This window comes from Ranitomeya imitator, chromosome 2 (assembly GCF_032444005.1).
Source record: "Ranitomeya imitator isolate aRanImi1 chromosome 2, aRanImi1.pri, whole genome shotgun sequence".
Lineage (NCBI taxonomy): Eukaryota > Metazoa > Chordata > Amphibia > Anura > Dendrobatidae > Ranitomeya > Ranitomeya imitator.
In genome coordinates, this window is record NC_091283.1 from 612,411,877 (window position 1) to 612,556,055 (window position 144,179).

General features: G+C 46.1%; 3 protein-coding genes across 4 annotated transcripts; 2 read left to right on the forward strand and 1 right to left on the reverse strand.

Annotated features, from left to right (window-relative positions):
* Positions 1-472: 472 nt before the first annotated feature.
* Positions 473-23,368, reverse strand: CENPX (centromere protein X). The gene is made up of 5 exons (XM_069752471.1): positions 23,257-23,368; positions 21,430-21,481; positions 17,886-17,939; positions 811-899; positions 473-733 (listed from the first exon to the last, which is right to left on the reverse strand). The coding sequence occupies exons 1-5, from the start codon at positions 23,290-23,292 to the stop codon at positions 719-721; spliced, it is 246 nt and encodes an 81-aa protein (XP_069608572.1). The 5' UTR covers positions 23,293-23,368; the 3' UTR covers positions 473-718.
* Positions 22,939-67,891, forward strand: LRRC45 (leucine rich repeat containing 45). 2 transcript variants are annotated; one of them, XM_069752470.1, is made up of 18 exons: positions 22,939-23,111; positions 24,850-25,128; positions 25,212-25,273; positions 25,348-25,418; positions 25,723-25,901; positions 26,176-26,304; positions 34,418-34,530; positions 34,604-34,662; positions 34,741-34,818; positions 36,879-37,014; positions 38,857-38,934; positions 47,560-47,671; positions 47,760-47,830; positions 48,126-48,218; positions 61,628-61,720; positions 64,237-64,410; positions 65,481-65,628; positions 67,520-67,891. In XM_069752470.1, exons 2-18 carry the CDS (start codon positions 24,897-24,899, stop codon positions 67,711-67,713), a joined length of 2,022 nt encoding a protein of 673 aa, XP_069608571.1. In that variant the 5' UTR covers positions 22,939-23,111; positions 24,850-24,896; the 3' UTR covers positions 67,714-67,891. The 2 variants fall into 2 exon arrangements, with proteins under 2 accessions (XP_069608571.1, XP_069608570.1); XM_069752469.1 differs by lacking the exon at positions 22,939-23,111 and adding an exon at positions 23,333-23,674.
* Positions 67,892-102,461: 34,570 nt separating this feature from the next.
* Positions 102,462-140,823, forward strand: RAC3 (Rac family small GTPase 3). Its single transcript, XM_069752472.1, has 6 exons — positions 102,462-102,687; positions 117,978-118,049; positions 120,102-120,219; positions 126,972-127,034; positions 131,351-131,510; positions 140,085-140,823. Exons 1-6 carry the CDS (start codon positions 102,653-102,655, stop codon positions 140,213-140,215), a joined length of 579 nt encoding a protein of 192 aa, XP_069608573.1. The 5' UTR covers positions 102,462-102,652; the 3' UTR covers positions 140,216-140,823.
* Positions 140,824-144,179: the final 3,356 nt, after the last annotated feature.

The window sequence follows — 144,179 nt, forward strand, 5'->3', positions numbered from 1 at the left end:
GTGCCGCCCTTTTGTATCTGTAGGTTTCCTGTTCCTTAAGGGCGGATCCCCTCTCTCGTGTGCTGTCATGGGCCTCCGAAAAATGCCGCTACCAGTAAGTAGCTTAATGCTTTTTCCGTTCATTGTGATTTTTTGCTTTGAACCTTACATCAGTATTACAAATTGGGTTACACAACAGTTTCCTATAAAGATGTAGTCATTATTAGTACAATAGAATATCGCCATCTACTGGTGAGAATATACAATAGCTGCTGAACTATTTCTGCACTGAATCCCTAGATGTTTGGAAGATAATGAGTTAACAACCAGTACACGCTCCAGCAGGCAAGTGTTAACAAGGTAGTTATGAGGGTGACAACTACATTTCTCCAAGGATGTTGGCTTTGTCAGCAGCATAGAAATAGTAATGGTGTGTTTCCTACCAGATCTAGGGTGGTGCTGGTGAGAAGCTGGGGAAATTTATAACCAGGCATTAGCTTTTAGACGGCAGGTTTAATAAACACGTTTTGAAAGGTTTGTGGTTTCCAGAAAATTTGAACATATCTGGTTATGTTTTTTTCTTCTTGAAAAGCTATGGTAAAAAGTTATGTATTGGGAATATAGTCATAGGTCTTGACGAAAACGAGAAGATCAGTCTTGGTGGTATCTTTAATGGTACATTGAATTGAGGACAGTCTGGTCCAGATGATCAGAACGTGGTCATGGCACAAGTGCCCATCTAGAAGTCCAGTAGCTAGAAGAAAGGAGAAATTACTGAAAGGAACGGGATACTAGACAAGCCATGTGTTACATGAGGGGCCTGAAACTTACCAGCTGAGGCAGCATCTTCTCCACATGTTCTATATCCACCACAGTCAAATCTTCAGCCAGGGCCTGACGCGCTGCTCGGGCAGCTGCCTCTGTAAAATCAATGCAGTATAGTTAATACATGGACAAGGTACTGGAGACAGAAGTCTCCATCTTGCAGGATTTCTAGGTGGAATTAAGGCGCTTATCTACACGTTTCAGGACGATTTACCAGGTATGTGGTGGGTGATAAATGCAGAAGTGGTGACATGTTTCTATTATACTTTTCCTCTAATTGTTCCTCTCCTGGTTTTGGCTTACAAATACTGATGTAAGATACTGACCAAATACTGCTAGTGTGATGGCAGCCTTAGAGAAACGATCTTCGGTTGCATGGAAGAACAGGTAAGAGTGCTCACTGACGTTTTATCCGTTTGCTTTCATTTCTAACCTTCCAAGAGCCAAATTTTATTTTTCCCCCCATCAACACATGAGTATTAGGGCTTGTGTTTTACAAAAAGACTTAGAATTTTAAATGACAACCACTCATTTTACCATACAACGTACTGGAAAACAAAAAAAACTGCAGTGGAAGTGCGAAAATAAAATGCAATTTTGGCACCATTTTTTTTCCACTTTTATACCGTTCATTGTGCATTGACAACATGATTTTCCAGGCCCAAATGATTACGCGGTGATACCATAGTTAACTTTTTTTTTCCATGGACCTATGTGAGGGATTAAAGAATTTGTTGATACTATGGTGTGTGTTGCATACAATATTTTGATCATTTTTTATTGCACTTTTGTTTTTGTTAGAATGAAAAAATTTAGCAGTTCATTTCTTTTTTTCTCTTTACAGCATTTACCATAAGGAAATCCACTCGCAGCCACCAAGTGCAGTGACTCCCATCCCTCCCTGCATTTCCCCTGGCTCACTCTCCACATTTGATCCCATCACAGAAGAAGTAGCCTCCAAGTTCCTCTCTTCTTCTCGTCCGACCTACATGCACTACTGACCCCATTCCCTCACATCTCCTCCAGTCGTCACTACTCACCTAACCACAATCTTTAATCTCTCCCTCTCTGGCATTTTCCCCTCCTCCTTCAAACCCACCCTCGACCCATCTTGCACAAACAACTACAGACCAGTCTCCAATCTCCCCTTCATCTTTAAACTCTTGGAGCGCCTTCTCTACTCCCGCCTTACCAGTTACCTCTCCACTCATTCCCTCCTAGACCCTTCACAGTCTGGTTTCAGCCCAATATATTAGCACCATCCACAATTTACATAGTTTTAGGCACTCCCTCAAAATACATTTGTTCAAAGCAGCCTATCACGTTCACTAATCAGTCATTTTATGCTTGTGTGGGTGTAGCCCCTTCACTATCTCCATCTATCCCCCACCCCTGAAGATGGCCGGACCATCATTGTAAATACATCATTGTAAATACACACCTGTACTTTGTATCTCCCCCACCTCATTGTAGATTGTAAGCTCTCACGAGCAGGGTTGGCTTATTTTGCTTTAATTATTGTATTGTTAACGTTGTTACTTATGACTGTTGTGTTTGAAACTGTTAAACTGTAAAGTGCTGTGGAAAATGATGGCGCTATATAAGCTGATCTTCACAGGAGGGCAAAGATTATAGCCATCGGGGGGGGAGGGGTCTTCAGAAAAACACATCAGAACACCCATCGAAGAGGGCCATTGTGAGCCCGTGAGTGCAGGCATCAGCACGCAGAATTTGAATGTCGAAACACGTTGATACGACAGTCAATGATTAATTGCAGCATTTTTTCTGATTAAACGGCAGCAGAGTAAACTCCAGCCACTGCAGTCTTTGGGCTAATGCAGACGTCCATGAAAATTGGTCTGAACATGGACCGTTAATGCACAGACTGGCAGTGGGTCTCCCGACCTGGGCGTGGCAGCTTTATTCATGAATGTCTATGAGGCTGTCACCCTGGGGTCAGGAGAGTCGCAGCCAGTTCATGAATTGCAGGGCTGATTTGCAAGCATGTCTGAATGAGCCCTTAAGCAGATGTTGGCTATGGAAAACCTCCATAATCTGCAGAGTATGAAGCAGGCTCATTTCCTGAGCCCGCAACAATATGGGGACCCAGCAAAGGATGTATCTACTATATAATTGTCTATGGGTCACTTCCGTCTGTCTGTCACGGTTATTCATTCGCTGATTGGTCTCGCCAGCTGCCTGTCATGGCTGCCGCGACCAATCAGCGACGGGCACAGTCCGGAAGAAAATGGCCGCTCCTTACTCCCCGCAGTCAGTGCCTGTCGCCCGCATACTCCCCTCCGGTCACTGCTAACACAGGGTTAATGCCGGCGGTAACGGACCGCGTTATGCCGCGGGTCACTCACTCCGTTACCGCCGCTATTAACCCTGTGTGTCCCCAACTTTTTACTACTGACGCTGCCTATGCGGCATCAATAGTAAAAAATGTAATGTTAAAAATAATTAAAAAAACAAAAACCTGCTATACTCACCCTCCGTAGTCGCTCGTGCCGGCCGCCATCTTCCGTTGCAGGTTCCGGTGGCAAAGATGGTATGGGAGAAGGACCTGCCATGACGTCACAGTCATGTGACCGCGACGTCATCACAGGGCCTGCGCGAGAAGGACCTGCCATGACGTCACGGTCATGTGACCGCGATGTCATCACAGGTCCTGCGCTCATACCAACCCTGGGACCCGAAGCTGCCGTGGACTACAAGGGGCCCTCGGAAAGGCAAGTATATGTTTATTTTTTAAACTGTGACAAACTTAGCTGGGCAATATACTACGTGGCTCTGTGCTGTATACTACATGGCTCTGTGCTGTATACTACGTCGCTGTGCAATATACTACGTAACTGGGCAATATACTACGTGGCTCTGTGCTGTATACTACGTCACTGGGCAATATACTACGTGGCTGCGCAATATACTACGTAACTGGGCAATATACCGGTACTACGTCACTGGGCAATATACTACGTGGTTGGGCAATATACTACGTGGCTGGGCAATATACTACGTGGCTGGGCAATATACTACGTGGCTGGGCAATATACTACGTGGCTGGGCAATATACTACGTGGCTGGGCAATATACTACGTGGTTGGGCAATATACTACGTGGTTGGGCAATATACTACATGGTTGGGCAATATACTATGTTGCTGGGCAATATACTACGTGGGCTGTGCAATATACTACGTGGGCTGTGCAATATACTACGTGGACATGCATATTCTAGAATACCCGATGCGTTAGAATCAGGCCACCATCTAGTTACTACATCATATGCTGGTAAGGGGGTTAATCAGAGGCTATGGGACTGTGAGAGATAGACAAGTGCTGCATGTGGCCAACTCATTTAAATAAGACTTTTTTTGTGATAGTTGGGGTCCAAATGTTGGGATAAATTGATCCAACACTTATCCCTGATACACTTAAAGGGTTCTATACGGTTACAAAGACAAGAATTGGCATGGGTTTCACCTTCTAAGAGCAAACCCCATTTCCTAATTACAACTCTAAGTAGAGAGTAGTCTTTGCATCTAGCTGTAAATGTGTAAACACCTATGCTAACAATCCATATGTGAAGGCTAATATTCATTTATATAGCAGAAATATCAACAAGAGAAAATGCAAGCCTGTTTAAAATCATGATACAAATTTTATTAGATATATATACCCACTTCTAAAGTCAAGTAAAAGAATGAGACAACACAGGTAATGGCTGGGGGACGCCTACCATGAAAGGTTTAGAACACTGAAGGAATAATAATAAATATGGGTACCAGCACTAGGGAGAAACTAAATGAAATCTAATATATAAAGCTGAGTGTGTGTGTGTGTGTGTGTGTGTGTGTGTGTGTGTGTGTGTGTGTGTGTGTGTGTGTGTATGTCCGGGATTGGCATCTGCACCGTCGCAGCTACAGCCACAAAATTTTGCACAGTCACACGTCTGGACCCGAGAGCGTCATAGGCTATGTTGTGAGGTGAAATTTTAACCCCGCGCTTTCCAATTCACCAAACAATTTTGCCCTTATCTACATAATGGGAAAAAATGAAAGGAAAAGTGTAGGAGGCAAATTGACAGCTGCCAGATGTGAACAAGGGGGACTTAAAGAATGAGAGCGATGGCGCCAAAGAGTATATACCGTACAGTTGCTAAGGTGGGGCCCTGACATGGGATACTCACCACACACGGGGATATGAACACACACACAAAATGCGCCACACACTACCACGTGCTTGAACACATATTACCCTCAGCACACATTTCACCACAAATACACCAACCTCGCCACATAAAAGTCGAAACACAAAAGTCGCCGCTCAAAACTCGCCACGCGCAGAACTCGCCACATGCAAAACTAGGCTCTTGCAAAACTCACCACAAGTGCAAAACTCACCTCATGGAAAACTCGCCATGCGCAAAACTTGCTGCACACAACTTGCTACACTAACCTGTCACATGCAACTCAACACACAAAAAGTTGCTACACGCATGTTGCCACACAAAACTCATCTCACAAAAGTCGCTACATGCATGTCGCCACACGCAACTCAACACACACAACTTGACAAACGAAACTCGCCCTAAAACACACACAAGTCTGGTATTATCCTTCAAAAATAAAAATCTGATTAATAAGCAGACAAACTACAACAAATGTACCATATAGGAAATACGGCAGCTGTCAGTCACATGACCTGTCTATGTGTGAGCTAATATACAGTGGGGCAAAAAAGTATTTAGTCAGTCAGCAATAGTGCAAGTTCCACCACTTAAAAAGATGAGAGGCGTCTGTAATTTACATCATATGTAGACCTCAACTATGGGAGACAAAATGAGAAAAAAAAATCCAGAAAATCACATTGTCTGTTTTTTTAACATTTTATTTGCATATTATGGTGGAAAATAAGTATTTGGTCAGAAACAAACAATCAAGATTTCTGGCTCTCACAGACCTGTAACTTCTTCTTTAAGAGTCTCCTCTTTCCTCCACTCATTACCTGTAGTAATGGCACCTGTTTAAACTTGTTATCAGTATAAAAAGACACCTGTGCACACCCTCAAACAGTCTGACTCCAAACTCCACTATGGTGAAGACCAAAGAGCTGTCAAAGGACACCAGAAACAAAATTGTAGCCCTGCACCAGGCTGGGAAGACTGAATCTGCAATAGCCAACCAGCTTGGAGTGAAGAAATCAACAGTGGGAGCAATAATTAGAAAATGGAAGACATACAAGACCACTGATAATCTCCCTTGATCTGGGGCTCCACGCTAAATCCCACCCCGTGCGGTCAGAATGATCACAAGAACGGTGAGCAAAAATCCCAGAACCACGCGGGGGGACCTAGTGAATGAACTGCAGAGAGCTGGGACCAATGTAACAAGGCCTACCATAAGTAACACACTACGCCACCATGGACTCAAATCCTGCAGTGCCAGACGTGTCCCACTGCTTAAGCCAGTACATGTCCGGGCCCGTCTGAAGTTTGCTAGAGAGCATTTGGATGATCCAGAGGAGTTTGGGGAGAATGTCCTATGGTCTGATGAAACCAAACTGGAACTGTTTGGTAGAAACACAACTTGTCGTGTTTGGAGGAAATAGAATACTAAGTTGCATCCATCAAACACCATACCTACTGTAAAGCATGGTGGTGGAAACATCATGCTTTGGGGCTGTTTCTCTGCAAAGGGGCCAGGACGACTGATCCGGGTACCTGAAAGAATGAATGGGGCCATGTATCGTGAGATTTTGAGTGCAAACCTCCTTCCATCAGCAAGGGCATTGAAGATGAAACGTGGCTGGGTCTTTCAACATGACAATGATCCAAAGCACACCGCCAGGGCAACGAAGGAGTGGCTTCGTAAGAAGCATTTCAAGGTCCTGGAGTGGCCTAGCCAGTCTCCAGATCTCAACCCTATAGAAAACCTTTGGAGGGAGTTGAAAGTCCGTGTTGCCAAGCGAAAAGCCAAAAACATCACTGCTCTAGAGGAGATCTGCATGGAGGAATGGGCCAACATACCAACAACAGTGTGTGGCAACCTTGTGAAGACTTACAGAAAACGTTTGACCTCTGTCATTGCCAACAAAGGATATATTACAAAGTATTGAGATGAAATTTTGTTTCTGACCAAATACTTATTTTCCACCATAATATGCAAATAAAATGTTAAAAAAACAGACAATGTGATTTTCTGGATTTTTTTTTCTCAGTTTGTCTCCCATAGTTGAGGTCTACCTATGATGTACATTACAGACGCCTCTCATCTTTTTAAGTGGTGGAACTTGCACTATTGCTGACTGACTAAATACTTTTTTGCCCCACTGTATACTGCCAGGGGGAGGGCTTCCTGTTGGCTGGGGATTTATCAGGCTGCCAATTTAGCTTACAAATACTGAGCAAATAACGTGTGAACGAGGTCTAATACAGGAGGAGATGACACACAGGTATATACTATATACAGGGGAGATGACACATAGATATATACTATATACAGGAGAGATGACACACGTATATACTATATAGAGGAGGAGATAACATACAGGTACATATATACAGGAGGAGATGACATACAGGTACATATATACAGGAGGAGATGACATACAGGTATATACTATATACAGGAGGAGATGACACACAGGTATATACTATATACAGGAGCAGATGACCTACAGGTATATACTATATACAGGAGATGACATACAGGTATATGTTATATATAGAAGATGACATGCAGGTATATACTATATACAGGAGATGACACAGATATATACTATATACAGGGGAGATGACACACGTATATACTATATACAGGAGGAGATGACATACAGGTATATACTATATATAGAAGGAGATGACATTCAGGTATATACTATATATAGGGGAGATGACACAGCAGGTATATACTATATACAAGGGAGATGACATACAGATGTATACTATATATAAGGGAGATGACAAACATGTATATACTGAGGTGAAAATGAAAAGGTGTGAGTGCAAAATGAGAGGAGTGAGGAAAAATAGTGGAGTGATCAGAAAATGACATGTGAGGTTGAAATGACAAGTGTTAGGGGGGAATGAGAGGAGTGAGGGAAAAAATGAGAGATGTGAGGGGGAAAATGAAAGATGTGATTGGGAAAATGAGAGGCGTGATGGGAAAATAAGAGAAGTGAGGTGCTTTAACTAACCACAGATATTTACTATGCCCAGGCAACGCCGGGCTCTTCAGCTAGTATGATATAAGGAACAAAAATTGCCTACTGAGGCACAATGTGTATTATTACATATATTATATATATATATATATGTGCAGAATAACAGTGGTACTTTCTCCCTCATTAGCAGTAATGATACAGTGCGAGCTCCTGGGCCTATAATTCGCAGCAATACTTCTAGAGTCTAAGAGCAGTGAGACCAGTCATGGTTAAAGGGGCATTGATTCCTAGTAATTCTAAAAGTATAGCTCCCAACAGTCCTGGATTCAGTGGCACTTTCCGAATTTGATGGCTCAGTCCTGCCACATCATGGCTTTGGAGTCATGAGTAAGTCGAAAATGCGTCGACTGGGTCATCTCGACCATGTAAATTTTTCTTTTCTATTCACTATATTTTCTTTTGAAAAATAGAAACGGAAAATCCAGTCCCGTTGAGCTGGACTGCAATTTTTTCTATTTTCCTTAATGTGAGGCCATGTCTGAGCCCCAGGTGCAGGTGCGGGCTGGGCCGGGTGGCAGAAATGCATATGCCCCCCCGGGCCGGTGTCTAAGCAGCTGCACAGGGCCGCTGGAGGACTGGCAGTGACTAATACATAGCGGACCTATAGTGCGCGGTGGTGTCATCCCGCCAGCAGCCCTGACATGCAGGCTGCAGGGGTATGTGATGAGCAGGCTCCTATGTATGCGCCACTGCCACTCTGAGGAAGAGAGCCAGCAGCCAAGATGAAAGGTCAGCATACCGGCATACCCGCCTGTGTGTGCACGGAGCTCCGGCTTCTCCTGCTCTTATCTGCTATCCCGGCAGAGAAGGAGAGACGGGGGAGGTGCCGGGACAGTGCAGAGCTGTGAGCAGGAGAAACTGAAGAGCTGCACATGGACATCAGCCACCCCTGCACCACAGATGAGAGTGTGTGATGTGTGTATGAGGAGAGTGTGTGTGTGTGTGTATGTGTGTGTATATATATATATGGAGGAGAGTGTGAGTGTGTGTGTGTATGAGGAGAGTGTGTGCGTGTGTGTGAGGAGAGTGTGTGTGTGTGAGCTGCGTGCGTGTGTGTGTGTGTGAGCTGTGTGCGTGTGTGAGCTGCGTGCGTGTGTGCGTGTGAGCTGCGTGCGCGTGTGAGCTGCGTGCGCGTGTGAGCTGCGTGCGCGTGTGAGCTGCGTGCGCGTGTCATTATACAGTGGGGCAGTGCATGTGCCTGTCATTATACAGTGGGGCCATGCGTGTGTGTCATTATACAGTGGGGCCGTGCGTGTGCCTGTCATTATACAGTGGGGCCGTGCGTGTGCCTGTCATTATACAGTGGGGCCGTGCGTGTGCCTGTCATTATACAGTGCGGCTGTGCGTGTGCCTGTCATTATACAGTGCGGCTGTGCGTGTGTGTGTCATACAGTGGGGCTGTGTGTGTGTGTCATACAGTGGGGCTATGTGTCATTATACAGTGGGGCTGTGTGTGTGTGTCATTATACAGTGGGGCTGTGCGTCATTATACAGTGGGGCTGTGCGTGTGTCTCATTATACAGTGGGGCTGTGCGTGTGTGTGTGTGTGTCATTGGTGCATTCACTCTGTGACTCTTTGGACTGCAGACTTGTGCTTCTCACATTGCTGGCAGTGCTGTGGTCATTTGGCGGGTTTGTGATTTGCATACATGCGGTCACATGCCGACTAGACTTGCATGGCCTAATGCAACTGTATTGAACAAGGCCCAAAACAGTCTAGTCGAAATGTGGCTGGGAATATATATATCGCATGCTTGCAGTCACAAGACCACCTGTTGCCGGCACCAGAGAATCTTCATAGCGCATGATATGAGGATTCACACATAGTGTCTGTAGACATGTAGCATAAGATCCGACAACCCCTTTAACCCCTTAGTGACAGAGCCAATTTGGTACTTAATGACCGAGCCAATTTTTGCAATTCTGACCACTGTCACTTTATGAGGTTATAACTCTGGAACGCTTCAACGAATCCCGCTGATTCTGAGATTGTTTTTTCGTGACATATTGTTCTTCATGTTAGTGGTAACATTTCTTCGATATTACTTGCGATTATTTATGAAAAAAACGGAAATATGGCGAAAATTTTTAAAATTTTGCAATTTTCAAACTTTGTATTTTTATGCCCTTAAATCAGAGAGATATGTCATGAAAAATAGTTAATAAATAACATTTCCCACATGTCTACTTTACATCAGCACAATTTTGGAAACAACATTTTTTTTTGTTAGGGAGTTATAAGGGTTAAAAGTTGACCAGCAATTTCTCATTTTTACAACACCATTATTTTTTAGGGACCACATCACATTTGAAGTCATTTTGAGGGGTCTATATGATAGAAAATAATGAAGTGTGACACCATTCTAAAAACTACACCCCTCAAGGTTCTCAAAACCACATTCAAGAAGTTTATTAACCCTTTACGTGCTTCACAGGAACTGAAACAATGTGGAAGGAAAAAATGAACATTTAACTTTTTTTTTGCAAACATCTTAATTCAGAACCATTTTTTTTATTTTCACAAGTGTAAAAACAGAAATGTAACCATAAATTTTGTTATGCAATTTCTCCTGAATACGCCAATACCCCATATGTGGGGGTAAACCACTTTTTGGGCGCACCGCAGAACTTAGAAGTGAAGGAGCGCCGTTTGACTTTTTCAATGCAGAATTGGCTGGAATTGAGATCGGACGCCATATCACGTTTAGAGAGCCCCTGATGTGCCTAAACAGTGGAAACTCCCCACAAGTGACACCATTTTGGAAACTAGACCCCTTAAGGAACTTATCTAGATGTGTGGTGAGCACTTTGAACCCCCAAGTGCTTCACAGAAGTTTATAATGTAGAGCCGTGGGGAAAAAAAAAAAAAATCGAATTTTTTCTACAAAAATGATCTTTTTGCCCACAAATTTTTATTTTCACAAGGGTAACAGGAGAAATTAGACCACTAAAGTTGTTGTGCAATTTCTCCTGAGTACGTCGATACCCAATATGTGGGGGTAAACCACTGTTAGGGCGCACCGCAGAGCTTGGAAGAGAAAGAGTGCCGTTTTACTTTTTCAATGTAGAATTGGCTGGAATTGAGATCGGACGCCATGTCGCGTTTGGAGAGCCCCTGATGTGCCTAAACAGTGGAAACCCCCCACAAGTGACCCCATTTTGGAAACTAGACCCCCATGGAACTTATATAGATGTGTGGTGAGAACTTTGAATGCCCAAGTGCTTCACAGAAGTTTATAATGCAGAGTCGTGAAAATAAAGAATATTTTTTTTTTCCACAAAAAAGATTTTTTAGCCCCCAAGTTTTTATTTTCACAAGGGTAACAGGAGAAATTGGACTGCAATAGTTGTTGTCCAATTTATCCCGAGTACGCTGATGCACCATATGTGGGGGTAAACCACTGTTTGGGCGCACGGCAGAGCTCGGAAGGGAAGGAGCGCTGTTTTGGAATGCAGACTTAGTCTACGTTCACATTAGCGTCGCGTCGCCGTTGCGTCGGCGACGCAGCGGCGACACGCGCAAAAACGCGCGCGTTTTGCGACGCGTGCGTCGTTTTTGACGAAAATCGGACGCACAGAAAATGCTACATGTAGCGTTTTCTTGCGTCCGACGCTAGCGTCGGAAACGACGCACGTGGCGAAAAACGCCACCAAAACAACGCACGCGTCCCCTATGTTAAACATAGGGGCGCGTCGCCGCTGCGTCGCCGACGCAACAGCGACGCACATTAGCGTAACGCTAATGTGAACGTAGCCTTAGATAGAATGGTCTGCGGGTATTATGTTGCGTTTGCAGAGCCCCTGATGTACCTAAACAGTAGTAACCCCCCACAAGTGACCCCGTTTTGGAAACTAGACCCCCCAAGGAACTTATATAGATGTGTGGTGAGAACTTTGAATGCCCAAGTGCTTCACAGAAGTTTATAATGCAGAGTCATAAAAAAAATATATATATATTTTTCCACAAAAAGGATTTTGTAGCCCCCAAGTTTTTATTTTCACAAGGGTAACAAGAGAAATTGGACCCCAGAAGTTGTTGTCCAATTTATCCTGAGTATGCTGATGCCCCATATGTGGGGGTAACCCACTGTTTGGGCGCACGGCAGAGCTCAGAAGGGAGGGAGCACCATTTGACTTTTTGAGCGCAAAATTGGCTATCGTGTTTGGAGACCCCCTGATGTACCTAAACAGTGGAAACCCCCCAATTCTAGCTCCAACCCTAACCCCAACACACCCCTAACCCTAATCCCAACCCGATCCATAATCCTAATCACTAACCCTAACGATAATCACAACCCTTACCCCAAAACAACCCTAATGTCAACCCTAACCATAACCCTAATCAAAACCCTAAATCCAACACACCCCTAATCCTAATCTCAACCCTAACCTCAAACCTAACCCTAATCCCAATACACCCCTAATCCCAAACCTAACCCTAATCCCAAGCGTAACCCTAATGCCAACCCTAACCCTAATACCAACCCTAATCCAATCCCTAACCCTAATCCCAACTCCAACCCTAACCCTAGCCCTAAGGCTACTTTCACACTTGCGTTGTTTGGCATCCGTCGCAATCCGTCGTTTTGGACAAGAAACGGATCCTGCAAATGTGCCCGCAGGATGCGTTTTTTGCCCATAGACTTGTATTGCCGACGGATCGTGACGGATGGCCACACGTCGCGTCCATCGTGCACTGGATCAGTGTTTTGGTGGACCGTCAGCACAAAAAAAGTGCAATGTAACTTTTTTTGTACGTCGCATCCGCCATTTCTGACCTCGCATGCGTGGCCGTAACTCCGCCCCCTCCTCCCCAGGACATAGATTGGGCAGCGGATGCGTTGAAAAACTTCATCCGCTGCCCACGTTGTGCACAATTTTCACAACGTGCGTCAGTATGTCGGGCCGATGCATTGCGACGGCCCCGTACCGACGTAAGTGTGAAAGAAGCCTAACCCTAAATTTAGCGCCAACCCTAACTCTAAATTTAGCCCCAACCCTAACCCTAAATTTAGCCCCAACCCTAACCCTAAATTTAGCCCCAACCCTAATTTTAGCCCCAACTGCTCTTCTCCTGCCGGCCGGCAGATGGAGACAGATGGCGGGCGCACTGCGCATGCGCACGCCAATTTCTTTTGCCGGCGGCCAGGAGGAGCAGCAGGAGGACCCAGGGACACAGGTGAGTATGATAGGGTCCCCGAATCCCCCTATTTCTCTGTCCTCTGATGTGCGATCACATCAGAAGACAGAGAATTACACTTTGACTTTTTTTTTTTTGCGATCGCCGGTAAACAGTTAATTACCGGCGATTGCAAAACAGGGGTCGGTAAAACCGACCGCGATCATGCTCTTTGGGGTCTCGGCTACCCCCGGCAGCCGAGACCCCAAAGATTCTAACGGGGCCGGCCGGCGGGCGCACTGCGCATGAGCCCGCCATTTTGAAGATGGCGGCGCCCACCAGGAGCCACGAGGAGCACCGGGGGAGATGGGTATTGGGGGGCTACCTGGGACCCCTTTTCTCTGTCCTCCGATGTGCGATCAGATCGGAGGACAGAGAAATTAAAAAGAGATCGCGTTTTTTTTTGCGATCGCCGGTAAACGGTTAATTACCGGCGATCGCAAATGCGGGGTGGGTTAAAAAACCCCCGAATCATGTTCTCTGGGGTCTTGGCTACCCCCGGCAGCCGAGACCCCGGAGAAAATCCGACTCTGGGGGGCGCTATTCACTTTTTCCACAGCGCTGTTAATTAACGGCGCTGTGGTTTAAGTACCCTTAGCGGCCGCCGTTAAAAGGCGTATCGGCGGTCGCTAAGGGGTTAAGGATGAGCCCCTACTCATGGGCCACTGCTATGTGCTTGCCCCCCAGGCCAAAATTTGCCAGTCAGCCCCTGCCCAGGTGGATGAGCATAGAGCAACTGGGCGAGCTGGAATCAAGTTTTTATAATCTAATACCCTCTCCTTAGGACAACATCACATTTGATGTGACTCTGAGGGGCCTATATGACAGAAAATACCCAAAACTGACATGTGGAATGTGGAAGGGTAATAAGAGAAATTGGACCCCAAAATCTGCTGTGCAATTTCTCCTGAGTACGCCGATACCCCATATGTAGAGGAAAACTACTGCTTGGGTGCACAGCAGAGTTCTGAAGGGGAGGAGTGATGTTTTGGAATATAGACTTTGGTGGATTGGTCTGTGGGCGTCATGTCATGTTTGGAGAGCCCCTAATGTGCCTAAACAGTGGATGTGTACATCAGGTTGGCATACGTGAGTTGTGCAAGTCAGAAATGAATTTAGTAGTCCATGGATGTGTGGTAGAGTTTGAAGCATTCAATACAGGCCAGGTTGGTCGGGGCAGGTATCGCATTGATAAGTAGTGTCCTTGTGTATCCCCCTTTCTCTAACACACTCGCCACCTCTTTTGTGACCTTCATTTCTTTGTGGTTTGATTGATTTCTCCGGGGAAATGTTGACTTTGTACGATACGATCACCTTCAGTTCCAAAAGTAATGGGGCCTGCTCCTTCCTGACTTCCAAAGATTAAGGGCCTTGATCACTACCTCCTGGAACTGAAGGTACATACCAGTCTGGCCTGCACATTGTGATAGCACCTAAGCGTTGTACATTGCCATCTGTATGATGTGCACAGTCAGCTTCTTGTACCACACCTTGGCTTTTTTGATGGCACTGTACGGCTGGAGGACTTGATCATGGAGATTACCTCCCCACATGTTCTTGTTCTACCCCAGTACACAGTCTGGTTTGGTGACCTGTACCTTGTACAGTGGTGGAGGTGCTGCTATCACCATGTATGGTGGTCAAGAAAAGTACATCCCTCTTGTACTTGACCACCAGCATTTTGTCGCTACATTGGCCTCTGCTCTGACACTTTCTGAGAAGGTGCCCGATTAGCGTCTTAAGGAAGCCTTTCTGATTTTTGCGGACAGTACCGCATCATGCAGTAGCTCGAGCAGAGAGGAACTTGAAAAGTGGGATGCTGTATAAAAGTTATCTACGTAGAGGTGATACCCTTGATCTAGCACTGGATGCACACATTTCCCTCTCACTGCCAGGAGAGATGGACATTCGGGGAGGAGGGGGGTGTTCAATCCAGGTGTCCTTCCATAAACGCTAAACCTGTGGGTGTACCCTGAAGTACTCGCACACTTTTTAGAGCTTATTTCCATACTTGGCCCTCTTACTGGACAGGTATTGCCAGAATTTGAGCCTCCCTTTGAAATGCATTAGGGACTCATCCACGCAGATATCCCTTTCGGGAATGGACAATGACTGGATGAATAACCAGTCAGCGATGGAGTCTTCTCAGGGAGGATGAAGAAATATAAAGGAAGGTGGCATCCTCTCCCTCACCAACGTTGTTGAAGGCAAGGGAAGCGCATGTCTACTCTGCTAAATACTGTGTTTGGGACGAGTGGGACATTTTTTTTTTTTCACGTATGCAGTATTTGTGTGTGCATCAAATTTTATTCAGGTGTATGTGTGTTTGGTGTAAACATTTTTTTTATTTAGAAGAGAAAACAAAAAATATAGAAAGAAAACTATTAAAATTTGGTAAAATAAAAAACAGATGTACTAACCGGACGTCAGTAAAAAAATAATTACCGAACGCCCACAACTGACACTAAACCTGACTCAACTCAGTCAAAAAAAATACTGTAGTAGACGCCGATTACTACTGCATATTTTTACAGTCCCTAATCTAGTCGCATCAACTAATCTAAATTATTTCTGTTGATTCTTTTTTCACACAAAAAACAAAGAAAACAACCAGAGGACAATCGCTGATGTGAGTCGGTGATCAGCACTCGACATGCACGGATGTGGTACAAAAAGGGAAAAAAAAAAAGGCCTTGCCAAAAGCAGGCACGGACGCCAATCAGTGATGTGTATCTGTTTGGCGGCTATGCAACTGTAGGATGCACAAACCACAGTGGTGATGGTGGGGCATGAAAGAGATAACGAGAAGTCCTTGAGAACAGCGACCACGAGAGCGGATCTGTCATTTGCGTCACTGATGAGCGCTTGGCGCAGGAAAAATAAAAAACTTGACAAAAATCGAGCGATCAAGTACTGATCCGCGCTCAGTGGCAGAACGGTGGGGTGTGAAAGGGGGATTGGGGTGGATTAGGAAAGATCAGGGAAGAATCAGGAATGCCTTCATCTTCAGCAGCAGCTGGAACACCAGCAGGGATCACATAAGCTTGAAAAAGTCTGTGGCACCACACGGTCCAGCACAGCGCATAGAACGACACAGTGACCCCCTGTTCACAGCTACAGTAGAATGAAAAAGTACAGGACAGTCACTGTGATGTCACATCGTGTCTGTGCCCTCTAATTGGTGCGATCCATGTCATCGTCAATAGGAAAAATCAGAGTTGGCCCTGTTGACACCATGGTTGCTAGGTTCCAGCCTCTTACAGCACTGATCGTAGGCTGGACATCAGTGTTTCAGGACATGTCATTGTCTGAAACCCTGAAAACCTTGTGATTGGCTGTTCAGTTCTGAACAGCCAATCACAGCGATCGTAGTTGGTGGGTGGGGGGCTTCGCCACCCTCGGGACGACTCCTCAATGTATCCTACTGCAAGATTAAGCAAGCACCTTAATGCGGTGCCGCATTAAAGATATGATGTATCCATACGTCCCAGGTGGGCAAGTACCTACCGACCTGGACGTATGGATACGTCAAAAGTCGTAACGGGGTTAAGTGCAGAATGAAAACTTTTCTGTACTAGAAAAAAAAAAAAAAAAAAACACTAAAAAAACGCGGCTTCACATCTGCACCAAAAAAGGATCACATAAGGGGGAAAAGGCATAAACAATGCAACAAAGATGCAGTTTGGTGTGGACACCAGCAGACAGCATAAATACTGTTTTTTTTTTTGGTATGTGTGAACAAAGCCTTACAAACACAACAAAGCCAGATGTCATAGTGAAGCTTGCATAAAAATGAGAACATTCTGGCTGCTACAACTGTGAGCAAATAATAAATCCATATGTCCCAACTAGAGATGATGAGTGGTGCACAAATAAAATTGCACTAGCCCTGACTAATCAAAAGCTGCATCGGGAGGCAAGACTCTCAGGATTTCCATCCAGCCGCCAGTTCACAGACCGGAGTCCTGTGAACCGATCCGTTCATCTCTAGTCCCAACTGTCCCGGATGTGGCTGTACAGTCCCTGGGTGTCTCCTGAATGTCCCTCACTGCCATCGCCCCTCTGACATCTCCTCCTGCCAGGGGAGAAAGAACTGGTGATCAAGACCTGACGCAGTGTGCTACGCGCCACTGTATATCCCTCTCTGCTTTTCAAAAGTGGGGTTAAAAGTGATGGTTACTGGTGATAAGACTAAACCTCAGATTATCCACCCGAGACTCTACTGGAGTTGGGAATTCCCCCCCCCCCCCCCAAAAAAAAAGTTTTTGTACCCCCCCTAAAAAAAATAAGCTTTTGGTTCATGTTGGGAGTTTTCCTTCTCAACATTGTAAAAGAATAGGTTGAACTGGATGGACAGACATCTTTTTCTTACAAACTGTATATATATATATATATATATATATATATATATATATATATATATATATACATATACACACACACACTATGTCTCCACAACACATTCTATGTATCAATGACAACGTATTCCCCCGGAAGGTCCATAATATGACTTGTGAGTAGAAGGAATTCTTCCAAGTACTCAGTTATGCCCAGCTGATAAGACAGGGGTGGTGGTTACCGCCATTGTATTGATATTACTGAGTCTAGAAGGCATGAGGAACGGTCCCTAACTGAGGAGACCCTCCAGCTCCATAAGAAGTGGCTAGTGTACTTACCATGGACAAATACTTTAAGTAGCTCTGACAGAAGTAGTATGGAGTCTCCACTGACTGAAATACAAGAAAGACGATCTGGTAAAATGCATATCAGCCACAAAAAGATCCACAAATAGGCTCATAATGTACAGGTGGCTATGAACAGAAGAGAAGGACCGGCCAGAATGTGACTGACCATACTCAGGATCCGACCAACAACATGTCAAAGTAATATCGCACGTCCTGACCATACTAATTTTCATTTCTGTTTTTCTTTCCTCCCCTTCTTCCAAGATTTGTATTTCTCTGTTGATATACCTGTATGGTGTTTTATTGTGGGCTGAATTATAGTTTTGAATTGCACCCTTCACTTTATTATGTACTGAAAATCGAGAAAGAAAAATTCCACGTGGGGTGAAATGGTGTAAAAAATGCAATTTTGCCTATGGTTTTTAAGTTTTATCTTCATGGAGGTCACAGTGCAGGAATAATTACCAGGTTTTTCCAGTTCTGTAAGACTAAGACCCACAACTTTGTTTTATTGTCAGTGAGGCTGTGTGAGGGGATGTCGTTTGTAGGGCAAACCGTACTTTTAATGGTCACATTTCGGGGTACATACAAAAAAAGTTGCATTATTCTACGTTATTAGTACTGATTGACAAAAACAAAAAAACAATTCCCATAATTAGGCTACACTCCCATCATGAGCATTTAGTGAGCTTTTGATGTTGCACATTTTCCACAGCATTTCTGCACTTATTAGGCCACATTCACACGTTCAGTATTTGGTCAGTTTTTTACCTCAGTATCTGTAAGCCAAAACCAGGAGTGGGTGATAAATACAGAAGTGGTGACTTGTTTTATAGTTTTCCTCTGATTGGTCAGTATTTTACCTCAGTATTTCTCAGCCAAAACCAGGAGTGGGTGATAAATACAGAAGTGGTGACATGTTTCTATTATACTTTTACTCTAATTGTTCCACTCCTGGTTTTGGCTTACACATACTGAGGTAAGATACTGACCAAATACTCAACGTGTGACTGTGACCTTAGAGTATGTGCAAATGTTTAGTAAGAAAAAAAAATCTGCAAAAACCAGAGCATTGGCAGGAAAAACACTGCGTAAAATATGCGCGATTTGATGCATTTTTCATTTCCATTTTTTTCAATTGGTGAAAAATCCTGTAAAAATGCAGAAAGAATTGACAGAGATAAACCCTTAGGTAAAACAGGTTACTTGCATTTTTTTCATTGCGTTTAATGCATTTATAGCATTTTTTAGTCTCTTTGGTGTGTCATGCTTTAAATAAAGCCGCTTTGTTTTTTGATACTTCCCGGTTTTTGGCTTTGGTACAGTCATGTGCGGATTACATGCGTTCATACTGTGTTACTGCAGCGGATACGCACTAAAAATGCACGTGCGTTCTTTACCTGCAGATTTTCCACATCTAATGCAAGTCTATTGGAAAAATCTGCACAGAAAACTCAGCATACCCGTAAGAGAAACTGAAATGTTGCGGATTTCAACCAGGTCAGTTTACGTGGAGTAAGAAAAAAAAAGAAAAGCACAGCAGACCAGAGATCTCTATGAATCCCATCCAGTTTGCTGGTACTGTAAGACGTTGCGTTATTATGTGCAATGTCAAGAATCATCATGGGAGCTTATCCTCACACAGCCAATACCGAGTCCAACTCATGCGAACGGAGCTGGATCTAATCGCAGCAGTTTAACCTCTTCGATATAATTGATGATAGCGGCATTACTGTGATTATGAGAAGCCTTACTTGCATTTTTGCATGGGCTTTTGATGCGTTTTTCCCATTCATTAGTATGTGTAACATCTGCAGCAAATATGCAGAAAGAATTGACAAGCTGCAGATTTAAACCTGCAATGAAAAAACGTGTGCACAGACCCTTTATGGCCTCTGGTATATTTTCCCTCTACAGCCACCAACATCAATAAGTTCTACGTATTTATCTGGAGGGTTATGAGCAGGTGTGTGGTTTCGGCTGCCCTTTATCTGGAGGGTATGCGCAGGTGTATGGTCTCGGCTGCCCTTTATCTGGTGGGTATGCGCAGGTGTATGGTCTCGGCTGCTGTTTATCTGGAGGGTATGAGCAGGTGTGTGGTCTCGGCTGCCATTTATCTGGTGGGTATGAGCAGGTGTGTGGTCCCGGCTGCCCTTTATCTGGTGGGTATGAGCAGGTGTGTGGTCTCGGCTGCCATTTATCTGGTGGGTATGAGCAGGTGTGTGGTCTCGGCTGCCGTTTATCTGGTGGGTATGAGCAGGAGTGTGGTCTCGGCTGCCGTTTATCTGGTGGGTATGAGCAGGTGTGTGGTCTCGGCTGCCGTTTATCTGGAGGGTATGAGCAGGTGTGTGGTCCCGGCTGCCATTTATCTGGTGGGTATGAGCAGGTGTGTGGTCTCGGCTGCCGTTTATCTGGTGGGTATGAGCAGGAGTGTGGTCTCGGCTACCGTTTATCTGGTGGGTATGAGCAGGTGTGTGGTCTCGGCTGCCGTTTATCTGGTGGGTATGAGCAGGTGTGTGGTCTCGGCTGCCGTTTATCTGGTGGGTATGAGCAGGCGTGTGGTCTTGGCTGCCATTTATCTGGTGGGTATGAGCAGGCGTGTGGTCTCGGCTGCCATTTATCTGGTGGGTATGAGCAGGTGTGTGGTCCCGGCTGATGTTTATCTGGTGGGTATGAGCAGGTGTGTGGTCCCGGCTGCCATTTATCTGGTGGGTATGAGCAGGTGTGTGGTCTTGGCTGATGTTTATCTGGTGGGTATGAGCAGGTGTGTGGTCCCGGCTGCCATTTATCTGGTGGGTATGAGCAGGTGTGTGGTCTCGGCTGCCATTTATCTGGTGGGTATGAGCAGGTGTGTGGTCCCGGCTGCCCTTTATCTGGTGGGTATGAGCAGGTGTGTGGTCTCGGCTGCCATTTATCTGGTGGGTATGAGCAGGTGTGTGGTCTCGGCTGCCGTTTATCTGGTGGGTATGAGCAGGAGTGTGGTCTCGGCTGCCGTTTATCTGGTGGGTATGAGCAGGTGTGTGGTCTCGGCTGCCGTTTATCTGGAGGGTATGAGCAGGTGTGTGGTCCCGGCTGCCATTTATCTGGTGGGTATGAGCAGGTGTGTGGTCTCGGCTGCCGTTTATCTGGTGGGTATGAGCAGGTGTGTGGTCTCGGCTGCCGTTTATCTGGTGGGTATGAGCAGGCGTGTGGTCTCGGCTGCCATTTATCTGGTGGGTATGAGCAGGCGTGTGGTCTCGGCTGCCATTTATCTGGTGGGTATGAGCAGGTGTGTGGTCCCGGCTGATGTTTATCTGGTGGGTATGAGCAGGTGTGTGGTCCCGGCTGCCATTTATCTGGTGGGTATGAGCAGGTGTGTGGTCTTGGCTGATGTTTATCTGGTGGGTATGAGCAGGTGTGTGGTCCCGGCTGCCATTTATCTGGTGGGTATGAGCAGGTGTGTGGTCTTGGCTGCCATTTATCTGGTGGGTATGAGCAGGTGTGTGGTCTCGGCTGCCATTTATCTGGTGGGTATGAGCAGGTGTGTGGTCCTTACTTTTAGTCTTCTCTTCTTCTAGGTGCATGTGCAGCAGTTTGGAGACTAGGCTCTGTAAGAAAAAGAGTGGCCATTAACCCCATCAGGACCAGCCCCTATTTATGCGGAGTTATTAGTCCCAGCTTTATAGACGGATATTGTTGGGAAGTGCTTGTAAAAAACATATGCTGTTTTTTGAGACCTTAACATTTGTTTTGTTTATGGCTCATCTAGGAGACCGACCACCGCTGCTATCTAGCCTACAAGTTTTTCTCCTAGGCAACATAAACAAAACAAGTGATGATACCTCTTTTTCCCCTGTGTCAGGGCTTGTTATCCTTGGTATCATATGTTGGGTCATTTTGTGAGAGGTCTGAATGACGCTTTCATTAGTGGGCACCTCCATCTACACCAAAGTTTGCGGCGCGCAACGTGCGCCGTGGCAAATTTTAGGCCACGCCTCTGACCACACCCATTCATAGCTAGTCACACTCATATCCACGTCCCAACCACACCCATTTAGCACTGCTGATCACACTGTTTCATAAAGAATAATTATAAACAAAAAAATATGGCCACACAGTGCTCCATACTGTATAATCGCTCCGTACACCCCATACACACACGCGGCTCCGCTCCGTCCACCCCATGCACACACGCGGCTCCGCTCCGTCCACCCCATGCACACACGCGGCTCCGCTCCGTCCACCCCATGCACACACGCGGCTCCGCTCCGTCCACCCCATGCACACACGCGGCTCCGCTCCGTCCACCCCATGCACACACGCGGCTCCGCTCCGTCCACCCCATGCACACACGCGGCTCCGCTCCGTCCACCCCATGCACACACGCGGCTCCGCTCCGTCCACCCCATGCACACACGCCGCTCCGCTCCGTCCACCCCATGCACACACGCCGCTCCGCTCCGTCCACCCCATGCACACACGCCGCTCCGCTCCGTCCACCCCATGCACACACGCGGCTCCGCTCCGTCCACCCCATGCACACACGCGGCTCCGCTCCGTCCACCCCATGCACACACGCGGCTCCGCTCCGTCCACCCCATGCACACACGCGGCTCCGCTCCGTCCACCCCATGCACACACGCGGCTCCGCTCCGTCCACCCCATGCACACACGCGGCTCCGCTCCGTCCACCCCATGCACACACGCGGCTCCGCTCCGTCCACCCCATGCACACACGCGGCTCCGCTCCGTCCACCCCATGCACACACGCGGCTCCGCTCCGTCCACCCCATGCACACACGCGGCTCCGCTCCGTCCACCCCATGCACACACGCGGCTCCGCTCCGTCCACCCCATGCACACACGCGGCTCCGCTCCGTCCACCCCATGCACACACGCGGCTCCGCTCCGTCCACCCCATGCACACACGCGGCTCCGCTCCGTCCACCCCATGCACACACGCGGCTCCGCTCCGTCCACCCCATGCACACACGCGGCTCTGCTACATCCACACTGTAAACACCGATCATGTGACCCCTGACTCCTCCCCTCCTGTGACCTCATCACAGGTCCTGTGCGCACAGAGCAGCCAATATGTGGTGTAAGGCTCTGCGGGTGCAGGGATGACCGGCTGATACATTGCACACCTCCCAACCAGTGCGGGACATACTTGTCCTGGCCGTGACAGCGGGAGAGACAAAATCGTGACAGTCCCGCTGGATCCGGGACGGTTGGGAGGTATGCCGGGTAATTTTTAAGCCATCACGTACGCAGTATTCAGTGTCAGAACACACACTTCATGGCGGGACATACAGACGCACCACGCACAGAACTTTATACTCAGTAAGCACCTCCATGAGAAGGGACGCAATGTTACACTTGCCTTACGAAACTCCACCGACTCTTCTTCCCGCTCCATCCTTCCTATCTGCCGCTCAACCCTTCTCCTCCTCTAATTTGTCCACGGAGCTCGGCGAGCAGCTGATTGGTGGATGGGCCTGTCAGTCAAAGAAGTCTCCAGCAATCAATCTCCGGCGGTGCATTCCCAAACAGAATTGTAAACACTAGAGCGCGCACTGTAATACACAGGTTTGTCTCCAGCTGTTCTAGTGACAGCACTGAGGGCGGCCATTTTTCCGAAGATAAAAACCCACTTAGTTTTTATTAGGCGGCGTTTATAAAATGGCATCGGTAATGGAGACATAGGCTCTCTGTAGTAGTCTTCTGGGGCTGACAGATTGAGCTCAGTGCCTTCCTGGTTACATGTTATGTGTACATGCAGAAAACGATATCTGGCACAGGTAAGTGGCTGCCTGGGGAGCTATTTCCATACAGTGCACTATTACACACACACACACACACTGACTGGTACTGTAGTGTCCGCAGCTTTGCAATGGCCATATAAGCAAACCCCATAGAAGTGAAAGGGAGTCGGGTGGGCATGTGATTCCACAGCAGGTCTCGGTTGCTCTGCCTATACCGTGGAGTTATGGTGAGTGCAATGTTGGCTTTGGTGTTTGTGGTCGCAGTTGTCAGGGCAGTAACCCCACCTAATGCCAGTTTGGGGGTCCAGTTTGCTGAATGAATAGTCATTACAGGCACCCACTATTCATCAGCTCTCCGCAACCAATGAATATATGAGCTGCACGCTTAAAAACTTCATTTTTAAAAAAATAAAAAATGTATAATCCCATAACCACTGACAAGGTGACCTCATTTCAGAAGGGTCCATGGTTCTTCAGCTTCGCCTCTCCATGTTCCTCAGCCATAAATAAATTGGGGAAGGCACAGATCCAAATATAATTTGCTGCAATTAAAATAATCCTGTTAGGATGAGCAGATGTCAGTACACGGCTTCATGGCAGGTTCATGCTGCACACGGACATACCTGTGACTGCTCAGGGTCACTGTAGCAGGCAAGTGGAACTAAGTATATAACAATCACTTAGACTCTGTGAATTTTCACCATTGTCAATGCTGCAAACCTGCAGGAGTATCCATATGCATTCCTTGCAGATCTGCGGCACATTATATTGACTCACTTCGGGTAGGATCACAGTGGTCGATTTGCTGCAAATTCTTTTTAGTGAAAAATCGGCAAGGTGGATGAGATTTCGCCTCCTCTCATCCACGTTTTGCATTAAAAAAAAATCTGGGTGGCTTATATCCTGTGATGCATTTATTTAACATCTGCAGCAAATCCTACTAGCGCAGCATCCACACATCCGTAAGTCACGCTATGGGTAATGACTGGTGTGCGGACTGGCTGCAGGTCTCTTGACCCAAACTTGATAGCCTCCCAGGCATATATAAGGTTCTCAAGTTTGGGTCAAGAGGTTCGCGGTGAGTCCGTGCGTCACCGTGTGTACTCGTACTATGTCACATGAATGGGAGCATTTTATATACTGGTAGTGTGTGATACTCAGAAGTCCTTTTTTCTTAATACACCTCTTGTCCCTGTTTGATTATCCTGTAGGTGGAAGAGTTTGAGCAGAGCCGAAATCTTCTGCTAGCACGCAAGTGATGGATGAACTGAAACGGTTATATATCATGCTGTGCCAGGAGAAGGGGGCACAACCCCAAGATGCAATACTAAAGGAATTACAGAAGATGAAAGAGTCTTGTGGACAAGGGAAACTGGATTTCTCCACCCAGAATCTCTCCATGGAGTCATGCCAGGTCCTGGGTCTCCTCCTGCAGGATGATGTTACCTTCTCACATGTCCTCCTCAGTGACTGCATGCTCAGCGAAGATGGTAAGTGCCCAACATTGCCAATAGTATGCACGCCAATGTACTTGTCATTACACATTAGTGAGAGTCCTTGTGTGTTTTCACAGGTTTAAAACTTATTTTGCAAGGCCTCCGCAATAATTCTGTAGCAAAGTACCTGGATCTGAAGGTCAGTGTGAATTTATTCGACTTTCCTGAGGTTTTTGGTGGCTTTCTGGAGTAAAACAATCTGTATTCTTCCAGGGTAATAATCTGCGTGGTGAAGGTGCAGAAGCATTGGGGAAGCTCTTGAGACACAACACCTCTGTAACCAGGTCTGTGATGTCCGGCTTCTGTCTGTTCTCTAACGGTAGTGTCATAGCAGTCCTTATATTATTATTGTATCATTAGAAAAAGAACCTTTTATGCTTCAGACTGAGAATGATAAGATGCTGAAATAAGAATCATTGCATGTTTTATAAGTTTTACTACTTATTTATGGAACGCTTAGTGCACATTACAAGGTTCATCTGCCGCCTAGTGTGCAGGAACCGGTATGCACAATTGTTCCAGGTCGTCATTACGTAGACAGACCAGGTCTACTGCAGGACGTTTTTGAATGTTTGCCATTTATTCCAGTCTGACGTTGGAGTGGAACAACCTCGGCATGTGGGAAGATGGATTTTCCCTTTTGTGCGATGGACTTAGTTGTAACCAAACTCTTCAAAGATTAGATCTCCGCAACAACCAGATCAACCATAAAGGGGCGGAAGAATTATCCGCAGCGCTGAAACAGAACCTCACTCTACGAGAATTAGGTATGGAGTACATAAGTTTCAGAGTAGCCTCTTGGCGATGTTGGCAGGGTTTCTGGTAATTTGGTGGTCCTCCTGATGAGACATACTTGGTGACATTTGAGGGTTAGCCTGATGCAACATTCAGTTTTATGTCTGATTGAAGCCGAGCAGAAGACTGGCGGCCCTATATGTAGTTATGACTCATGCATACATACACATTCACAAAACTAATACTTCTATGTATTCTGCAGACAGAAAATAATAGTCTTTGGTACATTGGTATCGCTCTCCACAGACTTGCGATGGAATAATATTGGTCTCCTGGGAGGACGCGCCCTTCATGATTGTCTTCAGAGCAACAGAACCATACTGAAGATGGAGCTGTCAGGAAACAACATCCCCAGTGACATCTTAAAGGCTATTGGTAAGAAAAGGATATCATCAGGTTGACACAAGCTGTTTGATCCTTATCAAAACATAAATTGCTCAGTTGACTATTTTGGGTGACTCCATGTCTCCTACTGGTTGGCTTATTTCCTATATGTGTGTAATATCTACCTGCAATTGAATGTCTCACTGTAATATGGGCGTAAAGACTAGAGGTACGTGCTCAGGTTAAGTACTTGGTGCAGAAATGTCTGCACCGTTTCTGCATCTTTTGGCAGGAAAAACCCAGCATGAAATAGGTGTCTTTTAATGCGTTTTTTACATGCTTTTTTGGTGCAGATTTTTCCCCGCTCTTTAGTATGGGTGAAATCTGCAGCAAAAACGTTGAAAGAATTGACATGCGGCAGAATTAAATCTACAAATCAAAAATAAGCAGCATGTGCATGACACTTCGGAATTCTCATTCATTTTTCTGCCATTTGGAAACCCCTTCCGGTTTTGTGACAAATCAGTGCAGAATTAACGCCATCAAAATGTGACAAATTTGTAACATGTGCACAGGCCCTTAGGCTGTGTTGACACGTTTCAGAAAATTTCTGCTGCAGATTTGATTACAAACCCGCATGTTTTTACTTGCAGATTTCATTGTGGATTAGGCTGCAGATTTGGATTGAGTATGGCGAAAATCTGCATAATAATGAGCCTGCTACAGATTTGCATTCCACTACACCCTTTCATTTCCATGCACATTTTTTTTTTCCACAATGTCTGACTGGGATTTTGCAAACCCCATTTACTTGTATTCTATTGTAAATTGCTGTGGACATGTGATGCGGAATCCGTGCCGCAAATCCACGACAAGTCTATGACGTGAATTTTGCCTAAGTAGAGTAATAAGGAATACTGTATCATCTGATGGTCAATTAAAGCAAGCACTGAAATAAGTAAATTGCAAATCCAGTTATTCCTTCTACAGTATACAGTATTGTACAGATTTTTATGAAGCTTACACATAAGTCAGTGATATTCAGCATGATGATTAATCAAAGAACAAAACCTGCTTAGTTCAAAGATGCTTTCTTTAGTCCGAGCAGCTGGCGCTAGACGTGACGCATCCAACAACATTGACCATATCGTTGTAGACCTGACCCATCCAACAACATTGACCATATTGTTGTAGACCTGACCCATCCAACAACATTGACCATATTGTTGTAAACCTGACCCAACTAACAACATTGACCATATCGTTGTATTTTTTCCCTCCTCTCCTTTTTGTATAGATATTTTTTCCATGGCAATAAGCCAGCTAACTTTATTCCTAAACTCTTTGTTTTTGACAGTTAGTGTCAACTTTCTGGCCATGGTTATTTCAGTAGGGCCTACACGCGTCAGGTCTTCACATACCTAAGGATGTTTTCAATGGGTGTAATTTGAACAGTAATCTTATGCACAGAAGTGATTAGCTCGGTAACCCCTATCTAAAATAATACTAGTTTAGAACATGAACACATCTTAAGCATCAGATCTTTACATCCGGTACATTGAGGACTGCCCGGTAACACAAGTGGAGTTGTGAACACTCTGTGCAGTAGACATAGGTGTGGTAGACAATGGGGCGTGGCCTGAGCGTGATGTGAGCGGTCGTCTGAGACAGGAGCTCCCGCTCAGTATAAGCTATATGCAGGATTGCAGCTTGTAAAATCGGTGGCCAGGTACCTGAAAATAGCGGGGAATCCGTGTCCGGTGGGGTGCCTGCAGATCTGTGTGCCTGCGGAGCAATGACCGGTAGAAAGAGCTCCAGGAAGGCGGCGGGGGAGCAGGAGAGAAAGACTCAAGATGGCGCCGGCCAGGAGGCAATGCTGTCAGAGGAGCCTGTGATTGTGAGGGAAGATTCTGGGAGAGCAGATGCAGCAGCCAGGCTGCAACACTCCACCCGACAAACGGAGGAGATCCGGAGCCCAGCGGTGACAGGCAAGGTGAAAGATAAGCCTGTGGGGCACGGAGATATGGAGAAGCTGGGGGAGGAGGAGGGAGAAGAGAGTGATGGCGGGAATAGCACTGGAGTGCAGGAGAAGGAGGAGGAGATCGGGAAAATCATGAAAGGATCTGTGCTATGCATGGATGGAATGCAGATTCCTGAGGAGACCACTCTGAAGGATGTGTTTAAGGTGGTTTTATACAGTCACAACACTATCACCAATATGGCTGCGCAGATGGGGGTCCTGCAGACAGACATGTCCAAGATGCAACATTCCTTGCACGTGACCAAGGAAAGGATGGGAGAGGCGGAAAAACGTATTAGCGGCGCCGAGGACTGTATTGCTAAGGCGGATAAGGCTATGAAACGTATGAGTGCTGCGATTTCTGCCATACAAGCCAAAACGGACGACCTTGAAAATAGGTCCAGGTGCAATAATGTGCGGCTGATTGGGGTGCCTGAAAAGACGGAAGGAGCGGTGCCAACAGAGTTCTTTGAAAAATGGCTATTAAACCATATTGGAGCCGACAAGTTATCTCAGATGTATGCTATTGAAAGAGCGCACTGCGTTCCTGCGTATCCCCTCCCCCCTGGGCGTCCTCCCAGACAAGTTCTAGTCAAGGTCTTGCACTACCGTGACAGAGACGCCATTCTCAGACATGCCAGAGAGAACCCGGATTTGCAGATAAATGGCTCCAGGATCTCGATGTTCCCGGACTTTTCTAGAGAGGTGCAGAAGCAGAGAGCCAAATTTGTCCATATCAAGAAGAGGCTGAGGGAGATCGGCGTCACTTATTCGATGATGTACCCGGCCAAATTGAGAGTGGTCGCTGAAGGGAAACTGCACTTCTTCACGGAGGATAAAGAGGCACTCGGATGGCTGGACAGCAACAAGCAACATTTGCGTCAAGTGAAATTAAAGGAATCAGTGGGATGATAGATCGGTTCTTTCTGATCCTTATTTTTTGGAGGGATCCATTGGCTTCTTTTTTTCCCCCTGGGTTTTTGTGTTCTTATAAGATGGGGATGGGCCCTTGTTGGATCTCAAGTTGAAATTTAAATAGGCTGCAATCCACAAGTCATGTGAGAGTCCCAATAGTTTGGGACAAGCAGCGGGACTGTCGGACGGGGTTTACGGACTGTTCCAGATAAAGTGCGCTCTCCCCTCCGTGTTAGGATGGGATGGGGAATTGTTGGGGATGTTTCTTTGTTGTGGATGGTAGGGGGGGAAAATATTTGTATAATGTACATCACCATGGTTACTGTGGTTGTGGCTTTGGCCGCAAATGGATGAAAGAATGTGGGATAATATGTGCTGAGGAGGGAAAATGGCGGGAAGAATGTGAGTTGGAATGTCAGGGGTTTGGTGTCTGGTGTGAAGCGGCAAGCTGTGCTTAAATTTTTGAATGATGCCAAGCTGTCAGTTATCTGTCTGCAGGAGACTCATATGGTGAAGGACAGAACACATTTTCTGGCTAAGAGATGGGTTTAGGTGGGGTACCATGCCACATATTCAGCATATTCCAGGGAGGTCAGCATCCTCATCTGTGCAGGGGTACCTTTTGTGTATCACAAAGTGGTTATAGATCAGTCGGATAGATTCATATGTTTGCTTTGTAAATTGTACGGATGTCTGACGTGGCTGGTTTCAATTTATATTCCACCACCATATTGTGGAAAGGTTATCCACAGAGTTCTGGGAATACTGGAGGAGACACCGGGGATACCATTTTTGATAAGAGGGGACTTTAACAACATTCCGGATGCACACTGGGATAGGGGGAGACAAGAGCCGTTTAAGTCGGGTGGTAATTGCACACCATTTGGTGCCGTCATGAGGGAAACTGCTCTGCATGATTTATAGATGATTTCTTATTCTGGGGTGTACAAGTATTCCTGTTTTTCGTCCTCTTTCGCTTCTTTGCCAAGAATAGATCTGGCCTTGGGCAATTCAGATGTTGGGCCTTGTTGGGGAGGTAACGTATATGGCTAGAACAACATCTGATCATTTCCCCATGAGTGTGATACTTGAGGGTGTGGGATCCTTGCCTGCTAGGGGGTGCATGTGGAGGCTAAATCCGTTCTGGCTACATCTTATTGACTTAGATGGACACATAGGGGGGGAAATTAAGGAATATTTTAAAATTAATGCTGGGTCGGTATTGACGGTATGAGAGGCCATGAAGGCCTATTTCAGGGGGCTCTGTATTAAGGGGATATCCCGAGTCAAGGTAGAAACAGGCAGGAAGGATCAGATGTTGATAAATGAGTTGGAGGAGGCACTAATTAACGATCAATCTCCAGAGGCACAGGGAAGGTTAAAGGTGGCGCAGAATAGAGTATGTCAGATGGCAATGAAAACAGCGGAACTTAGAAGAATGTTTCAAACTGCTAAATACTTTGAAGAGTGGGACAGGGCGGGCCATCTCCTTTCCAGAATAGTGTTGGCGCAGAGAGTCCACACATATAGTCGCTCTGAAGGGATGGGAGGGAGCACACTGGTTGCAAAGCAATTTTGGAGGTGATGACGGAGTATTACTCAGATCTTTATAAATCACAGGTACAGCCAACGATGGAGGAGGTGGATGGTTTCTTGACAGAGGCACAGCTTCCCAGACTCTCAGTGGCCGATAGGGGACTTCTCTAGGAGCCATTTAATTTGGAGGAGCTTGACGCCGCATTGGTCTCTATGCCCAATGATAAAGCCCCGGAGATAGATGGGATCTCGGGGGGAGGTGTATAAAAAATATAAAGAGATACTGCTCCCTGCCTTATTGGAGGTGTATTAGGCTGGACTGGTGGAAGGGGAGCTGCCGAGGTCCATGCGGAAGGCAATAATTGTTGTTCTGCCAAAACAGGGTAAAGATCCGAGGGATTCGTCTTCTTACCGCCCAATCTCATTATTAATAATAATAATCTTTATTTTTATATAGCACTAACATATTCCGCAGCGCTTTACAGGTTGCACACATTATCATCACTGTCCCCGTTTAGGCTCACAATCTAAATTCCCTATCAGTATGTCTTTGGAATGTGTGAGGAAACCGGAGTACCCGGAGGAAACCCACGCAAACACGGAGAGAACATACAAACTCTTTGCAGATGTTGTCTTTTGTGGGGTTTGAACCCAGGACCCCAGCGCTGCAAGGCTGCAATGCTAACCACTGCGCCACCGTGCTGCCCGTGCTTCCATTATTAATGATAGATATCAAAATCTTGGCCAAGATGTTGGCTATCCGTCTTAACAAGGTGATAATGACCTTAATACACCGGGACCAGTCCGGATTTATGCCCAATAGTTCCACAGCGTGTAATCTTCGACGACTGTTTCTCAAATATGCAGGTAAAGGCGGATAATATGGGTCGGAGGGTTGTGGTGTCTTTAGACACTGCTAAGGCGTTTGATAGTGTGGAGTGGCGGTATTTGTGGACAGTCATGAAGGCTATGGGTTTTGGTGAGAGGTTCATACGGTGGGTGCTGCTGATGTACGCGTCTCCAATAGCCGAGATACGGGTAAATGGAGTCTTGTCGGGGGATTTCCCTTTGTATAGGGGAACACGGCAGGGGTGCCCCTTGTCTCCTCTGCTGTTTGCAATTGCTATAGAGCCCCTGGCGGTGGCAATACGGAGGGACAGGGACATAAAGGGGTTTCGGTATGGAAACTATGAAGACAAAATAGCCCTGTACGCTGACAACGTATTATTGTTCTTGGAAGATGCACAGGAGTCTCTGGGGGCCGCTATGAACAGTATATCTAAATTTTGGGCTCTTTCCGGATTATCTATTAATTGGGAGAAGTCTGTGTTGTTGCCCGTGGACGCGGCGGTTCCTCTGACTCTTGACCCTGGGGTTCCCTTAAGAGTAGTATATGAGTTTAAATATCTGGGCATCGTGGTTTCGGACAAAATAGAGGACTATGTGCGGCTCAATCTGACTCCTTTGCTTGGGAGGTTCCAGGAGAAGATTGGGGCTTGGAAGAAGCTATTTCTGTCGGTCGCAGGCAGAGCCAATTTGATCAAAATGATACTTATGCCTCAGCTCCTCTACATGTTGCATAATGCTCCAGTGTGGCTGCCTCAGAATAAATTTTATAGGATCAATTCTCTAGGGATTTAATCTGGAAGGGTGGATGGGCACGCATTAAATTGGAACATCTGCAAAGGATGAGGGTGGTCTGGCGGTCCCCAATCCATGGATTTACTATATAGCATCTCAATGCCAGCACATGGTAGGTTGAGGAGAGCCAGAACAAAGCTCTTCAGCGGGAATAATCATTGAACACGTGGTAGGGAAGGGCCCACTGTTGGCCAGTCTTGAAGCAGGTAGATCCAGAATTGACCCCCAAAAATTCCCAACAATTGCTATGATGGGGAAAGTATACAAGGGACAAACATCACCGCACCATGTCCATACCACATATTACCACCACAGGGACCGAATAATATCGCATACAAGGGACAAACGCCACCGCTCCATGTCCATACCACAAGGTGACCAATAATATCACATACAAGGAACAAATACTGCCACACCATGTCCACGCCACATATTACCACCACAGTGACAGAATAATATCACATACATAACAATCCTGCCGGCATTACTGCATGGCCTCCCATCCCCCACCTGCCTTACACACCAACTTACTCACTATCCCGGGCCATGCTGTGAGTTCTGTCTTCCGCAGGCTCCATGCTGGGTGCCTCTTGTCTCCCTCCTGCTCTCTGCATACTTCCTGCCTGTGTGCATAGGGGGGTGGCTCCAGCACTCCCTGGCTCTTATAGAGACTGGGAGCACCTTCCTAAGGTGTCCGCTGCCAATTGTCAAGAGGCATCAGGTACTTAAAGCATTACCACCCATTCCCACCCAATAATCTCACATACAAGGGACAAATACCACCGCACTATGACCAGACGCTATATTACCACGACATAGTGACCTATAATACCACATACAAGGAAGAAATACCGCCACACCATCTCCAGACCACATAACACCACAGTGACCGAATAATATCACATACAAGGGACAAACATCACCGCACCATGTCCATACCACATATTACCACCACATGGTGACCAATAATACCACATACAAGGAACAAATACTGCCACACCGTGTCCTTGCATAGCTTTCATACTCCTTGAACATTTGCATATTTTTCCAGGTTACACCCACAAGCTTAAATGTTTATTTGGATTTTATGTAATAAACTAACACAGAGCAACAAGTATTGTGAAGTGTAAAGGAAATGATACATGGTTTTCTAATTATTTTAAAAATATTAATCTGGCAATTGTGAGTCAATACTTTGTAGGACCACCTTTTGCTGCAATTACTGCTGCAAGCCTTTTGGAGTATGTCTCTGCCAGCTTTGCACATCTAGAGGCTGAGATTTTTGCCCGTTCATTTTTGCAAACTAGCTCTACCTCAGTGAGATTGGATGGAGGTGTCTGTGAGCAGCAATTTTCAAGTCTTCTCATAGATTCTCAATGGGATTTAGGTCTGAACTGTGACTGGGCCATTCACACATTCACACACATGAATATGCTACCATTGTAGCTGTGGCAGTTAATGGTCGTTGTCCTTCTGGATGGTGAACCCACACCACAGTCTCAAGTGTTTTGCAGCCTATAACAGGTTTTCTTTCAGGATTGCCCTGTATTTAGCTTCATCCATCTTCACATCAACTCTAACTAGCTTCCCTGTCCTTGCGGGAAAAAAAAACATTCCTACAAGGATGTAGCTGCCACCAACATGTTTGATGGTGGGAATGGTGTTTTCAGGGTTATGTGAAGTGTTCATTTTCCACTACACATAGCGCTTTACATTTTGCCCAAAAAGTTCTACTTTAGTCCTACCCTTAGTCATGATGTCCATCGTCAAAGAATTCCCCGTACTCATGGAGCTGGACTGTTCTTCCTTTACGTGGACTGTAGATGATGACTTGCAGTTAGGCATGGGTATGACCGCTGAGAGCCCCTGTAATTTCAGGCAGAGATAACGTAGCAGTGTCGGCAGAAAGTGGCCACCGCTCTATTCTAACGGAACATTTCGGATAGGTCAGAACTTTGTATTGCGATTGTCAGCCTTTCATAACCCACTAGACTGGAAATCTCCCCAACCTTAAAGGGTCAAACCGAGGTTATATTTTTGTCTCTGCTACAGAACACTCCATAGATTATAACCTGGAGAGGCATACGGCAAAGAAGGAGACTGTAAATCAGAGGCAGATCCTGACCAAGGAGGTACAGAACTTGAAGCAGGAGAAGAATAAGCAGGTGGGTGATGTGCTAAGGTTTTTCTTCTTGATAGCCTTCCAGATTCTCCATAACTATGTGGTTCCTCCTATAGTTCCTGGACTTGATGGGAACCATTGATAAACAGCGAGAGGAGATGAGCCGCTCCACAAGGTTTGTCTGCTCGCAGGTTAACATCATCTAGAAAATCATGTTTTCTATTTCTCATTTTTCCTCTCCTCTTACTACTAGAACGACAACTTTACACGTCAGCAAACTTCAAGAGGCATTGGATGACAGGAAATCTGTTGTAAATTCCCTGACCTCCAAGTAAGGACTTCTGTGAGTCATTGTTATTATCAGATTAGGTGAAGCCCCAGCTATGATTTATATTCCATTTCTTGTGCCGGAAAGTTCCCGGTGTATAGGTCAAACGGGTGTATTAACCCAATATTTACTCACCCAGTAAATGGTACAGGCAGTGTGCTTTTAGCCTCCATCGGGCTGGTATACTTTCTGAGTCTCCCAGGGAATTGATATCGGTAGTGCAGTATATAGTAAAAATCACATTCTCCTATGAAATCCATCCCAAGGCCGGGCCTCACTGGAGGTCCATGATAACAGTGACGGGGTGCCTTCAGCAAGACCACGGTTGCCATGAAATGCCATTTTGTTTCCTCGCGGTCACATAACAGACTGTAAGTGCCCGAATGGCCCCCACCAGAATCGCACTACTTGAATCAAAGATTGACTGCAGCATTCTACCCCTTTCCTCCGCAGCCAATTTTTATTTTTGCTCTGTTTTTTTTTTGTTTGTTTGTTTTTTTTTGTGTCCACATAGCAGTATGATGGATTGGTTATTTTTGCAGGAGCAGTTGTAGTTTTGACTGACACCATCTATTTTACCATACAGTGTACTGAAGACGGTACAAACAATCCAAATGTGAAGAAACAGTGAAAACAATGCATTATTATTATAGTTTGGGGCTTTGTTTTTACTTTTGACATCGTTCATTATATCGTAAAAATAACATGTCAGTATCATGTATATATACAGTATATGTATGTATGTATGTGTATATATATATATATATATATATATATATATATATATATGTGTGTGTGTGTGTGTAAGAACAGTGAGGGTGACACCAGTAACATGATACTATATGGGGACAGAGTGACCATTGTTTGTCAGCCTGTGTAAACAGGACAGTAAATGAGCAAACGGCAGCTACTAGGTAATAACTGTCCCAACAAAATTCTGCCTTCCTATTAATGTAAAATATACCTCCTCATCATCCACCCCTTACCCCTGGATGAAGTGGGGTCAAACGCACGTTGGGGTGGAGGCTAATACAGTGACACCTCTTTACTCAATATGAGGGGTCAGTATTATGATATATGTACGTTCTCTAGATTTCAGTGTATTACATTACACCATTTTTTAGGCATTACCTTTTAGATTTTGTTAGCGATGCCACTATTTTGTATGAGCCATCTGCAATCTAGTGCCTTTATATGATAATGCAGTATACTTAATAGTACTCTGCAACAGCCTCTCCTGTTTTCTTGTGTTTTTATCTACATATGTTCTTTTAACAATTTGTGTTATGTTTTTCAACAAATTAGTAATAACAATATTATATTTTTGTATAATTATGAAGTAAATTGAGATACTGATTTGGCTTTTATCCCAAGTCATATTGATTGTGACATGTAGGATGGCTACTTCCATCAGGTGGCGCTATAGAGTTCAAGTCCTCTTTCTCTCTGAAGAGGCAGTTTGGATATATGGAAACGTTAATTTGAATCCAGTTCTGCTTTTGCACAGCTGCAACTTGTTACAATGTATCAATGAAGGTAAAAGAAAAAGGCTCCTACTGCTGATGTGATTCGCCCACGGGAGAGTGTCCAGAATCGTTACATTGTGACAGACTATGTGCTGGGCGAATAGGTTTTTGGTTCTACATCTGATTATGAAAGCTCTATGATCAAGCATACTAATGGGCTCCCTTACATTTTATTCATAAGTATGTCATGTGCCGTATCTTGGTGAGTCATGCTGCAAGAACTCTGGCCGTTTGATTCAGATACAACCTGCAAAGTTTCACCTCTTTTCAGAGAAAATATACTTTTAAAAGCCGGCCGGAGACTGTGTCTTCGTTGACCGGATCCCAGCAGGTTATCCTCGTCCCCTTACTCTGTGTGTATAGGGATAGACCTGTCAGTCTAGGCGAGCGGGTCGGGGAGAAGTCTTGGTGAGGCTGATGTTTTCTCCGAAACGCTGCACCGTTTTAGAGTAACCTATACATGGCTGCTATAAAACAGCCAGCATCTGGACCATTCGAGCCGCGTGAAACTCCTAGCAGCATGTCTTCTGTCTGCAGGTTACACATGACTGATGCCGCCCTGGCTTTATCACAGCAGAAAGTGCAAGATCTTGGGGTGATCCTGACTCAAACAAAGCGGGAAAGCTCCAGTATGAGAGAACTACATGCCAAGGAACTGAGGAAGGAGAAGGAGGTCAGGAGAGGTGTGAGGGACGGGGTGCAGATAACAGTATGATGTGCCTTTAACAGGTACTATCTAGGAGAAAGGTGCACTGAAAAAGGTATTCCAGCCTGAAGCATTTGTCACCTCTCCACTGGATATATGATAAATGGAGGGGTTCGCTTGTCAAGGCTCAGCTACTAGTCATCACAATTGAGGTTGTTGGTCTTTTAAAGCCGTTGAGCCTTGGCAACCATTCACTCCGTCACTCTACTCAAAGCCTATGGCACCTCCACAAAGGGTTGATGGGTGCTTCAAGTTGGAGTACCCTTTTACAGGTGCTCCATGTGGTTCACTGATGTTGCTCAAGTACATGTGAAGTGCATAATTTTATGGAACTTTGTTTGTTTTATTGTAATGGGAGAAAAGTAATTGATAATTAAGCTTAATTTTGTTTACCATTTTGCCAGCGCCACTAATTCTAATGTTCAGGTCCATTTACGCTGCGCTATGAAAATGTTTGCCAGTCATCTAATATCCTGATTACACAGGCAGACCACACTTCCGATGCGCAATGAGCGATCTGTAATGGATCATTCGGTGTACATAGCCTGCCATTGTTCTCGACAGCACAAGTTGTGTTCCCACAGGATGATGTGCTTCTGAGAACAATGCTCTCTTGTGCAAATCAAAAGAGAATTTCACCCGACCAACAAGCATTGTGTCCGATCCCCTTTTCTCAGGATATGTTTGTCCAAAGAGGGGTGTCCCTTATTCTGAATTCCCCTGTATGAGGCAGAATAAAGAGCAGCTAACCAGTAGCAGTGACAGCTAAGGCTTTCCCTTATTATATCCCAGGAGCTGGTCCCACTGTGATCAACTGGTAAATGGAGTAGCTTCCCTTTATCACCACTTGCCATATGTTTATTACATGGATGCTAAATAGTGATGAGCGGAAGTTTTCGTTACTCGAGTTTTCCTAGGGTGCTTGGGTTTTTCACCGACTATCGCGGGTGCTCCAGTGACATGTTCGAGTCCCGGCGACCTCATGTTTCGCGGCTGTTGGACATCCACAAAACATGCAGGGAATTGCTCATGTTTGTCATGCAGTTCCCCCATGTTTTGTGACTAACAGTGGTACAACATGCAGCCACAGGGACGCAATACTCGGTCCCTACCCAAGCATCCTAGGCAAACTCGAGCAACGAGCACTGTCGCTCATCACCAGTGCTAAATAGTTAGTGGCACGCGCTTTATGGATGTAATGTGGGAGTTGTAAGAACACAGAAGCTATGCCCGCATCAGTCACAACAGCCAACAATGGAAATTACAATGACCCCAGCTCTTTAACCCATCAGGTGCCATGTTCAATAAATGTCGCCCCATCTATTCCCTACAGATTCCCTTCCCTATAGATCTAACATGCTGTTTATCCTGCATGATGAACATAAAGAAAAACTGATTTTTATTTTTGTTTATCACAGCTTTACCCAAAAATGGAATATAAATAAATTGTATACCCTAAAATGGTACCAAAGTAAACTGCAGCTTAGCCCACAAAAAATATAAAAAAAATTTAATGAAACAAAAGTAAAGGAACAACTCCCTAATACCCTAATAGTAACAATAAGATTGTATTATTACCACAAGACTGAACACTATAAAAACAAATGTAAAAAATATATGTAGAATTGCTGCTTCAGTAATAAAAGTTGTGCAATAACACCTGCTATCTACTTATGCATTTAAGGTCAGGAGTTAACAAGCTTTGTACATAGGCGTATAGGGATCATGTAGTGAAATATAAGGGGCAGGAAGCGGGGTCGGTTGTATGGAATTGCATTTAATCCACTTTTCTATGCATAATTTCTTTAGGAATCTGCAATGCGGGAAGCAAAACTCCGACAAGAAATGGCAGCTGCCAATGAGAAAGCACTGCTCTACCGCAATAAGGTATCGCTAGTCCTGCATCTGTAATGTACTCAAAGTCTAGATGTTTTAGATCGGATGTGTCCTCAGATTTCACAATGCATACTGTAAGGGATTGGCTCTCTGGTAGACACGGGTGCACACAAAAGAATCCAGCCCAGTTTAACAAAACAAAGCAGCCTCTTCGGGTATAAAACAACCAAAATGGAACTTAAACAGTCCATATATAGCATGGGCTCACCTACTTCAACAGCAGACCTTCACTTAGCCTCTAGCAGAGACTGCGCCACACAAGCAAGGTCTTTTCACCGTGTTTTAACAATATAGCTGGAGTTTCTTATATCGACCATACCACGCCCCCGTGTAGGGATATGTGAGCAGTCAGTTCCACACATCTCTCTGACTACCCTTTAAACCCAGTGGGCCATCTCACATGCCCTTTTTTTCCCAAAGCCAGAGGGTTGGGTATCTTTCACCATCAAACAATGAACCCTCGACAGATCGTCCGCATTGCCATGTAGTTTCCCAGGCCTATCTTCTATATGGAAGCTAAAATCCTGAAGTGCTAGGAACCATACGGTCACTCGGGCATTGTTCCGCTTCTTCCGCATCCACTTCAGTGGGGCATGGTCTGACACTAACTGAACTTACTGCCTAATAGGTAGTATCTTAAAGTGTTCAACGCCCACTTGATGGCTAAATACTACTTCTCCACGATGGAGTAGTTTATCTCACAGGGAGACAGTTTCCGACTCCAGTTCATTATCGCTCACTTCCTGAGACAAAGCGGCACCTAATTTGACATCTGGTGTGTCTCTGGACAAAAAAACTCCTTGGAGAAGTCCAGAGCCACCTACACTGGCTGTTTACACATGACTAGCTTCAACTCCTGGAACGATGTCTCAGTGCATGGAGACCACTTGGCCGTAGCCAACTTCTTACCCTTAATTAGGTACGTCAGAGGTGCGGCTATCGTGGCCCTTAATGCCCAGAAACTCCCTGATCTGCTTCTTTGAGAGTGGTTGTAGCCAATTCTGGATTTCATCAACCTTATTCACTTCCATCTCCATGGCACATTTCTTCAGGTTGATGGAAAGCCCCTCCTTCCTTAAAGCATCAGATATCGCCTGAACTTTGCCTAGATGGCTTTGCCAATCCTGGCTGAAGATCACTATGTTATGCAGGTAGGCTTCTGTGTATTTCTTGTGGGGAGCTAGAATTCGGTCCATGGCTGTCTGGAAGGTGGCTGGAGCACCTTGCAACTCAAATGACTTCCTGACATACTGGAAACAACCATTTGGTGTTTGAAAAAGCTGTCTTCTCTTGGGCAGCCTTGGAGAGGGAAAGCTACCTTTTGTGAAGTCCAGAGTGGTAATGTACTGGGCTGGCCCTAGCCTTTCAATGAGCTTGTCGACACTGGGCATTGGATAAGTGTCAAATTTAGAAACTTCATTCAGCTTCCGATAGTTATTGCAGAACCGCCTTTCTCCATGTGGTTTCGGCACCAAGACAATAGGAGTTGGCCAACCACTCTTGGACTCTTCAGTGACACCTAGGCTCAACATTCATTTCACTTCCTTTGTGAGATTACCTCTTGGCAGGCTCTGGAAATCCAATATGGCTTCAAATTCACCCTTTCATGAGGCTCTGTGAGGACTTTATGTTCTGTGACCTGATTACAACCTGACCACTCTGAAAACAGGTCTCTTTTCCATGGAAACAATTTTCAGCACTGCTGCTTCTGGGCAGCTGACAGCGTTTCTGCCACCTTTACATCCTTTGTGTCATCTTCGGGCTTAGCTAGAAATTGTGGAGCTTTCACATGGTCTCTATCTCGCCATGGCTTGATCAAATTGATAGGGCTTCCTTCTTACCAGTTGGTGGACTTTATAATTGAACTTGCCAATCTTTTTGACCACTTCATAGGGGCCCTGCCACTTGGCCAGAACTTTGCTTTCAACCGTGGGTACCAGTATTAGTACCCGATTTCCAGGGCTGAACTGTCTCACCCTTGCCGACCGATTGTACACTCGTGACTGTCTCTTGCACCTGTAAGAGTTGCTCTCTCATGATGGGTATCACTTCAGCAACCCTTTCTTGCATTTGGCTGACACGATCGAACCTGCTTCTGTAGGGTGTAGCCTCTGCTTCCCAGGTCTCCTTTGCTATATCCGGGAGGCTCAAACAGACAAAACCCTGTAGAGACATGTGGAACATTTCTAATGGAGAACAACCCAGTCCTATTCTTTTCTTTGCTCTCCTTCTCTATGACCTTCTTATGCATAGCCTTCAAAGTTTTATTAAACCTTTCCACCAGACCGTCCGTCTATGGATGGTAGACTGAGGTTCCGATTTATGTAATTTGCACGGTTTTGCACACCTCTCTCATCTCTTTCGGCATGAATGTAGTCCCTAGGTCCGTTGGGATCTCCTTAGGCAACCCCATTCTAGAAAAGATATGGACCAACTCCCGAGCCATAATTTTAGTGGAGGAGTTTCCCAGTAGTACGGCGTCTTGACACCATGTAGCATAGTCTAGTTCCACCAGGATATACTGATGCCCTCTGCAGACATGACCAGGTGTCCCACTAGATCCATGGCTATGCAATCATACGGGACCACAATGATGGGCAATGACACTGAGGGACTACCAGAATGAGGCACCAGGGGGAGGTCAGCTAGCAGGTGGTACAGGACCTAAAATAGTTCATGATATCCCGGTGACAGCCGGGCCAGTAGAACCTCTGGAGGTTCCATTCCTGGGTTTTGTCTACCCCCCAGATGACCACCTAACAAATGAGTATGGGCCAGGTCTAACACCCTGCGTCTGTACTGCCCTGTCACTAGTAACTGCTCTATCACCTCACCTCTCTTCTTGGTGACACGATATAGTAACTCCTCATTTACAACAAAATATAGATAATGGGTGTCGGCCCCTGGCTCTTGAGCAACACTATTAAAGGGCCACTGTCACCCCCCTGCAGCCGTTATAAACTAAAAGAGCCACCTTGTGCAGCAGTAATGCTGCATTCTAACAAGGTGGCTCTTTTAGTTTTGTGTTCAGGTATTATTAAAATAAAGCGTTTTGAAACTCTGCAGAAATACCTGTCTTTGTCCACGGAGGCGGGTCTGAAGCCTCCTCTGTGAAGTGCCCAACAGCCGTCACTCACATCTTCTGGGGCGATGGTCGCCGCCCCCTGCGCGCTGTTTTCTTTTCAAATCCAACTCTCACCCACGTCCCCCGCCCCCCGCCTTCCAGCCAGCTAGCAGGCAAGTTTCGTAGGTTGTTTCTTTCCCGGCGATTGCTATGAGCAGAAGGAGGAGGCGGCAGGATGAGCTCAGCTGAATAGCCAGAGGCTGGAAGGCGGGGACGTGGATTCCCAGGAATCCTAGCCCCGCGCTGTGCATAATGCATAACACATTGCGGGGCAGGGATTCCCGAGGTGGGTGGCCGCACTGCCAGCACAGGCGCAGTCTGCAAGCCTGGCTGTGACGTCAGACAGCCAGAGCTTACTGCGCCTGCCCCACAAATATTTACACAGCGCCGGCGTTGGATTTGAAAAGAAAACAGCGTGCAGGGGGCGGCGACCATCGCCCCAGGAGATGTGAGTGACGGCTGTTGGGCACTTCACAGAGGAGGCTTCAGACCCGCCTCCGTGGACAAAGACAGGTATTTCTGCAGAGTTTCAAAACGCTTTATTTTAATAATACCTGAACACAAAACTAAAAGAGCCACCTTGTTGGAATGCAGCATTACTGCTGCACAAGGTGGCTCTTTTAGTTTATAACGGCTGCAGGGGGGTGACAGTGGCCCTTTAAGTACAGTCACATTATCAATGCTCCTTTAGCATTCTCATGGATACAGTGGACGCCCACCATCTTCCCAGGAATAAGCCAGTGAGGAAGTGTGGCCCTTACTATGGTTACCAGATTTCCAGAGTCCAATAGGCCAGTCATTGGCAATCATTCACTGAGACGGGACATGCCCGCGGCCCTTCACCGGGTTGAGGGTCCGCACTACAGGCAGGGTATGCAAAATATGAGCAGCTCCGTCCTATGCTGCAATCCATTTGCTCAGTGGTCTTGGCACAAAAGGCAGCTATGAGACCTGGAGTGTGACACCTCCAAGGAATCACGTTAATAGATGGCACCTTCGGCACAAACTCGGATGCTTCCTGGGCCCTTGGGCGCCCCCCCGTATCTGGCTCTAGTTCCCTTTCTTTGGGAGTCAACACCCCTTTTGCGACCCCAGTATGGAGATGTTAAGACCCCTTTCTTGCTTCCCCAAAGAACTCTTAACTGCCTGGTACCTTTCCACCAGCGTATTGGATAAAATATAGCTTTTAATAAATATGCAAAAAAAAATAAAACTAGATCAAATCCGAAGTGCAAAGTGCTAGAACAAACAAAACAAATATGGTGAAAACTCACACAAATACAAGGAAAATAAGTAGCCTATAAAAGACCCTTACGGACCCTCAGTAGGTTTCCTATATGGTAGATACAAGCGTTGTTGGTATCCTCTGGTAGCAATACCGAACATCAAAAGTACACAGTTTCAATTTAAAAAATGGGTACAAATATTCAACCAGGTTGTGTGTATATTCCACAGCACACAATCGTAAAGGAAACCGGCGTTGCAAGTTACATAAAGCATACCTCTAGGTCCGACTAAAGTACTGCGCTGGTTTTTAAACGTTTGTGTATACATTAGTATATCGCAGATGCTGCACAGAAAAGGCTTGCCTTATGCTTTATACTTTATGGTATGTCCCCGTTATAACTGCAATCTCTCTGGCGACATGATCACATCCCCAAAGCACTCCCCTGATGAGCAGTGACGAAACGCGTCGGGTGAAGAGGGGGTGAGTGTCCTCATTTTGACTCTACGGGGTGAGATCTTGCGTGGAGCCCTAGATCGAGGGAGATTATCAGTGGTCTTGTATGTCTTCCATTTTCTTATTATTGCTCCCACTGTTGATTTCAGCACACTAAGCTGCTTGCCTATTGCAGATTCAGTCTTCCCAGCCTGGTGCAGGGCTGCAGTTTTGTTCCTGGTGTCCTTTGACAGCTCTTTGGCCTTTGCCATAGCGGAGTTTGGAGTGTGAACTTGTTATCAGTATAAAAGACACCTGTCCACAACCTCAAACAGGTGCCATTACTACAGGTAATGAGTGGAGGACAGAGGAGCCTCTTAAACAAGAAGATACAGGTCTGTAAGAGCCAGAAATCTTGCATGTTTTTAGGTGACCAAATACTTATTTTCCACCATAATTTGCAAAATAAATAAATCTTGCGAAATCAGACAAGGTGATTTTCTGGATTTGTTTTCTCATTTTGACTCTCATAGTTGTGGTCTACCTATGATGTCAATTACAGGCCTCTCCTCTTTTTAAGTGGGAGAACTTGCACAATTGGTGGCTGACTAAATACTTTTTTTTTCCCCCACTGTACACCATAGCCTGTTTACTGATTTAGTGCTTGGATGAGCCATTTTCATAAAGAGATCTAGTCAAAAGTCTAGTTGGTGTCTCCCACGAGAATCTAGAAGATACTGAGAAGAGCCATTGAGACAAGGTGACCATAAGAATCCGACAGCCTAATATAGATTCAGGTGCTAGTGTTTAGACCACACTTACCCCTGAGACTTTAAGGAAACCTGTCATGGACACCCTATTTGCCTGCAGATATAGTGTTAATAGCATTACAATGATGTCCCACTGTTATCTGTAAACTGTTTTTCTCTGAAATGCTGCAGCATTTCCATGTTAAACCTATAGGTCTGGAATCCTGCAGCCAGTGTCTGACGCTGGTTGCTTGTGGATCAGGCAGCATGCATCCGCTGTCAGATTCCTGTTTATAGTGTTGGAGGACATGGCCGGTTCCCCTTATGTTATCTGAATGATTGGTAGAGCGTGTCGGCCTCATTTAATCATTATTGAAATGCCTGTGTTTTATGAGAAGTTGAGGAATGATGCATTTAGTGGAGTGGATAACCAACTAACTCATTCCTGATTATCTGCTCATGTAAGCATGTCACCAAATAGCTCGTTGTTGGCTGATCACATCATTGATTCCAGTAAAAAAAAAAAGGATTATCAAACGTTAATTTTTAGTTATTGTTGTGTAAATAGTTATTGGGTATCAATCGCTAAGTTTCGAGGTCAACGTTGTATGTGATCCAGTAAATGTATATTGAGATGGCAAGTTATAATGTGTGGTGAGATGTATGTGAAATATAGAGCCACATTATACATTGCTGGACGGTTAATGACCAGACATGGGAATGAACACTACTAATTATTATTATTTATTTTTATAGCACCATTGATTCCATGGTGCTGTACATGAGAAGGGGTTACATACAAGTTACAGATATCACTTAACAAACAAACTAACAATGACGGACTGATACAGAGGGGCCAGGACCCTGCCATTGCGGGCTTACATTCTACAGGATTATGGGGAAGGAGACAGTAGGTTGAGGGTTGCAGCAGCTCCAGTGTTGGTGAGGCGGTAGCTCTGGTAGTGGTCAGGAGGCAGCGGGGTCAGTGCAGGCTGTAAGCTTTCCTGAAGAGATGGGTTTTCAGGTTCCGTCTGAAGGATCCGAATCTGGTTGATAGTCGGATGTGTTGGGGCAGAGAGTTCCAGAGGATGGGGGATATTCAGGAGAAGGGAAAAGTCTTGGAGGCGATTAGGTGAGGAGCGGATGTGTGTGGAGGAGAGAAGGAGGTCTTGGGAGGACCTGAGATCACGTGAGGGAAGATATCGGGAGATTATTTCAGAGATGTATGGTGGAGACAGGTTATGGATGGCTTTGTAGGTCAGTATTAGTAATTTGAACTGGAGACACTGAGGGAATGGGAGCCAGTGAAGAGATTTGCAGAGGGGGGAAGCGGAGGAGGAGAGAGATGAATTAGTCGGACAGCAGAGTTAAGAATGGACTGGAGGGGTGCAAGGGTGTTAGCAGGGAGGTCACAGAAAAGGATTCATACATTGTTGCTTTTAATATTGTAAACCATTGTAATAACAAAGTGTACTCCTGTTTATGTACATCGGAAATGTTTGTTCTTATGTATATTTTCAATAAACGAAGTAAAAAAAAAAGAATTATCAGCAGGATATTGCCTCATGTAAACAGTGAAGGTGACCCCAGTAACATGATACTGTACGGGGACAGAGTGAGCATTGTTTGTCAGCCTGTGTAAACAGGACAGTAAATGAGCGGCAAAATATATATATATATATATATATATATATATATATATATATATATATATATATATATATATATATATATATATATATATATATATATATATATATATATATATATATATATATATATATATATATATATATATATATAGCTATTGAACCCGTTCTACGCCCGGGTGGCGAGCATCTATATTGGTATATGGTCTCCATCCTGCCATGTGCTGCTCCCATCCTGCGTCCCCATCCTGCACCCCCATTCTGTCATGTGCTGCTCCCATCCTGCGCCCCCCATCCTGTCATGTGCTGCTCCCATCCTGCGCCCCCGTTCTTTAATTTGCTTCTCCCATCCATATGCCCCGTACACTGCTCCATAAAGGTTTATGGCCCCCATAAGATGCTCCATAGTGTATGCCCCCGTACACTGCTCCATAAAGGTTTATGGCCCCCATAAGATGCTCCATAGTGTATGCCCCCGTACACTGCTCCATTATGGTTGATGACCCCATAAGATGCTCCATAGTGTATGCCCCCGTACACTGCTCCATTATGGTTTATGGCCCCCATAAGATGCTCCATAGTGTATGCCCCCGTACACTGCTCCATTATGGTTGATGGCCCCCATAAGATGCTCCATAGTATATGCCCCCGTACATGGTTGATGGCCCCATAAGATGCTCCATAGTGTATGCCCCCGTAAACTGCTCCATTATGGTTTATGGCCCCATAAGACGCTCCAGTGTGTATGCCCCCGTATGCTGCAGCGATATATAAAAAAAAAAAAATAAAAAAAAATACCATACTCACCTATCGTCGCTGGGCGCCGAGTGCTGGGGGGCCTGAGCAGGCGGGGACACCGGCGCGCTGTGGGGGTCAGGTGCCGGTATCACCGCTAGCTCAGGCCCCCCCAGCACTTGCTATATTCACCTGTCCCCCGTTCCAGCGCTGCGTCCGCTCCGTGTTCCGGCTCCTCTGGCTGTGACTGTTCAGTCAGAGGGCGGCGCCGGCGCGCATTAAGCGAGTCATCGCGCCCTCTGAACTGTGAGCGTCACAGCAGAGGACCGGGACACGGAGCCGCACGCAGCGCTGGAACGGGGGACAGGTGAATATAATACTCACCCTCCTGGCACGTCCACGGTCCCTGCCTCTCCGGTGGAGATCGCGGTGTGCGTTCAGTGTTTACGCATACCGCGATCTCCTGGGAGCGTCACTCCGTGGGGTCCAGACTGCCCCGGGCGCTTGCACTTGCGCAGTCTATAAAGGCTTCGGACAGAGTGACGCTCCCAGCGTTATATTATAGATATATAATGTGTCTCTAAGGTACACTGATGAGTTGAAATCAACACGTCTAGATGCACCGTAAGCGTACGCTGTTTGTTTGGTTCTGTGATTGTTTCATGTGTTGTTTTATTCCTTGTGATTCATGCCCCATAGGTGGATGAGCTGGAGAGAAAGTGCAAGATGCAACAGGAACAACTGTTTGACTCGAAGCAGGAACTCACAAACACAAATGCAGAGCTGAAGCTACGGGCCGTACAGGCAGAAGGTAAGGACCGAGCCGTCTCCTAGTTTGAGACTGGATGAGATACGATTATTCTTTTCTTGTATTTGTTCTAATGATGTCTTGTTCACAGAACGTTTGGAAGCAGAGAAAAGAAGATTTCGTCAGACACAAGATGAAGCCAGTGTGCTGCGTCAGAAAGAAGTATGTAGATAGACTGATCGGTATGGAGGATTTTCTTATAAACCAGTTTTATCACCCTTCCATTCCTCCATTCATTTCTGTAAGAACTTGCTGAGATAGCGGAGCTGTCATTCGCTACAAGTGAAAGGAGAAGTGGTCACACACATATTTTATTCGTGATACCTGTTGTTGATGTCAATGGTGGTCCAAGACACCCAGCAATGATATATTTATCTCATGTTTCTGGGAAAATCCCTTTAATATTGCTGGCTCTCACCCCTTTATTTACTGACCATAACCTATTAAGTAATCACAGGTAGCGCACATGACCCGTCACATGGAGGACAGCGAGAGGATGGCACAGGAGAGGATGCAACGCCTTGAAGCTACAAAGCTGGCAGTTGAAGAGGTGAGATGACACGTTTGTCACCTTTTGGAACATAAACCGATCTCTGGTTCAGCTGTAAAAGAAAGAACCTATAAAAAGAATTCTAAATGGGGCGCACACATTCCATGACGCTCAAGCAGTGGTAATATCAGATACACCGTCTACATGAGAGGGAAAAATATGATCACTATGGACCTTGTTCCTTTGGAACCACTTAAAGGGAACCTGCCACCCCCAAAATCAAGGGTGAGCTAAGCCCACCAGCATCAAGGGCTTATCTACTGCATTCTGTAATGCTGTAGATAAGCCCCCGATGTATCCTAAAAGATGAGAAAAAGAGGTTAGATTATACTCACCCAGGGGCGGTCCCGGTCCGGTCCGATGGGTGTCACGGTCTGGTCCAGCGCCTCCCATCTTCATCAGATGATGTCCTCTTCTTTTCTTCACACTCCGGCGCAGGCGTACTTTGTCTGCCCTGTTGAGGGCAGAGCAAAGTACTGCAGTGTGCAGGCGACGGGCCTCTCTGACCTTTCCCAGCGCCTGCGCACTGCAGTACTTTGCTCTGCCCTCAACAGGGCAGACAAAGTACACCTGCGCCGGAGCCGCAGCGTGAAGACCAGAAGAGGACGTCATCCTATGAAGATGGGAGGCCCCGGACCGGACCGCGTAGCCCACCGGATCGGACCACCCGCCCAGGTGAGTATAATCTAACCTCTTTTTCTCATCTTTTAGGATACATCAGGGGCTTATCTACAGCATTACAGAATGCTGTAGATAAGCCCCTGATGCCAGTGGGCTTAGCTCACCCTCGATTTTGGGGGTGACAGGTTCCCTTTAAGCTGCTGGCTGCAACAGCTTAAAGAGAATCTGTCAGCACGTTTTCCTATGTAATCTGACAGCAGCATAACGTAGGGGCAGAGACCCTGGTTCCAGTGATGTGTCACTTACTGGAATGTGTTCTTCTGTTTCAATAAAATCAGTGTTTTATCAGCAGAAGATTATCACTAGAGGTCTCATACTATGTAATCCTTCTGCTTTGTGTAACCTCATCCTCATCACTGATGACCAGTCACTGATGACCAGTCAATATACACTGTGCACAGAAAGCTGCCAATCGGTGATGTGGGCGGGGTTTTACAGAGCTCAGCATTCTGAGATCTGCAACAGATAAAACTGTGATTGTATCAAAATTACAGCATGCAAAGTAGCAAGTGACACCTCTCTGTAATCGGGTTTTCTACCCCTGCATCATGTTGCTCTCAGACTGCATATCAAATACCTAATGACAGGTTCCCTTTAACCCCTTTCTGACATTAGACGTACTATCCCGTCGGTGGGTATACGAGCCCTCCCCACCTCGACGGGATAGTACGTCTAATGTCAGAAAGGGGTTAAAGCGAAACTGTCACTAGGTACGTCATAGCGATCAGCCACGCTCACGGGGGGAGCGCGGCCGGGTGTCAGCTGACTATCACAGCTGATATCCGGCACTATGTGCCAGGAGCGGTCACGGACCGCCCCCAGCACATTAACCCCCGACACACTGCGATCAAACGTGATCGCAGTGTTCCGGCAGTATAGGGAAGCATCGCGCAGGGAGGGGGCTCCCTGCGTGCTTCCCTGAGACCATCGGAGCAACGCGATGTGATCGCATTGCTCCAAGGGTCTCTTACCTCCTCCTCCCTGCAAGCCCGGATCCAAAATGGCCGCGGGGCGGCATCCGGGTCCTGCAGGGAGGTGGCTTCATAGCGCCTGTTCAGAGCAGGCGCCGGGAAGCCTTCCTGTTGTGCACATCAGATCGCTGATCTGACACAGTGCACAGCAAAGTGTCAGATCAGCGATCTGTCACTTTACTGTGATGTCCCCCCCCCCCCCCCTTCCGGAGCAAAGTAAAAAATATATATATATATTTCCATGTGTAAAAAAGAAAAACAAATCCTAAATAAAAGGAAAAAATATATATTTTGTTCCATTAAATACATTCCTTTATCTAAATTTAAAAAAAAAAAAAAAAAGTATACATATTTAGTATCGCCGCGTCCGTAACGACCCCTCCTATAAAACTGTCCCACTAATTAACCCCTTCAGTGAACACCGTAAAAAAAAAAGCAAAAAAAAAAAAGCAAAAAACGCTTTATTATCCTACCGCCAAACAAAAAGTGGAATCGCACGCGATCAAAAAGGCAGAGCTAAATAACCATGGTACCGCTGAAAACGTCATCTTCTCCCGCAAAAAAACGAGCCGCCATACAGCATCATTAGTGAAAAAGTTAAAAAGTTATAGTCCTCGGAATAAATTGATGCAAAAATAATTATTTTTTCTATAAAATAGTTTTTATCGTATAAAAGTGCCAAAACATAAAAAAAATGATATAAATGAGGTATAGCTGTAATCGTACTGACCTGAAGAATAAAACTGCTTTATCAATTTTACCAAACGCGGAACGGTATAAACGCCTCCCCCAAAAGAAATTCATGAATAGCTGGTTTTTGGTCATTCTGCCTCACAAAAATCGGAATAAAAAGCGATCAAAAAATTTCACATGCCCGAAAATGTTACCAATAAAAACAAGACCTCACATGACTCTGTGGACCAAAATATGGAAAAATTAAAGCTCTCAAAATGTAGTAACGCAAAAAAATATTTTTTGCAATAAAAAGTGTCTTTTAGCCTGTGATGGCTGCCAATCATAAAAATCCGCTAAAAAACCCGCTATAAAAGTAAATCAAACCCCCCTTCATCACCCCCTTAGTTAGGGAAAAATAATAAAATTAAAAAAATGTATTTCCATTTTCCGTTTAGGGCTAGGGTTGGGGCTAGGGTTAGGGTTTGGATTACATTTACGGTTACGGTTGGCATTAGGGTTAGGGATGTGTCAGGGTTAAGGATGTGGTTAGGGTTATGGATGGAATTAGGGTTAGGGGTGTGTTGGAGTTAGGGGTGTGGTTAGGGTTGGGGTTAGAGGTGTGGTTGGAATTAGGGATGTGTTTGGTTTAGGCTACTTTCACACTAGCGTCGGAATCTCCCCGTCGCAATGCGTTGGGCAGAGATTCCGACGCTAGCGTTTAACGCACTGCACTGCCCCATTGTGAGGTGCGGGGAGGTGGGGGCGGAGTTCCGGCCGCGCATGCGCGGTCGGAAAAAGCGATCTGTCAGGAGCAAAAAACGTTACATGTAGCGTTTTTTTGCTCCCGACGGTCCGCCAAAGCACGACGCATCCGTCGCACGACGGATGCGACGTGTGGCAATCCGTCGCAATGCGTCGTCAATACAAGTCTATGGGGAAAAAACGCATCCTGCAAGCACTTTTGCAGGATGCGTTTTTTCTGCAAAACGACGCATTGTGACGGATTGCAGTTAACGCTAGTGTGAAAGTAGCCTTAGGGTTTCAGTTAGAATTGGGGTTTCCATTGTGTAGCCACATCAGGGCTCCCCAAACGCAACATGGTGTCCGATCTCAATTCCAGCCAATTCTGCGTTGAAAAAGTAAAATAGCGCTCCTTCCCTTCCGAGCTCTCCCATGCGCCCAAACAGGGGTTTACCCCAACATATGGGGTATCAGCGTACTCGGGACAAATTGGACAACTTCTGAAGTCAAATTTCTCTTGTTACCCTTGGGAAAATAAAAATTTGGGGGGCTAAAAAAACATTTTTGTGGGAAAAAAATGATTTTTTATTTTCACGGCTCTGCTGAAACACTTGGGGGTTCAAAGTTCTCACAACACATCTAGATAAGTTCCTTGGGGGTCTAGGTTCCAATATGGGGTCACTTGTGGGGGGTTTCAATGTTTAGGCACATCAGGGGCTCCCCAGCGCAACATGGCGTCCCATCTCAATTCCAGCCAATTTTGCATTGAAAAGTCAAATGGCGCTCCTTCCCTTCCGAGCTCTGCCATGCGCCCAAACAGTGGTTTACCCCCACATATGGGGTATCCAGGTACTCGGGACAAATTGTACAACTTTTGGGGTCCATTTTTTCCTGTTACCCTTGGTAAAATAACACAAATTGGAGCTGAAGTAAATTTTTTGTGAAAAAAAACAAAACTAAATGTTCACTTTTTTTTAAACATTCCAAAAATTCCTGTGAAACACCTGAAGGGTTAATAAACTTCTTGAATGTGGTTTTGAGCACCTTGAGGGGTGCAGTTTTTAGAATGGTGTCACACTTGAGTATTTTCTATCATATAGACCCCTCAAAATGACTTCAAATGTGACGTGGTCCCTAAAAAAATGGTGGTGTAAAAATGAGAAATTGCTGGTCAACTTTTAACCCTTATAACTCCCTAACAAAAAAAAAAAATTGTTTCCAAAATTGTGCTGATGTAAAGTAGACATGTGGGAGTTGTTACTTATTAAGTATTTTGTGTGACATATCTCTGAATTTTTATGCCCTTAAATCACAAAGTTGGTAAATTGCGAACATTTTAAAATTTTCGCCAAATTTCCGTTTTTTTCACAAATAAACGCAGGTAATATCAAAGACATTTTACCACTATCATGAAGTACAATATGTCACGAGAAAACAATGTCAGACTCACCGGGATCCGTACAATATTTGTGGTATGTCCTGATGAAGGGGTCACTTGAACCCTGAAACGCGTAGAATAAACCACGTTGAAAACCTCTACAATTTTTGAAATTCTTCTTGCAGCAGCGCGGGGATGATCCTTTTTTCTCCTATCTAAGTGCGGAAGCCGTTGAAGCGTTCCAGAGTTATAACCTCATAAAGGGTCATTGGTCAGTAATGTAAAAATTGGCCCGGTCATTAACTTGCAAACCACCCTTGGGGGTAAAGGGGTTAAATAGCACCATGACCAATCTGGTGTATGCCTTTATATTCAATAACCGAGAGAATATCCCCAGATTGGTGATTTCTCTAAATATAACATAGTACCAAAACCACTCAGAAGTAGCCCAAATGTCTCCTGAAAGGGTCTGAAATTCTACTTGTCAAGCCCAAACGACTGGGTTGTGGGATTCCGGTATACAGAGCGGCACCCACTATCCTCCATGGTCGTTCTTTCCAATAATCCAGCGCTGACTGGTATTTTAATAAGCTGTGTCTGAACATTAATCACTGTATTGATGTTACTGTTCAGTAACACCTTAAAGAGTTTTTCCCACGAACAAAGTAGATCTTCGAATAACAAAAAGTTCCACAATTGAATGTGTTAAAAAAATGTTCCTGTGCTGAGATAATCTTATAAATGTGTCCCTGCTGTGTACTGTGTAATGGCCGTGTCTGACCATGCAGGAACATGGTCTGATCATACCACAGCTCCTAGACAGGGGAGTAAGCAAAAGAGAGTATACAGACAGGACAGCACAGCTGATTCTTTCTGTGAGGTAAAACATTTCCCTGCTTGTTTTTAAACAGGTTGCTATCCATGTTGTCCTGTATCCTTCATGACAGGCCCGGAGGTCTTCAATAGACCCCTACGCTGTCCTATCAATCCATCAGCACATCATGATCACTTCATAAGGGTGCATAGAATTACACGCCCCCATGCCGGTACACTGTTATATCTTCTGTCACAGTTTGAACGCAGCGTGTAACAGGTTAACAGTCGTGGCCGGAGATTTGCTCCACCCACAGCTGTTGGAGTCAGAATCTGACTTCATAAACATAAGGATGAATGACCTCAGGGAGATCAAAACATCCAACACCGCGGAGACACCTTCACGTGTTTCTCAACGCAGTGATCCAGAACACTGCCCCCATCCCTTATGGGAAATGGGCAAATGCATGTAGAAAAGCCACGGAGACACCATCACGTGTTTCTCAACGCAAGCAATAAATAGCCAGGTCTTTCACCGGGAAGGAACAACCACGGGAAGGGCAGCATCCAAAAAGGAAAACCACCTATGCCAAAACATGGTATCCATCCACAGACAGAATCTGACTTCATGTCACAACCGATATCTGCCGCTTATGAGTTGAGCTCCCCCTGTATACCTGTTGACGCTTTGCGCCATACTTGTACAGCAGATGTCGCTAAGAGGTTGGCCACTACTTGGACAACCACTTCTCCAGCACTATACTCTTCCAATGTAAAATAGTATCAGCTCTTCCCGAAGCTGGCGCCATTCCATCAGTGATGTCGCCTGCTCTCCAGGAGCTCATGTATGTCGTCCGCGTCCCTCTCGTTTGCTTCAGATGTAACTGACAACTGGAGCCGCATTAGCTCTCGCTTCTTCCAGGTGTCAGTTTCTTCTGGCAAGTGAGAGTGAAGCGGACGCTGATTGGCTGCAGGGTGTGTGTGACAGAATTATGTAACGCCAAGCCTCCTGGAGAGCAGGCGCCAACATCGCTCCTCATCGCACCTCACAGGAGGTCAGTAGCTATTTAATATGTTACATGCGGGAACTATGGTGATTGATTAGGGATTGCCAGAGTAGTGGACAACCCCTTTAATAATGTATGCAGGATTAGTGGAAAAAGTCAAATCTTGTGAAAGTTCACTCTTTTATAGTGAGAGTTTCCGCGGAGGGTTGTGGGATCCTACTTTATTTGCTAGCATCCCACAACCTATAGATTCAGGGCAAGTTTTGCTAAAATGTTGGGACTTTTCTCAAGACATTAGGACTACTTCTGAGCAGTTTTGTTACTAAGTTTTTTTGAGCCAAATCACCAATCTGGGGATTCCCACTATTTTAATAAATAAAAAGGCCAGCTCTAATTCGGTGAAAGGTATTCCTTAATGGCTTATTATAATCTTTAAAGGAAAACTGTCATCAGAAAATAACCTTTAAATCGTCCAGCTTCAGATCAGTGCTTGTAAGCTCTATTGGAAAGGGATTTCAAACGTGTGCTCTTGCCTAGGAGACCAGCCATCACTGATAGACTGCAGAGGTGATCGGTAGCTTAGGCAGTGAGCAGTTAACTATAGATTTAACAATCCCTCTGTTCTTGAAAATGCAACTATTTTATAATGAGAGGTCATATGCAAAGTTGCTTTTTTTCTAACACTTCATTGGGGTACAAAGGAGACCACCGGTGTATACTGCTGCCACTAGGCAAAAAAATTGGCTTCTCAGCAGGTTACATGAAGCTAATTGGTTTTTGCTTGGTGTCAGTAGGAGACACACGGGTTTGCTCTCAGACTCGTTTCCACCTTAGGGACTTGTGTGTTTATTACCTTTCTCCCTTTTTCTTTTAGGCTCACCTTGTAATTACGGGCAGCAGAGTATCACAGCTCACTCTGATTTCCCACCTAGAGAACGAGAGTACAATGTGGTCTGATCCAAATCATACCCTCTCGTGTCTATGGTGCAGGACCAAACCCCCCTAATACATCAAGAGTGTCTCTGGGTGGCCAGAAAGACAGTTCTTTGCCACCTAGCCCAATCATCTGCCATGTTAAGATGGTGTTGGGGGAGATGGACCATTTCCAGTTTCCGCTAAAAAACCATGGGCCCCTAAAGACAGTCTTCCATACTGCCATAAAGGAGTTGGGATCGCATCAGGATAGTTACTAGGAGGCTCCTGGTCTAATCTAACTCCCTTTCTCAGGGCCTCAAATCCCTTCCTTAGCGCTGGACACTTTCTCTTGGCAGGGCTCACCTCCTTCCTGTGGCACTAGCAGCCTCTCACAGCCGATCGCTCAACTTGAAGCCCCGGTTTCCCTGGGGCCTACTTTTCAAAGCTATGCCCCCTTCTTCTCTCTCAGCTTAGGTTTTCTCCGCACGCTTTATCCAGCCACGCCCTCCGCTCTGAAGCCAATCATCACACTCTTTCATTGGAAGTGCTTGTCTGGGTGTGATTCCCTGCATACTTTGTTCCCGTACTTTTATCCCTTGCACAGCACCATCTCCCTCCAGACTCTGCCCGCTCTACACCTGCAGGTCTATCGCTCCACACCTGCACCCATTTCAGGACCACCACTCCCTTGTTACAGGCTCAGCAATCCTCAGAGAGGTAGATCTGTCCTTTGGGATAACAGTCTCAACACACCTCAGCAGCTCTCCTCTGGTACACCCTATGTCTGTCACTATGGAGACTATCTCCCATCCATTCCCCCCTATTATTCTTCACTTTGCCTGTTCCACTTGTAAGAAAAATTTACCCTCAGGTCAGCAACGGCCCTCAGTCCTGACTGTAGCTTTCCCACAATGCAAGCCACCTAGGAGCTCCCCACTGCCCGGGAAGATAGTGCACACAATCCCTTGGAAGAGTCTCCCTTAGTGGATCCTCCAGTATCCCGGCTGTCCCCAAATACGATCCTTCCTCTTCTGGACGGCGGCTCCCTCAAGGACCCTTCAGACAGACACATTGAATTGCTAGCAAAGCCTGCCTTAGAGGCGGCGGGAGCATGGCTCTGTCACACCTCTCACCTCCACTTGGGTCTCCGAGTCAGTCTGCACCTGGGCTACCCTCCCTCGTCATTACATCCACAGAATCAGAGGAATAGAACTAAGCAACAGCACATGTGAAAAAGACTTGGGTATACTAATAGATCACAGACTGCACATGAGTCAACAATGTGATGCAACAGCAAAAAAGGCAAACACAGTTCTAGGATGTATTAAGAGAAGCATAGAGTCTAGATCACGTGAAGTAATTCTCTTCCTCTACACCTCCTTGGTCAGGCCACATCCGGAATAATGTGTCCAGTTCTGAGCAACACATTTTAAAAAAGACATTGAAAACCTGGAGCAAGTTCAGAGAAGAGCTACCAGGATGGTGAGCAGACTGCAAAGTATGTCCTACGAGTAACGGTTAAAAGATATGGGAATATTAAGAAAAAAAGAAGGCTAAGAGGTGACTTAATAGCTGTCTACAAATATCTGAAGGCATGTCACTGTGTAGAGGGATCATCCTTATTCTCATTTGCACATGGAAACACGAGAAGCAATACAATAAAACTGAAAAGGTGAAGCTACAGATTAGATATTCGAAAAAACTTTGACAGTGAGAGTGATCAATGAGTGGAACAGGCTGCCACGAGAGGTGTGGTGACTTCTTCTTCAATGGAAGTGTTTAAACAAAGGCTGGATAGACATCTGTCTGACATGGTTTAGTGAATCCTGCGTTGTATTGAGTAGAGGGTTGGACACGATGACCCTTGAGGTCCCTTCCATCTCTAACATTGTATGATTCAAAGAAGGCATGCTTTCCCGGGCCCTTTCCGAAGAACTGGCTGATCTTTTCGATCATATTGCCCATGCGGATAAATACATTCTCAAAACATCTCTTGATGCCACGGGCTTCTTGGTGCTAGCTTCCAGTGACATTGTAGCCATTCACAGAGTCCTAAGGCTCAAGGTTTGGAAAGCAGATGCGGCCTCCAAAAAATCTCCCACCAGTCTCCCTTTCCAGGGTCTATGTCTATTTGGAACCAGACTGGACCAAATCATCTCAGACACCAACAGAGACCATAACGTCCCCTGCTAGAAAACACACCCTTCAGTTTCCCTCCTTTCAACAGTTTTCTTCTTTTGGGACCTCTAACTGTCGTGACCACTTCCCGGCAAAGCTGGATAAGAGAAGACCCTCCTTTTAAGCCAGCCTCTTCCCGACAGTCGTGCAGCCATCAAAGCAAGCCCTCCCGATGCAGGTCAAACTGATTTTCCTCCGCATGACATGTTGTCCCCACTTGGGGACTCTCCCTGGGTGATCGGCTGTTTTCTCCTGTTTAGGGAAATTTGGCTTTCAGTAGTCGAAGACACCTGGGTTAGAGAGGTCGTCTCCACCGGTTACAAAATAGAGTTCTCATCCATCTCCAATTATGGCTTCTTCAAGTCCCAGGTCCCATGGGATCCATCGTTGGTCTCCGTTTTTTTTTCAGGCAATTTCGTCCCTCCTCATGTCAGGTGTCATCATTCCCCTCCCCTGTGAGAAACGCTTTTCTGGTTTCTACTAAACCTTTTTGTGGTCCCAAAAAAAGGATGGTTCTGTCCTTCCAATACTAGACCTGAAACGCCTAAATAAGCGAGTGTGGCTCTGTCCCTTCAGGATTGAATCCTTCCGCTCACTGCCTCTATGGAGCCTGCGGAATTCCTATGTTCAGTGGACGTCCAAGATGCCTATATTTTACATCCCAATCTGTACATCTCACCAAGGGGTCCTCTGTTTCGCAGTTTCGGATTTTCATTTTCAATTTATGTTGCTCTCCTTTGGCCCAGCATCTGCTCCCAGTCTTCACGAAAGTCATGGCCACTTTCCTGGCTCTTCTTGGCCTCAAAGGGAATTCTGGTCATCCCCTACCCGGGTGATCTGCTGAACAGGGCCCCATCCTATCGGGACTGCTGCGAGAGTCTTCATCTAACTCTGGACACGCTTTCTTGCCTGGGCTGGCACATCAACATAGCGAAGTCGTCTCTGATCCCGGCCTAGCGCCTATTATACCTGGACATGCTTTTCAAAACTGCATGCGCCACCGCTCTTCCCAAAGAGAAAGTCTCCTTTCTACTTTGCAGAATTCGTTCTCTTAGACACCATCACGCTGTCCACTTCGGACCTGCATGAGTGTTCTGGGCAAGATGGTAGCTGCCATGTAATCTGTTCCCTTTGCACAGTTTCACTCTCCCTCTTCAACTGGCACTTTTGTCGCATTCAGACAAAAACATTTAATTCCTGGACTGTCCCGATCTCCTTCACCTGCAAGTAAGACAGTCGCTGGCTTGGTGGCGTCTCTCTCTCCCCTCGTTCACTGTGCTGAGATCCTTCCTCCCGTTACACTGGCAGATCATGACAATGGACGACAACCTATTTAGTTGAGGAGCAGTTGTTCAACACTTCATGGTCCAAGGCCTTTGGAAACGTCTTAAATCCTCACTCTTTATCGACATTTTGGAACTCAAAGCCATCTATATCTCGCTCAGGCACTGGCAGGAACTTCCAGTGGACCACCCTGTGCCCATCCTGTCTGACAATGCCACGGCTGTGACATATATCAATTACCAGGGCGGAACCCGAAGCGGATCCATCATGTCAGAAGTTTCTTGAATTGTTGCCTGGGCGAACAGTGCCTGCAATCTCAGCAGTCAACATTCCTGGAGTGAACAACGGCGCCACCGACTTCCTAGTTGTTGGGGCCTCTCCTCAAGGAAGTGGTCCCTGAACTTATCGTTGTTCAGGCAAATCTGTCAACAGTGGGGCACGCCCGTATTCGACCTAATGGCATCCAGGATAAACAGCAATGTTCCTCTGTTCGTGTCCAGGTCTCTTGACCCCCTCACGATTGGTTTTGATGCCCTGGTTCTTCCGTGGTCGCAGTTTCACCTTCCATACCTTTTTTCACCTCTGCCACTGATCTCCAAGCTTCTCAAGAAGATCAAGGTGGAACAAGTGTCGTCATTGTGACTTCTGACTAGCCAAGGTGAGTGTGGTACGCAGAAGTGGTAAATCTCATAGCAGCAGACATGCCATGGAAACTTCTGGATTGTCCAGACCTCCTTTGCCATGGTACCTTCTTCCATCACAAATCACTCTCTCAATTTAACAGCATTCCTGTAGAAGCTGGAGTCCTGAAAGACGCAGGCTTCTCTGACCAGGTTATCCAAACATTGATTAAAACAAGAAATCCCTCATCCTCCCATATCTACCATTGCACTTGAAAAAGCCTTTTTTTGCTGTTATGAGGCCATCCATGTGGTCTCCATGTCTTCCTCCATACCTTCCCATCTGGCCTTTCTCCAGACAGGTCTCTAGTCTGGGTATCACTCAACTCTCTGAAGGATCAAACCTCTGCCCTTTCAGTCCTATTTCAGTAGAATCTAACTTCCCACTTCCAAGTCAGCACTTTCTTACAGGGAGTTGCTCATTCTGCTCCTCCCGTGGATCCCTGGAATCAAAACCTGGTTCGGAAGACTCTTCAGGGTTCCCATTTTCAGTTATTTAAGATGTCTTTTTTCTGGCTCTCCTGGAAAGTTGTCTTTCTAGTGACTATCACCCCCATTAGGCGCATCTCGCAGCTGGCGACCCTTTTCTGCCGTTCTCCCTTACTTGTTCTTCACCAAGACAAGGTGGTGCTCTGTCCTGTTCCTTCTTTTTTTCCGAAGGTGGTTTCCCCTTTCCACCTTAACTAGGACATCGTGATTCCATCTTTCTGGCCTTCTCCAACTCTCCCTCAGGAGCAGTCTCTCTACAAGTTGGATCTCATTAGAGCTCTACATCTCCATCTTTTCTGAACGACCTCTTTCAGATGCACAGACTTTGTGGTGACCCTCGGGAATCACAAACAGAGGTCTTCCGGGTTTCAAGGCCACAATCTCCCGCTGGATCCATTCTGCAATCCTGGAAGCTTATTGGGCACAGGATAGGCTCTCCACACCTGGGGTCAAGGCTCACTCTGCACGTGCAGTAGGGGCTTCCGTTGCTGTTTGTCATCTGGCCTCAGCGTCGCAGCTCTGCAAGACTGTTACACCCACTCGAAGTTCTACAGAGAGCATACCTTTGTCATGGCTGATGCGAGCCTAGGCAGGAAGATTCTGCTAGCGGCAGTCACCTGAACTTAGAATTGTTATGGGCGTTCTTCCTTTCTCCTAGCCGACCCTGAGAACTGCTTTAGAATGTGTCATGGTCTCCTTTGTCCCCCTAATGAAGCTTTAGCGAAAAGAGGATTTTGGGTACTTAACAAAAAAAAAAACCTTCATTGGGGGACACCGTTCCCGTCTCTGTTGTACCTATGTTACGATTTGTTTTAAGTTTCTTGTTTCTTCTCCTATTGCTGTCCCACTAACTGATTAGCTTTGTACCAGTTGCTGGGTGTACTCTGCTGAGGAGTAGCTAATTTCTTGGCCTAGTATCAGCCTCCTAGTGGCAGTAGCATACACCCGTGGACTCCTGTGTACCCCAAAGAAGGCTCAGAGAAAGGGATTTTTCCGTAAGTCCCCCAAAACCTCTTATTTTTTACAAGTGCTTTGCTGTTTTAACCATTTTAAGAAATTGCGACAACCCATTTAAGCTGTCCTATGTGTAACTTGCAGGGATTCCTTTGATACGATCATTACATCTAACTATCATATTCCTCTAGTAACAAAGGCAGGTAAACCAGCTCTCCACTCCACACAGATCTCTGTATTCCGACTTCATGGACCCCTAATTGTGTGATATGGCGGTAGCAGGATGTTTTGGTTATCTAAAGCAAGGTTTGGACAGCTGCTTCTGTACCTCCCATAGAATTCAGAGTGACTTCTCATATGAGCCCTATGCCTGCTGTTATTAGGGGAACACACACTCTTGTACTTAGGATGGGATGCTGGTGCTGATTTGCATTTGTGGGAAACACCTTAAACATGTGATGGGATTGCATATTTTGTCTGTTTTGGGATATAGATTACATTTACCTCTTCCTTGTTCTTCGTTCTATTTGGAGTACCTGTAATTTGCAGCTCGTTATTTGTCTGGAAACCGTCTACTATTAAAATCGCCCCAGGTCAGCTGCTCATCACTTTCATCAATGATGGTATTGATCTTTCTCCTCAGGAACTCAGCAGGATCAAATTAACTTTAGCCAATGAACGTGCTCAAGCAGAAGAGGAGATTCAGAAAGCAAGGAGCGCAGCCCAGCAGGAAGAGGTGAGGATTAGCTCCATCTCTACCTTCCAGGAAATCGTACCCACAGGATCAGCATAATCTTTGCTTTCAGTATCTGTCTGCAGGAAAAAGCTTGTTGTGGAATCAAATGACAGATAATATTAGTGGCCTGAACTGAGAATAATGTATCAGTCATATCCGTGCATAGTCACGTTACATATCATCAAGCAATATTAGAAGGTTTGTCTATGAAATATCAGAAAAGGTGCTTGACATAGGCTACCAGCAACAAACATGGTCGGGGATCTAAGACCTCCACACAAGATCATCTTCTAGAACCCTATTAGTATTCCCAAAGGACTAAGCTTATGGTAATTTATTGGATTTGTTAGTCAATTAGAAATCTGTGCTCACACCATACTTTATTGCTTAATGGAAATTACTTTAGAAAGAAGATAGGTTCCTTATATAGCTAGCCATTGTGCCTCCATATACAGTTATGCACACTGCCCTCATCCAAAGTATTCCAGAAATGCACTAAATGATGTACAATAATGGAGTAGGTTAATGAACAAAATAAATATTTTTCTTAGTTGTCTCTTAGGAAAACCAGTTGCTTATTTTCAAGAAATGTCAACCCTCTTGGGTTGAGTCTGTAATTGCTCTCAGCATTTGTCAAAGGAATGAGCTGCAATACCAGATAGAGATAGAGTTTCTAGTAAAAAATTCAGAACTCTTGTTCTGAAGCTCTTAAAGGGGTTGTCCGAAATTTTAGAAATATAGGATTTTTTTCAGGCACACATAAATAAACTGTGTCATACTCGTCTTCTAAGGGGCCTCTGCAGATGCATTGGAAGCCGACACCCACTACGGAAGCAATTCTTCCTCCATTTGGAAGTCAGAGGACCATTTCAGTCTGGAGCCAGAGCAGACCTCTGAATCGACCAGTGCTGGATCCGTGGGGGCACTAGAAGATGAAAATATCACCATTTTTATTTCAAGCATATGCATGCCTTTTAAAAAAATTATCTTTTCTATATTTGACAACTCTTTACACCTTACCCTCAACATGGAGGGATAGCTAACACTAGAGAACACATAGAAAGGATTCAGAATGGTCTAGGTGAGCTTGAACAATGGGCAATGACTAATAGAATGGTATTTAACAGGGAGAAATCCAAGATTCTACATCTGGGCAAGAAAAACGAAAATTACATCTACAGAATGGGAGGAATAGAACTAAGCAACAGCACGTGTGAAAAAGACTTGGATATACTGATAGATCACAGACTGCACATGAGTGAACAGTGTGATGCAGCAGCAAAAAGGCAAACACACTTATAAGATGTATTAAGAGACGCATAGTGTCTAGATCACGTGAAGTAATTATCCCCCTCTACTCCTCCTGGGTCAGGCCTCATCTGAAATGCTGTGTCCATTTCTGGGCACCACATTGTAAAAAAGACATTGAAAAACTTGAGTAAGTTCAGAGAAAAGTTACCAGGATGGTGAGCGGACTGCAAACTATATCCTACAAGTAATGGTTAAAGGATCTGTGATTGCTTGCAAAAAAGAAGGTTAAGAGGAGACTTAATAGCTGTATACAAATATATGAAGGCATGTCACAGTATAGAGGGATCATCCTTATTCTCATTTGCATATGGAGACACGAGACGTAATGGAATGAAACTGAAAGGGAGAAGATACAGATTAGTTATTAGAAAAAACTTTTTGACAGTGAGGGTGATTAATGAGTGGAACGGGCTGCCACCAGAGGTGGTGAGTTCTCCTTCAATGGAAGTCTTCAAACAGGCTGGACAGACATCTGTCTGAGATGGTTTAGTGAATCCTGCATTGAGCAGGGGGTTGGACATGATGACCCTGGAGATCGCTTCCAACCCTAACATTCTATTACTCTAATTTGATATATTCCTGAAGGAACAAAACTATATTCCTAACTCCACTGTACGTAGCTACCATGTAAGCTAATGTCTGACCTGCCTGCAGACAGTTCTTGCACCTCATCAGCACAGAACATGGTGTTTGGATCGGTGTGATGCATCTCGGGGAGCAATTGGAGATTCAGATTGAGATCATTCTGGTGTTGAGAGTTCTGTACTGATAGGAAGCAAGCACACGAAGCAGCTGTCTGCAAATGACTGTGATTGTAATTGCCTGTTGATTAAAGTTAATGTTTTGCTTCATGGCACGTAACATAAGTAAAAAATTGCAAAACAAAAAACATAGGCATCGTTGCTTTTTTCCACTTTACTACCACAAACTATATAACAGTTAATAAATGAATATGAACCCTAAAATAGGAATGTTGAATAATGCAACTTATCCTGCATAAAAAAACAAGTCCTCATCAATTTACACCAACAGGAAAATAAATATGTTGTGTCTCTTGAAATACGATGCTGAAAAAAAAAAAAGTAGAACAGAAAGAATAGAATAGACTCCATCCCACATTTATGTTTAATTTATGTACTCGTCGGTTATATCTGCTTATCACAGACTTAATTAAACGTTAATGTTATCTTACTCTCTTCGAGCAGCAGCAAAATGCCGCCATTCTGCAGGACAAGATACGAACTGTAACCCAGTCCCGGGATCAGGCTCAGAATCAGGTCTTGCAACAGAAGCAACAAGTTGGGGAACTTCAAGCTCAAAACAACCAACTGTGCCTGGAAATAGAGGGTCTAAAACGGCGAATTGATGGCTTACAACAGGTAGGCATGACTTAAAAACATATCTAGAATCACAGATTCCATCAAGGGTCAGAAGATCTTACAGTTCAGTGTTGGCACATGGCATAAATTAGGACAATGTTGGATCAACATGAGTATAACTCAATGTTAGAACTCAGAGAGGTTGTGATTTTGCAAACACTTGGATCTGCAGGGAAGTGGCAGAATCATATCAATGTCCACCAATGAAAGGGAATGTCTAGGACTTAGGTCATCAGCACAGGATCATTGAAGATCTGACACACTACCACTCCTACCAAGTTTGTAGCTCCCATGGTGGCTGTATGTATATACTGTACAGAGCCTGAATAGTATAGTATTTTATTATTGTATAACAATTGTTGCTGTTGAGTAACTTTTGGATAATGCTGTAAAAAAGTTTCAAAAAATGACAAATTCCACACACTAAAAAAATAAACTAATTGAATGCTACAAACAGATTTACCCCAAACTGATGCCTAAAAAATATGACTTGTCCTGCAAATAACAAGGCCTCAAATAGCTACAAAGTTTTAAAATAAAGTTATGGCTTACACAATTCAGGAAGGCAAGAAACTAAAAAATATCAAAGGGGTTTTCCAGTCACAAGCTAGCTAGTGGAAAAGTGGTAAATGCTAGACCGATGGGGTCTGACCCCTAAGACCACTACTGATTTCTAGACTGCTACTAGTAAGAGATTGGATGGAAAGGAGTTGACTGTGCATTCTGCCGCTCTATTCCAAACCTGTTGCATGGATAGCCAAGCATTCCATCTTAAAGTGGTAATCCAGTTCCACTCACTTTTGCATCGGATAGTTGCAGAATAGGACAGCTGTGGGTTTCTTGCCACTCACATATGCGAGCCAGCACATATCTGTGAACATGTGTCTTATATTCACTCTGAAGTACAGGAGAGAACATGTTGCCATAGGAAATGGGCCGTGATTTAGTTTGGAGTAGTACTTGTGTATACTTAATTAGAAGCTTTGGCTACATGCTAAATTTGTTTGGCCGCATAGGATTGGAAATGTACACAAACGGTACATCTGCAGTGATGATCTATATACCTGCAGGAGTTATCAAAGAAGGACCAAGAAAAAGTGTCGGAAGTAACAAAGGTGCGAGTCGAGCTTCAAGAACAGATGGGACACCTTGAAGCTGAGTTGACTGCACAGGAAGGGCTAAAGGAGAAGATTTCCGCATTGGAAAGACAGCAGAAAGGTACTACCTCAGAGAATGCACGTCTAAACGTGGTATATACGATCAATACAACAGTAGCTAATTTATGCCTCATTAAAAGTTGACAAGGCCAGTTTTAGACAAGAGTCTTATAATATCAAGTGCTGGCCCAACCACAGGTCTGAGGACCCAAACTGACATATCGACCACTTCATAGATGCCAGGACTTTGTAACACATGCCAGTAATTTGCTTGTGTAAACCAGGTCTATACCGTATATGCCCATGTGGGAAGACATAGCAGCACTCGGTGAGCTCTATGAAATCTGCAAATGTTCAATATACAACTTCTGAAATTGCATTACTGCTATAGTTGCTGTACTAAGAAGTTTGAGTGTACTAGATGGGGGCCTGATGCTATCACATCGGGAGGGCGTTAATGTCACGATGGGGCAGGCATGTGGTGCTGTTGTTGCCTAATGGCATGCTGTGATAAAATCACTTTTGCATCAGGGGACTCATGTGCTTGACGCCTGCGCTTATATGCATTGGTTTTGTCCCAGCGATGCTGTTGTTCTTCAAGAGTCTCATTTGCCCTTTGTTGTCTTTGACGTTGTGCCTTTGCTGCTTTCCTTTCATTGTCATTGGTGTACTTTTTAGGAGAAGCCATGTTGGCATTGATATTTGCTTTTTAAAGGGGTTTTCCCACGAACAAAAGTAAATTTTTAAAAATTGTCTGTGTCTGGACATGTACCAAACATACCATAGCTCCTGGGCAGGGGAGGAAGCAAAAGACAATACTGACATTACAGCAGGAGATGGCAGAGGATACATTTTGTGAGGTAAAATATTTTTAAAAAACAGTCAGTGAAATATTTTACCTCACAAAATGAATCCACTGTGATACCCTGCTGTAATGTCAGTATTATCTTTTGCTTCCTCCCCTGCCTAGGAGATGTCGTATGCTCCGTACACGGTCAGACACAGTCAATTTTTAAAATGAACCTTCCTTCGTGGGAAAACCCCTTTAATGTGACCGGCTTCCTCTGCCTGTAGACACGTCGCTCATCTGCAGCCGGGATCAGCCGAATGATTCATTGCAGTTGCGCGTAATTCGCGCAGGCTCAGTAAATAATACCCCCACCATCTTTGTGCAGACAGATAGCGGCGGTCACATTAAAACTGTGCATGCGCTCCTCCTGTACAAAGATGGCGGCAGTCAGCGAATCATTCGCCTGATCCCAGCGGCGTGTTCGCGATGTTGTTCCGCTGGTGGTACCACACAAGAGGCTGTGAGAGTGTGTGTGTGTGTGTGTATGTGGTGTGTATGGCGTATGGAGTGTGTGTAGTGCGACGGTGTTCTGCTGGTGGTACCGCGCAATAGGTTGGTACCAGCAGCAGTTTCCATATTGAGACACCCATCACTTGGGTGTCCCAATATGGCGGTCGGTGAACTTCCTCCTTGGAATTCTTGAATACGTTGACATGTGGACAGAACAGGAAATGAAAACATTACAAGCCAATTATATAAATATATGTTTTGATCAAGTTGTTTGAGCCCACATGCCCAGACAAAGTGATCTCCGACTGGTTGTTGCAATGAGCAGGCTCACCTCTCTTATGGTTCTAGGCCTATAGAATGGACTTGTGGTTAATTCTACTTGATTTATAATTGTGGACAGACAGCAGGAGTTCCCCGCTAGGAAGCAGCAATCACCGCTAGTACGCACCACATTGTCACTAAAGGGGATGTCCAGTAGTGAATGTGCTCGGATAAGATGATATCTGAGCATGCTCGTTTGTTAATAGAGTATTTTCGGAGTGTTGGAATACTATGCTCGAGTCGCCGTAATTCACTGCAATAATTGGTAGAAGAGATGCCATCATGGCAGATTGTATTGTGTGATACCTCTGTTATACCTCTCTCACTATAGTACAGGCCAATACCCACCGCGAGATGCTGCTGGATAAAGAAGGTGAGATCTCTTCCCTTCTGGAGAAGCTAAGGATGAAGGATGCTGAGATTCTAAGGATGCGAGAGGAGGAAGCACAGAGAGCCAGCTTGCTGCAGAGTGCCATCCTCACCTATATTAGCACCCCACTTGGCTCCACCAGTGGGAGGAAATAAACCACGCTATCTGCTAGTTCTGTACATGCAATAAGCCATAAGTGCCTTCCACAAACATATGAAGTGCTCTTCTGAATACCGTGTGCACATTCACTGATCATCGGATACTAATTTATTTTGTACGTAATGCATTTTATGTTTTGTAATTATTTTTTAATAAAAGATTTTTTTTTTCTGTATTTCATACTTCTGTACAATTTTTTTTAAATGTATTTTTTTTATTTCTATTAAGCCTCACCAATGGTTAAGCACCGTGCTAAAATTAACTCCTTAATGACCAATACGTCTTTTTACTGACCTGAGATATAAGAGAACAGCCTCCCCATACAGGTGACAATCCAGCAGCTGTCGGCTGTGCACTATAGCTGACAACTTTCTGAATCGGCCACGATCAGCGTTGTCACCGTCCATATCTGTTTAACCCCTTAGATGCTGCTGTCATTAGTGACTACATCATATAAATGGTTCACAGAGTGTGAGGGCTCCCTCATTATACCCATCGGCTCCCTGAGATCATGATTGTGTGGTCCTGATGTTTGCCATGGCAATTCATGGCCTTAGGCTGGGTTCACACTGCGTTGTGTGAACCCGTTTAACGGACTACGTTACACCGCGGCATAACGCGGTGTAACGTAGTCCGTTAACGCCGCCATTACAAGCAATGGCGAGCGCATCGCTAGCGCACGCCCACAATGGGCGTGCGCTAGCGATGTGCCGTCATTGAGTGCCGGACCCGAGACGCCGCCTGCAGCGTTTCCGGGTCCGTCACTGCTAGCTCGCCGCTAGCGCAGATGGAGCTAGCAGAAGCTCCATCTGCGCTAGCGCTGTGCAAGTGCCGGCACTTGCGTTAGTGCAGTCCGTTTAACGGATATGTTGAACGGACTGCACTAACGTAGTGTGAACCTAGCCTTAGTCTGCCGGCTATAGTGACCTGCACAGAAGTTAGCGACATTCAAGTGGTAAGCATACACTTTTTCATTACTGTCATCTTGCATAAATTACTGAAAATTACCTGAAGGGTTAATAAACTACCTGACAGCAGTTTTCAATATGTGGAAGGGTGCTGTTTTTAAAATGGTATAGCTTTTGAGGGTTTCCCAATATATAGGATCCCTAAAGTCACTTGAAAACTGGATAGGTCAATAAAAAAATAAATGTTGTAAATTTCCTTGAAAATATTGAAAAATTACTGCTATATTTTTAAACATCCTAAAATGCTAACAAAATAAAAGAATATTTTACAAATGGTGCTGATGTAAAGCGGACATGACGGAAATGTTATTAAGGTTTTTCTATGGTATGACCATCTGGATTAAAGAGATAATCATTCAAATTTTTAAAATTGCTTATTTGTTTTTACATTTTTTTTTTTTTTTTTTTTGTAAATAAACACAAAACATATTGACCTAAATTTATAATTATCACAAAGTATAACGTGTCATGAAAAAAACAATCTCAAAATCACTGGGATTTGTTGAAGTGTTCCAGAGTTATTACCATAAAGTGAAACTGGTCAGATTTAAAAAATGTGGCCCTGTCACTAAGGGGCTAAATATATTGTTTAATTAACTTTCCCAAACCCAGTTTAATTTTACAGCAAGCACAAAATGACTCCATTGTTTTCCTATTTCAAAAACCTGACCTGCACATCCAAACATAGACTGAGTGTGAACAGGTGCTGAACCCAGAGTCGCCAACTCGTATATAGTAAAGTAAATAGGGCAGCACACTGCAGCGCCAAAACATGCAAACTTGAAAACACGAAATTTGAACTGCACTACTGCACTAGAAATATGAAAAATGAGAGCTTTTAGCGCATAAAAATGGCCATATTTATGTGTACCTCGAAGCCACTTTACGGCATCTCTCTTATACGAGGTCCTACGCTTGACCTACCTCGCTGAGAATAAACGTCTCCATCTGAATGGGTACATGTAAAAACCTCTTCTTGGACTGAAATTCTCTCTCTCTGTGGAGGGGTATTAGACCTACTATAATTAAAACACCTGAAGCTAGGAGGCGGGGAGTGCACGATCAGAAGGCTAAAGAATACATTTCAAAAACCTGACCTGCACATCCAAACATAGACTGAGTGTGAACAGGTGCTGAACCCAGAGTCGCCAACTCGTATATAGTAAAGTAAATAGGGCAGCACACTGCAGCGCCAAAACATGCAAACTTGAAAACACGAAATTTGAACTGCACTACTGCACTAGAAATATGAAAAATGAGAGACGTTTATTCTCAGCGAGGTAGGTCAAGCGTAGGACCTCGTATAAGAGAGATGCCGTAAAGTGGCTACGAGGTACACATAAATATGGCCATTTTTATGCGCTAAAAGCTCTCATTTTTCATATTTCTAGTGCAGTAGTGCAGTTCAAATTTCGTGTTTTCAAGTTTGCATGTTTTGGCGCTGCAGTGTGCTGCCCTATTTACTTTTCCATTGTTTTCCTAAACATATAGTTAAAAGAATCTTATTGATTTGTAGTCATTCTGTAATCCGTATCAGATGAGAATGTGTAGTTTCTATAGGGGTGTTCCCATCTTCAAATGTTTTCGGAAATGTGGTGCAGAATTTTCTGCACTAAATCTGCATCTGCAGATTTGATGCAGTTTCTGTGCAGTTTCTGTGCAGTTTCTGTGCAGTTTTTGTGCAGTTTTTGTGCAGTTTCTATGCAGTTTCTGTGCAGTTTCTGTGCAGTACAATGTAAATCAATGTGAAAAGAAAAAAGCTGTGCACATGATGCAGAAAAATCTACTGCAGAAACGCTGCAGAACTGCACAAAAGAAGCGACGTGCACTTCTTTGAAATCTGCAGCGTTTCTGCACAGATTTTTCTGCACCGTTTGCACAGCTTTTTTCTTTTCACATTGATTTACATTGTACTGTAAATCACAGTGCAGTTCTGCAGCGTTTCTGCAGCAGAAAAATCTGTTGCAGTTCTGCACCAATTCTGCACTAAATCTGCATTGTGTGCACATACCCTAGGGTATGTGCACACGTTCAGGATTGCATCAGGATTTGGTCAGGATTTTTCATCAGGATTTGTAGCCAAAACCAGGAGTGGGTGATAAATGCAGAAGTGGTGCATAGGTTTGTATTAAGCTGGGTTCACACTTTGCGTTTTTTACCGCGGAACCGCCGCGATTTTGATGCTGCGGGTCCACAGCAGTTTCCATAGCGTTTCCATTTACATGTAAACCCTATGGAAACCGCAAACCGCTGTGCACATGCTGCGGGAAAAACCGCGCAGAAACGCAGCGGTTTAAAACCCGCAGCATGTCACTTCTTTGTGCAGAATCGCTGCGATTCTGCACCCATAGGAATGCATTGAACCGCTTACTTCCCGCATGGGGCTGTGCCCACGTTGCGGGAAGTAAGCGGATAATGTGCGGTTCCTACCCGGGGTGGAGGAGAGGAGACTCTCCTCCAGGCCCTGGGAACCATATTTGGGGTAAAAAAAAGAATAAAAATAAAAAATCATGTTATACTCACCTCTCAGCGCTGCACGCGGTCGGCCGGTCAGAGTTGCTGTGCGAACAGGACCTGCGGTGACGTCACGGTCACATGACCGTGACGTCACGGAGGGTCCTTCTCGCACATCATCTTTGGAACCGGACCGCCAGGTGCAGCGTCGAGGAGATCGGGACGTCAGAGGGTGAGTATGTCATGATTTTATTATTTTTAACATTACTATTGATGCTGCAGATTGCTGCATATGCAGCATCAATAGTATAGGCGGAAACCCGGAGCGGAAACCGCGGAACAAACCGCGATAAATCTGCAGGGAGAACCGCAGCGGTTTTGCCCTGCAGATTTATCAAATCCGCTGCGGGAGAACCCGCAGAGGGACACCGCAAAGTGTGAACATGGCCTTATACTTTTCCTCTAAGGCTAAGTTCACACTTTGCGGATTCCACTGCGGATTTTTCCGCAGCAGAATTCCAAAATACGCAGTGAAAACCCGTTGCGGTTTTTACTGCGGATTTATCGCGGTTTTCACTGCGGTTACTTCTGCGGATTTTCATCTGCAGTTTCCTATTGGAGCAGGTGAAAATCCGCAGAAAAGAAGTGACATGCTGCGGAATGTAATCCGCAGCGTTTCCGCGCGGATTTTTCTGCAGCATGTGCACAGCGTTTTTTGTTTCCCATAGGTTTACATTGTAATGTAAACTCATGGGAAACTGCTGAGGATCCGCAGCGGTCAAATCCGCTGCGGATCCGCAGCAAAATCCGCAAAGTGTGAACATAGCCTAATTGTTCCACTCCTGGTTTTGGCTTACAAATCCTGATGAAAAATCCTGACCAAATCCTGATGCAATCCTGACATGTGCACATACCCTAAGGGTTTTTCCCAAATCCCACTTTTTTTTTTATAACATATAAAGGGTACTATTTTCTCCCATGTTCTCATAAAACGTAAACAAACTATTCCCCTCTTCCCATTATTTCTTATTTATAATTAGTATTCCCATCTTCCCATGATTCCTTATAATCTATAGGGGGTATCCCCATCTTCCCAAGATTTTGTATCTACTATATAATTGTCTAAGGGTCACTTCCGTCTGTCTGTCTTTCTGTCACGGATATTCATTGGTCGCGGCCTCTGTCTGTCATGGTAAATCCAAGTTGCTGATTGGTCGTGGGCGTTTTGCCACGACCAATCAGCGACGGGCGCAGTCCGGCGGCAACATCACCGCTCCTTCCTCCCCGCAGTCAGTGCCCACTCCATACTCCCCTCCAGTCAGCCCTCACACAGGGTTAATGGCAGCGCTAATGAACCGCATTATGCCGCGGTGTAACGCACTCCATTAACGCTGCTATTAACCCTGTGTGACCAACTGTTTTACTATTGATGCTGTCTAAGCAGCATCAATAGTAAAAAGATCTAATGTTAAAAATAATTTTAAAAAAAATTAAAAATCATCATATACTCACCTTCCGGCGCCTTTCCCGCTCCTCGCGACGCTCCGGTGACCAGTCCATGCATTACGATCGCAATGCACTCTTGAGACCGGAGCGCGCGAGGAGCGTCGGTAAACTCTTCCTGGATCTAGGGGCCAACGGAGGGAGAGTAACTACTTTTTATTTTAATTCTTTTTTTTTTAACAGGGATATGATGCCCACATTGCTATATACTACGCGGGCTGTGCAATATACTACGCGGGCTGTGCAATATACTACGCGGGCTGTGCAATATACTACGTGGACATGCATATTCTAGAATACCCGATGCGTTAGAATCGGGCCGCCATCTAGTAATATATAAGGGATATCCACTAGAGATGGGCGGACACCTAGATGCTCGGGTCCAGCAAGTTCGACCGATCAGTTACAAAAAGTTTGCGTATGAGAACAGTACCCAGACCGCATTCACTTTTGAATGGGGGGCCCGAACATCCAGTGCCATCGCCCAGGCTGAGAACCACTGGTGACTGAACTGCTGCGAGCGCAGCCTCCGTGACTAAAGGCGACATCATCGAGGTTACCTCCGGGCACTGAGGTTGCGTCCACAGCCGGACTGAACCGCAGTGAGATCGCTGCTAGCACTGTGAGTCTCATGGTGCTAGTGGGGATCTCACCGAGGTCACCACAGTTCATTAGCCTGGCTGGGGACGCAACCTCAGTGACCAGAGGTAACTTCGATGATGTCACGGAGGCTGTGCTCGCAGCAGCTGCTCATTCCCCAGTGGTTCTCAGCCTGGTCAGTCGCATCTTGGCACCGTTCAGGTTGAAAAATATTAATCCTCAGACATGGATTACGGCATTGGACAGAACGATGGACAAGTGAGGGATATTGTTGTTTTATTTTTGTTTTCTTACACGAGATGGGGGGCTTCGGTGGAATTTGGCGTTAGGTGAGTATAAACTGTGTTTGTTATTTTTAAATAAAAAAAGTAAGTGTTTTGTTTTATTTCTAATAAAGGACTTTATTCTGGCTGTCTTTATTTACTATGTAACTGTAGGATTAGTAATGGAGAGACACCTCTCCATTACTAAGCCGTGGGCTTGATCTCACTGGACAATGCAAAAATGACATCAACCCCACAAATATGAACCCCACTTGCCACCGCTACAGGGCAAGTGGAAAAAGCCAGGCAAAACTCCAGAATTGACACATCTATTAGATGTGCCTTTTCTGGGCAGCTGCGGGCTCCTATTTTTTAGGCTGGGGGGCAATATCCATGGCCCCTTACCAGCCTGAGAATACCAACCACCAGTTGCCTGCTTTAGCAAGGCTGGTTGTCAAAAATGTATGAAATTTATTCATTTAAATAATTAAAAAATAACCGTGGGGACCCCTCTATTCTTTATAACCTGCCTTGCTGACAGCTGAGTGTTGCAGCCACCAGCTGTGAGTTCTGCCGGGCTGGTTATCAAAAATATTCGCTCCTGCTCTCATTGTTATTAGCGGCAGCAGGTTTTGGATGATGGGATCAGTTGTCCCATCAGCTGACACCAGTGACCGGAGGTGAACTTTATACTTCCGATCACAGCTGAGCGCTCCCCCTGACTTTTGACAGCGTGGGATCCGCAGCTCTCTAACCAACGGTGATATTTTACCACCGATCAGAAGCGGTTTTGCCGGGCGGACATACACATGACAGCGCAACCAACACCCGATGTTCGGGGGGCCGAACCTGAACTGTAACAAAGGCTTCCTGGTGAAGTCCGTGCCCGAACAGTAGGTGTTTGGTATGAACGCTGAACTTTACTGTTCGGGTTCGGCCATTTCTAGTATCCACATCTTCCCATGATTTCTTAATATATACTTACCTTGTAATGTTTTCACATTCTGTTTCGTCCAGATCCCAGAATTCCAAGCAGCGCAAGTTCACCGGCCGTCATATTGGGTCATCCAAGTGATGGATGTCTCAATATGGAAACTGCTGGTGGTACCAGCCTCTTGCGCAGTACCACCAGCGGAACACCGTCGCAACACACACACTGTGTACGCCGTATGCACTACGGACACACAAACACACTATACGCCATGCGCAGCCTCTTGCGCGCTACCACCAGCGGAACACCATTGTGAACGCGCCGCCGCCGTCATCAGCCGACTGATTCATTGACCGTCGCTATCTTTGTACAGGATTAGCGCATGCACAGTTTTAATGTGATTGCCGCTATCTGTCTGCACAAAGATGGTGGCGGTCTGATTTACTGCGCCTGCGTGAATTCCGCGCAGGCGCAGTGAATCATTCGGCTGATCCCGGCGGCAGATTTGCGATGTGTCTACAGGCAGAGGAAGCAGGTCACATTAAAGGGGTTTTCCTACGAACGAAAGTTCATTTTAAAAATTGTCTGACCGTGTAAGAGAGCACATGGGGTATACTGGTCAAAGAAGAGATGACGTGAGAGGAGAAGACAGCAGATGGGGAGAGAGAAAGTGCACAGGGGTGAGAGAGACAGAGCACGGGGGAGACAGCTCAAATGGGACAGCACATAAGGGGAGAACACAGCACAGGAAGGAGAAAGACAGGAGACAAGGGGGATGGCACATGGGGTAGACAGGTCAAAGAAGAGAGCACAGACTGGAGAAGTCAGCACATGGGGAAAGAGAGTGGATAAGTGGGTGAGCACATGGGGGGGAGAGATTCTCAATGCTGCAAAGCCTGCCCTCATCGTGACATCACTGCCCTCCCGATGCGATAGCATCGGGCCTCCATCTAGTAATATATAAGGGCTATCCCCATCTTCCCATGTTTTCCTGTAATATACACTGCTCAAAAAAATAAAGGGAACATTTAGGCTATGTGCCAACATTGCGGAAATATCCGCAGCATTTCCGCAACTCCCTGCCGCGGGTAAAACGCATGCGGAATTCGCATGCGTTTTCCCGCAAAACACAAGCGTTTTTAGCTTGCAGAATGCTTGCGTTTTCCAAGCAATTTTGAAGCATCGCTGGGAAAAGTGACTGACAGGTTGGTCACACTTGACAAGCATAGTGCTTGACAAGTGTGACCAACTTTTTACTATTGATGCTGCCTATGCAGCATCAACAATAAAAGAATAAAAGATAGAATTTTAAAAATATGGTTATTCTCATCTTCCGACGGCCCCTAGTACGTTCCGTTCCCAGGGATGCTTTTCGCAAAGGACCTTTGTGACGTCACAGTCGCGTGACCGTGACGTCATCTCCCAGGTCGTTCGCACAATGCATCCCTGGGAATGGAAGCTGCCACGTGCACCGCTGAGAGGCGGGAGGACTCCGGGGGGGCCATCGGAAGGTAAGTATATCCATATTTTTTATTTTAATTTTATTTTTATTTTTTTACAGAAATATGGTTCCCAAGGGCCTGGAGGAGAGTCTCCTCTCCTCCAGACTGGGTACCATCCGCACATGAAGCGCCAACTTTACGCATGTGGCTATGCCCTCCAATGCGTAAAGTGAGCGTTTCAATGCAATCCTATGGCTGCGGAATCGCCACGATTCCGCAGAAATAATGAACATGCTGCGGATTTTACTGCTATGCGATTCCACAGCATGGGCACAGTAACTGCAGAATCCCATAGGATTGCATAGGAATGCGGTTTTTATCCCCTCCATGACCCAGCCTATTTTGACCTTAACCCCTTTACCCCCAAGGGTGGTTTGCATATTGTGGACCGGGACAATTTTTACAATTCTGACCACTGTCCCTTTATGAGGTTATAACTCTGGAACGCTTCAACGGATCCACGTGATTCTGACATTGTTTTCTCATGACATATTGTACTTCATGATGGTGGTAAAATTTCTTTGATATTACCTGCGTTTATTTGTGAAAAAAACTGAAATTTGGTGAAAATTTTGCAATTTTCCAACTTTGAATTTTTATGCAATTAAATCACAGAAATATGTCACACAAAATACTTAATAAGTAACATTTCCCACATGTCTACTTTACATCAGCACAATTTTGGAACCAATTTTTTTTTCTAATTTTTACAACACCATTTTATTTTAGGGACCACATCTCATTTGAAGTCATTTTGAGGGGTCTATATGATAGAAAATAGTGTGACACCATTCTAAAAACTCCACCCCTCAAGGTGCTCAAAACCACATTCAAGAAGTTTATTAACCCTTCAGGTGTTTCACAGGAATTTTTGGAATGTTTAAATAAAAATTAACATTTAACTTTTTTTCACAAAAAATTTACTTCAGCTCCAATTTATTTTATTTTACCAAGGGTAACAGGAGAAAATGGACTCCAAACGTTGTTGTACAATTTGTCCTGAGTACGCTGATACCCCATATGTGGAGGTAAATCACTGTTTGGGCGCATGACAGAGATCAGAAGCGAAGGAGCGCCATTTGACTTTTCAGTGCAAAATTGACTGGAATTGAGATGGGACGCCATGTTGCGTTTGGAGAGCCACTGATGTGCCTAAACAATGGAAACATTGAAACCCCCCACAAGTGACACCATTTTGGAAAGTAGACCCCCTAAGGAACTTATCTAGATGTGTGGTGAGCACTTTGACCCACCAAGTGCTTCACAGAAGTTTATAATGCAGAACCGTAAAAGTAAAAAATCATTTTTTTTCACAAATATAATCTTTTCGCCCACAAATTTTTATTTTCCCAATGGTAAGAGAAGAAATTGGACCACAAAAGTTGTTGTACAATTTGTCCTGAGTACGCTCATACCCCATATGCGGGGGTTAACCACTGTTTGGGCGCATGGGAGAGCTCGGAAGGGAAGGAGCGCCGTTTGGCTTTTCAATGCAAAATTGACAGGAATTGAGATGGGACGCCATGTTGCGTTTGGAGAGCCACTGATGTGCCTAAACATTGAAACCCCCCACAAGTGACACCATTTTGGAAAGTAGACCCCCTAAGGAACTTATCTAGAGGTGTGGTGAGCACTTTGACCCACCAAGGGCTTCACAGAAGTTTATAATGCAGAGCCGTAAAAATAAAGCAAACATTTTTTCCCACAAAAATTATTTTTTAGCCCCCAGTTTTGTATTTTTCCGAGGGTAACAGGAGAAATTGGACCGCAAAAGTTGTTGTCCAATTTGTCCTGAGTGCGCTGATACCCCATATGTGGGGGGGAGCCACCGTTTGGGTGCATGGGAGGCTCGGAAGGGACGGAGCGCCATTTGGAATGCAGACTTAGATGGAATGGTCTGCAGGCGTCACATTGCGTTTGCAGAGCCCCTAATGTACCTAAACAGTAGAAACCCCCCACAAGTGACCCCATATTGGAAACTAGACCCCCCAAGGAACTTATCTAGATGTGTTCTGAGAACTTTGAGCCCTGTTATGAAAGGCAATTCAGTATCACAATGGACATGGAGGTCAGAGCACATACAGTGATCTGACAATAACCCAAAATAATAGAACGAGCTCTGAGACGTGGGAACTCTGCAGACCGCAATCCCTGATCCTCTCCAAACACAACTAGAGGCAGCCGTGGATTGCGCCTAAAGCTCCCTATGCAACTCGGCACAGCCTGAGAAACTAACTAGCCTGAAGATAGAAAAAATAAGCCTACCTTGCCTCAGAGAAATACCCCAAAGGAAAAGGCAGCCCCCCACATATAATGACTGTGAGTAAGATGAAAAGACAAACGTAGGGATGAAATAGATTCAGCAAAGTGAGGCCCGATATTCTAGACAGAACGAGGATAGGAAAGATAACTTTGCGGTCTACACAAAACCCTAAAGAAAACCACGCAAAGGGGCAAAAAGACCCTCCGTACCGAACTAACGGCACGGAGGTACACCCTTTGCGTCCCAGAGCTTCCAGCAAAACAAATAGACAAGCTGGACAGAAAAAATAGTAACAAATAGCAAAGAAGCACTTAGCTATGCAGAGCAGCAGGCCACGGGAATGATCCAGAGAAACACAAGTCCAACACTGGAACATTGACAGGAAGCATGAATCAAAGCATTAGGTGCTTCTCTACTTAACCCCACCTAACGGAAGCTCCCAGAGAGAATCAGCCGAAGTACCACTTGTGACCACAGGAGGGAGCTCTGCCACAGAATTCACAACAGAGCCCCCAAGTGTTTCACTACAGTTTATAACGCAGAGCCGTGAAAATAAAATAAAAAAATTTCCCCAAAAAATTATTTTTTAGCCCCCAGTTTTGTATTTTCCCCCGAGGGTAACAGGAGAAATTGGACCCCAAAAGTTGTTGTCCAATTTGTCCTGAGTGCACGGATACCCCATATGTGGGGGTAAACTCCTGTTTGGGCACACGGGAGAGCTCGGAAGGGAAGGAGCACTGTTTTAGTTTTTCAACGCAGAATTGGCTGGAATTGAGATCTGACGCCATGTCGCGTTTGGAGAGCCCCTGATGTGCCTAAACAGTGGAAACCCCCCAATTATAACTGAAACCCTAATCCAAACACACCCCTAACCCTAATTCCAACGGTAACACTAAGCACACCTCTAACCCAGACACACCCCTAATCCCAACCCTATTCCCAACCGTAAATGTAATCCTAACCCTAACTTTAGCCCCAACCCTAACTGTAGCCTTAACCCTAGCCCTAACCCTAATGGGAAAATGGATATAAATACATTTTTTTTTAATTTTTCCCTAACTAAGCGGGTGATGAAAGGAGGTTTGATTTACTTTTATAGCGGGTTTTTTAGCAGATTTTTATGCTTGACAGCCGTCACACACTGAAAGACGCTTTTTATTGCAAAAAATATTTTTTGCGTTACCACATTTTGAGAGCTATAATTTTTCCATATTTGAGTCCACAGAGTCATGTGAGGTCTTGTTTTTTGCGGGACGAGTTGACGTTTGGTAACATTTTCAGGCACGTGACATTTTTTGATCGCTTTTTATTCCGATTTTTGTGAGGCAGAATGACCAAAAACCAGCTATTCATGAATTTGTTTTGGGGGAGGCATTTATACCGTTCTGCGTTTGGTAAAATTGATAAAGCAGTTTTATTCTTCGGGTCAGTACGATTAAAGCGATACCTCATTTATATCATATTTTTAAAAATAATTATTTTGGGCATCGCTTTATTCTCAGGACTATAACTTTTTTATTATTTTGCTGATGATGCTGTATGGCGGCTCGTTTTTTGCGGGACAAGATGACGCTTTCAGCGGTACCATGGTTATTTATATCTGTCTTTTTGATCGCGTGTTATTCCACTTTTTGTTCGGCGGTATGATAATAAAGCGTTTTTTGCCTCGTTTTTTTTTTCTTCTTACAGTGTTTACTGAAGGGGTTAACTAGTGGGCCAGTTTTATAGGTCAGGTCGTTACGGACGCGGCGATACTAAATATGTGTACTTTTATTGTTTGTTTTTTTATTTAGATAAAGAAATGTATTTTTTTACTTTGTCCCAGGGGGGGAAATCACAGATCGCTGATCTGACAGTTTGCACAGGACTCTGTCATATCACCGATCTGTCTGAGAGCGCTGCAGGCTTACCAAGCGCCTGCTCTGAGCAGGCTCTGTGAAGCCACCTCCCTCCCTGCAGGACCCGGATGCCGCGGCCATCTTGGATCTGGGCCTGCTACAGGGAGGGAGGTAAGGAGACCCTCGCAGCAATGCAATCACATCGCGTTGCTGCGGGGGTCTCAGGGAAGCACGCAGGGAGCCCCCTCCCTGCACGATGCTTCCCTGCACCGCCGGCACACCGCAATCATGTTTGATTGCGGTGTGCCGGGGGTTAATGTGCCCGGGGCGGTCCGTGACCGCTCCTGGCACATAGCGCCGGATGTCAGCTGCGATAGGCAGCTGACGATCGGCCGCGCTCCCCCCGTGAGTGTGGCCGATCGCCCTGGATGTACTTTTTCGTCCATGGGAATTTAGGCCCACCCCACATGGATGGAATAGTACGTCCAATGACAGAAAGGGGTTAATGACCTGGCCGTTTTTTGCAATTCTGACCAGTGTTCCTTTATGAGGTAATAACTCAGGAACGCTGCAACGGATCCTAGCGGTTCTGAGATTGTTTTTTCGTGACATACTGGGCTTCATGTTGGTGGTAAATTTAGGTCGGTAATTTTTGCATTTATTTGTGAAAAAAATGGAACATTGGCTAAAATTTTCTAATTTTGCAATTTTCAAATTTTGAATTTTTATTCTGTTAAACGAGAGAGTTATGTGACACAAAATAGTTAATAAATAACATTACCCACATTTCTACTTTAAATTAGCACAATTTTGAAAACAAAATTTTTTTTGCTAGGAAGTCATAAGGGTTAACATTTGACCAGCGATTTCTCATTTTTACAACGAAATTTACAAAACCATTTTTTTTACGGACCACCTCACATTTGAAGTCAGTTCGATGGGTCTATATTATGGCTGAAAATACCCAAAAGTGACACCATTCTAAAAACTGCACCCCTCAAGGTACTCAAAACCACATTCAAGAAGTTTATTAACCCTTCAGGTGCTTCACAGCAGCAGAAGCAACATGGAAGGAAAAAATGAACATTTAACTTTTTAGTCACAAAAATGATCTTTTAACAACAATTTTTTTATTTTCCCAAGGGTAAAAAGAGAAACTGGACACCAAAAGTTATTGTACAATTTGTCCTGAGTACGCCGATACCGCATATGTGGGGGGGAACCACTGTTTGGGCGCACGACAGGGCTCGGAAGGGAAGGAGCGCCATTTGACTTTTTCAATGAAAAATTGTCTCCAATCTTTAGCGGACACCATGTCGCGTTTGGAGAGCCCCTGTGTGCCTAAACATTTGAGCTCCCCCACATGTGACCCCATTTTGGAACCTAGACCCCCCAAGAAACTTATCTAGATGCATAGTGAGCACTTTGAACCCCCAGGTGCTTCACAAATTGATCCGTAAAAATGAAAGAGAAATTTTTTGTAAAAAAAAAAAGTATTTAGCCTCAATTTGTTCATTTCCACATTGGCAACAGGATAAAATGGATCCTAAAATTTATTGGGCAATTTCTCCTGAGTATACTGATACCTCACATGTGGGGGTAAACCACTGTTTGGGCACACGGCCGGGCTTGGAAGGGAAGGAGCGCCATTTGACTTTTTGAATGAAAAATTAGCTCCAATCGTTAGCGGACACCATGTCGCATTTGGAGAGCCCCTGTGTGCCTAAACATTGGAGCTCCCCCACATGTGACCCCATTTTGGAAACTAGACCTCCCATAACTAATCTAGATGTGCGGTGACCACTTTAAACCCCCAAGTGCTTCACAGAAGTTTATAACGCAGAGCCTTGAAAATAAAAAATAATTTTTCTTTCCTCAAAAATGATGTTTTAGCAAGCAATTTTTTATTTTCACAAGGGTAACAGGAGAAATTGGACCCCAATAGTTGTTGCCCAGTTTGTCCTGAGTACACTGATACCCCATATGTGGGGCTAAACCACTTTTTGGGCACACGTTTGGGCTTTGAAGGGAAGTAGTGACTTTTGAAATGCAGACTTTGATGGAATGGTCTGCGGGCGTCACGTTGCGTTTGCAGAGCCCCTGATGTGCCTAAACAGTAGAAAACCCCCACAAGTGACCCCTTTTTGGAAACTAGACCCCCCAAGGAACTTATCTAGATATCTGGTGAGCACTTTGAACCCCCAAGTGCTTCACAGAAGTTTACAACGCAGAGCCGTGAAAATAAAAAATAATTTTTCATTCCTCAAAAATGACGTTTTAGCAAGCAATTTTTTATTTTCACAAGGGTAACAGGAGAAATTGGACCCCAATAGTTGTTGCCCAGTTTGTCCTGAGCATGCTGGTACCCCATATGTGGGGGAAAACCACTGTTTGGGCGCATATCGGGGCTCGGATGGGAGGGAGCACCATTTGACTTTTTGAACGCAAGATTGGCTGGAATCAATGGTGGTGCCATGTTGCGTTTGGAGACCCCTGATGTGCCTAAACAGTGTAAACCCCTCAATTCTAACTCCAACACTAACCCCAACACACCCCTAACCCTAATCCCAACTCTAGCCATAACCCTAACCCCAACACACCCCTAATCCTAACCCTAACCCCAACACACCCCTAACCATAACCCTGACCACAAGCCTAATCTTAACCCTATTTCCAACCCTAGCCCTAATTCCAACTCTAATTCCAACCCTAACCCTAAGGCTATGTGTCCACGTTGCGGATTCGTGTGAGATTTTTCCGCACCATTTTTTAAAAATCGGCAGGTAAAAGGCACTGCATAATCCCATTAAAACTTTAAAGTTCATTAGCAACTATTTTATAAAAAACACCAAATCCCAGTGTACCAAATAAAAAGATCTACTCCATACAAGTAACCTAGCAATTTCCCAATGCTTAGCTGCTTCCCCTACCTATCAGTGGAGGTGGAACAGAATATAACTCCAAGTAAATTAAACTTCTGTGAAATCAAACTGTCCACTTAGGAAGCAACACTGTTTGACAATTAATTTCACATGCTGTTGTGCAAATGGAATAGACAACATATGGAAATTATTGGCAATTATCAAGACATACTCAATAAAGGAGTGGCTCTGCTGGTGGTGACCACAGACCACATCTCAGTACCAATGCTTTCTGGCTGATGTTTTGGTCACTTTTGAATGTTCGTTGTGCTTTCACACTCGTGGTAGCATGAGACGGACTCTATAACCCACACAAGTGGCTCAGGTAGTGCAGCTCATCCAGGATGGCACATCAATGCAAGCTGTGGCAAGAAGGTTTGCTGTGTCTGTCACCGTAGTGTCCAGAGGCTGGAGGCGCTACCAGGAGACAGGCCAGCACACCAGAAGATGTGGAGGGGACTGTAGGAGGGCAACAACCCAGCAGCAGGACCGCTACCTCAGTCTTTGTGCAAGGAGGAACAGGAGGTCCACTGCCAGAGCCCTGCAAAATGACCTCCAGCAGGCCACAAATGTGCATGTATCTGCAAAAACGGTTAGAAGCCAACTCCATAAGCATGGTCTGAGTGCTCGACGTCCACAGATGGAGTTGTGTTCACAGCCCAACACGTGCAGGATGCTTGGCATTTGCCACAGAACACCAGGATTGGCAAACTTGCCACTGGCACCCTGTGCTCTTCACAGATGAAAGCAGATTCACACTGACCACATGTGACAGACGTGACAGTCTGGAGATACCATGGAGAGCGATCTGCCTGAAACATCCTTCAGCATGACCGGTTTGGCAGTGAGTCAGTAATGGTAGGCGGGGGCATTTCTTTGGAGGGCCGCCCAGCCCTCCATGTTCTCGCCAGAGGTAGCCTGACTGCCATTAGATACTGAGATGAGATCCTCAGACCCCTTGTGAGACCATATGCTGCTGCGGTTGGCCCTGGGTTCCTCCTAATGCAGGACAATGCCAGACCTCATGTGGCTGGAGTGTGTCAGCAGTTCCTGCAAGATGAAGGCATTGAAGCTATGGACTGGCCCGCCCATTCCCTAGACCTGAATCCGATTGAACACAACTGGGACATCATGTCTCACATCATCCACCAACGTCACGTTGCACCACAGACTGTCCAGGAGTTGGCGGATGCTTTAATTGAGGTCTGGGAGGAGATCCCTCAGGAGACCATCTGCCGCCTCATGAGGAGCATGCCCAGGGGTTGTAGGGAGATCAAACAGGCACATGGAGGCAACACACACGCAACTGAACATCATTTCCTTGTCTTGAGGCATTTCCACTGGAGTTGGATCAGCCTGTAATTTGATTTTCTACTTTGATTTTGAGTATCCTTCCAAATCCAGTCCTACGTGGGATATTCATTTTGATTTACATTGATCATTTTTAGGTTTTATTGTTCTGAATACATTCCACTATGCAATGAATAAAGATTTACAACTGAAATATTTCATTCAGTGATATCTAGGATGTGGTATTTTAGTGTTCCCTTTATTTTTTTGAGCAGTGTATAATAATCTTTATTTTTATATAGCGCTAACATATTCCGCAGCGATTTACAGTTTGCACACATTAACATCACTGTCCCCATTGGGGGCTCACAATCTAAATTCCCTATCAGTATGTCTTTGTAATACAAAATTAAGAGACCACCACATCAAAACCCTGTCATGGGCAGCCCAATCTCCAGAGCTGAATCCCATTGAAAAGCTCTGGAATGTAATCAAGATGGATAGTCACAAAGCCATCAAACAAAGAAGAAATGCTTACATTTTGGGAGGAAACCGGAGTACCCAGAGGAAACCCACGCAAACACGGGGAGAACATACAAACTCCTTGCAGATGTTGTCCAAGGTGGGATTAGAACCCACTGAGCCACTGTGCTGCCCAAGGGATATCCCCATGTTTTCTTATAACACATATGGGGGATTCCTATCTTCCCATGATTTCTTCTACACTGTGTGCAGAATTTTTATGCAAGTTGTATTTTAGAGGATTATTTTTATTATTGATCAACAACTATGTTCTCAATCAACCCAAAAGACTCATTAATATCAAAGCTTAATATGTTTGGAAGTTGGAGTGTTTTTGTTTAGATTTGGCTATCTTAGGAGGATATCTGTTTGTGCAGGTAACTATTACTGTGCAGAATTATTAGTCAATTTAATAAAAACCAAATATATTCCCATCTCACCTATTTATGTTCACCATGTTAGCCAATATAACTGCACAAAATTTAGAAATAAACATTTCTGACATGCAAAATCAAAGCCCCCAAAAATTAGTGACCAATTTAGCCACCTTTCTTTATGATGACACTCAACAGCCTCCATCCATAGATTCTGTCAGTCGCTTGATCTGTTCACGATCAACATTGTGTGCAGCGGCCACCACAGCCTCCAGACACTGTTCCGAGAGGTGGACTGTTTTCCCTCCCTGTAGATCTCTAGTGTTGAGCGATACCTTCCGATATCGGAAAGTATCGGATAGGATCGGCCGATATTCAAAAAATATCGGATATCGCCGATACCGATACCCGATCCCAATGCAAGTCAATGGGACCAAAATATCGGAATTAAAATAAACCCTTTCTTGCCTTGTAGGTTCATTCTACATGAAGGAAAACAACTAAGAATAATGCCGGATGTATTTGGGGAGGTGGCGGAGACATTAAAGTCATAGAGGTTTATCCCAATCAAATAGAATAGCAGGTTTTTTGTTTTTTTTTAAGACGTTCGGAGTGACAAAGATATTGACTTTGTAAATTTTTTTTTTTATTTTGTCAGATATTGATGTTTCACTATTCCACGCCCTTCCCCTTCTTTTTTTTCTTTTTTTTTTTTCTTTTCCCACACTTTCATCTTCATCATCATCAGCATCTTTGACATCAACTTCTTCTTCACCTTATTCATCTTCTTCTTCATCCTTTACCTTTTTTTTTTTTTTTTGATTACATTCTTCATATTCATTTTATTCAACTATTATTATTCTTCCTATTCTACATATTCTTTTTATTCCACTGTTATTATTCTTCCTATTCTACTTCTTCATCATATTCTCATTTGTGACAGGCATTCCCGTAGTTGTTATCTATAAAAGTTGGAAGATTACACCTTCCGTTCTGCCAGTCACAAACGTTACATTTGTCCACGTTCAGTTTGGCCTGCAGCATCAGGCTTTATCCAGGGGCACCACGAGGAGGAACGGACTCACCCCCATACACTGCTTAGTCTTCTTCTGCATATAATTTAGATAATATCTTTTGCTCTGATATTAAGTCTTATGCTTAATGTTCTTTTGCTCTTTGTTCTGCAGCCTCTTGTTCTTCTGCTTCTCGGTCTTCCATGTCGTCGTCTCCAGGGTCGTCGTCTCCAGGGTCGTCGTCTCCAGTGTCGTCATCTCCGCCGTCGTCGTCTCAGCCGTCGTCGTCTCCGCCGTCGTCATCGGGGTGGTCTTCCGGGTCGTCGTCGTCGTCATCAGGGTGGTCTTCCGGGTCGTCGACTTTAGGGTCTTCAACTTGGAAATGTAGCAGAAGGTACAAGAAGGCTGAGAAAATGCCAAGAACCTGATGATGGAACTGGAACTCGGATGGCTACCCGAAGGTTCAAGAGCCTATGGAACTACCGAGGACCAGCTGACGTTACTGGAACCCGGTTACTAAGCAGGAGGTACCCGTGCTAAAAAGCACTACCAAGGACCGCCTGACGTTGGCGGAACTCGGATACCCAGAAGGAGGCACCTAAGCCAAAGGCTCTGCCCGGAACCAGCTGACGGTACTGGAACCAGGATGGGGAGCAGAAGGTACAAGAGCAAAAGACACTGCCGAGAACCAGCTGACGGTACTGGAACCCGGATGGGTAGCCGAAGGTCCAAGAGCCAATGGAACTACCGAGGACCAGCTGACGTTACTGGAACCCGGTTACTAAGCAGGAGGTACCCGTGCCCGAAAGCACTACCAAGGACCACCTGACGTTGGTGGAACTTGGATACCCAGAAGGAGGCACCTAAGCCAAAGGCTCTGCCCGGAACCAGCTGACGGTACTGGAACCAGGATGGGGAGCAGAAGGTACAAGAGCAAAAGACACTGCCGAGAACCAGCTGACGGTGCTGGAACCAGGTGGTGGACCTGAAGGTCCACAGGAGAGGAGAGAAAAGCTAGGCCGCGAGGCAGCCGCAGTTACCGAACCCCAACAGTCTTACAGGGGGAGCTGGGCCTACTGGCACTACAGAACCAGCCTTGACTACCAGTTCACGCAGCCCACATAGGAAGCTCCTAAACTGGAGGCACCCTGGAGTTGGCTAACCCGACCGCAACACGACGGGGCAAGCATAGGCGTCTCAGCGAGTTTGACACAACCCGGAAACAGCTGACGGTGCTGAAACCAGGTTTGGCACGAGGGAGTACCTGTGACAAAAACACTGCGAGAACCAGCTGGCGGTGCTGGAACCCAGATGCGTTGCCCCAGTGTGCAAGAGCCAATGGCACGACCGAGGACCAGCTGGCGGTGCTGGAACCCGGTTTCTAAGCTGTAGGTGCCCGCGCTTAAAAGCACTACCAAGGACCGCCTGACGTTGGCGGAACTCGGATACCCAGGAGGAGGCACCTAAGCCAAAGGCTCGGCCTGGAACCAGCTGACGGTGCTGGAACCAGGTGGTGGACCCCAAGGCCCACAGGAGAGGAGAGAACAGCTAGGCCGCGAGGCAGCCGCAGTTACCGAACCCCAACAGTCCTACAGGGGGAGCTGGGCCTACTGGCACTACAGAACCAGCCTTGACTACCAGTTCACGCAGCCCACATAGAAAGCTCCTAAACTGGAGGCACCCTGGAGTTGGCTAACCCGACCGCACCACGACGGGGCAAGCATAGGCGTCTCAGCGAGTTTGACACAACCCGGAAACAGCTGACGGTGCTGAAACCAGGTTTGGCACGAGGGAGTACCTGTGGCAAAAACACTGCCGAGAACCAGCTGGCGGTGCTGGAACCCAGATGCGTTGCCCCAGTGTGCAAGAGCCAATGGCACGACCGAGGACCAGCTGACGGTGCTGGAACCCGGTTACTAAGCTGTAGGTGCCCGCGCTTAAAAGCACTACCAAGGACCGCCTGACGTTGGCGGAACTCGGATACCCAGGAGGAGGCACCTAAGCCAAAGGCTCGGCCTGGAACCAGCTGACGGTGCTGGAACCAGGTGGTGGACCCCAAGGCCCACAGGAGAGGAGAGAACAGCTAGGCCGCGAGGCAGCCGCAGTTACCGAACCCCAACAGTCCTACAGGGGGAGCTGGGCCTACTGGCACTACAGAACCAGCCTTGACTACCAGTTCACGCAGCCCACATAGGAAGCTCCTAAACTGGAGGCACCCTGGAGTTGGCTAACCCGACCGCACCACGACGGGGCAAGCATAGGCGTCTCAGTGAGCTTGACACAACCCGGAAACAGCTGACGGTGCTGAAACCAGGCTTGGCACGAGGGAGTACCTGTGTCAAGAACACTGCCGAGAACCAGCTGGCGGGGCTGGAACCCAGATGCGTTGCCCCAGTGTGCAAGAGCCAATGGCACGACCGAGGACCAGCTGACGGTGCTGGAACCCGGTTACTAAGCTGTAGGTGCCCGCGCTTAAAAGCACTACCAAGGACCGCCTGACGTTGGCGGAACTCGGATACCCAGGAGGAGGCACCTAAGCCAAAGGCTCGGCCTGGAACCAGCTGACGGTGCTGGAACCAGGTGGTGGACCCCAAGGCCCACAGGAGAGGAGAGAACAGCTAGGCCGCGAGGCAGCCGCAGTTACCGAACCCCAACAGTCCTACAGGGGGAGCTGGGCCTACTGGCACTACAGAACCAACCTTGACTACCAGTTCACGCAGCCCACATAGGAAGCTCCTAAACTGGAGGCACCCTGGAGTTGGCTAACCCGACCGCACCACGACGGGGCAAGCATAGGCGTCTCAGCGAGTTTGACACAACCCGGAAACAGCTGACGGTGCTGAAACCAGGTTTGGCACGAGGGAGTACCTGTGACAAAAACACTGCCGAGAACCAGCTGGCGGTGCTGGAACCCAGATGCGTTGCCCCAGTGTGCAAGAGCCAATGGCACGACCGAGGACCAGCTGACGGTGCTGGAACCCGGTTACTAAGCTGTAGGTGCCCGCGCTTAAAAGCACTACCAAGGACCGCCTGACGTTGGCGGAACTCGGATACCCAGGAGGAGGCACCTAAGCCAAAGGCTCGGCCTGGAACCAGCTGACGGTGCTGGAACCAGGTGGTGGACCCCAAGGCCCACAGGAGAGGAGAGAACAGCTAGGCCGCGAGGCAGCCGCAGTTACCGAACCCCAACAGTCCTACAGGGGGAGCTGGGCCTACTGGCACTACAGAACCAGCCTTCACTACCAGTTCACGCAGCCCACATAGGAAGCTCCTAAACTGGAGGCACCCTGGAGTTGGCTAACCCGACCGCACCACGACGGGGCAAGCATAGGCGTCTCAGCGAGTTTGACACAACCCGGAAACAGCTGACGGTGCTGAAACCAGGTTTGACACGAGGGAGTACCTGTGACAAAAACACTGCCGAGAACCAGCTGGCGGTGCTGGAACCCAGATGCGTTGCCCCAGTGTGCAAGAGCCAATGGCACGACCGAGGACCAGCTGACGGTGCTGGAACCCGGTTACTAAGCTGTAGGTGCCCGCGCTTAAAAGCACTACCAAGGACCGCCTGACGTTGGCGGAACTCGGATACCCAGGAGGAGGCACCTAAGCCAAAGGCTCGGCCTGGAACCAGCTGACGGTGCTGGAACCAGGTGGTGGACCCCAAGGCCCACAGGAGAGGAGAGAACAGCTAGGCCGCGAGGCAGCCGCAGTTACCGAACCCCAACAGTCCTACAGGGGGAGCTGGGCCTACTGGCACTACAGAACCAGCCTTGACTACCAGTTCACGCAGCCCACATAGGAAGCTCCTAAACTGGAGGCACCCTGGAGTTGGCTAACCCGACCGCACCACGACGGGGCAAGCATAGGCGTCTCAGTGAGCTTGACACAACCCGGAAACAGCTGACGGTGCTGAAACCAGGTTTGGCACGAGGGAGTACCTGTGTCAAGAACACTGCCGAGAACCAGCTGGCGGGGCTGGAACCCAGATGCGTTGACCCAGTGTGCAAGAGCCAATGGCACGACCGAGGACCAGCTGACGGTGCTGGAACCCGGTTACTAAGCTGTAGGTGCCCGCGCTTAAAAGCACTACCAAGGACCGCCTGACGTTGGCGGAACTCGGATACCCAGGAGGAGGCACCTAAGCCAAAGGCTCGGCCCGGAACCAGCTGACGGTGCTGGAACCAGGTGGTGGACCCCAAGGCCCACAGGAGAGGAGAGAACAGCTAGGCCGCGAGGCAGCCGCAGTTACCGAACGCCAACAGTCCTACAGGGGGAGCTGGGCCTACTGGCACTACAGAACCAGCCTTGACTACCAGTTCACGCAGCCCACATAGGAAGCTCCTAAACTGGAGGCACCCTGGAGTTGGCTAACCCGACCGCAACACGACGGGGCAAGCATAGGCGTCTCAGTGAGCTTGACACTACCCGGAAACAGCTGACGGTGCTGGAACCAGGTTTGGCACGAGGGAGTACCAGTGACAAAAACACTGCCGAGAACCAGCTGGCGGTGCTGGAACCCAGATGCGTTGCCTATTAAAGATTGTCTTCCTAGAGCCCCAACTAGCGGTGCTGGAGCAAAGGGTAAGCAGGGGGAGCAGAGTGTAGGCCCAAGCCTGCACTGGAGGCAGCTTTGTGTCAGCGTTGCGTTTGCAGGACACTTTGCCGGCTACACAGTGTGGGAACAGCTGGCGTTGCTGAACCCCACTAACACAATGGCGGGTGTTTTTCTCTGTGCAGCTAGCACTTGCGGGCAAAAACTTGCGATGTTAGAGCCCGTGGTGAAGCAGGAGGAGGAGGAGAGGAGCAGAGTGTAGGCCGAAGCCTAGTTGAACCAATTTCAAAGGAAACCTTTAACCCCCCCTCAGGTGTTACAAACTACAAGAGACACACCTTGTGCAGTATTAATGCTGCACAAGTGAAAGGTTGCTCTATTAATTTGTCTACTTGCACACGCTGAATGAAAGACGTACACAATTTAGCCCATTCTACAGTCAAACTGTAGTGGATGCGTGACTTGGCTTTTTAAGGAGACGCAGCACAGGTGTCCCAAATAACGCCTTGGTGCTTGGCGCAGCTTCCTGAGCGTTGTTATTTGCTGTACAGGAGTCTGCGCTCTTGTGTTATCCCTTGGCAATGCCCTGTTAGAGCTGCCCGTCTTATGACCTCATTTCATGTTGGCCGGTGCGGTTAACGATGGCCATAAATCCCAGACCCACAGTGCCTTTTCATAAAGTCACACTGCGGTGCTGGGATTCGTGGCCTTGAGCAGTAAATATTTTGGCCGCTCACACACGTCCTTACACCTGCTTCAGACTGGGCGGCCTCTGCTGATCCCTTCTCGCATGCCGCGGCCATGAGGCTGCACAGTCTGAAGAAGGCGGAAGGAGATGAGTTAAGACAGGCGAAGATATGCACTGCTCGTGCCCATCAATCACACCCTCGCAGTCAAAATAAGTAAGACAACGAGGAGCATTGTTTCAGGCAGGGCGGACGCACAGGCACAGGCAGCCAACCAATGATGTCAGAAGACGGGCAGCGCTACCAAGGGGGGTGCTGCGTATCATTAGAAAGGAAAGTCACACCTCAGGGACAGTGGAATGGTCTCTAATGAGACACATTTTGTACGTGTTGAGTTCCACGTGGGCAAGGAGAAAAAGTCAGCCACCTTGTACAAATGCAGCAGTACTGCTGTACTAGGTGGCTGTTATACATAGAAACACCTGGGGGGGTGGGGCCAGGTTCCCTTTAATTTCAGTTCATGTGCCTGCGTGGCGTTTGCAGGTCACGTTGCCGGCTACACAGCAGGGGAACAGCTGGCGGTGCTGAACCCCACTGACACATTGGCTGGTGTTTTTCTCTGTGCAGCTAGCACTTCCGGGCAGAAACTGGAGGTGTTTGAGCCCAGGGTCAGCAGGAGGAGGAGAGGAGCAGAGTGTAGGCCGAAGCCTGCACTGGTGGCAGCTTTTGGTCAGTTGTGCCAGCGTGGCTTGTGCTGGACACGATGCCGGCTACACAGCGGGGGAACAGCTGGCGGTGCTGAACCCCACTGACACAATGGTGGGTGTTTTTCTCTGTGCAGCTAGCATGTCCGGGCAGAAACTGGCGGTGTTTGAGCCCAGGGTCAGCAGGAGGAGGAGAGGAGCAGAGTGTAGGCCGAAGCCTGCACTGGTGGCAGCTTTTGGTCAGTTGTGCCAGCGTGGCTTGTGCTGGACACGATGCCGGCTACACAGCGGGGGAACAGCTGGCGGTGCTGAACCCCACTGACACAATGGTGGGTGTTTTTCTCTGTGCAGCTAGCATGTCCGGGCAGAGACTGGCGGTGTTTGAGCCCAGGGTCAGCAGGAGGAGGAGAGGAGCAGAGTGTAGGCCGAAGCCTAGTTGAACCAATTTCAAAGGTTACCTTTAACCCCCCCTCAGGTGTTGCAAGGTACAAGAGCCACACCTTGTGCAGCATTAATGCTGCACAAGTAAAAGGTTGCTCTATTTAATTTGCTCCTTGCACACGCTGAATAAAACACGTACACTATTTAGCCCACTATACTGTCAAACAGTAGTGGAGGCGTGACTTTTCTTTTTAAGGAGACGCAGCACAGGTGTCAAAATTTGCACCTAGGTACTGGGCGCAGATTCCTGAGCGTTGTTATTTGCTGTACAGGAGTCTGCGCTATTGTGATCCCTTGGCCATGCGCTGTGAGCGCTTCCTGTCTTCTGACCTCATTTCATGTCGGCCGTTGCGGTTAGCGATGGACATGAATCCCAGACCCACAGTGTGTTTTCAAAAAATCACACTGCGTGGCTGGGATTCGTGGCCTTGTGCAGTAAATAGGTTTGCCGCTCACACATGTCCTTACACCTGCTTCAGACTGGGCGGCCTCAGCTGATCCCTTATCGCCTACCACGGCCAGGAGGCCGCACAGTCTGAAGAAGGCGGAAGGAGATGAGTTAAGACAGGCGAACATATGCACTGCTCGTGCCCATAAACCACACCCTCGCTGACAAAATAAATATGACAACGAGGGGCGTTGTTTCTAGCAGGGCGGATGCACAGGCGCAGCCAGCTAACCATGATGACAAAAGACGGGAAACGCTACCAAGGGGGGTGCTGCGTATCATTAGAAAGGAAAGTCACACCTCAGGGACAGTGGAATGGTCTCAATGAGACACATTTTGTACGTGTTGAGTTCCACGTGGGCAAGGAGAAAAAGTCAGCCACCTTGTACAAATGCAGCAGTACTGCTGTACTAGGTGGCTGTTATACATAGAAACACCTGGGGGGGTGGGGCCAGGTTCCCTTTAATTTCAGTTCATGTGCCTGCGTGGCGTTTGCAGGTCACGTTGCCGGCTACACAGCAGGGGAACAGCTGGCGGTGCTGAACCCCACTAACACATTGGCTGGTGTTTTTCTCTGTGCAACTAGCACTTCCGGGCAAAAACTAGCGGTGTTTGAGCCCAGGGTCAGCAGGAGGAGGAGAGGAACAGAGTGTAGGCCGAAGCCTGCACTGGTGGCAGCTTTTGTTCTGTTGTGCCAGCGTGGCTTGTGCTGGACACGTTGCCGACTACACAGCAGGGGAACAGCTGGCGGTGCTGAACCCCACTGACACATCACCTAGTGTTTTTTCTGTGTAGACAACACTTCCAGGTGGCAACTGACAGTGTTGAAACCCAGGGAATCAAAGAGGAGCAGAGTGTAGGCCGAAGCCTGCAGTGGAGCAAGTTGAAAGGGAACCTTTAACCCCCCCCCCCCCCAGGCATTTGTTGCTGAAAGAGCCATCTTGTACAGCAGTAATACTGCACATGGAAAATGGTGGCTCCGAAAATTATGCTCCTTGCAAACGCTGAAGTACACACTCATATAATGTGTCCCCTCACACCGTCAAACCATCCCGGAAGTGGGACTTTCCTTTGTAATGTGACACAGCACAGCCGTCATTCCAACCCCCTTGGTGCCGGGCGCCACCTCCTCAACGTTGTTTGGGTCTGTCACGGAGCCCGCGCTGTAATGTTATCCCTTGGCCATGCACAGTTAGCGGTGCCCGTCTTCTGACATCATGTAGGTGTCAGGCTGGCAGTGCCTGTGCGTCCAAGCTGCCCTAGATCCAACCTTGCAGTGTCATCTAATGTAGTCCCACTGCGGGCCAGGGATCCATGGGCATGCGCAGTGCATATCATCGCCTCTCACTCACCTCCTTCCTGCTTCTTCAGACTGTGCGGCGTCACGGCCGTGGCATGCTATTAGGGATCAGCTGACGCCGCCTAGTCTGAAGAAGCGTGAAGAAGGGGAGTGAGAGGCTAGTATATGCACTGCGCATGGCCATGGATACCAGGCCCACTGTGGGATCACATTAGACGACACTGCGAGGTGTGATTTTGGGCAGCGTGGACGCACAGGCGCAGCCAGGACGACAACAAATGATGTCAGAGGACGGGCAGCGCAAACTGTGCATGGCCAAGGGATAACATAACAGCGCAGGGTCCATGACGGAATCAAACAACGCTAAGGAGGCAGCGCACGGTGCCAAGGGGGTAGCAATGACGGCTGTGCTGCGTCACATTACAAAGGAAAGTCCCACCTCCGGGACGGTTGGACGGTGTGAGGGGACACATTACATGAGTGTGTAGTTCAGCGTTTGCAAGGAGCATAATTTCAAGAGCGACCTTTCCCTTGTGCAGTATTAGTGCTGCACATGGTGGCTCTTTCAGTAACAATCGCCTGGGGGGGGGGGACAGGTCCCCTTACATTTTAGTTGTGCCAGCGTGGCGGTCGCATGACACGTTGCCGGATACACAGCTGGGGATCAGCTGACGTTACTGAACCCCAATAACAGAGGAGCGACTGTTGACTGTGCACACAGCACTTCCAGGCACCAACTGGCGGTGTTAGAGCCCAGGGACAGCAGGAGGAGCAGAGGAACAGAGTGTAGGCCGAAGCCTGATTGGAGCAAGTTGAAAGGGAACCTTTAACCCCCCCCCAAGACGTTTGTAGCTGAAAGAGCCATCTTGTGCAGCACTAACGATGCAAAAGGAAAAGGTGGTTCTTTTAATTATGCTCCTTGCAAACACCGAAGTAAACACTAAAAATGTGTCCACTTATACCGTTAAACCGTCCTGGAGGTGCGAATTTCCTTCGTAATGGGACACAGCACAGCTGACATTCCTATCCCCTTGGTGCCGTGCGCTGCCTCCTCAGCGTTGTTTTAAGCTGTCACGGAGCCTGCGCTGTTCTGTTAGCCCTTGGCCATGCCCAATTAGTGCTGCCTGTCTTCTGACATAATTTTGTGTCAGGCTGTTACTGCCTGTGCGTCCACGCTGCTCCAGATCCCACCTCGCAGTCTCGTCCAACGTAATCCCACTGCGGGCCTTGGAACCATGGACATGCACAGTGCATATCCTCGACTCTCACTCCCCTCCTTCCCTCTTCTTCAGACTGTGCGGTGTCACGGCCGTGGCATGCTATTAGGGATCAGCTGACGGCGCACAGTCTAAAAAAGGCGGAGGGAAATGAGCGAGAGCCCGAGGGGAAGATATGCACTGCGCATGGCCATGGATCCCAGGCCCGCAGTGTGACTCAATCAGAAGACACAGCGAGGCGGGATCTCGGGCAGCGCGGCCGCACAGGCGCAGCCAGCCTGACACCAAATTATGTCAGAAGACAGGCAGCGCAAATAGGGCATGCCCAAGGGATAACAGAACAGCGCAGGCTCCGTGACAGCTTAAAACTACGCTGAGGAGGCAGCGCATGGCACCAAGGGGGTAGGAATGACGGCTGTGCTGCGTCACATTGCGAAGGAAAGTCCCAGCTCCGGGACAGTATAACGGTATCAGTGAACACATTTTATAAGTGTTAAGTTCTGCGTGTGCAAGGAGCTAAAAAAAAAGAGCTACCTTTTCCTTGTGCAGCATTACTGCTGCACAAGATGGCTCTTTCAGTAACAAACGACGGGGGGGGGGGGGAACAGGTTCCCTTACATTTAGGTTGTTGTGCCAGCGTGGCGGTCGCAGGACACATTGCCGGCTACACAGCTGGGGATCAGCTGACGTTACTGAAACCCAATAACACTGGGTCGTATGTTTTTACTGTGCAGCCTGCACTTCTGAGCCGCAACTGGCGGTGTTGGAGCCCAGGAATAGCAGTTCAGGTGGTAGAAAGATGAACACAGCAGGAGACCTGGATGACACCCAATTACTTAATCAGGCAGAGGAGTGGCAAATTCCTGCGAGATCCAGGCCTGGTTCATTTTCAGGAAAGTAAGCCGGTCAACGTTATCGGAGGATAGTCGCATGCGACGGTCTGTTAGTACACCACCTGCGGCACTAAAGACACGTTCCGATAAGACACTAGCCGCAGGGCAAGCCAGCACCTCCAATGCATACTGGCTTAGCTCTGGCCATGTATCCAGCTTAGAGACCCAAAACTTGAACGGGGAAGAGCCGTCTGGGAATACAGTAAGAGGGCAAGCCATGTAGTCTGTCACCATCTGACGGAACCGTTGCCTCCTGCTGACTGGAGCCGCCGGTGATGGTGTAGACATTTGGGGCGGGCACACAAAAGTGTGCCAGAGTTGTGCCATACTGGGCTTGCCTTGGGCAGAGGCACTGCTTCTGCTCCCTCTTTGGGCAGAGCCTCCCCCACTGCCTCGACGCACTGAGCTGCTTTGTAAAGCACTAGCAGCACTCCTCTCAGTTGGACAGGAGAAGATGATGGAATTCACCAGTGTGTCGTGGTACTCCCGCAATTTACGCTCCCGGGTCAACGCAGGGATGAGGTTTTGGACGTTGTCCCGGTAGCGAGGATCGAGGAGGGTGAACACCCAATAATCAGGCATGTTGAGAATGTGGTCGATGCGGCGGTCGTTTCTCAGGCACTGCAGCATGAAATCCACCATGTGCTGCAGAGTGCCAACTGGCCCAGAAACGCTGTCCCCTGCTTGAGACATGATCTCTGCCCGCTCGTCATCACCCCACCCTCGCTGTACACACTGACCACTGGACAATTGTGTCGCTCCCTCCTCTGGACGGAGCTCTTCCTCCTCCATTGACTCCTCCTCATCCTCCTCACAAATTGGCCCCTGCGTACCCCTTTGTGAGGAACCACGTGGCGCTGACTCTCCAGAAGCTGATGGAAAAGGTGACTCCTCATCCTCCACCTCTTCCACAACATCATCACTTAACCCTTGCAAAGTTTGCTGAAGCAGGCAGATAAGGGGGACAGTCATGCTGACTAGTGCATCATCTGCACTTGCCATCCGCGTGGAATAATCAAAAGGACGCAAAACCTGGCAGACGTCCTTCATAGTGGCCCACTCTGTGGTTGTGAAGTCTGATCGGCGCTGACTGCGACTTCTTTGCGCCTGATGCAGCTGGTACTCCATAACTGCTTGCTGCTGCTCACACAACCGCTCCAACATATGTAACGTGGAATTCCACCGGGTAGGTAGGTCACATATGATGCGGTGTTCCGGAAGGCGGAATCGGCGCTGCAGAGCAGCAATGCGGGATCTGGCCAAGCTGGAACGCCGCAAGTGAGCACACTCTAGGCGGACCTTGTGCAGCAGGGCATCAAGATCCGGATAGTCCCTCAGAAAACTCTGCACAACCAAATTGAGCACATGTGCCAGACATGGGATGTGAGTGAGGTTGCCAAGGGCCAAAGCTGCCACCAGATTTCGGCCATTGTCACACACTACCATGCCTGGCTGGAGATTCGCTGGCAGTAACCACACATCGCTCTCCTGCTTGATGGCATTCCAGAGCTCCTGCGCTGTGTGGCTTCGATGCCCCAATGAAACTAGTTTCAAGACGGCCTGCTGACGTTTGGCCACGGCTGTGCTCATGTCGGTCATAGGTAAACGTTCACGGGTCCATGTGGAGGTGGACTGTGACGGATCCTGCAGAGAGGAATCTGAGGAACTGGTGTAAGAGGAGGAGTCGATGCGTACAGACTGGATTCCTGCAATCCTTGGAGTGGGCAGGACACGTCCTGCGCCACTCGCACGATCTGTACCTGGCTCAACAACATTAACCCAATGGGCAGTGAGGGAAACATATCGCCCCTGTCCATGCTGACTGGTCCACGCATCGGTGGTGAGGTGGACCTTGCTACTGACGGCGTTCAGTAGCGCATGTTTTATGTTTGCCTCAACATGCCTGTGCAGGGCAGGGACAGCCTGCCTGCTGAAGTAAAAGCGGCTGGGCACCTTGTACTGTGGGACTGCCAATGCCATCAAGTCACGGAAGCTGTCAGTCTCCACCAGCCTGAACGAGAGCATTTCCAGGGACAACAGTTTGGCAATGCCTGCATTCAGAGCCTGTGCTCGGGGCTGGTTGGCCGAGAATGCCCGCCTTTTCTCCCATGCCTGTACTACCGATGGCTGTAGAGTAGACTGGGAGTGTGAGGATGACTGGGAAGGTGGTGCTGTGGGTGGAATTACACTAGGTCTCTGGACAACAGTGGAGGAAGAGGCAACACGAGATGAAGAGGTGGTAGCTGCCGCTGTTGGTTGGCCTACGTCTTCACTGTGTTTCTGTAACTCCACCGCGTGCCTGGTCCGCACATGTTTCCACATATTTGTGGTATTGAGGTTGCTGACACTTTTACCTCTTTTTACTTTCTGATGACACAGCTTGCATTTGACAAAACAAATGTCATCTGCAACTGTGTCAAAAAAGGACCAGGCACTGCAAGTCTTGGGAGCGCCCTTTTTGGCTTTGGAAAGAGACAGGCTCCTAACGGGTGCCAAAGTGGAGGCTACAGGCTCCGCAGTCTTCCCCCTCCCTCTCCCTCTTTGGCCCGTAAGGGGAAGCTCTTCCTCAGAGCTGCTCCCACCACCTTCCTGTTCCTCACGCCACGATGGGTCAAGGACCTCATCATCTCCACTACCCTCTGCCACCAACTGCTCCTCCTGGGTAGTCTCGGCAGCACAGTACGCATCAGAAAGCGGCACCTGAGTTTCATCATCAGATGCGTACTGCGCTGTGGTCACCGGAGGCACTGGCCCACCTGCCTCTTCAGAGTCAGAGAGAAAAAGCTGTTGGGCATCACTGCACACTGCCTCTTCTTCCATTTCTCCAATGCTGCTTGGCTGGCCCCGTTTCCAAGCCAAGAGATTCAGAGAACAGAAGTAGAGACGGCTCCTGTCCTGGGCTCTCTGACTGCCTGGCCAATTTGGCAGGTGGGAAAGAGACAGATGGCTGCTCTCCAGTGCTCTGTGCCTGAGAGGATGTGGCACTAACTGAAGTCGATGCCGAGGCGTTAGCTGCCATCCACCCGACAACGGCTTCAATTTGGTCTTCACGCAGCAGCGGTGCACGGCGCTCTCCGACAAAGCTGCGCATGAAGGACTGTTCCCTGCTGAAACTGAGTGACGACGAGTCACCGGCGCCCGCAGCAGGCACAGAATCACCACGTCCTCTCCCTGCTCCTCTCCCTGCTCCGCGCCCACGCCCACGTGCCTTACTCCCTGCCCTCTTCATCTTGGTTGACAGATAAAGATAAGCAGAAAAGTACTAAGGCCTTAGCGTGCTTATTCCTGAAATGCTCCTTCTAACAGGTGTAAGAAACACTAATGTTGTAAAGTGTGGACTAAACTTTATTATTTTTCAAATGTGGCCTACACAAGTGTTAAGTTGTGTTTGGTGAACTTTACTTTTTTTTTTGTGCAGATCGGGCTACAGAGCTAGTTTAAATCACACGGAGACCGTGCAGACAGCCGTAAACGGCGCTGCAAGGCCAAAAAACCCTCCTCTAGGTTATCCTATGTAGTGTTTTTCCACTATTTAGCTGGAGACGGGTGGAAAGACACTAATAGGAATTTTTTTTTTTTAATTTTAAACAGGCTGCACTATTTGAAAAAAAGGAAATTGTTTTTCAAGGTATGAGGCAGTAACGCACCCTGAGCTGAATCCAACCGGCTATGGCTGCACACAGACTACAGGGCGAGCTGCGCTCACACAGAGACCGTGCAGACAGCCGTAAACGGCGCTGCAAGGCCAAAAAACCCTCCTCTAGGTTATCCTATGTAGTGTTTTTCCACAATTTAGCTGGAGACGGGTGGAAAAACACTAATAGGGAATTTTTTTTAAAATTTTTAAACAGGCTGCACTATTTGAAAGAAAGGAAAATTTTTCTCAAGGTATGAGCCAGTAACGAACCCTGAGCTGAATCCAACCGGCTATGGCTGCACACAGACTACAGGGCGAGCTGGGCTCACACGGAGACCGTGCAGACAGCCGTAAACGGCGCTGCAAGGCCCAAAAACCCCCCTCTAGGTTATCCTATGTAGTGTTTTTCCACTATTTAGCTGGAGACGGGTGGAAAAACACTAATAGGGAATTTTTTTTAAAATTTTTAAACAGGCTGCACTATTTGAAAGAAAGGAAAATTTTTCTCAAGGTATGAGCCAGTAACGAACCCTGAGCTGAATCCAACCGGCTATGGCTGCACACAGACTACAGGGCGAGCTGGGCTCACACGGAGACCGTGCAGACAGCCGTAAACGGCGCTGCAAGGCCCAAAAACCCCCCTCTAGGTTATCCTATGTAGTGTTTTTCCACAATTTAGCTGGAGACGGGTGGAAAAACACTAATAGGAAATTTGAGAAAAAATGTGCAGCAGGCTGCACTATGAGCAAAAAAGGACAACTGTGTGAGGCAGTGTGAACCCCCCCTGAGCTGAATACAACCGGGTATATGGCTGCACACAGACTACAGAGTGAGCTGCACACACACACACACAGAGAGACCTTGCAGAACGCTGTTAAAACAGCGCTGCAAGGCATGAGCAAGGTGAACAGTGAAGAACACACAGCGTTTTGCTAAATTAGCCTTTGGAAAGGAAAATAAAGCAATTAGCTAGCTCAACTGGTCCTCAGTTAGAACACAGCGTCCTGTCCCTAACTGAAATCACAGCAGAGTGAGCGCAAAATGGCGGCAGCGTTTTTTATAGTGCAGAGTGACATCATTTCAGCAGCCAATCACAGCCTTGCCAGTACTTACATGCCCACCATGCTAAACAGGATGTGCCCACACTTCCAATAATTCCTCATTGGCTGCTGCGTTCTGTTTGAATTCTGGGAACTTCCGATTCCGGTATCCGATACGCGGGAAGTATCGGAATTCGGTATCGGAATTCCGATACCGCAAATATCGGCCGATACCCGATACTTGCGGTATCGGAATGCTCAACACTATAGATCTCACATTTTATGAGGGACCACAGGTTCTCTATGGGGTTCAGATCAGGTGAACCAGGGGGCCATGTCATTATTTTTTCTTCTTTGAGACCTTTACTGGCCAGCCACGCTGTGGAGTAGTTGGAGGCATGTGATGGAACATTGTCCTGCATGAAAATCATGTTTTTCTTGAACGATACCGACCTCTTCCTGTACCACTTCTTGAAGAAGTTGTCTTCCAGAAAGTGGCAGTAGATCTGGGAGTTGAGCTTCACTCCATCCTCAACCCAAAAAGGTCCCACAAGTTCATCTTTGATGATACCAGCCCACACCAGTACCCCACCTCCACCTTGCTGGCATCTGAGCTGGAGTGAAGCTCTCTGTCCTTTACTGATCCAGCCTCTGGCCCATTCATCTGGCCCATCAAGAGTCACTCTCATTTCATCAGTCCATAAAACCTTTGAAAAGTCAGTCTTAAGGGGGGCACTGCTGGCTCCGGGGTTGCCCACGCCTACTCAGGGGCCCCATAGCAGCCGGGCGGCAGAATGTAACTATCGGCGCTCTGTCCCCCCCCCCCTCATTCAGGGCAGCTGAATGATTTACAGCTGTTAGCCAGCTTGATTACATGTGGGGATTCCCTAGCAACCAGGCAACCCCCACATGTACTCAGCCTGGCTAGAAGCTGTAAATCATTTAGCTGAGGTGATGAAAGCTTAATCTCTGAACACTAACAAATACTCGGAGACCACCCGAGTAACGAGTACACTCGCTCATCACTGATAGCACTCTATATACAGAGACTGGAGCAATTTTACTAGCAGCCGAGCTGGCCGTGCTTAGTTGCTTTGATAACTCCCATTCACTACTATGGAAGGCGGCAGCCATGCCCGGTCCATTACATTGCTTTCTCCTTAGGCTGGGGTCAGACCACGTAGGTAACAATGCCCAGGACACGTTATCACCCGTATGTCAGAGTGGGCTCCTGCAGCCTTTAGCATCATGTAGCCACGCCCAGTCCCCTCAGTTCTACAACTACTAAGTTCTGGCTAGTGGTCTCCTCTCCATAGAACATTCGGCTATTTCCGTCATTTCTTGGCTCCACGTTTCGTCTGTTTCCGGCAGCGCTCGTGCTGGCACTCGGCTATTTCCGTTTCCTTATACCTCCAGTTGAACCCCGTCTCGTCTGTTTCCGGCAGCATTCGGACTGACGTTCGGCTTTTTCCGTGACCATTCGGATGTGTCAGTTCTCACTTCGGCTGCTCCAGGCTTCCCAGCTCCCGGTGTCTGCGGTGTTTTACCTTCAGCTGCTTCACATTCGCCCGGGAAATGCAGGCCATCAAATGCGTGGTAGTGGGAGATGGGTGAGTGGTTACAGGGCAGCTGTGCCCGCCGGGTGTATAGTGATGCAGAGGCGGAGCCCGGGGGTAATTCTCCTGTATCATCCGGGCTGCGCCCTGATGTGTGTTCAGACATCATGTACCGTATGTGCAGCCTGTGTGTCCATCCATCCATCCATCCATCCATCCTGTGCTGCAGGCAGAGCATCCCCTCATCTGCACATGTACATCACACCCTGTACACAACCATTACATCACTGCACATCTACACCAAGACATGCCAGCACTGACGTGTAACATACGCTGCCGGCAGGTACACCCTGTACGCATCTACACACTGCACACTGTACACATCTGCACACTGTACACATCTGCACACTGTACGCATCTACACACTGTATACATCTACACACTGTACACATCTACACACTGCACACTGTACGCATCTGCACACTGTACGCATCTACACACTGTACACATCTACACACTGCACACTGTACGCATCTGCACACTGTACGCATCTACACACTGTACACATCTACACACTGCACACTGTACGCATCTGCACACTGTACGCATCTGCACACTGTACACATCTACACACTGTACACTGTACGCATCTGCACACTGTACACATCTGCACACTGTACACATCTACACACTGTATACATCTGCACACTGTACACATCTGCACACTGTACACATCTACACACTGTATACATCTGCACACTGTACACATCTGCACACTGTACACACTGCACACTGTACACATCTGCACACTGTACACATCTACACACTGTATACATCTGCACACTGTACACATCTGCACACTGTACACACTGTACACATCTGCACACTGTACACATCTACACACTGTATACATCTGCACACTGTACACATCTGCACACTGTACACACTGCACACTGTACACATCTGCACACTGTACACATCTACACACTGCACACTGTACACATCTACACACTGTACACATCTACACACTCTGCACACTGTACACATCTACACACTGTACACATCTGCACACTGTACACATCTACACACTGTACGCATCTACACACTGTACGCATCTACACACTGTACGCATCTGCACACTGTACACATCTGCACACTGTACACATCTACACACTGTACGCATCTACACACTGTACGCATCTACACACTGTACGCATCTACACACTGTACGCATCTGCACACTGTACACATCTACACACTGTACGCATCTACACACTGTACGCATCTACACACTGTGCACACTGCACACATCTACACACTGTACGCATGTACACACTACGCATCTGCACACTGTACGCATCTACACACTGTACGCATCTACACACTGTACGCATCTACACACTGTACGCATCTACACACTGTACGCCTCTGCACACTGTACACATCTGCACACTGTACGCATCTGCACACTGTACGCATCTGCACACTGTACGCATCTGCACACTGTACGCATTTGCACACTGTACGCATCTGCACACTATGCATCTGCACACTATGCATCTGCACACATCTGCACACTGTACGCATCTGTACACTGTACGCATCTGCACACTACACATCTGCACACTGTACGCATGTACACGTCTACACACTACACATCTGCACACTGCACACATCTACACACTGCACACATCTACACACTGTACACATCTACACACTGTACACATCTGCCCACTGTACGCATCTACACACTGTACGCATCTACACACTGTGCACACTGCACACATCTACACACTGCACGCATGTACACACTGTACGCATCTACACACTGTACGCATCTACACACTGTACGCATCTGCACACTGTACGCATCTGCACACTGTACGCATCTGCACACTGTACGCATCTGCACACTGTACACATCTACACACTGTACGCATCTACACTGTACGCCTCTGCACACTGTACACATCTGCACACTGTACGCATTTGCACACTGTACGCATCTGCACACTGTACACATCTGCACACTGTACGCATTTGCACACTGTACGCATTTGCACACTGTAAGCATCTGCACACATCTGCACACTGTACGCATCTGCACACAGTACGCATCTGCACACTGTACGCATCTGCACACTGTACACATCTGCACACTGTACATATCTGCACACTGTACGCATCTTGACACTGTATGCATCTGCACACTGTACGGCTCTACACACTGCGCACAACTGTACACATCTACACACTGTACACTGTCACATCTACACATCTGCACACTGTACACATCTACCTGCCAGCAGTATACCATATACACGCTGGTACACATCTACACACTGCACTCATCTACACACTGGTACACATCTACCTGCCAGCAGTATACCGTATACACACACTGGTACACATCTTCCTGCCAGCAGTATACCATATACACACACTGGTACACATCTTCCTGCCAGCAGTATACCGCATACACACACTGGTACACATCTGCCTGCCAGCAGTATACCATATACACACACTGGTGCACATCTACCTAAGGGCAGTATACCATATACACCGTGGTACACATCTAGCTACCAGCAGTATACCATATACACACACTGGTACACATCTACCTACCAGCATACCAGCAGTATACCGTATACACACTGGTACACATCTATCTGCCAGCAGTATACCATATACACACACTGTACACATCTACACACTGTACACATCTACCTGCCAGCAGTATACCATATACACACACTGGTACACATCTACCTGCCAGCAGTATGCCGTATACACACTGGTACACATCTATCTACCAGCAGTATACCATATACACACACTGTACACATCTACACACTGTACACATCTACCTACCAGCAGTATACCATATGCACACACTGGTACACATCTACCTACCAGCAGTATACCATATACACACACTGGTACACATCTACCTGCCAACAGTATACCATATACACACACTGGTACACATACACATCTACCTGCCAGCAGTATACCATATACACACTCTGGTACACATCTACACACTGTACACATCTACCTGCCAGCAGTATACCATATACACACACTGGTACACATACACATCTACCTGCCAGCAGTATACCATATACACACTCTGGTACACATCTACACACTGGTACACATCTACCTGCCAGCAGCATACCATATACACACACTGGTACACATCTACCTACCAGCAGTATACCATATACACACACTGATACACAACTACCTACCAGCAGTATACCATATACACACACTGGTACACATCTACCTGCCAGCAGTATACCATATACACACACTGGTACACATCTACCTGCCAGCAGTATACCATATACACACACTGGTACACATACACATCTACCTACCAGCAGTATACCATATACACACACTGGTACACATACACATCTACCTACCAGCAGTATACCATATACACACACTGGTACACATACACATCTACCTACCAGCAGTATACCATATACACACACTGGTACACATACACATCTACCTACCAGCAGTATACCATATACACACACTGGTACACATACACATCTACCTACCAGCAGTATACCATATACACACACTGGTACACATACACATCTACCTACCAGCAGTATACCATATACACACACTGGTACACATACACATCTACCTACCAGCAGTATACCATATACACACACTGGTACACATCTACCTACCAGCAGTATACCATATACACACACTGGTACACATCTACCTACCAGCAGTATACCATATACACACACTGGTACACATCTACCTGCCAGCAGTATACCATATACACACACTGGTACACATACACATCTACCTACCAGCAGTATACCATATACCTCACTGGTACACATACACATCTACCTACCAGCAGTATACCTTATACACATCTACACACTGTACACATCTACACACTGTACACATCTACCTGCCAGCAGTATACCATATACACACACTGGTACACATCTACCTGCCAGCAGTATACCATATGCACACACTGGTACGCATCTACCTGCCAGCAGTATACCATATGCACACACTGGTACACATCTACCTGCCAGCAGTATACCATATACACACACTAGTACACATCTTCCTGCCAGCAGTATACCGTATACACACACTGGTACACATTTACCTACCAGCAGTATACCATATACACACACTGTTACATGTCTGCCTATCAGCAGTATACCATATACACACACTGGTACACATCTATATGCCAGCAGTATACCATTTACACACTCCGGTACACATCTATATGCCAGCAGTATACCGTATACACACTGGTACACATCCACCTGCCAGCAGTATACCCTACACACACTGGTACACATCTACCTGCCAGCAACATGTCTTATAATCTGTGTGTTTTACACATATATACACACAGGTAGAAACATTTCCCTGCCAGAAATATAGCATACAGTCTGCTCACATTACACGTCTGTACATACCTGCCAGCAGTATACGGTATGTGTTACATATCTGTGCAGTGGTATACACATCTACCTGCCATCAGTTGGAAAGAGAAAAGTCTAGCTCGCCTATGTTCAATTCTGCTTGTGGCGCTAAACTTGGGCGCTGCACGGAGTGTTGTGTTGGCAGCTAGCAGGAGATACCAAATGAAAATCCAACATCACGTCCATGCATAAAAAATTGTGCCACTTTGGTACTATGATTAAGAATAGTGATGAGCAAGCATGCTGGGGTGCTAACCAAGTGACTCATTTTTTTCTCATTAATGTACACTCTACACCCCATTTTTACTGAAAAAAAACAGAAATGTAGAAATTTTTGCAAATTTATTAAAAAAGAAAAACTGAAATATTGCATGGTCATAAGCATTCACACCCTTTGCTCAGTATTGAGTAGAAGCTCTCTTTTGAGCTAGTACAGCCCTGAGTCTTCTTGGGAAGTTTTTCACACCTGGATTTGGGGATCCTCTGCCATTTTTCCTTGCAGATTTTCTCCAATTCCGTCAGGTTGGATGGGGAACGTTGGTGGACAGCCATTTTCAGATCTCTCCAGAGATGCTCAATCGGGTTCAGGGCTCTGGCTGTGCCAGTCAAGAATGGTCACAGAGTTGTTCTGAAGCCACTCCTTTGTTATTTTAGCTCTTTGTTTGGGGTCATTGTTTTGGTGAAACGTGAGCCTTCGGCCAAGTCTGAGGTCGAGAGCACTCTGGAAGAGGTTTTCATCCAGGATATCTCTGTACTTGGCTGTATTTATGTTTCCTTCAATGACAACCAGTCATCCTGTCCCTGTAGCTGAAAAACACCGCCATAGCATGATGCTGCCACCACCATGTTTCACTGTTGGGATTGTATTGGGCAGGTGATGAGCAGCGACTGGTCTTCTCCGCACATACCGCTTAGAATTATCACCAAAAAGGTCTATCTTCTCTCATCAGACCAGAGAATCTTTTTTCTCATAGTCTGGGAGTCCTTCATGTGTTTTTTGAGCAAACGTTATGCAGGCTTTCATATGTCTTGCACTGAGGAGAGGCTTCCATTGGGCCACTCTGCCAGAAAGGCCCGATGGCAGAGGGCTGCAGTGATAGTTGACTTTGTGGAACTTTCTCACATCTCCATACTGCATCTCTGGAGCTCAGCCACAGTGATCTTAGGGTTCTTCTTTACCTCTCTCACCAAGGCTCAGTTTGGCTGGACGGCCAGGTCTAGGAAGACTTCGAGTGGTCAGAAACTTCTTCCATTCTGAGCAAAGGGTCTGAATACTTATGACCATGTGATATTTCAGTTTTTCTTTTTTAACCCCTTTACCCCCAAGGGTGGTTTGCACGTTAATGACCGGGCCAATTTTTACAACTCTGACCACTGTCCCTTTATGAGGTTATAACTCTGGAACGCTTCAACGGATCCTGATGATTCTGACACTGTTTTCTTGTGACATATTGTACTTCATGATAGTTGTAAAATTTCTTTGATATTACCTGCGTTTATTTGTGAAAAAAATGGAAATTTGGTGAAAATTTTGAAAATTTTGCAATTTTCAAACTTTTTATGCAATTAAATTACGGAGATATGTCACACAAAATACTTATTAAGTAACATTTCCCACATGTCTACTTTACATCAGCACAATTTTGGAACCAAATTTTTTTTTTGTTAGGGAGTTATAAGGGTTAAAAGTTGACCAGCAATTTCTCATTTTTACAACACCATTTGTTTTTAGGGACCACATCTCATTTGAAGTCATTTTGAGGGGTCTATATGATAGAAAATAACCAAGTGTGACACCATTCTAAAAACTGCACCCCTCAAGGTGCTCAAAACCACATTCAAGAAATTTATTAACCCTTCAGGTGTTTCACAGGAATTTTTGGAATGTTTAACTAAAAATGAACATTTAATTTTTTTTCACAAAAGATTTAATTCAACTCCAATTTGTTTTATTTTACCAAGGGTAACAGGAGAAAATGGACCCCAAAAGTTGTTGTACAATTTGTCCTAAGTATGCAGATACCCCATATGTGGGGGTAAACCACTGTTTGGGCACATGGGAGAGCTCGGAAGCGAAGGAGCGCCATTTGACTTTTCAATGCAAAATTGACTGGAATCGAGATGGGACGCCATGTTGCGTTTGGAGAGGCCCTGATGTGCCTAAACATTGAACTCCCCCAAAATTGACACCATTTTGGAAAGTAGACCCCCTAAGGAACTTATCTAGTTGTGTGGTGAGCACTTTGACCCATTAAGTGATTCACAGAAGTTTATAATGCAGAACCGTAAAAATAAAAAATCATATTTTTCCACAAAAATGATATTTTTGCCCCCAATTTTTTATTTTCCCAAGGGTAAGAGAAGAAATTGGACCCCAAAAGGTGTTGTACAATTTGTCCTGAGTACGCTGATACCCCATATGTGGGGGTAAACCAGTGTTTGGGCGCATGGCAGAGCTCGGAAGGGAAGGAGTGCCATTTGACTTTTCAATGCAAAATTGACTGGAATTGAGATGGGACGCCATGTTGCGTTTTGAGAGCCACTGACGTGCCTAAACATTGAAACCCCCCACAAGTGACACCATTTTGGAAAGTAGACCCCCGAAGGAAGTCATCTAGATGTGTTGTGAGAACTTTTAAATCCCGAAGTGTTTCACTACAGTTTATAACGCAGAGCCGTGGAAATAAAAAATCCTTTTTTATTCCACAAAAATTATTTTTTAGCCCCCAGTTTTGTATTTTTCCAAGGGTAACAGTTGAAATTGGACCCCAAAAGTTTTTGTCCAATTTGTCCTGAGTATGCTGATACCCCATATATGGGGGGGGGGGAGCCACCGTTTGGGCGCATGGCAGAGCTTGGAAGGGAAGCAGTGTCATTTTGAATGAAGACTTAGATGGATTGGTCTGCAGGCGTCACATTGCATTTGCAGAGCCCCTAATGTACCTAAACAGTAGAAACCCCCCACAAGTGACCCCATATTGGAAACTAGACCCCCAAGGAACTTATCTAGATGTGTTGTGAGAACTTTGAACCCCCAAATGTTTCACTACAGTTTATAACGCAGAGCCGTGAAAATAAAAAATCCTTTTTTTTCCCACAAAAATTATATTTTTAGCCCCCAGTTTTGTATTTTCCCAAGGGTAACAGGAGAAATTGGACCCCAAAAGTTGTTGTCCAATGTGTCCTGAGTAGGCTGATACCCCATATGTTGGGGTAAACCCCTGTTTAGGCGCACGGGAGAGCTCGGAAGGGAAGGAGCACTGTTTTACTTTTTCAACGCAGAATTGGCTGGAATTGAGATCGGACGCCATGTCGCGTTTGGAGAGCCCTTGATGTGCCTAATCAGTGGAAACCCCCCAATTATAACTGAAACCCTAATCCAAATACACCCCTAACCCTAATCCCAACGGTAACCCTAACCACACCTCTAACCCAGACACACCCCTAACCCTAATCCCAACCCTATTCCCAACCGTAAATGTAATCCTAACTCTAACGTTAGCCCCAACCCTAACCCTAACTTTAGCCCCAACCCTAACTGTAGCCTTAACCCTAGCCCCTAGCCATAGCCCTAACCCTAGCCCTAACCCTAACCCTAATGAGAAAATGGAAATAAATACATTTTTTAAATTTTTTTATTTTTCCCTAACTAAGGGGGTGATGAAGGGGGGTTTGATTTACTTTTATAGCAGTTTTTTTAGCGGATTTTTATGATTGGCAGCCGTGACACACTGAAAGACGCATTTTATTGCAAAAAATATTTTTTGCATTACCACATTTTGAGAGCTATAATTTTTCCATATTTGGGTCCACAGAATCATGTGAGGTCTTGTTTTTTGCGGGACGAGTTGACGTTTTTGTTGGTAACATTTTCGGGCAAATGACATTTTTTGATCGCTTTTTATTCCGATTTTTGTGAGGCAGAATGACCAAAAACCAGCTATTCATGAATTTCTTTTGGGGGAGGCGTTTATACCGTTCCGCGTTTGGTAAAATTGATAAAGCAGTTTTATTCTTCGGGTTAGTTTGATTACAGCGATACCTCATTTATATTATTTTATGTTTTGGTGCTTTTATACGATAAAAACTATTTTATAGAAAAAATAATTATTTTTGCATCGCTTTATTCTGAGGACTATAACTTTTTTATTTTTTTGCTGATGATGCTGTATGGCGGCTCGATTTTTGTGGGAAAAGATGACGTCAGCGGTATCATGGTTATTTATATCCGTCTTTTTGATTGCGTGGTATTGCACTTTTTGTTTGGCGGTATGATAATAAAGCGTTGTTTTTTGCCCCGTTGTTTTTTTTTTTTTGCGGTGTTCACTGAAGGGGTTAACTAGTGAGACAGTTTTATAGGTCGGGTCGTTACGGACGCGGCGATACTAAATATGTGTACTTTTATTGTTTTTTTTATTTAGATAAAGAAATGTATTTATAGGAGCAATATTTTTTTTTTAGGAATTTTTTTAAATTTTTTTTACACATGTGAATATTTTCTTTTTTACACTATAACATTGCCCTGGGGGGGGCATCATGTTATGGTGTAAGATCGCTGATCTGACACTGTGCTGTGCACAGTGTCAGATCAGCGATCTGACGTGCACTCAGGGAGGCTTCCCGGCGCCTGCTCTGAGCAGGCGCTGTGAAGCCACCTCCCTGCAGGACTCGGATGCCGCGGCCATTTTGGATCCGGGCCTGCTGCAGGGAGGACGCGGTATGAGACCCTCGGAGCAACGCGATCACATCGCGTTGCTCCGGGGGTCTCAGGGAAGCACGCAGGGAGCCCTGTTGTAAATTCTGCTCTTGGGCTCCCTCCGGTGGTTATGAGTGGTAGTGCTGCTGTCTTTGGATCGCAGCATTTATCAGGTGTGTCCACTTAATTGCTATTTGGACTGGGCTATTTAGTCTTGCTTGATCCTTTAGTCAGTGCCAGTTGTCCATTGTTTTTGGAGGATTCACGTCCATACCTGGTCTCTCCTGTTTTGCTGTTCATTTCAACAAAGATAAGTTCTGGCTTTGTTTTTGCTGTCCACCTGCTGTGGACCTTATAGTTCTGTGCATTTTCATGTTTTGTCTTGTCCAGCTTTGTCTGTGAAGGATTTTTTTGCAGCCAAGCTGTGTCTCTGGAGATGCAGATATACCCTCCAAGTCTTTAGTCAGATGTGGAGATTTGTATTTTCTGTGGTGGATATTTTCTAGTGTTTTGATACTGACCGCATAGTACTCTGTACTATTCTTTCTTTTTAGCTAGAATGGCCTCCTATGCTAAATCCTGATTTCAAGTCTGCGTATGTTATTTCCCTCTCCTCTCACAATCAATATTTGTGGGGGGCTGTTTATCCTTTGGGGATTTTCTCTGAGGCAAGATAGTTTTCCCGTTTCTGTCTTTAGGGGAAGTTAGTTCTTAGGCTGTGTCGAGGGGTCTAGGGAGTGTTAGGTACTCCCCACGGCTACTTCTAGTTGCAGTGCTAGTTCAGGGTTTGCGGTCAGTACAGGTACCACCTTCTCCAGAGTACGTCTCATGCTGCTCCTAGGCCACCAGATCATAACAGAGCCCCCTCCCTGCGCGATGCTTTCCTATACCGCCGTGACACTGCAATCATGTTTGATCGCAGTGGGCCGAGGGTTAATGTGCCAGGGACGGTCCGTGACCGCTCCTGGCACATTGTGCCGGATGTCAGCTGAGATAGTCAGCTGACACCCGGCCGCGATCGGCCGCGCTCCCCCCGTGAGCACGGCTGATGCTCTGGACGTACTATTTTGTCCTTGGGAATTAGGGCCCACCCCACATGGACGGAATAGTACGTCCAATGGCAGAAAGGGGTTTTTTAAATGTGCTAAAATTTCTACAATTCTTTTTTTTCAGTCAAGATGAGGTGCAGAGTGTAGTACTGCTGGCAAGTAGATGAAACATTCTATATGTATCACACATATACAAGTTATATAGTCCTACGTTGTTATATGTGTAATATATGCACAATGGAACGGTTTCCTGCTGGCAGGTAGATGTATATATCAGTCTGTACAGTGGTGGCCAAAAGCTTTGAGAGTGACAAAAATGTTGATTTTTTTGCAAAGTTTGCTGCTTCAGTTTTTATTATGGCAACTTGCATTAATTTTATATTTTAAGAAGAATGATCATATAAATTGTGAATAGTGAGATGCAGGGAGAGGTAGAGGGACGAAGGAGCTTACCACGCTGAGAATGTGTAGCTGGAAATTTGGCCCGATGTTCCTCCTGAGGGTGCTGTTTCCACTAGTGATCACAGAAAGGTAGACAAAAAATGGGGAAAGATTCCGGCACAACCATCCAGGGATAAAATGGATTCTTTATTCAAACCTAGTTAAACATTAAAAGGCGAGGCCTTGTACCTGTTGGTTTCAGGTGTACGCACACCCTTAGGCCGGGATCACACATACGCGAGATACGGCCGAGTCTCGCAGGTGAAATCCCTCCTCTGGCGCCGGCACTCCGGAGCGGAGCATGCAGCCGCACAGTAACACATGGAGCTGCACGCTCCGCTCCCCACGCCAGAGGAGGGATTTCACCTGCGAGACTCGGCCGTATCTTGCGTATGTGTGATCCCGGCCTTAGTCATAGGCTAACGGCTACGGTATCTGTCCAACACCAGTGCAGAGCTTGCTCAGGAATGGAAGCAGGCAGTTGTCGGTCTAACTGCACGCATAGTGAGGCGAAAACTTTTGGAGGGTGGGCTGTGGCAGAGAAGGGCAGAAAAGAAACCACTTCTCTCCAAAAAAAACATCATGAACAGGCTGACATTTTGCAGGAAGTACAGGGACTGAATTGCAGATGACTGGTGTAAATTACGTTCTATGACGAAGCCGTTTCTGACTGTTTGGGACATCTGAAAGGGTTTATTGTTTGGGGAAGAAAAAGTGAACGCTACAATGCATCCTGAGACTATTCATGGGTGCAGTTGCTTTCCATCCAATGGAGCGGCTCGCTCATAATTTTGCCTAAGAAGACTGTCATGAATAATGAATGGCATCTAAAACTCCTCAAGGAGCAACTTCTCACAAACATCAAGGAGCAATTTGGTGATGAGCAATGCTTTTTCAAGTACAATGGCGCATCATGTCACAAGGCAAAAGTGAGAACTTGGTGAACAAAAGTATGACATTTTGGGTCCATGGCCAGGAAACTCCCAACTCTCAATCCCATTGAGAACTTGTGGTCAATTCTTAAAAAATGGGTGATCAAGCAAAAATTCCAACTCCAAGCACTGATTAGACAAAAATGGGTTGTCTTCAGTCTGGATTTGGCACAGAAGCTGATATTCAACATGCTAAGGCGAATTGTAGAAGTCTTAAAAAAATAAGGGTCAGCTCTGTAAATATTGGGTCTTTACATAAACGTGTTGGGTTTGTCAATAACAGTTTCAAAACTCATTAATTGCTAATGATTGTACTTCAGTCACCATGGAAACATCTGACTAAAAGATCTAAAAATACTGAAGAAGATAAATTTGTAAAAACACAAAATTTGAGTCAGTCTCAAAACCGTTGGCAACGACTGTAGATGTGTAATATATGCAGATTGTATGGTATGTATGTCAATATGTTTTCGATGTAGCATATTGTACATTGTACTTCATATAATTGTCCTGTAGAGAACTTATCCATGTGTCCTAAAAGACAGATCTTCCATTCAAGAATACAAGAGATGTTCACAGCACTCTTGGAAATAAGAGCAACAAAGTCTAAAAACCACCAAACTTGATAAAGACCTCAATGGTCGAGACATTGCTGTTATTTAACGTGTATGGAGGAATAAAAGCCTTTTCTAGTTTTGCCAGTCCCTGGTGAGCTCTGTCATTGCATTACATAGATTTCCCCGATGATGCAAAATTTAGATTTGAGCCCCCACCTGCATGTTGGTCAGCTATATGGGCCTTTGCAGCATTCTAGATCCTATAAAGACATGTGTGTTCTGTCCCATGTAATAATGTCCTCCATCCTGGCCCCTTCCTGTAATCATGTGTCCCATCATGGGCCCCTTCCTGTAATAATGTACTCTGTCCTGGCCCTTATCGTGTAAGAAATTCCCTCCATCCCGGGCCCCTTCCATAATAATGTCACCCATCCTGGGACGCATCCTGTAAGAAATGCCCCTTCCGATAATAATGTGCCCATCGTTGGCTGCATCCTGTTAAAAGTCCCCCATCCTGGATCCCTTCCTATAATAACGTACCCATTTTGGACCGCATCGTGTAAGAAATATCCTCCATCTTGGGCTCTTTCCTATTATAATGTCCCCCATACTGGCCAGCATCCTATAAGAAATGTAATGAATTCTAATGAATCATCCTTTTTCAGTGGATAAAAACTGCCTCTAGAGGTGTCTTATGGAGGCCTGTCTAATTTTGGACTGCTGATTCTGTTGTCCTCAAGAGAAAAGAGGCCGACTGAGGAGTTGACAATGGCTCTCTCATAAAGAACACAGGAGTAGGCTTGAGCGAAACGGATCGGACAAATTCAAAAGTCGCCGACTTTTGGCAAAGTCGGGTTTCATGAAACCCGACCCGATCCTAGTGTGGGATCGGCCATGCGGTCGGCAGTCTTCGCGCCAAAGTCGCGTTTCGTATGACGCGTTTGGCGCCATTTTTTCAGCCAATGAAGGAGCGTGGGCAGAGTGATGACATAGGTCTTAGGGGCGTGGACGCCTATCGCCATCTTGTCGCTTGTGCGCTTTAGCGATTTGCAATGTGTAACACCAGCTTTTCTGTTCAGGGACGGAGAGAGAGAGAGAAAAAAAAAAGATAGATTTCTCATTGACTTTGCATTGGGTTTCGTGTTTCGGTCGATCCCCGACTTTTCGCCATAATCGGCCGATTTCACTCGACTCGACTTTTGAGATAGTCGGGTTTCGCGAAACCTGACTCGATCCTAAAAAAGTAAAAGTCGCTCAACCCTACACAGGAGCGCTTGGCCGATAGAGCGAGCGTATATGGGAATGACGGTTGAAGGATTGTTTGGCTGACAGCTATCTAAAGTGTATGGGGGGTCTTACTCTGTTCTCTGTTGAAATCAGATGCCTCCTAGGTGAAAACATGCATGTGTATGGGCGGTGTCTGGAGAAATACCATCTACTAAGCTCGTACATGCATGTGGGTGGTGTCTGGAAAAATACTGTATCTACCAAGCTCGGTAATTGCTATCCAAGGTATATAGGTGCCTTCAGAGTGTCTGTGAAAATCATAGACCATACTAGTGGTGTGAAACCTGTGACTCCAGTCTGTGGTTGTCAGGGCATGTTGGGAGACCACAGGTTTCCGATCTTTAGCCTCCACCTTTATTACTATTACTTTACATCCAATTAAAACACATCCGTTTTCAAGGTTGCTGATGGAAAAAGATCATAATAATTATGGGATTTACGTTGGGAAAGGATTTGTTGAGGATTTTCAGCACAAATTGTATCATACAAATTACAAGAGATAGCTTTGCTGTATGTGCCATGGATGTTCTCCTGGACCTTTGCTCCAGATCTGACCCATCACAATACAGATGGTAACATTCCTGGTATTATCCATATGCACTGGCCTATAATACAGGCTGTCACTTATGATTAGAACTAGATAAGTAATGCAGTTTATTACATAATGTGTCTGTTAATACTATGTGACTGTAAAGCTGTCTTACACATAGAGCTACTAATGTCCATTGTTTTTTAATTTCACAAATAATGTAACAGCCAGGGATGGACATATCATTGGTGCAACCTGAGCAGCCGCACCAGGGGTCCAAAAGGTGAAGGGGGCCCAATTTCACCTCCAAAGCAGGTTTAATTGTGCACAACGATGAGCTATTGGACTGCAAAGAGCCCATGTATTGTTCCTACACAGGGGCCTACTGGTAACGTCAAATACTATCTCTATATACAGACTAATACCCCCTGCTCCCCACTACCGATGCCCAAGTCTCCCACCAGTCTTCTCTTTTCCTCATCCGGTATTGTCAGTCCACTGCAACAACTGATAGGTGTCGACCATGCCAGAAGAGAAGGAGAGGAGACTTGCAGGAAGAGGAGTGGAGAATCGGTAGTTGACATTGTGGTTATTATTATTTTTAAAGCAGCCCTTTGTAAAATAAAAAAGGGGTAGACAACCCTTTTAAAAGGGGTTTCTAACCTTTAGGGTATGTGTCCACATTCAGGATTGCATCAGGATTTGGTCAGGATTTTATGCAGGTAAAATCCTGACCAAATCTGCACCTGAGGTCACTGGCAGGTCACCTGCGCTGTCCTTGCGTTTTTTTCTGCAATGTAAGGACATGCTACGTTTTTGCGGGTCTGCCGCATGCGTCTTTTAATGCATAGTGGTGACAGGATTTCATGAAATCCCCTCCACTATGCTGTAACATCTGGATGCTGCGTTTTTGACGCTGCGGCTCAACGCAGCGTTTCCTGAACCTGGAAACATACCCTTAGGCAATTACAACATATACTAATCAGTGGGGGGCTGACTGTTATGGCCTCTCCTATTCCTAAAGCAAAGGTGCTGTGACTACATCAGAGACTCGTTTTGGCTTATTGGCTGTAATGGCGTGCTCTGGTGTACTAGTATATGCCGATATGACCAGTGCTTGAAAAAAAACGCCACTGCCCCTATATTTTAGTGATCAGAAAAGATTAGACATAAAATTACAGACATTATGCCACTTTGACCGAAACGACCGTTGAAATCTGATTGGATACTTGGGTGATATACTCTATGGTTCTTCATCTGGCCATGAATGTAGCAACGTTATTAATTTATATGTGAGTAAATCTAATTTGCTGTGACTTGTGTGAATTCCAACGCTGATGATTACATCTCTCCTCAGAGCCGTGGGGAAAACCTGTCTTCTAATTAGCTACACAACGAATGCGTTCCCTGGTGAATACATCCCAACTGTGTGAGTATTCAGACCCTGTGTGCCAGTGTGGTGGATGGGTTGTAGGGTTAGATGCCTGGCATTGGTGCCAGAAGTGTAGTTGGCATGGTGGGCATGGCTGTAGTCTAGGGGCACATTGTTGGATATGATAAGTGAAACCTTGGAGGTCACTAAATGTGGGAGGCTTCTCTTTTCAGTTATCCATCAGTAGGATCTAATAGGATCTAATTATTCCTCAGCAGGAGCTAATCGGAACCCAATATAATTATAGGACGTTGTGCAAGGGCTCATTCAGAGATCGGTGCAAATCAGTCCAAGCACAGACCACGATGCACGGACTGGCCGCGGTTCTCCCGACCTGAGCTGACAGCTTTGTGTATTTCTACGAGCCTGTCATGCTCCAGTCGGGAAACCTGCGGTCACTACGTGCATTAGGGGTCTGTGTTTGGACCAGTTTGCAAGGATGTCTGAACTAGCCCTACGGCTATGTCCACATGCTGAGTATTTGTTTGCACCAAAAACCAGTGTTGGTAGGAAAAATGCTGCTTACAATGCGTGTACTCAAAGTGTTTCTTTACTTGTGATTTTGCTGCATTTTTACTTTTTTGTCCCCATTTAATTGAATAGGTAAAAACGCTGAAAGAATTGATGTATTGCTGATTTTTTTTAAAACGCATTGACCCAACTCCGGTCCTCAAGAGCCACCAACAGGTCATGTTTTCAGGATTTCCTTAGTATTTCACAGGTGATGGAATTATTACCTGTCCAGGTGATGCAATTATCGCCTGGGCAATTCTAAGGAAATCCTGAAAACATGACCTGTTGGTGGCTCTTGAGGACTGGAGGTGGGGAACACTGCCCTAAGGTTAGACAGGAAATAAGGTGCTAACATGAAGTTGACTTTTTATTATTGCCGCTTTATGATTAGAGGAATCAGGTTATCTCATTTACTACTAACCATCATCTAAGATTCCAGTTTATCTTGAGGTTCTGTACAAAGTAAATCCCAAATTTTCGTGAGACTGAACAAATTTTTCCCGACTGTCGCCCCGGCAGATTATGCCGGAGGAGACGAGAATCGGACATTTTGAATTTAAGCTCCCTGTTCCTGATTCATCAAGACCGGCGTTGTTCTCGCTGGTCTAGATGACACCGTGCTGGAGTCAGGCGCTTCATCATTAATCAGAGCTGTCTGATGAGTGACATGCACCATGCCAGCTCTGGCTTGTCAAGGTAAGGAGGCTTATTCACCGTGCAATGCTCCTCTGAGAAATTTAATATGTAAATTGCCTCTTAGGAGAAAAAGAGGACTTGAACTCTATAGTGCCACCTGTTGGTAGTAGCATCGTGTCTGCGAATTGAGATACTGATTTGGCTTTTATCCTAAGTCATATTCCAAGACTCATTAAAGGGTTGATTGTGACTTGTAGGATCGCTACTTCCAACAGGTGGCGCTATAGAGTTCAAGTCCTCTTTTTCTCTGAAGAGGCAATTTGCATATGCACCATGCCAGGAATCTTGCTCCAGTCAGGACCTGACGTAAGATTTGTGGCGTAGGGAATGGATGATGGATCATGAATTAGAGGAGCTGTGGTGTCCTGCCGCAGCTCCTGACATTTTGGCAGTGCAGGGACAAACTGGAGTGAAAACCTTAACAGACGCAAGAGAGGAAATGTACCTAAATTTTGTTATTTTTTTTTTTTTTTCAAAGCTTTTACACCAGCGTGAAAGCTATGATGAATCTGGTTCCGTCCTTTTTTTTTTCTCCCTGGGGATAAGCCACTGTGGTATCTGGCTGCGCCATACTCTCCCCATACATAAACAACACATGCATGCTTGACGAAACCGAGTGTGCACATGTATGAGAGAAATAGCAGTCACCTGAACGACAGCTATCAGATATGTGAAATGCCAACTTAGCTTAAATTTTGTTGAGTTCAGATTTGGAAGAAGAGGACTTGAAAGATTCCTGAGGTACCGGTGGAGTTCCACTTTCCAAAGTTCCTGCAGTGTATAATGTTCCTTTTTTGACTACATGTAAAAATAAAATATTAATTAACTGTTCTCATACAGGTTTGATAACTACTCTGCCAATGTGATGGTAGATGGGAAACCAGTCAATCTTGGTCTTTGGGACACAGCGGGTCAAGAAGATTATGACAGACTCCGGCCTTTGTCCTACCCTCAAACGGTGAGTGAGGCATCTTCTCTGATTTCACACTGTATTTGCAATAATCTTTCGGCACATGTAGCCAATTAGTGTCGAATCCCAGGTGACTACATACGGTGGGATACGTCACAGCCTTCCGATGATACTTCAGTAGATCCTGCCAACTTATACCACCGACGTTGGGCTCTGACATAGTCTGAACAGAGCTTTGGGTGTCTTCAGAGAGAGAACACTTGGAGATTGCCAAAGTGTTGTAAACTGATGGGATATCCAGACTTTGCAAATGTTAACATGTAACAAATGCTAAATTGTATGTCACAATAAAATCTGTAAATAGGGAGCAATAATGATTCTACCAAGATCTGTCCAAAGTGTATGGGCACGTACACTGTATAGGACCCTCACAAAGCCAAACCCTGCCATCCATGGCAATCAGGTTCAATCTCCCTGTGAACCAAGTTGAGACTAAAGGTACTGTCACATTAAGCGACGCTGCAGCGATCTAGACAACGATCCCGATCGCTGCAGCGTCGCTGTGTGGTCACTGGAGAGCTGTCACACAGACAGCTCTGCAGCGACCAACGATGCCGAAGTCCCCTGGTAACCAGGGTAAACATCGGGTTACTAAGCGCAGGGCCACGCTTAGTAACCCGATGTTTACCCTGGTTACCAGCGTAAACGTAAAAAAACAAACACTACATACTTACATTCCGGTGTCTGTCCTCTCCGGCGCTCTGCTTCTCTGCACTGAGCGCCGGCCGGAAAGCAGAGCACAGCGGTGACGTCACCGCTGTGCTTTCCGGCCGCTGCGCTTACACAGTGCAGAGAAGCAGAGCGCCGGAGAGGACAGACACCGGAATGTAAGTATGTAGTGTTTGGGTTTTTTTACATTTACGCTGGTAACCAGGGTAAATATCGGGTTACTAAGCGCGGCCCTGCGCTTAGTAACCCGATGTTTACCCTGGTTACCAGTGAAGACATCGCTGAATCGGCGTCACACACGCCGATTCAGCGATGTCTGCGGGAGTCCAGCGACGAAAGTTCTGGACTTTCTGCGCCGACCAACGATGGCACAGCAGGATCCTGATCGCTGCTGCCTGTCAAACTGAACGATATCTCTAGCCAGGACGCTGCAACGTCACGGATCGCTAGCGATATCGTTTAGTGTGAAGGTACCTTTACCTGTTCTTCCGCTGGGGAAAAGTAGAACTAAATGTGGACTATTGAAATGCCATGTAAAACATGAACATGGGGTCTGCATTGGGTGGGAAATCAATGTTTCGCAAAAAAAAACCTTTATCTCAGTGAACAAATAAAAAAACAAGTAAAGGATAAATCAACTATAATGCTAATAAGCTGTGGGTGTATTCACTGGTCATAGTGTCAATCTTTACTTAATTTTTGCCAGAGCTGTATATAAGACACCACATCATGAAAACCCTGTTATGGGCAGCCCAATCTCCAGACCTGAACCCCATTGAAAACCTCTGGAATGTAATTAAGAGGATGATGGATAGTCGCAAACCATCAAACAAAATAGAACTGCTTACATTTTTGCTCCAGGAGCAGTGTGAAAGACTGGTGGAAAGCATGCCAAGACACATGAAAGCTGTGATTAACCCCTTTCTGCCATTAGACGTACTATTCCGTCCATGTGACCCAGGCCCTATTTTCCATGGACGGAATAGTACGTCATACGCAATCAGCCGCGCTCACGGGGGGAGGCGGCCGATCGCGGCCAGGTGTCAGCTGATTATCACAACTGACATCCGGCACTATGTGCCAGGAGCGGTCACGGACCGCTCCCGGCACATTAACCCCCGAAACACTGCGATCAAACATGATCACAGTGTTCCGGCGGCATAGGGAAGCATCGCACAGGGTGGGGGCTCCCTGTGTGCTTCCCTGAGACCCTCAGAACAACGTGATGTGATCGCGTCTGTCTATCAGCCTAACAGACCACTGCGCTTTGCAAATGACTTTCGATTAACCTCTGCACTAATCCGTACCTCCCACTCCCGACTCCAAGACTTCTCCCGTGCTGCGCCAATCCTCTGGAATGCTCTACCCCAAGATATTAGGACCATCCATAATTTGCATAGTTTTAGGCGCTTGCTCAAAACACATTTGTTCAGAGCGACCTATCACGTTCACTAATCACAGTCATTTTATGTTTGTGTGTGTGTGTAGCTCATTCACTATCCCCATCTATTCCCCAACCCCTGAAGATGGCTGGACCATGATTGTAAATACATCATTGTAAATACATTGTAAAATATTGTTCCAATAAATACATTTCTTTGAGTAAAAAAAACAAACAATAAAAGTACACATATTTAGTATCGTCCGTAACGACCCGACCTATAAAACTGTCCCACTAGTTAACCCCTTCAGTGAACACCGTAAAAACAAAACAAAAAAAAAAAACAGGCAACGAACAATGCTTTATCATCATACTGCCAAACAAAAAGTGGAATAACACGCAATCAAAAAGACGGATGTAAATACACATGGTACCGCTGAAAATGTCATCTTGTCCTGCAAAAAAAGAGCCGCCATACAGCATCATCAGCAAAAAAATAAAAAAAGTTATAGCCCTCAGAATAAAGCGATGCAAAAACAATTATTTTTTATATAATAGTTTTTATTGTATAAAAAAATTGTACATGCACACTGAAGGCATCAACACTATGAATTGACACGTGGAATTATATACTTAACAAAAAAGTGTGAAACAACTGAAATTATGCCTTATATTCTAGGTTCTTCAAAGTAGCTACCTTTTGCTTTGATGACTGATTTGCACACTCTTGATATTCTATTGATGAGCTTCAAGAGGTAGTCACCGGGAATGGTCTTCCAACAATCTTGAAAGAGTCCCCACAGATGCTTAGCACTTGTTGGCCCTTTTGCCTTCACTCTGCGGTCCAGCTCACCCCAAACCATCTCGATTGGGTTCAGGTCTGGTGATTGTGGTGGCCAGGTCATCTGGTGTAGCACCCCATCACTCTCCTTCTTGGTCAAATAGCCCTTACACAGCCTGAGAGGTGTGTTTGGGGTCATTGTCCTGTTGAAAAATAAATGATAGTCCAACTAAACACAAACTGGAAGGAATAGCATGCCGCTGCTAGATGCTGTGGTAGCCATGCTGGTTCAGTATGCGTTCAATTTTGAATAAATCCCCAACAGTGTCACCAGCAAAGCACCCCCACACCATCACACCTCCTCCTCCTTGCTTCACTGTGGGAACCAGGCATGTAGTCCATCCGTTCACCTTTTCTGTGTCGCACAAAGACACGGTAGTTGGAACCAAAGATCTCAAATTTGGACTCGTCAGACCAAAGCACAGATTTCCACTGGTCTAATGTCCATTCCTTGTGTTCTTTAGCCCATACAAGTCTCTTCTGCTTTTTGCCTGTCCTTAGCAGTGGTTTCCTAGCAGCTATTTTACCATGAAGGCCTTCTGCACAAAGTCTCCTCTTAACAGTTGTAGAGATGTGTCTGCTGCTAGAACTCTGTGTGGCATTGACCTGGTCTCTAATCTGAGCTGCTGTTAACCTGCGATTTCTGAGGCTCGTGACTCAGATAAACTTATCCTCAGAAGCAGAGGTGACTCTTGGTCTTCCTTTCCTGGGGCGGTCCTCATGTGAGCCAGTTTCTTTGTAGCGCTTGATGGTTTTTGCCACTGCACTTGGGGACACATTCAAAGTTTTCCCAATTTTTTGGACTGACTGACCTTCATTTCTTAAAGTAATGATGGCCACTCGTTTTTCTTTACTTAGCTGCTTTTTTGTTGCCATAATACAAATTCTAACAGTCTATTCAGTAGGACTATCAGCTGTGTATCCACCAGACTTCTGCACAACACAACTGATGGTCCCAACCCCATTTATAAGGCAAGAAATCCCACTTATTAAACCTGACAGGGCACACCTGTGAAGTGAAAACCATTTCCGGCGACTACCTCTTGAAGCTCATCAAGAGAATGCCAAGAGTGTGCAAAGCAGTCATCAAAGCAAAAGGTGGCTACATTGAAGAACCTAGAATATAAGACATAATTTCAGTTGTTTCACACTTTTTTCTTAAGTACCGTATATACTCGAGTATAAGCCGAGATTTTCAGCCCAAATTTTTGGGCTGAAAGTGCCCCTCTCGGCTTATACTCGAGTCACGGTAGCGGTGGGGTCGGCGGGTGAGGGGGAGAGGGCGCTGAGGTATACTTACCTAGTCCCAGCGATCCTGGCGCTCCCCCTGCCCTCCCACGGTCTTCTGTGCTGCAGCTTCTTCCCCTCTTCTGCGGTCACGTGGGACCGCTCATTAGAGAAATGAATAAGCGGCTCCACCTCACATAGGGGTGGAGCCGCCTATTCATTTGTCTAATCAGCGGTGCAGGTGACCGCTGATAGAGGAAGAGGCTGCGGCACAGAAGACCGTGGGACGGCAGGGGGAGCCGGACGTCGGGACCAGATAAATATGTAATATTCACCTGTCCGCGTTCCAGCCGCCGGGCGCCGCTCCATCTTCCTGGCGTCTATCTGCGCTCTGACTGTTCAGGTCAGAGGGCGCGATGACGCATATAGTGTGCGCGGCGCCCTCTGCCTGATCAGTCAGAGCGGGGAGACGCCGGGACCGGACCCTGGGAGCTGCAATCAAGAAAGGTGAGTATGGCTTTTTTTTTTTTATTGCAGCAGCAGCGGCGGCGGCACAGATTTATACCGAGCATCTATGGGGCAGTATGAACGGTGCAGAGCACTATATGGGGCAGATATGGAGCAATATGAACGGTGCAGAGCACTATATGGGGCAGATATGGGGCAATATGAACAGTGCAGAGCACTATATGGGGCAGATATGGGGCAATATGAACAGTGCAGAGCACTATATGGGGCAGATATGGGGCAATATGAACAGTGCAGAGCACTATATGGGGCAGATATGGGGCAATATGAACGGTGCAGAGCACTATATGGGGCAATATGAACAGTGCAGAGCACTATATGCGGCAGATATGGGGCAATATGAACAGTGCAGAGCACTATATGGGGCAGATATGGGGCAATATGAACGGTGCAGAGCACTATATGGGGCAGATATGGGGCAATATGAACGGTGCAGAGCACTATATGGGGCAGATATGGGGCAATATGAACGGTGCAGAGCACTATATGGGGCAGATATGGGTCAATATGAACAGTGCAGAGCACTATATGGGGCAGATATGGGGCAATATGAACGGTGCAGAGCACTATATGGGGCAAATATGGGGCAATATGAACAGTGCAGAGCACTATATGGCAGAGCTATGGGGAAATATGAACGGTGCAGAGCACTATATGGCAGAGCTATGGGGAAATATGAACGGTGCAGAGCACTATATGGCAGAGCTATGGGGAAATATGAACGGTGCAGAGCACTATATGGCACAGCTATGGGGCAATGATGATCTATTTTTATTTTTGAAATTCACCGGTAAATGCTGCATTTCCACCCTAGGCTTATACTCAAGTCAATAAGTTTTCCCAGTTTTTTGTGGCAAAATTAGGGGGGTCGGCTTATACTCGGGTCAGCTTATACTCGAGTATATACGGTATATAATTCCACATGTGTTAATTCATAGTTTTGATGCCTTCAGTGTGAATGTACAATTTTCATACTCATGAAAATACAGAAAAATCTTTAAATGAGAAGCTGTGTCCAAACGTTTGGTCTGTATTGTACGTACTCAGGACAAATTGTACAACAACTTTTGGGGTCCAATTTTCCCTGTTGCCCTTGGTAAATTAAAACAAATTGGATCTGAAGTAAATTTTTTGTGAAAAAAAGTTAAATTTTCATTTTTTTTAAAACATTCCAAAAATTCCTGTGAAGCACCTGAAGGGTTAATAAACTTCTTGAATGTAGTTTTGAGCACCTTGAGAGGGGTGCAGTTTTTAGAATGGTGCATTTTCTATCATATAGACACCTCAAAGTGACTTCAAATGTGATGTGGTCCCTAAAAAAAATGGTGTTGTAAAATTGAGAAATTGCTGGTCAAATTTTAACCCTTTTAAGTTCCTAACAAAAAAAAATTTTGGTTCCAAAGTTGTGTTGATGCAAAGAAATCATGTGGGAAATGTTACTTATTACGGTAAGTATTTTGTGTGGCATATCTCTGATTTATGGGCATGAAAATTCAAAGTTGTAAAATTGCGAAATTTTCAAAATTTTCGCCAAACTTCCATTTTTTTTTTTACAAATAAATGGCAAGTAATAGCGAAGAAATGTTACCACTAACATGAAGTACAATATGTCACGAGAAAACAGAATCACCAAGATCCGTTGAAGTGTTCCAGAGTTATAACCTCATAAAGGGACAGTGGTCAGAATTGTAAAAATTGGCCTGGTCATTAACGTGCAAACCACCCTTGGGGGTAAAGGGGTTAAAAATCATGGTTATTCCACAAAATATTGATTTCTCAACTCTTCCTGAGTTAAAACATTAGTATTGTTGTTTCTATTTGATTATGAACTTGTTTTATTTACATGATTTGAGGTGTGAATGCACTTTTTTTTTAATTTTGACCATTTCTCCTTTTCAGAAAAAAAAAATACAAAATTTATTGCTTGTAAATTCAGAGACATATTGTCAGAAGTTTATAGAATAAAAGAACAATTTACATTTTACTCAAAAATATACCTATAAAGAGAAAAATCAGACAAACTGAACATTTTGCAGTGGTCTCTTAATTTTTGCCAGAGCGGTTTGTCTCATTATCACTCTTCTCACTTCCCAGGACGTCTTCTTGATTTGCTTCTCCCTTGTCAGTCCTGCTTCTTTTGAGAACGTCAGAGCAAAGGTAACAAGCACTATATATGAAATATTGTATGTCCTCACATGTTCAGTGATGTCCTCAAAGGGGCCTGGATGTCTGGCTAATGTTTAGAGCCAATCCAGCCCTCTTTACTCTTTGTCTATATCAGCCGTAAGGGAGATGAGGGCTACATTAGCAATTAAAGGGAAGCCATCATCAGAAACCAGGTCTTTGTGTTAACCCTTCCCGACCTTTGACGCCACGTAGGCCTCCTGAAAGTCGGTGCCAATCCGACCTATGACGCCTATGTGGCGTCATGGAAAGATCACGTCCCTGCAGATCGGGTGAAAGGGTTAACTCCAATTTCACCCGATCTGCAGGGACAGGGGGAGTTGTACTTTAGCCCAGGGGGCTACGATCGCTCTGATTGGCTGTTGAAAGTGAAACTGCCTATTACAATCTAGCCATGGCCGATGCTGCAATATCATCGGCCATGGCTGGAAACACTGGTGTACCCCCTTCCCCCACCGCCATCGATCGCCTCCCCAGCCCTCCGATCTATGTTCCGCTCCCCTCCGCCATCCTGTCCGCTCCCCCGTCCTCCTGCTCGCTCCCCCCGTGCTCCGATGCCACCCCCCGTCCTCCGATCCACCCCCCATGCTCAGATCTCCCCCCGTTATACTTACCGGGCCTCCCGGTGTCCGTCTGTCTTCTCCCTGGGCGCCGCCATCTTCCAAAATGGCGGGCACGGTGCAGTGCGCCCGCTGAATCGGCCGGCAGATTCTTTCCAGGTATATTTTGATCACTGTGATATAACCTATCACAGTGATCAAAATAAAAAAAATAGTAAATGACCACCCCCTTTATCACCCCCATAGGTACGGCCAATAATAAAATAAAGAAAATATTATTTTTTTCTTTTTCCACTAGGGTTAGAATTAGAGCTAGGGCTAGAGTTAGGGTATTTGCAAACGGTGCGGATTGGCCGCTGCGAATTCGTAGCAGTTTTCCATCAGGTTTACAGTACCATGTAAATCTATGGAAAACCAAATCCGCTGTGCCAATGGTGCGGAAAATACCGTGCGGAAACGCTGCGTTGTATTTTCCGCAGCATGTTAATTTTGTGCGGATTCCGCAGCGTTTTACACCTGTTCCTCAATAGGAATCCGCAGGTGAAATCCGCACAAAAAACACTGGAAATCCGCTGTAACGCAGTGCCTTTTACAAGCGGATTTTTCAAAAATGGTGCGGAAAAATCTCACACGAATCCACAACGTGGGCACATAGCCTTAGGGTTAGGGTTGGAATTAAAGTTAGGATTGGCCGCTGCGAATTCGTAGCAGTTTTCCATCAGGTTTACAGTACCATGTAAATCTATGGAAAACCAAATCCGCTGTGCCAATGGTGCGGAAAATACCGTGCGGAAACGCTGCGTTGTATTTTCCGCAGCATGTTAATTTTGTGTGGATTCCGCAGCGTTTTACACCTGTTCCTCAATAGGAATCCGCAGGTGAAATCCGCACAAAAAACACTGGAAATCCGCTGTAACGCAGTGCCTTTTACCTGCGGATTTTTCAAAAATGGTACGGAAAAATCTCACACGAATCCGCAACATGGGCACATAGCCTTAGGGTTAGGGTTGGAATTAAAGTTAGGGTTGGAATTAGGGCTAGAGATGGAAATAGGGTTAAGGTTAGGGTTAGGGGTGTGTTGGGGTTAGGATTGTGATTAGGGTTATGACTAGAGTTGGGATTAGGGTTAGGGGTGTGTTGGGGTTAGTGTTGAAGTTAGTATTGAGGGGTTTCCACTGTTTAGGCACATCAGGGGTCTCCAAACGCAACATGGCGCCACCATTGATTCCAGCCAATCTTGCGTTCAAAAAGTCAAATGGTGCTCCCTCCCTTCCGAGCCCCGACGTGCGCCCAAACAGTGGTTTACCCCCACATATGGGGTACCAGCGTACTCAGGACAAACTGGGCAACAACTATTGGGGTCCAATTTCTCCTGTTACCCTTGCGAAAATAAAAAATTGCTTGCTAAAACATAATTTTTGAGGAAAGAAAAACTATTTTTTATTTTCACGGCTCTGCGTTATAAACTTCTGTGAAGCACTTGGGGGTTGAAAGTTCTCACCACATATCTAGATAAGTTCCTTGGGGGGTCTAGTTTCCAAAATGGGGTCACTTGTGGGGAAGCTCCAATGTTTAGGCACACGGGGCTCTCCAAACGCGACATGGTGTCCGCTAAAGAGTGCAGCCAATTTTTCATAGAAAAAGTCAAATGGCGCTCCTTCCCTTCAGAGCCCTGTCTTGCGCCCAAACAGTGGTTCCCCCCACATATGAGGTATCGGCGTACTCCGGACAAATTGTACAATAACGTTTGGGGTCCAGTTTCTCTTTTTACCCTTGGGAAAATAAAAAAATTGTTGCTAAAACATCATTTTTGTGACTAAAAAGTTAAATGTTCATTTTTTCCTTCCATGATGCTTCTGCTGCTGTGAAGTACCTGAAGGGTTAATAAACTTCTTGAATGTGGTTTTGAGCATCTTGAGGGGTGCAGTTTTTAGAATGGTGTCACTTTTGGGTATTTTCAGCCATACAGATCCCTCAAACTGACTTCAAATGTGAGATGGTCCCTAAAAAAATGGTTTTGTAAATTTTGTTGTAAAAATGAGAAATCGCTGGTCAAATTTTAACCCTTATAACTTCCTGGCAAAAAAAAAATTTTGTTTCCAAAATTGTGCTGATATAAAGTAGACATGTGGGTAATGTTATTTATTAACTACTTTGTGTCACATAACTCTCTGGTTTAACAGAATAAAAATTCAAATTTGAAAATTGCGAAATTTTCAAAATTTTAGCCAAATTTCCATTTTTTTCACAAATAAACTCAAAAATTATTGATCTAAATTTACCACTAACATGAAGCCCAATATGTCACAAAAAAACAGTCTCAGAACCGTTAGGATCCGTTGAAGCGTTCCCGAGTTATTACCTCATAAAGGGACACTGGTCAGAATTGCAAAAAACGTCCAGGTCATTAAGGTCAAAATAGGCTGGGTCATGAAGGGGTTAAATGAATTTTTTTTAAAAATATTGGCAACTTTTCTCACACATCACAATTAGTGTTAAAAAGAAGAAACCTTGCAATTTTCCATTGGGACTTTTTTAGACTCTAATTTACTGTTGTTTTAGGAAACGTCACATGTGCATCATCCACATTGAAGCATTTAATGAGTGTGTGCACAGCTCATTGTGAGTGAAGGTGGAGCAAGGTCAGCTGTGACAACACCTATTGTAATTGGAAAACCTAAAAAAGAACCGCACTCCAAGAACCAAATAATAATACCAGAATCTTTATTAAATAACCAGTAAAAACACATCATGCGTATATTATAGGGATGACAAAGATCACCAACCAAAAGGCAGTACGGAATCCAAGTGGTAAATAGTGTTAAAACAGTAGGTATCAGATTATAGCCCTATATTCACTTCAGAAAGTGCAAGTGCCTTGTGCTAAATAGCATAATAATCACATTGGCCCATTGTGATACGTAGGGATATATATAAATCAAAGAGCATAAGTGCAAAATGTTACCCAAACATGCATATTGTTGCCAAGATCATTGGTGAGTGAATAATAACTGTAGGCTAACCAGTCATATTACCTGAGGAAACCACACTGCCTCGAGCCCCAACATGCATGTCGGCGCGGTGCCTTCTTCCAGTGGATTCCGTACTGCCTTTTGGTTGGTGATCTTTGTTATCTTTTGCATTCCCTATAATATACGCATGATGTGTTTTTACTGGTTATTTAATAAAGATTTTGGTATTATTATTTGGTTCTTGGAGTGTGGTTCTTTTTAGGTTTTCCTGTCTACTTGCTTTGCACTGAACTTTTAACATATACCCGAGCACCCCTAGTATTTTGGCTGGTGGTGCATGCATGGTCTGGTATATATGATTACCGTAATACCTATTGTAATTGGTAGATCCTGTGTATAGAGACGTTGCCTATCATTGTAACACTGCCTCTGCGGATAAAGAGCTTTCTGAAAACTTTCTAAAAGGACCTGAGGTGTGAGTCTAAAAAGCCCCAGTGGCCAGTGTGAAAGTTGCAAGATGACCAATTTTGTTTATGGATACAAATTGTGATTTAAAAAAAATACACATAACCCAAAAACCTGAGTTCAACAGTAAGTCATATTCTGATGATACATTACCTTTAAACTCAGCCAACCCACTTCAATCATGTCACATTAGCGTATATGGATAAGGTTATGGTACATTCATTTCTTATGAATATCTTTGATACGGTCACACATGATATAGGGTTTTAAACATAAATACATGTATTTGTAGTGGTATCCAGAAGTCCGACACCATTGTCCTAACACTCCCATCATTCTGGTGGGCACAAAACTGGATCTGAGGGATGACAAAGACACCATTGAACGACTGAGGGACAAAAGACTATCGCCGATCACATATCCTCAGGGTCTAGCGATGGCTCGAGAAATAGGTAAGATTTTTGAAGGTATTCATGGGGACAAGGATAAACCTGTACTAAATCTATACATCTGCTCCTTGTATCACACTCACAGTAGTAATGACCTCGCGGGGCTGAAGATCTGGTATTCATAGATTGTTCACCTATCTGTCCGTATAATGGCTCTGCAGGGTCAGACAAAAGGGTATTGGACCCCTGAAGACACTTATACCCCGTGATCACCAGATCTCCAGTCTGAATGTCAGCCTCCTAGACCAGGAGTGTGGCATGGAGGGGTGGTATAGATGGTGAATGTCAGATGAATTAGCACTGAAATCTGATTTCTTTAACACTTTGAAACAAAGATTTTAAATTTCTTCCACTTACATCAACTTCTAGAAGCCGCTCTAAGAATTTAGCCCAATTTTTCTTGAGTATCAAATCCAACTTGCTAATTGTTGGGAATGAAATGAAGGTAAATACGGTAAGTACATCTAATTAGATAGAGCAGGCGGACATCATAGATGTTAGTTCTCTGCTTAGAATCCCACTCTGAACCAAAACATCATTTCTCCATCGCCACATTGGGGGACACAGGACCGTGGGTGTATGCTGCTGCCACTAGGAGGCTGACACTAAGTAAATACAAAAAAGGTTAGCTCTTCCTCTGCAGTATACACCGCCCACTGGCTTCGGATAATACCAGTTCTTGCTTAGTGTCCGTAGGAGGCACACTGCGTCTGAATTTTTCCAGACGTTTCAGTTTTTAATTTTTATTTTTATCTTTGCGCAAGAGGACGATGGGGGCGACGGACCCTTTTAATGGGGGCTGATCTCCCACGAAACACCAACAGGCGAGCATGGCAAATTTACTCCCCATATCCTTTCCTGTGACGTGGGATGTTTGGCCGTGACCTAGCCCTGTAAAATCCTAGGGAACTCTTAGGGTATGTGCACACGTATCTGTGAGGGCTGCGGATTTTTCCACAGCGGATTTGATAAATCCGCAGTGCAAAACCGCTGCGTTTTTTCCTGTGGGTTTATCGCGGTTTCTATTGCGGATTCCGCTGCGGGTTTACAACTGCAGTTTTCTATTGGAGCAGGTGTAAACCCGCAGCGGAATCCGCACAAAGAATTGACATGCTGCAGAATGTAAACGCTGCGTTTCCGCGCGTTTTTTTCCGCAGCATGTGCACTGCGGATTTCGTTTCCCATAGGTTTACATAATACTGTAAACGCATGGGAAACCGCTGCGGACCCGCAGCTGCGGATCCGCAGCAAAATCTGCATGTGCACATACCCTTAGGATACACAGAGGCACTTTCACTGAGCACAGTCCGGCCGCCCTCCCTCTGCACCACCACTGTGGGACAGCGATACTCACCTCACCTGAAGAGGGCCACAAGCGGTGAGTCTGATAGGGTAGGGGGGCTCCCAAGCGCACCGCGGGCTCGGCCGCATTTCGCGGCCGGGCACCGCTAATTTAGTCCCCGGCTTCGGCCTTAGCTAGGCCGCGTTCCACCCACTGCACGCGTCACGTGCGAGGCCCCGCCCACCGCTTCAGTGCTTCTCGCACATTGCGAGAAGCGCCTCTCAACTCTCAGCGGCCATCTTGGACTGAAGAGAGAGCTCCCGGTGTCTCTCAGGAGCCTCAGAACGCCACCAAATCAAGGAGTGCGTCCCTCTCCGGTCTCAGTACAGCATCCGGACACAGGACCTGGGTAGGTGCGCTGCACACTGACACAGGCCCTCCTACTCCTGCACACAGTGCCCCACAGCCCTGCACGGAGGTTAACTGACAACATGTCTCTGCATAAACCCAAAAGGTCTGCAAAAACACATAGTGTTCTTCACTTCTTGCACCTCCTGTCAGGCTGCGCTACGAAGGCGGGCATACTGCTCCGCTCTGTAACGCTTGTGACCCTAAATGCGCTCAGGACCCCCCCGCCGCAAACGAGCCCGCGGTGACCAGTCCCCCTGAGTGGGCTTTGTCACTTTCGCAATCTATGGCTTCTTTGACTAAAGCTATCGAGTCCCTCCAGGATCCAACCAGGAGCAGGACCACTAATCCCCCTATTCAGGAAGTTTCCCCTACGGTTGCGGAATCTTCAGCCTGCAGGGGCCGCTCTCACTCTAGGCATAAGCGGCTATCTAGGAAAGCGTCCGTAGCTCGGCCCTCTGGTGCCTCGGCGTCTGTTAGCTCCGCTTCCCGCTCTCGCTCCCTAGGCACCTCTTCCGACCAGGACTTTGATCCTGAGTCTGATGGGCCTCTAGATCTGGAGTCGCCAGGTTATCAGAGCACTATAGATAGTCTCATCGAGGCCATCAACCAGTCCCTTCAGGTTGATGAGGAACCGGCGACCTCCAGTACGGATAATTCGGTATCTTTTAAAACGACCAAATGTACTCACAGGGTGTTTGCCAATCACCCGAAGTTCCAGGACATAGTCCAGCGGCATAGGGAGCGTCCAGACAAACGCTTTCAGGGCCAGAGATCTCTGGAGTCCAAATATCGTTTTTCTCCTGATCTCTGCAAACAATGGACAGAATCCCCTCCTGTGGATCCTCCTGTCTCACGTTTGTCCTCTAAAACTGTCCTGTCCGTGCCGGACAGATCTTCTATCAAAGATCCCACAGACCGCCTAGTTGACAGTCTCGCCCGTTCAGCTTTTGAGGCTTCAGGCTCGGCACTCTTTCCCTCCTTTGCTGCTACCTGGGTAGCCAAAGCCGTGACTTCTTGGGCAGACTCCCTGCACAAGGCCTTACAAAGCAGTGATCTTCCTTCTGACTTAGTGGAGTTAGCAAATCAAATTTCCCTGGCGGGCGATTACTTAGTAAACGCTTCCCTGGACGCAGCGAACTGCTCTGCACTTACGGCTTCAATTTGCGAAAAGCTGGACAAACTGATTTCAGACACTACGGGGGGAAAAAGTACTTCCCTTCCCCAGCAGAGGTTCAGACAACCGCTCCGACGACAGCCGCAGGCTTGTTTTTGGCCCTTTCGTGGATCTTACGCATGGCATTCCTCAGCCAATTCCCCTGGCTCAGGGCACCGCGTCGGCAGAGACAAAAGCCCTCTGGCTCCATACAGGCCCAACCATTCCTGGAGGGGCCTCCCCACACAGTCTAGGTCCAGTGGATCCAGACCCCAACTGTCTTCCTCTAAATGACTCGCAATCTCTTCCGGACGACACCAGCAAAGTAGGCGGACGCCTTCTCTTGTTTCGTCATGTCTGACTCTGTCATTGACGACGAGTTGGTCATGGATCTGGTGTTCTCCGGTTACAAAATCGATTTTTCCTTCCCCCCTCCAACCCCGTTTTTCGCTTCCCGCCCTCCCAAAGTGGGAATGCTCACTCGGGCTTTTTCCAAGGCCATTCAGTCGCTCCGACAAGATGGAGTGATTGTCCCTGTCCCAGAGGACGAAAGTTTCTGCGGCTTTTATTCAAATCTGTTTATGGTCCCCAAAAAGGATGGAACAGTAAGGCCCATCCTGGACCTAAAGCTCTTTAACAGATTTGTTAAAGTCCGTCATTTCAGGATGGAATCTCTCCGTTCTGTCATTGCCTCGATGGAACAAGGTGAATTCTTAGCATCCATCGACATCCGTGATGCATACCTCCACATCCCAATCTTCCCACCTCATCAAAGGTTCCTTCGCTTCGCCGTCGTAGAACATTTTCAGTTCACGGCCTTGCCCTTCGGCCTTGCCACCACCCCCAGAGTTTTCACAAAGGTCATGGCCATTCTGCATTCTCGGGGTCTAGTCGTGCTTCCTTACCTAGACGACTTACTGGTCAAAGGCCCATCTTTCCAAGCCTGCGAGGAGTGCGTCCATATTTCCTTGGATACTCTTTCCCGGTTGGGCTGGTTGATCAACCTAAAAAAGTCATCTCCTGTTCCAGCTCAACGGATCTCCTTTCTGGGCATGACCCTGGACACCTTCCTAGGGTTGGTGCTTCTTCCTCGGGACAAGGTCCTGGCTCTTCAACAGGGGGTCTGGAAGCTTCTTCAGCCATCCCCTTGTTCCATCCGTTTCGGCATGAGGATTCTCGGGAAGATGGTGGCCGCAATGGAGGCCGTTCCATTTGCGCAACTGCACATCCGTCCCCTACAGCATGCTCTGCTGGACGCATGGGACGGGAGTCCCTTTTCCCTCGACTGACTGTGTCCTCTCTCTCTTCGGGTCAAGCGGTCACTCCAATGGTGGATACTCTGATCCTCTCTCCTCCAAGGGAGGTCTTTCTTCCCAGTCCATTGGCTGGTAGTCACTACCGACGCCAGCCTCCTAGACTGGGGTGCGGTTTTACGCCATCACACTGCGCAGGGAACTTGGACTCATCTCGAGTCTTGCCTTCCCATCAATATCCTGGAGATACGTGCGATTCGGCTATCCCTAAAGCGGTTCCATCATCTCCTAGTAGGCCACCCCATCCGTATCCAGTTGAGCAATGCCACGGCTGTGGCTTATATAAACCATCAAGGGGGAACCCGCAGAGCTGCAATGCGCGAGGTAGAGCACATCCTTCGCTGGGTCGAAAACAACCTCTCGGTCATATCGGCAGTTCACATTCCGGGAGTGGAGAATTGGGCCGCGGATTTCCTCAGCCGGCAAGGTCTCGCCTCAGGAGAGTGGTCTCTCCATCAGGACATATTCCAACTGATTTGCCATCGTTGGGGTACTCCGGACGTAGACTTGATTGCTTCCGGGTTCAATGCCAAGGTACCTCAATTTGTACCGGTCCCGGGACCCCAGAGCGATCGGGGCGGACGCGCTAGTCCTTCCTTTGGAGTCAGTTTCGCCTCCCTTACCTGTTTACCCCCCTGCCCCTGCTTCCCAGAGTAATCAGGAAGATCAAGGCAGAGGGTGTCCCGGTGATTCTCATCGCCCCGGATTGGCCTCGCAGGCCGTGGTATGCAGAGCTGATCCAGCTCCTCACAGACGTTCCTTGGCGCCTACCAGATCATCCAGATCTACTTTCTCAGGGCCCGATTTACCACCAGAACTCAGGGGCCGTGTGTTTGACGGCATAGCTGTTGAATCCTGGGTTCTAACTCAAGCGGGTTTCTCTCGTGAGGTAGTCTCCACCTTGATCAATGCCCGAAAGCCTGTATCATCGCGCATCTACCATCGGATCTGGAGGATCTTCTTCGATTGGTGCAGAGGCAGAGGTCGCCCTCTGATGGTTTTCAACATCCCTACCATCCTGGATTTCCACCAATTCGGTCTGGACTTGGGGCTTTTGCCTAGTTCCCTTAAAGGGCAGGTCTCGGCCTTGTCAGTCCTTTTTCAACGGAAAATCGCTTCCAAGCCTCAGGTCAGAACTTTTTTTCAGGAAGTCTCTCAGGTGGTGCCTCCCTACAGAGCGCCTCTAGAGGCTTGGGACCTTAATCTGGTCCTAGGTGTCCTGCAGGAATCTCCCTTCGAGCCGTTGCAGGACATCCCTCTATCTCTTCTTTCATGGAAAGTGACCTTCCTCGTCGCTATTACCTCGATCAGACGAGTCTCGAAGTTGGCTGCTCTTTCCTGTCGGACGCCGTTCCTTACGTTCCACCAAGACAAGGTGGTCCTCAGACCGTCCCCTACTTTTCTCCCGAAGGTGGTATCTTCCTTCCACCTTAATGAAGATATCGTACTTCTGTCACTTTGCCCTACTCCAACGCACCGCGAAGTACGTGTCCAGGACGGCATCCTTTCGTCAGACGGATGCTCTGTTCGTGCTCCCGGCGAGACACCGGAAGGGACTGGCCGCTTCTAAGTCGACAATTGTCAGATGGATTCGGTGGACCATTCAAGAGGCTTACCGCGTCAGAGGCAAGCCTATCCCTGCGGTCCTCAGGGCACACTCCACTCGGTCGGTGGGTGCTTCCTGGGCCATTCAAAATCAAGCGTCTGCAGAGCAGGTTTGCAAAGCTGCAACCTGGTCTAGCCTGCACACCTTTTCAAAGCATTACAATGTCCATACTCAGGCATCCTCAGATGCAAGCCTGGGCAGGCGTATTCTGCAGGCAGCGGTTGCGCACCTGTAGTCAGCAGGTGCCATAAGTTTACACTGTTGGGTTGTTATTCCCCACCCAGGGACTGCTTTTGGACGTCCCATGGTCCTGTGTCCCCCAATGTGGCTATGGAGAAATAGGGATTTTTGTGTACTCACAGTAAAATCCTTTTCTCTGAGCCACTCTTTGGGGACACAGCACCCACCCTTGTTTTTGGCTTATTGCCTATGATGAGTGTTTTAGTCTTTGACATGTTGTTACTATGGTTAAATCTTGTTAACCTCCTACTGCTTGGCTACGAACTGGTATTATCCGGAGCCAGTGGGCGGTGTATACTGCAGAGGAGGAGCTAACCTATTTTGTATTTAATTAGTGTCAGCCTCCTAGTGGCAGCAGCATACACCCCCGGTCCTGTGTCCCTCAATGAGTGGCTCGGAGAAAAAGGTTTTACGGTGAGTACACAAAAATCCCTATTTTGGGGTACACACTATGCTTTGATCGCTTTTTTTGCATTTTTTTAGAGTGGGGTCATGATCAGAAAACAGGGATTTTGTTGTTTCAAATTTTCTGACATTTCCTGTTCAGGATATAGCCTCTTCCACCCTATGAGGTACTAACATGAGTTGTTTGTAACTTAGATGTGAAGAACATGAAGGAAAAATCTACTATTAGGACTAATAGCCGCCTGATAATTTCAAGATTTTTTTACTTTTTCAATGTAGATATTGATGTGAAAGATAGAACATTACCAAAAATGTAAAAAAAAAAATTTTTACATGATTTTAAAGGGAACCTGTCACCCCGTTTTTTCAGATTGAGATATAAATACTGTTAAATAGGGCCTGCGCTGTGCGTTACAATAGTGTATGTAGTGTACCCTGATTCCCCACCTATGCTGCGCAATACATTACCAAAGTCGCCGTTTTCGCCTGTCAATCAGGCTGGTCTGGTCAGGTGGGCATGGTGACATCGCTCTTTTCTTCCCCAGCTTTCCGTTGGTGGCGTAGTGGTGTGCGCATGTCGCAGTGACGAATCCACTTCGTGCACGTGAAGGAGCAGCGCGCGATCTGCGCTATTACCCCCTGTCATCGGTGGGGGCGGCCATCTTCCTGGGGCCGCGCGTGCGCAGATGGAGTGCTCTGCTGCACGGGGCTTCAGGAAAATGGCCGCGGGATGCCGCGCGTGCGCAGAAGAAATCGCGGCGGCCATTTTCCCAAAGCCGAGATGCAAACGGGGTGACAGGTTCCCTTTAACATCAGGTCGTTTTCTGATAACACATTCCCTTTAATGAGAACTTGCATGGCTCCTGTGTTAGTAAACTCTTGTATTTTCCATGAAGAATCTTGGAAGATAATATTTTTATCTTCTTTGATCTCAGAGGTGCTCTGATCCTCCATGGAACATTTATAAATACACCGACAGTCAACAACTGTATGATTTCTAATTATCTCCAGGGATTACCTGGGGCTTTTCTTTATTTATACCCTTTTGTGAATATTGGTGTTCTCCACATAAATGTAGGCTTTTCTCTATTTGTAATCTTGCCTGAAGAAGGAGCCAGTGTGCTCTGAAAGCTGCAAACATATTATTTTCTGGTTAGCCAATAAAGGTATCACTCCCAGAATACTTCTGTCATGATAGTAAAATTCAAAGCTTCTTAATAAGTAAAAGCAGCTCCTGACCACCAGGTAAGTCACACCACTGATTAGTTTCTTTGTTCTTCGAACTACCAAACCCTAAGGTTGAGTTCACACAAGTGTACTTTACGGATTGTATACGGACCGCAATGGCCAGACAGACCTCAGGTTGCCTGAGTGAACTTACCGTCTCATAGACTCAGGAGGCTTTAAGACTTGCATTGCGGGCCATACATGGACTCTTAAGTACGCTCCTGTGAACCTGGCCTAAAGGTATGTAGACAGTTTTTTGAGTAGTTTTTAGTTTTGAAGAATTTCCGTTCAAATTGTGCTTCAAAAACTCTGTGTGCACATAGCCTAAGTGTGAGATTTGACTGGCCTGAGGACATTAACGCCTTCTTTACTCTAACCGTACCCAGAGTAACTAATCAAACCTATCTTTGTTAGTAACAAGTCCTAAGGCTACGTTCAGATTTGCGTTGTGCGCCGCTGCGTCGGCGACGCAACGCACAACGCAAATAAAAACGCACCAAAATGCACGCAAAAACGCTGCGTTTTGCGACGCATGCGTCCTTTTTTGCCGAAATTTGGACGCAAGAAAAATGCAACTTGTTGCGTTTTCCGCGCCCGACGCTTGCGGCAAAAAAAACGCATGCGTCGCACAACGCATGTCCATGCGCCCCCCATGTTAAATATAGGGGCGCATGACGCATGCGTTGCCGCAGCGTTTCCCGACGCAGCGTCGGGAAACGCTAATGTGAACGTTGCCTAAGAGATACCTTTGCGGCCATAATTTTTTCACCAAAAGAGGTAATTAGAAGAGGCTATATAGAGTTACTCACAGCACAGAGAACAGAAAATAACAGAACATTTTCATTTATAGGTGAAAATTGTAGTAAATTCTTAGTTAATGTGTTCTAAAACATTGTGATTTTGGGCACCAGTTGGTAACTCTGATTGTTTTATGTTTAAGGTTCTGTCAAGTACTTGGAGTGCTCGGCCCTCACCCAGCGCGGTCTGAAGACGGTGTTTGATGAAGCTATCCGTGCCGTCCTCTGCCCTCCACCCGTGAAGCGACCTGGCAAGAAATGTACAGTTTTCTGAGCACCAATAGACTGGAAGCTGGACCAAACTCATACCATCTCTTTCCAAAGACGTGAAACCCCACCAGCGAGGAACGTGGGGTGAACGGAGACCTGCAGATGTTTTCCGTGGTTTAGTGTTTTGTGAATGTACGGAGCATGGGGTGGGAGGGGGATGGGTGACACAGCGAACCACTCGGAGGAGAGTGACTTCTACTTTACTTCCAATGCCAAGTGGTGGGTCTAGACTTGTGACCCCCTCCGCGTGAATATGCGATACCTGACACTGTGTATATGGCACAGCAGTGGGATTCCTTTTGCAGAGATGTTATGTGGACCAGTTCATCACCTGAAATTGAACTTTACTTGGAAAGGAGGAGGGTGGTCTGCCTGTGTCATGGTGCATTAATAATCTCTGCCCATCTAGTATTTCTATTGCATGGGGATAATGTCTGGTTTTCTTGTTCTGTGTCCTGGTTACAAGAAATCTGTGAATCATGTAGTCAATTTGGTATTAATTTGTGAGTATATAAACATCTTGTCGAGTCATGATGCTTTATGAAAAAACTGTGGAAATACTGTATGGCGGCCCATGTTCTGAAGGATTAAAACAGTACTGTGAATGTACAAGCTGTTTCTATAAAGAGGCAGGGTTTAATAACCATGGGCATACTTCTAATTACATTTTGTTTAAAAAAAACTTTATTGACTCTGATTGTCTGTTTGATGGGTCCAGTATAGAATTCCCATTGATGAGTATGTGCTACTCGGCAAGACCTACTACATCCAAAAACAGCAGCAAGCCCAAACATATCTGAGGCACCATAGAGATCCTTGTGAAAATCCAATCTTTATAACTGAATTTTTAGAACATCACATCAGTAAAGAGACAAAAATAGAGCAACGTTTCAGCCAAATGGCCTTTCTCAAACCTAAAATGCTGACTGTAGTTTAGGCTTGAGAAAGACCATTTGGCCAAAATTTTGCTCTATTTTTGTCTCATGACTGAAGTAATGTTCTAAATATTCTAGAATAAAGATTGGATTTTTACAAAGATCTCTATGGTGCCTCGAATATGTTTCGATTTGTCTATTTAATGGGTTCAGCAGGAGAGAATTTGGAGGGGGTCTTGTATGTTGGCCTTTGATGCATATCATGTTGTCACAGTTTATGGAACCCACCTCCGGGTTTTATTGCGACCACCACAAGCACAAGTTTTACGGTATGTTCACACTGTGTCTTTTTCCAGCGTTTTTTCAAATGAGAAAGGCTCAAAAGAATGGACCTATTCATTTCTATGTAAAAATGACCTGCTGTTCATATGCTAAGGCTTTCAGAAAATCCCAAGCATTCAAAAGAAGGAAAATCTTCACTCTTCTGGCATTTCTCACTAGGAACTTGCTCAATACTTTACAATACGAGTCAATGGGAAGGCAAGGAAGTTGTCTGAGCATCTTTTTAAACATCTTAGCTTCACAAAATGTTAGCTTTATTTTCAATATTTTAATCATTTATAAAACGTCCAGCAAAAAGGTAAAAAAATGTATTTACAAAATAACAGAGCGCTCGGGAAACAACTAAAAAAGACAGAGCAGGTATCAGACCTCCAGAAAAGAGGGATTCCTGAAAGAACCTGTCAGCTTCACCAGGACCCCCCAAACCATCACCATGTATTTGTTTCATTGAAGTATGTCCTGCTTGCAGAACAAATGTTTTTTTTATAGCAAGTGTGAACAAACTCTAAAGTCAGAAAACCCAGTACCGACCCATCCAATTAGCATTGTTTTTTCTTTAATTTGTATAATAACGTCATAAAGAACAATGATGATGCAAAATTGTTTTTGGGGATTGTAACATACGTTGTAGTCTGGGTGAGATGATCAAGATAAAAGATATGTAAAATGAGAGGGCTATGAAATTTTTGTGTAATTTGGTTTCTTTCCTTCAACCAGTAATAACCCAAAATGGGCCATTCTCATATCGAGTCACAAAGACTAGTAACATAGCATGGTAGTCAGCAAAGCAAATGTGGGATGCATCAGAAGGAACCTTGGTATCTATGATGAGAACATATTTTTTTTTCTATATACTGTAAATCACTAGTCCGAGCACGTGTAAAATATTGAGTATCAGTGTACAAGAAAGACTTAATGGAGTTACCTGGGACTTTTATTATTTTTGTGAATGGGGCTAAGAACTAACAGGCAGGTAGTTGATAACTACCTGCCTGTTCTGCATGGGGATGATTTCAGGCAGCAATTTTGCTGGTTCATCTCTTGTCAACAGAGCAGCTCTCCTCCTTCCGGGCCACTGTGTCGAAGAGCGTGACTGCTGATGTCATGCTGATTGACAGCCAGTTCCTAGCAGTTAAGCAGCAGGGAACCTGCTGTCAATCAGCATGACATCAGCAGAGATGTCCTGTCAATACAGCACAGGGGAAGAGAAGATGCTCTTCTGTGAACATGATGTCAGCAGCAGGGGAATCACTGGCAGGAGCGGTCTGTGACCCTTCTGAGATAGCAGAAATCATCGCTGGCCTGAACAGGCAGGTCAGGTGGTTAGCCCCAGGCACAAAAATAATAAAAGTCTCGAATAAACCCTATAAAGGGAACCTTTCACCTTGTAAAATGCTATTTACCTGTAGATATAGTCTTTATACAGTCATGGCCAAAAGTATTAACACCCCTGCAATTCTGTCAGATAATACTCAGTTTCTTCCTAAAAATGATTGCAATCACAAATTCTTTGGCATTATCTTCATTTAATTTGTCTTAAATGAAAAAACACAAAAGAGTATGAAGCGAAAAGCAAAACATTGATCATTTCACACAAAACTCCAAAAATGGGCCAGACAAAAGTATTGGCACCCTCAGCCTAATACTTGGTTGCACAACCTTTAGCCAAAATAACTGCGACCAACCGCTTCCGGTAACCATCAATGAGTTTCTTACAATGCTCTGCTGGAATTTTAGACCATTCTTCTTTGGCAAACTGCTCCAGGTCCCTGATATTTGAAGGGTGCCTTCTCCAAACTGCCATTTTTAGATCTCTCCACAGGTGTTCTATGGGATTCAGGTCTGGACTCATTGCTGGCCACCTTAGAAGTCTCCAGTGCTTTCTCTCAAACCATTTTCTAGTGCCTTTTGAAGTGTGTTTTGGGTCATTGTCCTGCTGGAATACCCATGACCTCCGAGGGAGACCCAGCTTTCTCACACTGGGCCCTACATTATGCTGCAAAATTTGTTGGTAGTCTTCAGACTTCATAATGCCATGCACACGGTCAAGCAGCCCAGTGCCAGAGGCAGCAAAGCAACCCCAAAACATCAGGGAACCTCCTCCATGTTTGACTGTAGGGACCGTGTTCTTTTCTTTGAATGCCTCTTTTTTTCTCCTGTAAACTCTATGTTGATGCCTTTGCCCAAAAAGCTCTACTTTTGTCTCATCTGACCAGAGAACATTCTTCCAAAACGTTTTAGGCTTTTTCAGGTAAGTTTTGGCAAACTCCAGCCTGGCTTTATGTCTCGGGGTAAGAAGTGGGGTCTTCCTGGGTCTCCTACCATACAGTCCCTTTTCATTCAGACGCCGACGGATACTACGGGTTGACATTGTTGTACCCTCGGACTGCAGGGCAGCTTGAACTTGTTTGGATGTTAGTCGAGGTTCTTTATCCAACATCCGCACAATCTTGCGTTGAAATCTCTTGTCAATTTTTCTTTTCCGTCCACATCTAGGGAGGTTAGCCACAGTGCCATGGGCTTTAAACTTCTTGATGACACTGCACACAGTAGACACAGGAACATTCAGGTCTTTGGAGATGGACTTGTAGCCTTGAGATTGCTCATGCTTCCTCACAATTTGGTTTCTCAAGTCCTCAGACAGTTCTTTGGTCTTCTTTCTTTTCTCCATGCTCAATGTGGTTCACACAATGACACAGGACAGAGGTTGAGTCAACTTTAATCCATGTCAACTGGCTGCAAGTGTGATTT

What these genes read in the sequence shown, in the direction of transcription:
- CENPX (XM_069752471.1), bottom strand. Translation starts at nt 23,292, where the DNA reads ATGGAGCGGGAAGAAGAGTCGGTGGAGTTTCGTAAG. An exon ending in AGAAGAAGAGAAGACTAAAA is followed by an intron (nt 17,940 to 21,429) that starts GTAAGGACCACA and finishes CTTGTATTTCAG; the next exon opens with TCAGTGGAGACTCCATACTA. An exon ending in ACTTAAAGTATTTGTCCATG is followed by an intron (nt 900 to 17,885) that starts GTAAGTACACTA and finishes TTGATTTTACAG; the next exon opens with AGGCAGCTGCCCGAGCAGCG.
- LRRC45 (XM_069752470.1), top strand. Translation starts at nt 24,897, where the DNA reads ATGGATGAACTGAAACGGTTATATATCATGCTGTGCCAGGAGAAGGGG. An exon ending in CACAACACCTCTGTAACCAG is followed by an intron (nt 25,419 to 25,722) that starts GTCTGTGATGTC and finishes CATTTATTCCAG; the next exon opens with TCTGACGTTGGAGTGGAACA. An exon ending in ATTGGAAAGACAGCAGAAAG is followed by an intron (nt 65,629 to 67,519) that starts GTACTACCTCAG and finishes CTCTCACTATAG; the next exon opens with TACAGGCCAATACCCACCGC.
- RAC3 (XM_069752472.1), top strand. Translation starts at nt 102,653, where the DNA reads ATGCAGGCCATCAAATGCGTGGTAGTGGGAGATGG. An exon ending in CTTTGTCCTACCCTCAAACG is followed by an intron (nt 120,220 to 126,971) that starts GTGAGTGAGGCA and finishes CTCACTTCCCAG; the next exon opens with GACGTCTTCTTGATTTGCTT. An exon ending in AGCGATGGCTCGAGAAATAG is followed by an intron (nt 131,511 to 140,084) that starts GTAAGATTTTTG and finishes TTTATGTTTAAG; the next exon opens with GTTCTGTCAAGTACTTGGAG.